The sequence below is a fragment of the Typha latifolia genome, chromosome 4 (genome assembly GCF_019914945.1).
Source record: "Typha latifolia isolate L0001 chromosome 4, TyphaL0001v2, whole genome shotgun sequence".
NCBI lineage: Eukaryota > Viridiplantae > Streptophyta > Magnoliopsida > Poales > Typhaceae > Typha > Typha latifolia.
The window spans coordinates 12153989-12294658 of NC_133089.1; the positions used below are offsets into that span (position 1 = coordinate 12153989).

A 140670-nucleotide genomic window follows, 5' to 3' on the forward strand; every position below is an offset into this window, starting at 1 on the left:
TATACTAAAGAGAAGAGAGGTGTGCTCTTGGAGAGAGAGAAGAGAGGTGTGCTCTTGGAGAGGCATGAAGCTTGAAGATATTGGAGTCATCTCATGCTCACTTAGTACAAGATTGTAAAAGGCAGTTGAAATTACCTCAAGGGTCACCGAAGCTTAGCTACAACTTTAAGGGACATCTAGGTTGTGAACCAAGCACAAGAGGCGATGTATTGAGGGGGAGTCAAGCAAAACACTATCGTTAAGATTGCAAGTAATAACAATATTGAAAGTACTTCCAACTATTTTCACTCTCCACAAGCTCATCTGTAGGGCAGATGACCACAATTTCTCAATGCTAGTGTTAGAATGATAAAAGTAATTCTCATGTCCGTAAATTCCACTAAAACTTAAAAAAGTTGTCCCAACGTAATTTTTTTTATTTTCTTCATAAAGCATTGTATCATTGCCTTGCCTTGTAGTTGATGTTCTTAAAAATATGTGTTTCATTACTAGAAATCTCTACGTACCCTACCATTCAATAAAAGAAACAAAATATTAACAATAATAGGCGTAAAAGTTTAAAGTAATTTTTATGTAATTTTCTCAAGAAAAATATATGATCATACAAAAATTAATAGTCATAAGATTAAATAAAAACTAATTGGAATAATTCAAATAAAGACTTCAATCAACATTAAAATTTCCAACCTGTGATTAAATAGTTAAATGATTGCATTGATGATCTCAGTTGATAGATTTATCAAACCAACTACGTACCTATCCCATGGACCCATTTAAGAAATAATATTTAATATTTAATATTTAGACCCCACTCAATTGGATTGGATTGAAGGGAGAAAGAACGCTTGCTGCGATCAAGTGAGTTATTAGATAAGCACACTCATTGAAAATAAGTAAAGAGTTAAAAAATAGGAAACAAATTAATTACAGTGGGCTCAAAAGAGAGGTTGGCCCCTCGCTCCGCCACTGCAGGGAGGTACCCTAAATTTTGGTTAAACCACATATGGTTGCTAATTTTCCTATGTGCTTTTTCTTAGTATAGGTACATTTCATTTTTTTTCTGAACAATAATCTAAAGGGGTATATAACAAAACTAAAGCATATGATAAAGTATTGAGAGAGAGAAATATGCAAAATATCTAGCTAGGTTAAAAACAATGTCCAATCTAAGTTCAACATTACAAAATCCAAGATGAAAATAGAAAATCTATGGACTGGAGTACCTCTCCACTAGCTCATGAAACTCCATGCCGGTGCCCTTGACCCATGTGGAGTAATCGTGTGACAATCTACTTTTATACATCTTTGTAAACTTCAGCATAGCAACGCCGAACTTGGCTGCTTCGATTCCCAGACGATCAACGTCGTCGTTGTTCCAAGCTTGGTCTCACCTCATCCAGATCTTTAATAAGAGATTGGATGTGTTCATTGATCTTTTATAAATATTTCATTCGTACAAGGTAGTTTGGTACAGTTTGGATTGCATTATTTACGCAGTAGATAATGTAAGAATTGATGTTATTAGCAATAGGAGCCTTAACTTTGTCATCTTGATACTTGCATTTCACTTCAGAGCATCCAAGAGACCCAACACGGAATCACAGTTAGACTTACTATTCGCGAGGTACTTGGCCAGCTCGTTTTCGGACCCAAATTTGATGGAGTATATGGCATCTTCTTCTATGCGGTAAATAATAAGAGCAAGCTTGCGAAGCTAGCCATCATTGAGAATAACAACTAATGGCTATTTATAAGCAGAGATCATATATGGTCGTGCATCAAGCTATGCATAGAAAAAAATTATCAATTCTCTCAACGAGTCGATGGACTCTATCAGTGCCTTCGCCCATCTATGGTGGTGTTTTATTTATCTTAATTGATAAGGTCACTTAGGTTGGGTATGTGATGGCTCATGAACTTTCAACAAATCATATCTTCAATAATAAATTCTATATTTTTTTTTTTACTTTTGATAAAGTCGTTCAAGTTTAGTGTGTTCACAAATGGATGTATGCATCAACACCAGTGTTTTTATTTTATCTTGATTGATAAGGTCGCTCGGGTTTAGTGTGTTCACAAATGAATATCTGCATCAAAACCAATTTTTTTATTTTATCTTGATTGATAAGGTCATTCGGGTTTAGTGTGTTCACCAAAGAATGTCTGCATCAACACTAGTGTTTTATTTTCTCGATTGATAAAATTGCTCAGGTATAGTGTGTTCACAAATAAATATATATATATAAACACCACTATTGTTATTTTGTCTTGATTTATAAGGTCGCCTGGGTTTAATACGTTCACAAATAAATATCTATATAAATACTAATATTTTTATTTTATCTCGATTGATAAGATCGCTAAGGTTTAGTATATTCACAAATAAATATATATATATAGAGGATGTAAATCAGTATATCTGGTGTTCCAATATTTTCAACATATAATACTATTTATTAATTCTAGTAGGTGGGTGGTCCTTTCCATCTAGTAATTGCAGCTTGCGAATAAAGTCTACGAACTGTGTGGATAGTCTTTTTATATAGTAGTTATAAAGTCCTTTCCATCCAGTCTTTCCCTCAATGTTAAATATTTTTTAAAAAAAATAACTAAAATAAACTTAGTTTCCCACCTTTCTTCTCTCTTCCACTCTCCATCTCGTCTTTCCGTCAATGTTAAATATTTTTTGAAAAAAAATAACTAAAATACACTTAGTTTTCCACTTTTCTTCTCTCTTGCACTCTCCTCTCTTAGGGCAAAAACGTGATTACCAAGGATATTGTCATAGTCTTTCTAATATTCTATCAACTTACTTCTATACCTATTGGCTAAAATATATATCTCAAATTATAAATAATTAAATTATAGAGTGTGAACTATAAATTCGTTAAAAAAAAGTATAAAATACAAATTTTCCTAATAGCTATTGTCCGCTCTTTGAGTCTGGAAATGTTCTATATATAGATGTGTTAGCAAAGCCTGCTTGTGTGAAAAATTGAGAACTCTTGTGAGGTATTGTTCTATCTCCTTAGAGCAATATTTGCTACATATCTCTTTCTATTTTCTCCTATCATATCTCTTTGATTTTATTTTTCACTTCTTTCTTTTTCCATTTGATCTTTTCCTGTTATATATAGTCTTCCACCTTTTCTTCTGCCATGTTATGTTTAATTATCCTACCGTTTATTATTAATTTTCATCGTATATAAAAGTTATATAGATATTATTATTTGCTTCTTCTCTCTGCAATGCCCCCTACGAGGGAATGTCATTTCTTGCAAGGAAGTAATCCATATAACTTTTATAAACGCGCACTGTTTATGATGAGGTGCAATATCTATTAGCTTTTGTATGGCCTTTAGATTATTATATATGAGTGCTTCTTTAATCTAATAATTAGAAACATATATTGTTGTGTAATACTTGCTTCTATTCACTTGGTTGCATGATCTTATTAACATTATTCGATAGGCATATATATATATATATATATATTCTCTTACTAAAAGAAAATAGTAGCGCAGGACAAAAGAAAGTAATGACAAATTTGATAGTTATTTGTATTATGTTGTACGATGAAATCTGGAAATAGAAGAAGGAAAGAAGATCAGCAATACATTCGGGGCTAAATTATTCGGTTTCAAACAATTATATAAGGTTATATAGTTGGTCAGCTTTAGCGATGTTACGTAACAATAATAACTTATAATCAACACTCATATTTATTTGCGTTTGTAGGAATTGATCTATAGAATCGATGGCATACAACGTATTTGGAACCCCTGTCACCACTAAAACATTGGAAAGAATGAGCGAGTACATTGGAAAGACAATAACACGCAAAGACAGGGCTAAAGTTGCTCTCGATATGAAAAATGCAGAGAGTAAGGATGTGAATGCTCGTCAATTTGTGGAGCAGCTAAAAGAGAGGTATGGCAATGGGGTCGCTACGCTATGCGTTATATACAATGCCACTGGGGACCCTCTAACGTATATCACGAGCCATGATTATTTTGGCCACATTTGGTACTCCCCATACCCATACAAGATAGAGAATGGCCAGTGGGGTGCGTTTCTACACGGGAAAGTTGCCGGAGCAACATCTGGCTCAAATGCAGCTGTAGTGTACCGCGGCATGAACCAAGCAGGGGATTATTGTGACTGGATGCTCGCTTGGGACAACCCGTGGAATAGAATCATTTATTCATGCAAGGTAAGTACTATTGGTACTCATGAAGAGGCCAAACTCTAATATTTTATAACTATTAAGGTATGCAATACAATACAATCAAGGGCCGAGTGAGCAAAACCATTTACAAAACAAATGATCTATTAATTGTTCATGCAAGTTGCAGGCGTACACCGAGATCCGTGAACCTAACCACTTCGACAACACCGTTTGGGGTGTAATCAGTGATAAGATGGAGAGATCTGGCATCCATTGCGAAGATGTCTGGAACGGGTGTTGGTCAGGTGTGTCGATCGGTGATGACACCACCACTGTATACGAGGGAATAATGACGCTACAAGATGTTGCCAAATTTGCTCCCTAATATGAACCGGGTTGGGTCGAGTCACATCATCATGATATTGGACTCAATGGATCGAGTTTATTTATCTTTTTTTAAAATCATGATGTAAGCTATTAAGACAAGTCTAATTAAGTCATGTGAGCCCTTAAAGCAAGTCTAATTAAGTCAAATAAGCCTATAAGGCAAGTCCAATTAAATTATGTGAGTTAGTAAGACAAGTCTAGTTAAGTAAAATAAGTCTATAAGGCAAGTCAAATTATGTCATATAAGTTTTTTTGGTAAATCCTAGTTTGAGTTGTGTAAGCCGTATGGCTAGTTCTAGTAGGACTCATTGTACTCGACCAATATATATAAAAAGGATAGACTCTTTTGTTTAATCATTCAAGCATTGAGAAATTACTCAGTCTAGTTAATTTATTATTATCATATTTACCATTTTATCGTAGCTGTCAGATGATCTTTATCTTTATAGTAGTAGATTTTAACCGTAGAACTCTTCCAAACTTTCAAACTTTAGCCACTACTTTCCGTCACAAGCCACCTACCTTATGGCCATCCACCACCACCTTTAGTCATCTGCCACCCTCTGACGACCATCGCAATATTAGATAATTACCAATTTATCCCATTCTGATCTCCCTCCATTGGACTCAATGAGGATACAAACCATAAAAATAGTATAATTTCCTTACATTCTAGATCCTAGGCCCATAACACACAGGTACCGAGATCGAAACTTAGGTCTAATGCCACTATTACAAACTAGATACGAACACGTGGGTTAAGTCAGTTGAGTCAAGTCAAGTTATTTTGTTAGATTTAAATTTCAAATAAAGTAGATACCTCGCATGTGAATCCAATCCACGGGGACTTTACTCTTATAAATAAGAGTGGTCATGAGTTGATTATTATCATGGAATGATATAGAGTTTATTTTTTTTATTTATCTCGCCCTAATCTTTTATCATATTCGTTAGATTGTCACTATCTTCGTAGGAGTAGATCTTAACCGTAGAATTCTGATCAAATGAGACAGACAAATGCATCTATTATAAGATGAATGAAAATGACATTGTGACCATAGGCTTATATAATGGATGATATATTTATTTGTAGCAAGAGTGAATTATGATTATTAATTATAATTAGTTTAATTAATGATTAATTAGGTTATGACTATTAAGCATAAATATAGGTAATACTTTTATTTATTTATTTATTTATATTAGATTTATGTACTAATATTCATATTATATGCATTTTAAGTAATTTTAACAATTTATTGTATACTATTGTGTGTAGAATAAGATACTAGTCTTATTTATTTATTTATTATTTTGCATAATTAAGTAAATACTATATAATTTTTTATTAATCAAGATAGAGTAAGAATTATAAAATTTATTATAAAATAGATCTTATCTATACTTATATCTTATTTATAATTATTTAGCTTTTACTTTATAATTATATATTTAGAATATTTTTAAATAAAAAGAAACAAACATTTCTCCTTATGTTATAACTAGCATTTTATGATAATAGTATAATTATAGTGCTTGAATCGTATCTATAATATAGATCTAGTTATGTAATAAAAAATAAAAAGAAGTAATTCTAAATCTAATAAACCTTTATATTTTACTTAAATTAATTTTAATTAGATAAACGACTAACTTTATGCTATTTAAATATTTTAAGATCCCGAACCCTCTTATGTGAGACCTCGTGGACCCTGTCGATGAGTTGACGTTTGATTAATGGATGTGAGGGATACGTGGTTCGGGTCTTCTGATTAGAAGTGAGTAGTCTTATCACCTAGACGCCTTTCTCAAATTAGGTTATATTATATATTATATATATTCTTGTTTGACCTCCAGCATGATTATATGACTTTATCTAGAAATGATTATAATTGAGCAAATTTTTATCATGCATGTGATTAGGTTGATCTTGGATATGAGTATCATAATGATAAATAGAGTTGATTAGAGATGACTATACTATTATAATTTTATGTCCAGTCGATTTGTAGCATGAGTATGAATATGATAGATTAGCATGGGTATGCATGTGCTGACTAAATGATTAGAGACTATATTACATCATTTTTCTCTTGATTCCTGTTCCACCTAAAATCATGTTATGCATTGACTTGTTATTATACTGGATATATGCATATGATCTGTCATTTAGAAGGCCAGCAAAAAATATGATTGATAGGATAGTTGATAGAAAGCATGAGGATACCCGAGTAGGCGCGAGGGTTAGGGCGCACTTAGTGGATGATTGGTCGGTCGACATAATCGCAATCCTGTGGCCTTACGTCTGAGGTCGTTAGTCTGTGTGTGCAACAGATATTCGGACACATGTCATTCGCTAGGGCATATATGGCGAGTTATCCTCATGAGGTTTCTATCAGCTCGAATGCTGCCCAGTTTGGATGGATATTGATACCCTAGTGGGTGACAGAGTATGGTTATATTTAAGATACTTCTTGTGGGTAGAAGAGTATGCTTTGAACCTTCCGGCATGATATTGAGACCGAGTACCGGGTGTTAACTGTGCATCGTGGTCTAGTATGATGATGACATATAGAGCTGATATTGATGACTGAGATATTAAAAAATGCATATGATTTTTTATCATCTGATTACCTGATTATCGAGTGGTCAATATATATTATATATGGTTGTATTTGATACAATAGCATGGTCATAGTCTAGTATGATGATGACATATAGAGCTGATATTGATGACTGTGATGTTGAAAAATATATATGAATTTTTTATAATCTGATTACTTGATTATCGAGTGGTCAATATATATCATATATGGTTGCATTTGATACAATAGTATGATCATGGTTGGCATGCATCATGTGTCATATTTGAGAGAGAGTTATGATGATAGTATGACATGGTGATTTATTTATTCATTATCGATGATTGCATACTTTTACTAGTTATGACATATTATCTACTTTTCATTTATATATTATTGATGATACATTCATATACTCATTCATGACATAATGCTCTTTCTAATTCATATTATCCAGTACATGATTTATTCTCTGTTTGACATCACTAATTTAGGGTAAGATATATTCACTGAGTCTTTTGCTTATGACTCTCTTTATTTTTTTTTCTAACCCCCTCAGATATCCCGAGAAGATATATTAGATTGATGAAGTGAGCTATAGGTGCGAGACGGTATAGATGATAATTTGTATAAAAATTGAGTTGTATCGTTGTTTATTATATCTTGATAGTTTGTCATAGCCTGTGTGGGTCCTGCCAGATTATGTAGTGGTCTAGTGTATATTATTGTAGACTTAGATATTCATATGTTAACGGTTTTATTTGGTTGATATTATGATTTATTTGGTGTTGGATTATGTAAGCATGGATATATTAGCAGGTATTATTTGATGATGGGATCTACACTTTGAGAGTAAAAAATATAAGAAACACCTTCGGAGATAGGATCTATCTCACGCTATTGATAATAATATGCTAAAAATGAAGTGTGAAAAAGACAATTGCAAGCACAAAAGTTTTTACGTAGAAATACCCCCAAACAAACAATTTGACGTGCAGGAAGGACTCCATCAGGCATGGATGCCACATAACATGTATGCCCATCAGTGCTAAATATGTCATGATCCTAAAAATTGATGAAGAGATCAAACAAGAACCCCACAAATGCTCCTATAAGAAAACTATGACGACTCATTGTAGCAACGCCTCACTGTAGGATGCCACATCCACCATCGCATTGCGTGCTATTATTTGGAAGCATACGACGCCACATCCACACTAGACTTCACATCTTGAGGACAAGGTGGGGAAAGCGTAGTGGGTTGTGATGGTTTATTAGCGTCCCTTGTTATCTTAATTTTTAGCTTTTTCTTAATTATGCATTGTATTTCATTTTTAGACCTTGAAGTATTGTTAATTGCTTACTAGATGTTTAGGGAAATAAGATAGTTTCTAACAAGTGAGTTCGAAAACAAATTATTGGCATTCGAATGCTTGATTCGCATTCGCAAATCTAGAGACTTGTATTGGGGCGTTTGAACGCCTGATTTGTGTTAGCAAATCCTGAGACCTATTTGGGGCGTTCGAACGTGATCGGGATGCGTTCGAATGCGCGATGGGAAAATTGAGTCCTAATAAGATTTTTCTAGGATTTTGAATAATTAGTTGGCCTCTAAATATGTGGAAAGGCAGCTTCTTTTCATTATTAATTAATCAAAGGAACTTGGACTCTTCTTCTTCTTTCTCTTCTCCTTCCTCCAAGCTTGGTTGACCTAGGTCTTGCTATGACCCATCATTGCTAACCATCTCCTCGACTAGTCGTACCTCTTGACCCTAAGGAGCGGCGTACCTTCCTCTCTATCCTTCTCTTGCAACCTAGTAGTTTTTAGTCATATTTTATAATATTATTTATTTGTTTATAGTGAGATATTATATTTATTATTTTGTAAAGATATCCGTTGCTTTGAAAAGTGAAGAGGGTAAATTTGTAACTATATTTCTTGTTATTACTCGTATTCCCTTATCACCGATGGAAGTTGCAATCAAAATTTTTACATAACCTATTCACTTGGGCAGGTTTACGCAAGTTTTGTTTTATAACAACTACTTAGAAAATTATTCCCTTTTAAAAAAAATAAAGATCATTTTGTGTTATGCTTCTCTTGTCTCATATTTTCTTAATTTAGGTTTTAAAATTACAAATATAAAAAAAGAAGATTATAACTGCATACAGATTAAGTGACACCAATATAACTCCAAGATTTATGTCAGATTTTAGCCTAGCTATAAAGGATAAAATATAATTTTTCCAATTGTAAACTATAAAAAGAGATGATTTCATATCTCTTATCGTTTATATCTATGATGAGTACGTTACCCTTGTTGTTAAATCACAGTAGCTCATATATCTACCATCATTAACTTTAATGTCATTTTATGCAAACAAAATTATTATAAATTAAATCTGGAACAATTTGAATGTAAGAAAATTATGATACTTTTATAAAAGGAAGCGTGAAAGTCACGGATCTAATGTGTTAGTTTCACATGATCTCAATATCGAAGTGAAAAGATAAAATTAAAATAGTGGAAGAATGTTAGAACTGGAAAGGTTGATAATTATCTAAAAGTGGTCGTTGGAGGGTGGCGGTCGGCCGAGGGTGGTGAGAGACAACCGTAAGGTAGGGTGGCTTGTGGACAAAGATGGTGGGTAAGATTTAGAGGTAGAATTAGGATTCTAAGTTAGATGTACTTTTAGAAAAATAAACGGCTATGACTAAATTATCTTACTCTTACTCTTATAATAGTCTAAGGTTAAAACATAATTATTTATTCTTTATTGGATGCTTCGATTAAATAAAAGATCCCTCTATAGATAGAGGTCGCTGTACAATGAGTCATACTAGGAATAGTTCTAAAAGCTTACACGACTCAAATTAGGATTTGTCTTAAATACTTACTTGACTTAACTTATCTTAAGGGCTTATTTGACCTATTTAAACTTATTTTATGGGCTTACTTGACTTAACTAGACTTACTCTAAGGGTTTACATCATGATCAATTAATTAAAATACAGATAGACTCAATCTATTGAGCCCAATATCCTTATGATGTGATTCGACCTGATTGAGTTCACATCAAAAATCTTACTAAGGTTTTGGAGGATTGTCTTCATATGCAATTTGACGTGCAAGAGAAACCCCATCAGGCATGGGTGCCACATAACATACATGCCCATCCGTGCTGAATGTGTCCTTCCCCCCAGAATTGATGAAGAAATCAAGCAAACACCCAACAAATGCTCCAATGAGAAAGCTCCCTATTATGCTAGACATTGTCCCGGCCAAGAGCACAAACATAGCAGATGCCTCAATGCCTTCCAATGCTCCGCTAGTCAAGGCGGCAGTGACAACTCTCCCGACCAGCGCACCACCGACGTACGACGCTACATCCACCACTGCGTCACGAGTTGCAATTTGGAAGCCATGCTCAACCGAGAAGACATCCCACACCAGTGTGCCCGCTTTGTAGAGGAGGACGAGTTTGCCCGCGCCTCGTATGATGGTTTTCACGTCGTCCACTTCGATACTTCCTAGTCCTGATACCTGGAGGATTCTATCGTACACCTACATGCATGCATTAACGTGAAAGATACTTGTCAGTTATCTATCAATGCAAATAGATATATTGCAACATATTTAAAACATAGAAGAGATCAAAAGCGCCATGAATAAGGGCGGTGAGGTTCCATGAGAGAGGGGCCTAAGGATTTACCTTAGAAAAAGTCCTTATCAAGTTGAGGGGAGCTGATCAGCCAGGCCCAGCTCACTGGAGGTTACACGTGATTATCGGGTGAGCAGGCCTAGTTCGGGCCGGGCTAAAATATTCTAGTCTATTATTGTCCATTAGCTCATTAGATATTAGGCTTGGATTGGATATAATGGGTTTAACATAATAGGTTAAATATTAAAAATACTATATCTTATTGGGCTGAGTTTAATGGGATATTTTAGTTATCTTTTATGGTAACATACTTATATATTGATATATAGTTTACTAGATATCTATTTTGAGACTAAGAAAATTATAGAAATATGCATATATTATGCGTTGGGCTACAGATGAGAGTAGTGGATCAGGCTTTCAGACGGGCAAAAGCTTAGCCAATACCGCCCACTACTATCTTAGGCTCAGGTTGGGCCGAGCCTAAATCAGGCTCAGGAGGGGGGCTTAGCCCGATTACAACCGGGTGGTTTGGACAGGTCAGGCCTAATAATCATGTCTACTCAAGGTTGCTCGTTTACCTCAAATATGAGCTAGAGATGTTAAGAGCGTAAATAATCCAAAATCACCATTCTAGACACGTAAGCTTAAGCTTTTTAAAGTAACATTATTGAGATAACAACTAACAACGGGTAAACTCAAATTATCTACCTCATTTTTAATGCATAGTGATGAAAATGAGGTGATCAACAAAAGCCGTACATCAAAATTTATGCAAGACATTAATCCTCAATCATATCACTCATTACCTTTAGCTTTTGTACATCTTCCAGCTCCTCAAACGCTCCTTTCAATCCCATCTCTACCTGGTAACTGGACAATTCGTGCACCATTCAAACATCATATTCATAATATTATTTGAATTGTATAAGAAGAGTTTCCGTTCGGACGGGGTTTTCCCAAAGCATTTTTCTCGTAAGAGTAAAAAGGCAATTGAGATTGCTTCAAGAGTCACTAAGGTTGAGCTACAACAACTAATTATTGCCTTGTCTTGTGGTTGACGTTCTTAAAAACATATGATAAAGTATTTCATTTTCCCAAGCTAATTTTGATCTATGTGCTTTTTCTAGGTATAGGTATATTTCATTTTTTTTAACAATAATCTAAAGGGGTATATAACAAAACTAAAGCATATGATAAAGTATTGAGAGAGAAATATGCAAATATCTTGCTAGGTCAAAAACAATATCCAATCTAATTTCAACATAACAAAACCTAGATGAAAACATAAGATCTATGAACTGGAGTACGTACCTCTCCACTAGCTCATGAAACTCCATGCCGGTGCTCTTGACCCATGTAGAGTAATCGTGTGACAAGCTACTTTTATACATCTTAGTAAACTTCAACATAGCATCGCCGCACTTGGCTGCTTCGATTCCCAGACGTTCGACGTCGTCGTTGTTCCAAGCTGTTGGTCTCACCTCATCCAGATCTTTAATAAGAGATTGGATGTGTTCATTGATCTTTTCTAAATATTTTATTCGTACAAGGTAGTTTGGTATAGTTTGGAGTGCATTATTTACGCAGTAGACAATATAAGAATTGATGTTATCAGCAATAGGAGCCTTAACTTTATCATCCTGATACTTGCGTTTCACTTCAGAGCCAGCATCCAAGAGACCCAACACGGATTCGTAGTTAGACCTACTATCTGCGAGGTATTTGGCGAGCTCGTTTTCGGACCCAAATTTGATGGAGTATATGGCATCTTCTTCTGTGCGGTAAATCATAAGAGCAAGCTTGCGAAGCTGGCCATCGTTGAGAATAACAACTCTATCCATTTGAGTATGAGATGTGTGCATGTGTAATGAGGCAGAGGAACATCCCATGGTTATTTATAAGCAGAGATCCGTGGTGCATTACGCCATGCATAGAAATTTTTTTTAATTCTCTCAATGCCTTCGACCATCTATGGTGGTGTTTTATTTTATCTTAATTGATAAGGTAGCTTAGGTTGGGTATGTGATGGCTGATGAACTTTCACCAAATCATATCTTCAATCATAAATTATATATATATTTTTTTGACTTTTGATAAAGTCGCTCTGGTTTAGTGTGTTCACAAATGAATGTCTACATCAAAACTAATGTTTTTATTTTATCTTGACTGATAAGGTTGCTCGGGTTTAGAGCGTTCACAAATAAATGTCTGCATCAAAACCAATGTTTTTATTTTAACTTGACTAATAAGGTCGCTCGGGTTTAGTGTGTTCACAAATGAATGTCTGCATCAACACTAGTTTTTTTTTCTCGATCGATAAGAATGCTCAGGTATAATGTGTTCACGGATGAATATCTACATCAACACCAGTATTTTTATTTTTGTCTTGATTGATAAGGTCGCTTGGGTTTAATGCGTTCACAAATGAATATCTTTATAAACACGAATGTTTTTATTTTATCTTGATTGATACGGTCGCTAAGGTTTAATATGTTCACAAATAGATATATATATATAATTAAATAAGGATGTATATCAGTATATCTAGTGTCACAATATTTTCAACATATAATATTATTTATTAATTCTAGTATGTGGGTGGTCCTTTCCATCTAATTGCAGCAAGCGAATAAAGTCTGCAAACTTTGTAGATGGTCTTTTTATATCGTAGTTATAAAGTCCTTTCCATCCGATCTTTTCGTCAATGTTAAATATTAATTTATTTTAACTAACTAAAATACACTTAGTTCCCCACCGTTCTTCTTTCTTACACTCTCCTCTCTTACGGCAAAACGTGATTGCTAATGATATTGTCATAGTTTTACTAATATTCTATCAACGTATTTCTATACCCATTTACTAAAATATATATATCGAATTATATATAATTAAAATATAGAGTGTAAACTATAAATTCGTTAAAAAAATATTAAATATAAATTTTCCTAATAGATATTGTACGCTCTTTGAGTCTGAAAAAGTTCTATATATAGATGTGTTAGCAATGCCATACTTGTGTGAAAAATTGAGAAGTCTTGTGAGGTATCGTTCTATCTCCTTAAATATTTGCTAGATATCACTTTCTATTTAATTTCTCCTATCACATCTCTTTGATTTTATTTTTCAGCTTTAGCGATGTTATGTAACAATAATAACTTATAATCTGCACTCATATTTATTTGCGTTTGTAGGAATTGATATATAGAATCGATGGCATACAACGCATTTGGAATCCCTGTCACCACCGAAACATTGGAAAGAATGAGCGAGTACATGGGAAAGACGATAACACGCAAAGACAGGGCTAAAGTTGCTCTGGATATGAAAAATGCAGAGAGTAAGGATGTGAATGCTCATCAATTCGTGGAGCAGCTAAAAGAGAGATATGGCAATGGGGTCGCTACGCTATGCCTTATATACAATGCCACTGGGGACCCTCTAACGTATATCACGAGCCATGATTATTTTGGCCACATTATGTACTCCCCATACCCACACAAGATAGAGAATGGCCAGTGGGGTGCGTTTCTACACGGGAAAGTTGCTGGAGCAGCATCTGGCTCAAGTGCAGCTGTAGTGTACCGTGGCATGAACCAAGCTGGGGATCATTGTGACTGGATGTTGGCTTGGGACAACCCGTTGAATAGAATCATTTATTCATGCAAAGTAAGTACTATTCGTACTCATGAAGAGGCTAAACTCTAATATTTTATAACTATTAAGGCACGCAGTACAATCAAGGGCTGAGTGAGCAAAACCATTTACAAAACTATTGATCTATTAATTGTTCATGCATGTTGCAGGCGTACACCGAGATCCGTGAACCTAACCACTTCGACAACACCGTTTGGGGTGTAATAAGTGATAAGATGGAGAAATCTAGCATCCATTGCGAAGATGTCTGGAACGGGTGTTGGTCAGGTGTGTCCATCCGTGATGACACTACCACCGTATATGAGGGGATAATGACGCTACAAGATGTTGCCAAATTTGCTCCTTAATACGAACCGGGTCGGGTCGAGTCGGGTCAAGTCACATCAGCATGATATTGGATTTAATGGATCGAGTTTATTTATCTTTTATTTAATTCATGATGTAAGCTATTAAGATAAGTCTAGTTAAATCCCCTTAAGGTAAGTCTAGTTAAGTCAAATAAGCCTATAAGGCAAGTCCAATTAAATCATGTGGGTCAGTAAGACAAGTCTAGTTAAGTCAAATAAGCCTATAAGGCAAGTCCAATTATGTATGTAAGCCTTTAGGGCAAATCCTAGTTCGAGTTGTGTAAGCTTTTATGGCTAATTTTAGTAATGACTCATTGTACCCGACCAATATATATAGAGGGGCTAGACTCCTTTGTTTAATCATCCAAGCATTGAGAAATTATTCAGTTTAGTTAATTTATTATTATCATATTTACTATTTTATTGTAGCTGTTAGATTGTCTTTATCTTTATAGCCATTCACCACCACATTTAGTCATCTGTCACCCTTCGATGACCGTCGCAATGTTAGATAATTACCAATTTATCCAATTTTAATCTTCCTCCATTGTTTTATTTTTATCTTTTCACTTCGACCTCGAAATAATGTGAAACCAAAACCATTGGAGTTCGCCACCTTCCGACGACCACCGTCGCCTTTGGTTGTCCGCCACCTTATTATACAGCAGCCCACTGTCGCCTTTGGTTGTCCGCCACCTTCCGACGACCACCGCAATGTAAGAACCACTAAATGTGCTTTTATTGGTTATGCTTCGAATAACAAAGCTTATCATTTTCTAGAGATGAATACAAATGTTGTGATTATATCTAGAGATGTCGAATTCTTTGAGGATAAAATATTTAAAGAATCTAAATCTCTAGATATTTAAATAATTAAGGGAAATCTCTAGATCATGATTCTTTTGAAAATTGTTTTGAAGATGTGGAAATAAGAAAATATAAAAGAATTAGACAAGAAATGAAATTTAGTCCAGATTTTATCACTTATCTTACGAAAGGCACTTCAAATTCTATTTTAAGTGAATTTTGTTTTGTCTTAATTTGGAAATAGAAGAGGCCAAACTCTAATTAAGCCTATAAGACAAGTCTAGTTAAGTCAAATAAGCCTATAAGGCAAGTCCAATTATGTTAAGTAAACCTTTAGGGCAAATCCTAGTTCGAGTTTTGTAAGCCTTTATGACTAGTTTTAGTAGAATTCATTGTACCCAACCAATATATATAGAGGGGATAGACTCCTTTGTTTAATTATTCAAGCATTGAGAAAATATTCAGTTTAGTTAATTTATTATTATCATATTTACCGTTTTATCATAGCTGTCAAATAGTCTTTATTTTTATAGGAGAAGACCTTAGCCATAGAACCCTTCCAAACTTCTAAACCCTAGCCATCACCTTCCTCCACGAGCCACCTACCTTACAGCCGTCCACCACCACCTTTAGTCATCCGCCACTCTCCTACAACCGTCGCAATGTTAGATAATTACCAATTTATCCGATTATGATCTTCCTCCATTGTTTTATTTTTATCTTTTCACTTCTACCTCGGAATCATGTGAAACCAAAACCATTGGATTCGTAACTAATGAGGATACAACACATAAAAATATTATAATTTTCTTACATTCTAGATCCTATGCCCCATAAGACACAGGTCCTAGGATCGAAACTTGGCTCTGATGTCCACTATTACGAACTAGATACGAATTCGTGGGTTAAGTCAGTCGAGTCAAGTCGGGTAATTTAGTTAGACTTCATTATTATTTTGAATTTCGAATAAAATGGATAATCAACATGTGGATCCGATCCATTAGGACTTTACTCTTATAAATAAAAGTGGTCATGAGTTGATTATTATTATGGAATGATATTGAGTTCAGTTATTTTCTTTATCTCGCATTTATCTTTTATCGTAGTCGTTAGATCGTCGTTAGCTTCGTAGGAGTAGATCTTAACTGCAGAACCATTGTTCCAAACCCTAGCCACCGTCCACCACCATGAGCCACCCTACTATACAACTGTCTACTACCGCCTTTGGCTGTTCGCCACCATCCGACGACCACCGCAACGTAAGAACCACAAAATGTGCTTTTATTTGTTATGCTTCTAATAGCAATGCTTATCATTTTCTAGAGTGCCACCGGAATCGCCGTCCCTGTGGATCGAAGCACCGGAGCTGCCTCACTCTCTCGATAAGTTAGATCTATAATTAATTAATTATTTTTGAGTTTTTCTTCTCCAAAACTTTCCCCTCTCAGTCTCGCCGGATCTAGCCGGTCAGCGGGTTCGTGCCTTGCTGCGTCGGTCCGGTGAGCTTCCCTTTTTCACAAGGATGCCCCTAGTGGCTTCCTTCGGCGCCCTCGTGGCCTATGCCATCGGGTTGCACCTCGCCTTGGCCGGCGGCCAAGGCGAGGTGGGTGCTCTCCGCCGACCACCTCTGGCGGCTCGGCTTCCCATCGACTGGGTTCTTCTTGCCGAGGGGAGAGTGTCAATACGGTCGGTCGGGTTGCCAGCGACCAGGTTTGTCGGCAGCCAGCCTTCTTCCCTCCTTTCGGTCGAGGTAAAGAAGAAGGGAGGCGGTCGAGCTGAGTGTAGCAGATCGGAAAGCTGAGTCGGGTTGGGTGCGGCCTAGCCCGAGGGCTCAGTGCGACCTAGCCCACCCCGTGGGCCAGCACTAGTGTTTTTATTTTGTCTTGATTGATAAGATCGCTTGGGTTTAATGCATTCACAAATGAATATCTATATAAACACCAATGTTTTTATTTTATCTTGATTGATACGGTCGCTAAGGTTTAGTATGTTCACAAATAGATATAAATAATTAAATAAGGATGTATATCAGTATATCTAGTGTTATAAATTCATTAAAATAATGTTAAATATAAAATTTCTTAATAGATATTATATGCTCTTTGAGTCTGAAAAAGTTCTATATATATATGTGTTAGCAAAGCCGTGCTTGTGTGAAAAATTGAAAGTCTTGTGAGGTATCGTTCTATCTCCTTAGAGCAATATTTGCTAGATATCAATTTCTATTTAATTTCTCCTATCACATCTCTTTGATTATATTTTTCAGCTTTAGCGATGTTATGTAACAATAATAACTTATAATCAACACTCATATTTATTTGCATTTGTAGGAATTGATATATAAAATCGATGGCATACAACGCATTTGGAATCCCTGTCACCACCGAAACATTAGAAAGAATGAGCGAGTACGTGGGAAAGACGATAACACACAAAGACAGGGCTAAAGTTGCTCTGGATATGAAAAATGCAGAGAGTAAGGATGTGAATGCTCATCAATTCGTGGAGCAGCTAAAAGAGAGGTATGGCAATGGGGTCGCTACGCTATGCCTTATATACAATGCCACTGGGGACCCTCTAACGTATATCACAAGCCATGATTATTTTGACCACATTTTGTACTCCCCATACCACACAAGATAGAGAATGGCCAGTGGGGTGCGTTTCTACACGGGAAAGTTGCCGGAGCAGCATCTGGCTCAAGTGCAGCTGTAGTGTACCGCGACATGAACCAAGCTGGGGATCATTGTTACTGGATGTTGGCTTGGGACAACCCGTTGAATAGAATAATTTATTCATGCAAAGTAAGTACTATTCGTACTCATGAAGAGGCCAAACTATAATATTTTATAATCATTCAGACACGCAGTACAATCAAGGGCCGAGTGAGCAAAACCATTTACAGAACTAATGATCTATTAATTGTTCATGCATGCTGCAGGCGTACACCGAGATCCGCGAACCTAACCACTTTGACAACACCGTTTGGGGTGTAATCAGTGATAAGATGGAGAAGTCTGGCATCCATTGCGAAGATGTCTGGAACGGGTGTTGGTCAGGTGTGTCCATCCGTGATGACACCACCACCGTATATGAGGGGATAATGACGCTACAAGATGTTGCCAAATTTGCTCCTTAATACGAACCGGGTCGGGTTGAGTCACATAAGCATGATATTGGACTTAATGGATCGAGGTTATTTATCTTTTATTTAATTCATGATGTAAGCTATTAGGACAAGTCTAGTTAAATCATATGAGCATTTAAGGCAAGTCTAGTTAAGTCAAATAAGCTTATAAGGCAAGTCCAATTAAATCATGTAAGTCAGTAAGATAAGTATAGTTAAGTCAAATAAGCCTATAAGGCAAGTCCAATTAAATCCTGTGGGTTAGTAAGACAAGTCTAGTTAAGTTAAATAAGTTTATAAGGCAAATCTAATTATGTCATGTAAGCATTTAAGGCAAATCCTAGTTCGAATTGTGTAAGCCTTTATAGCTAGTTCTAGTACGACTCATTGTACTCAACCAATATATATAGAGGGGATAGACTCCTTTCTTTGTAGCAAGAGTGATTTATGCATTAAAATAACTAGAAATATTTTATCATCCCACTTTGATATGAAAGATTTGGATATTGCAATGACTATTCTTGGTATGAAAATATACAAAGATAGAAACTCTCTTGTATTGTCCCAAAGTCATTATATGAAAAAAAATCTTTTAAAAAAAGTTTCACTCTTGGAAGGAAGTAAATCATTTGCACTATACTATAGAAGAAATACATATGTTATTGAAGGATATAGTAATGCAAACTGAAACTATGTCGATGATGATTTTAAATCTACAAATGGGTGGATTTTCACTCTTGGTGGTGCTGTTATTTGTTGCGGATCTAGTAAACATACTTGTATAACTTATTCTACCATGGAGTCTGAATTAGTGGCTTTGAGAGTAAAAAACATAAGAAACACCTTCGGAGATAGGACCTATCACACGCTATCAATAATAATATGTTAAAAATAAAGCGTGAAAAAGATAATCGCAAATACAAAAAGTTTTTACGTAGAAAAACCCCAAACGGGTAAAAAAATAACGGATTCAAACTCAGATCAAAACCAATTACTAAATCTTGTAGTTGTTAACAAGAAGCTTACTAATAACTCGTTGATTACCATGACTTAATCTATACCAACCTTGTTTACTAGACCACGCGACACACTGATTCCCCTGATAGGTTTCCAAATCTCAGTATCATTGAGATTATCCTTCCGCCTTAGTGACTCTCAAGATGTAGTTCTTCTATATCTGATGTAGATGTGTTGAGATGAGAATAATTCAGTATATTCTGTTTAGAGTAGAGAAGTGATCTCTAATGACCTCCAAAAAATGATTTCAATATGATTATAGACCGCTTTTCTAGAAAATGATCTCTAATTTAATATTTGACAGTCCTGACCTAGGGTTAGATTAAACCCCTTTATATACCTCTTAGAGATAAGATATCTCTTGGAGATAAAGTTTGTATCTCTTAGAGATAAAATAAATATCTCTTAGAGATAAAGTAAATATCTCTTGAAAATAGATAAATATCTTTTAAATGATTCTCCACACGTTCTCTTAAAGATAAGAAAAATAGACCCAAATCTAAATCAAATCAGCCAAGGCCATTCAAACACCCATAGTGCGTTTCTTCTTTCAAGGAAATGCATTTGAACGCCGGATGGTCTGTCAAATCGCTGAGTAGACAATTGAATGCAGAGTTTTTGTTCCTATGCCTTTCAATATATATTTTTTATATCACTTTAACTATCAGGACACTATTTGAATACTTCAATGACGATTCTAAAATTGTTTTAAATATTTTGACTTTAAAATTAATCTTCCACTTCGAAACATCTCATAACATGTCATAACTTGTGTATATGCTTATACATAAAATCTAGACATATTATATAAATAAAAATTATGTTTTGAAGCACAATTTACTAATTATATTAGTACACAGACAAAAAAAGGTAGAGAAGTGATCTCTAATGGCCTCCAAAAGATTATCTCAATATGATTATAGACCGCTTTTCTAAAAAATGACCTCTAATTTAATATTTGACAATCCTAACCTAGAGTTAGATTAAACCCCTCTTAGAGATAACATAAGATAAGTATCTCTTAGAGATAAAGTTTGTATCTCCTAGAGATAAAGTAAATATCTCTTAGAAATAGATAAACATCTCTTAAAAGATTCTCTATGGGTTCTCTTAAAGATAAGAAAAATAGACTCAAATCTAAGTCAAATCAGTCAAGGCCATTCAAACGCCCATAGTGCATTTTCTTCTTTCAGGGAAATGCGTTTGGACGTCGAATGGTCTATTCGAATTGCTGGGTAGACAATTGAATGTAGAGTATTTTTTTATACTACTTTAACCATTATGATACCGTTTGAATACTTTAATGACAATTCTAAAATTGTTTCGAATATTTTGACTTTAAAATTAATCTTCCACTTCAAAACATCTCATAACTTATTATAATTTGTGTATATGGTTATACATAAAATCTAGACATATTAGATAATAAAAATATGTTTTGAAACACAATTTACCAATTACATTAGTACAGATAAAACTTAACAGGGAGCGGTAGACAAAAAAGGTTAAGTGGATAAGAGATTTTTTGATTGATTTGTTAATGTGGCTAAATCCTATGACTCCTATTCCGATTCATTTTGATAGTCAAGCCACTTTGTCACGGGCCTATAACAAATCATATAATAGAATGTCAAGACACATACATATTAGACATAATCATGGGAGACAGCTATTAAAAGATGAAGTAATCACGTGAATTACATTTGATCATGCACAAATATAGCGAATCCTTTGACGAAAAGCCTTAACAAGGATTTAATTAGAAAAATATCTTGTGAGATGGGTCTAAGATCAGTTGAATAATATCATGAAAGGATGGCAACCCTACCTAAACGATGGATTTTTATGCTCTAAGTTCAAAGGGGAAAAATAAGTCTGGAGGGTGATGATGTAGCACACTATTTGGACCTACTAAAAAATTATATGGTAAGAGATATATTCTTGTAATGAATAAGTGAAGTTAAGTTAAACTCTTAATGCTTTCGTATAATATGTGTTTAATCTACATGTGCACCTAGAAGAACTCTACGTTATTTTTACTAACTAACCTTGACCAAATTACAAAAATACCCCTAATATTCTCTCTCATTTTCTATATCCCTCCACTATCTTCCCCACCTATCTCCTCCACCGCCGTCATCGTCGTCATCGCTGTCGCCGTCGCCGCCGCCACCACCTTTCCCCAATGAAGAAGATAGGGCTAATTTAGGTATTTATAAATTATTTTATATATTATAATAAAATATTCTTTTTTTAGTACCGTCTAAGTTATCCCGGGGTGTTAAATAAGAATTATAGGGGTAAAAAAGAGGTCGGGTTACAAAATTCTCAAAAACGGAGTATGAATCACAAAATATATAAAATGTAGGGTGTGATTTGTAAAAAAACCATCTATGTTCCACATGGATAAGGTTATTTATTTATCAGTGACCCACACTTGTGTTTGGCTATAGTGTCCTTTTCTTCTCATGATAATAGCTGCATGCATATCGGTGTTTGAATGTGGTTTAGATTTACTATGCAAACACAAATTTAAGATAAAATGGTTTGGGACAATGTACTTAAATTCATTACTTTCTCTTCCATCTAGTATTTTAATTTATTAACAAAATTTAATTATTAGTTTTTATGTTTTAAAAAAATTATATTATTTCAATCATTCTAACTCTCTCTCTCTCTCTCTCCTTTCCTCATCCATCCACTAAATCATTTTACAACTAAATACTATATTTTCTTAAACCGATTTAAACTACTTTATTTAATTTTAAGGATAGACAGTAGCTAACCAGGTTTAATTAGGAGAACATCCACCTTATTGGATACATAAACACACAACACATACATTACATTGTCATCGAATCACACTCATATACCGTCATTAACTTTTAGGGCATGTAGACAAAAGCTAATCTATCTAGTTAACTCGATCGGTGGATTGTCTTTACGGGGAATTTGACCTGAAAGAGCGACTCTATCAGGCATGGCGGCCGCATAACATGCATGCCCATATATGCTAAATATGTCATGACCCCAGAATTGATGAAGAGATCAACAAGAGCCCCACAGATGCTCCTATGAGAAAACTCCTACGACTCTTTTTTAGCAACACCCCGCGGACATACGACACCACATCCGCCACCGCATTGCATGTTATCATTTGGAAGGGTGCGTACGTGCTTAGCCGATGAGCTGCATGCTGCGATGTTGCACGATGCGAATTTCACCATTATTGTGTTCCGTGCTGCGGCTTTGAAAGGATGCTTGGCTGAGAAGACGTCCCACACCAGCGAGCCCACTTGGTCCTTCGGCCCGAATGACCTTTTTCATATCGTCCACTCCAATGCTTCCTCGTCCTCATGCATGGAGGATTCTATCATAGACCTATACATGTGGACGTGAAAGATGTATGTTAAGGTATGATATATATATATATATATATATATATTTGTTAGCATTTATCTTATCTATTAGCTTAAACTTCAATTTAAGTCGGGCTTAGCACTAGTTGACTTGTAGAATAGGAATATGTTTCTTTTAAAATAAGCATCCTTATTCTCGTATAGCAAATAGTAACTAAAAAACAACTTATTTTATTCTAATATACTAATTCAACATTCTTTCTCATCTTATTTTATATAACTTTTAAAACTAATTTACTAATAACCAAAAATTACTATTTTACCATTTTGAGATGACATTATTAATTCCTATGCTTTGTCCTCTCTCTCTCCCCGCTTGAGTCCAGTCAACTGACCTCATGTCATCCATTGGAGTCCACTATCATCGGGCTTCACCTAGTTAAACCTCCTCCTCCGCCAACAAACCTCATCCTCAGCTGACATGAGGTTTTTTTTAAGCATTAATTAATATTATTGTTTACATCTTAATGTGCTCACTATTAGTATGTACTGTAGCTAATCCTTTGCTTTAGATCATTATGTAAATTCATGTGAGAGAGTAGCATAATAGACAGCTAATAATTTTTTTACATCTTAATGTGCTCACTTATGTGTCAATTAATTGTAGCTAATCAACTATTTATGGACCTCAAATCAAAATGTTTGATATATGTCTTTGGCTACTCACTTTGTTAGTTCTTATTGGACTTTGTAAAAATACATTATCAATTTTTGCCAATTTGAACCTCTACGCATTGGAATTATGAGAAATTTATATATAACACTCTGCTTTATAACATAATTATGGTTTACGCCATGTAGTTTTACTATTTGCAAATCGAGTCCTCTAATTTAGCGAATATGTGTAGAAAATATCCTCGGTTAGATTTAAACTAACATTATCAGAATATTCCGTTAAATAGAGATATTTTATTTTTAAAATGATTAAAATATCCTTAGTATGACTTGGTTGAGGGGACTAATTGAAGACTTCAAACGTGAGAAGGCGTTCGAACGGACTAGTTGAAGACTTCACGTTGGAAGAGCATTTGAACGGAACCTATGGAACGCCATTGGTTGGAACTCAAACCGTCCAAACGATCCAGATCTTGTTCGAATGGTTTTGTTAAATTTGCTCATCTTGGTTCTGGTTAGGCTTTTCTGTAAGCAATCTTTTGGGGGATATAAAAAGGAGATCCTGGAAAAAAAGTTAGGGCACCACTCTAGGCCAGCTAAAGTGATACCAAAAGGAAGAGTGGTGAGCTCTTGGAGGTGCTTGAAATTTTGAAGGCATTATGGTCATTCCATACCAACTTTATCTAAGATTGAAGAAGACGTTTGAGATAGCCTCAAGGGTCAGCAAGGCTTAATTACAATCTTAAGGGTCAACTAGGTTGTGAACCAAGCACAAGAGACGATAAATTGAGAGGAAGTTAAGCAAAACACTATCATGATGATTGTTGTAATTGTAATCTATTTTTAAGTGTTTTTGTAACCACAATATTCAATGCTTAGTTTTACCTCATGAAAGAGGCACGTAGTTTTTTTATCCTTGGTTGACAAGGATTTTTTCACGTTAAATTTATTTTGTTTGTGAATGCTTTGTTCTTATCTTTCTCTCACCGAAGTGTCATTAGTAGTGTTTTTTTGTCTTGCAAGGGAGTTTTTCACATTTTTGCTTTAGAAATTTTTCCTAGAAGTAAAACTGGAATGATACGCCAATTCCTGCCATTTTCTTGTGCTGCCGTATTTGCTTTCCTAATGCGTATCATGGTAAACGAAAAATTACATGATTATGTTTTATTTTGGCATTTCCTTCATTACTTTTGGTTGTCTGTATAAACTTTGAAACTGAATGTTAATGGTCGGTATGTTCTTTAAAACAAGAGATTGCTTCAGTTGTCCTTAACAACGCTTCCCAAGACCCTAATTATTTTTCTCTTGGTAGTGTATATGGAACGTCAATTTGGGAGAGATTTGTGAAACAATTGATGGTCTCTTTAACTTGCTTGCAGCTGAATATAAACAAAGAATTGCTGAAAGGTCATCTTCATGAGTCAAGCTTTTTTTCCCTGAATGCGCATGGGTAGGTAGTAACTGTAACATCAACAACAACAAAGACTGGTCTCATGCTTCTTGTCTATCACTCAAATTCAGCTTAAATAGTTTTTGGCTCGACTTAGGCTGTCCGGCTCGATCCGAATCGACTTATATAAGCTCAATTCAGGTTCGATCTTGCTTGACTCGAGTCGAACTGAGTGGAGTCTAATTTCAGAATAAGGCTCGAAATTAATTTTGAATTGAGCTTGAGCTATGTCAAATTATTGAAGCCGATGGACAGAAATGTAGTAAAAATAAGGCTGGATCCTCTTCAGCAAAAGGGAAAGTAACAATTTCGTTTGATTCTGAGGATGATAAGTACGAACCTGAGGAGAAGTTCTAATTCTTTACATAAGAGACTTGATCAAATTTAGAATCAACTGAGAGATCTGACGCTGTTAATGGTTGGACACATGGATGATGTTCGATCATACTAGGCTGGCTTCGCTCTTAACAGGCTCGACAAAGTTTTATGTTGAATAACGTTCTTAATATTCTAAATCAAAACTTTCCTCCACCTCTTGAATAGTTATTTAATTTGTCAATTTATTCAACAAAAAAAAAGGGGGAAGATAGAGGAGTAGAGAGAGCCTATATGAGTAGAATAATTTTCTTTGAAACTTTGAACTACCTGGTTTGTATAACTGAAGGTTATCTGTGCCTGCATGCTTATTTGTTTTGCACTTGATTAGGATCATGGGTATGTTATGCTTACTTTATCATATTTGTTTTTCATACTTGCTCTTCACGTAGTCTTGGATTGCTTTTTGTTTACTACAGGTATTCTTTAGTAAATCTTATGGAGTTGCTATTTGATTGAATGTAACAATGCAACAGTTAGATATTTTGTCACAAATTATCAATGGAAAAGATTAAAAGGAATTTTATATTGGCAAATGTCTTTTATGTGTATATATCTATGTACTATGAGCATAGATCGGAGAATTTTAAGTTTGAGAGCAACATAAGTCATAGCATTCGAATGCATCGTAGCAAGCGTTCAAATTTACAACAACATAGAAAATGTTGTTCGAATACACCTTGAGCTATTTGAATCTACAAAGGAGATTTTCAAGCATTCAAGCACGGTCTTGCAATCATTCGAAGTTACAGAGTAAGTTTTGTGTAGTCAAATCATTCGAACGGACATCTTTGCATTCGAACAGTATCGAAAATCTTCAGAAATCTACTACTCTGTGAGATTCTTTTATAGATCTATTTTGACTTATCTTGAAAAATATATAAGGTTTAGTATGCCCTAACACTAAGTGTCATCAATGATTAATTTGAAGAGACTTTATTGAAGAAAGAATGACTTCCTTCGACGGAGGTTCTCAATTTCACCGTTGACTAAAGGTTTATCATTTTAAAGAGTTACAAAATAGTAGATTGATCTCAAGGTTTATTGAAATTAGAAACTTTTCACAGGAAGTAGCAAATCATGGGTTCAAGCGAGCAAGATGAGTCAGATAGAGTTGTGGATATTGACAATAGTATATAAATCAATCTTGTAAACTACTAGTGATTCGAGTTTCGATTCATAAGTTTTTACTTGATTTGGGGCTTTTCTATGTAAAAATCTTGCTGTTCGGCTCTGCTTAATTTTATTCATTTATTATTCTAAATAACTATTTACATTAAGCAACATTTTGGAAAGTCATGCCTAGGAGTTTTCTAAGTAAAATTATCTTATTATTTAGGTACTGTGTAGGAATGTTGACCATATCCACGTTGAAAAAAATTGAAACTCACATGAATACTTAGGTATGCTCTTATACTAAATGAAAAGCATAAGAAACGTCTTAAGAGATGAGATGAGATCTATCACACGCTATAAATAATTATATTTGAAAAATAAAGCGTGAAAAAGATGATCGCAAACATAAAAGTTTTTATGTAGAAAAAACCAAAACCGGGTAAAAGACCACGAATCCAAAATCGGATTGAAACCAATCACAAAAACTTATAGCAGTTAACAAAAAGCTTACAGATCACTCGTCGATCCTTAGGACTCAATTTATACTAACCTTGCTCGCTAGACCCCACGACACATTGCTTCCTATGATAGGTTTTCAAACCTTAGTAACCCTTAAGATTGATCCTTCCATCTCAGTGACCCTCAAGATGTAGTTCTTCCAGATTATAGTTATTGAGTTGTTTATGAGAAGTAATTATGAGAGAGGTATGGGTAGTTATAATTGTAGGTAGTTATTACTATTTAAAAATCTATGTTAATATATGTTTGTTTTAGTATGGAATATGGTTGATTATATATGTGAAGTTAATGAGAATTTTAGATAGTTATATGGGAATGGAAAGTTGAGGTAGTGGAGAGAAATTAAGAAGTTAAAAGAATGTTAATTGTAGAAGAGTGAGAGGTGGAGAGAAATAAGAAGTTAAATGACTTAGGGGAGAGATATGTGAAATAAAAATAAAGTTACAAAGTAGTTATAGGAGAGTAAAAGGTGGAGACATATAGAAAGTTAAATGAATTAGTCATAAAAGAGTAAAATGTGAAGAAAATAGGGAGTTATGAAATATTAATAATATAATTTTGATATGTGAATCAATCCTATGCTTCCATGTGGATAAGGAAACATAAATTTAATAATATTAGATATTGATTCAACTAATACAAGCGGTACAATAACAAGATGCCACATAGCATGAAATGTATTATAATAAAATATGTTTACTTATATGAGAGTTTTATTGATACGATCTCCCCTTTGGCTAAGGCTCTGATACCAGCTTGATACGATCTCCCCTTAGGCTAAGGTTCGATCTCTTCCAACTTCCTGATCTGGACTAGATCTGGCATGGAACTTTGAAATAAGATCCCGACATATGCCGCCGTCGGATCGACGTAAACTTTTGGTATGTTGTAGCCCCTGAAAAGATCTTTCCAACAAATCAAGTTTCAGGCGAATCGGATGTGGGGATCTCGAGATATCGTCCGATTAATGGACAAAGGTCAGAGTGGTCTGTTTTGGATCCGTGGATGGAGGCACGTGATCCTAGGTGATAATGGTTGAAGGTGGACCGGCGTTAATGGGGTGGCACCGGTGAAAAGTGGTGGTGGAAAGGTTATGGTTGATGGAAGGGTTAGGGCAAGTGTTGGATAGATTGGAAAAAGGGGGAGAAGAGGGCCACCCCTAAGGGACTAGGGTGATTGGCCGGTCGAGGAAGGTTAGAAGCGGCGTCGCCGGGGATTGAGAGAACGGGAGCGAAGAAGACGAAGGAGGCAAGGCAAAACTCAATCTCAATAATCAATAATGACTTTGGTTGTCATCCACATCCTTTTAGAGGCTAACCAACAACTCAAATTAACCCTAACAATATAATTTTCGCCGATCGCGTTCGAACGCACCGAGTTCGCTCCTCTGGATTTGCGAACGCGATGCAGGCGTTCGAACGTGCGATCGAACGCGCCTGTCGGTATTTGCGAACGCGATGCAGGCGTTCACAGTGCGTTCGAACGCAAAGTGCACTCTCTTCACCCACGTTCACAACCGCGTTCGAACTCATTCCACCCGCGTTCGAACGCGACTTACAGAAAACTTATTTTAATGGAAATTAAACACTAAAACATGAAACAAAAACACTCATAAAGTGAATCTATGCTTGAGACGACATCGGTGAAGTCCAAATCGTATCATTTATATAATTTAAACTCACTTTTATTAGCTCATATGTAAAATACAAGAATATACTCATGTTCGGCTCTTTATAGATAAAAAGATAAATATGTCAATAGTAAAATATAATCTAATAATCATCTAATTGGTCAAGAATGATATTTGACAGCATTATACATCTTTTAAAACAATGCCAAATCAGATTCCAGAAATTACCTCTAAGTTATATATAAAATAATAACAAAAAATATTATGTATTATTCTGAAGACAAATCTAAATAATACTATGTGAAACTATATATATTATATGTGTATATTATAAAATATTATTCAATGAGTAGAATCACCAAAATATCCCTATCTTATGGGTCGTTATATAGGATGTCATTAAAATATTATAAAACTTGACATATTAATATTTTAAGATGATATTTATGTCTCGAAGGTAATTATATAATTATTAAAATTTAGAACCTTATACATATATGTGATAAGAGTTTGTGTATTATAATGCGGATACTATAAGCAAATAACTAATTAACTGAGTATAGTTTTTGAGTAATTATAATTATAATATTTGAGATATGTTATGTGTATGTAGATCATATATTTTATTTTGAACTAGTTGAAATGCTTGTCAACAAATATTAGATAAGCGTTAGAAAAAATTTCCCATGCTAGATTTGAAGTTAGCATTATTGAGGATGAAAATATTTTGTTAATTTTGAAATCTACCTATATTAAAAAGTTGTCTATTTATTTGGAATTAAATGTACAAGCATGGAGATAGACTAATAATATATTGTTGATATGCTTTCAGATGATTTTTTTTTCAGATCATTGATATATTTTTTTCATCAATTCTGGGTTGAAAAGAAAATTTTTTTTCAAAATTTTTGTAATATTTTCAGTAAGATTACTACAAAATATTATCTATTTTTACCTCATACCGCAAGAAGGTTTTATTAGATATCCATGCAGAGATATTTTAAAAAGTGGTGTCAAGGGTAATATTGGTATTTAAAAATAATATTGGGCAAAACACAAAAATATTATAAGATTTATTATCATAAAATATACTTATATAATAATAAATAGAAAATTATTTTTGTGCTTAAAGATTATTTTGGTAAGGGGCATATCACTTTTCTATACCTAGTGTTTTTTTAGTCATATTTTATAATATTATTTATTTGTTTATAGTGAGATATTATACTAATTATTTTGTAAAGATATTCGTTGCTTTGGAAAGTGCAGAGGGGTAAATTTGTAACTATATTTCTTGTTCTTACATAAGCTATTCACTTGGGCAGGTTTACCCAAGTTTTGTTTAATAATTACTACTTAGAAAATTATTCCCTTTATTCTAAAAAATAAAGATCCTTTTGTGTTATGCTTCTCTAGTCTTATTTTTTTATTAATTTATATTTTAAATTTTCAGAAATTTTAAAAAATATTATAATTATTTTTTTAAAAAAGTTAGATCTACTCTTAGAAAAATATACAGCTATAATTAATTTACTTCTACTCCTAGATTATCTTACTCTTACTCTTATAGTCGAAGCCTGAAACATAATTATTTATTCTTCATTGGATGCTTACATTACTCAAATTATAATTTGCCTTAAATATTTATTTGACTTAATTAAACTTATCTTATGGGCTTACATGACTTAATTAGACTTGCCTTAAAGGCTTATATCATAATCAATTAATTAAAATATAGATAGACTCGATCTATTGAGCCCAATATCCTTATGATGTGATCCAATCTGCTTAAGCTCATATCAAAAACCTTATTATCTAAGGTTTTGGAGGATTTTCTTCATATGCAATTTGACGTGCAATAGAAACCCCATCAGGCATGGGTGCCACATAACATACATGCCCATCTGTGCTGAATGTGTCCCTTCCCCCAGAATTAATGAAGAGATCAACCAACCACTTAGCAAATGCTCCAACGAGAAAGGCCCCTATTATGCTAGACACTGTCCCGGCCAGGAGCACAAACATGGTAGATGCCTTAACGCCTTGCAATGCTCCGGTGGTTAAGGCTACAGTGACAACATTTCCGACCAGTGCACCGCCAACGTACGACGCTACCTCCACCACTGCGTCACGAGTTGATGTTGGGAAGCTGTGAGCGACCGAGAAGACGTCCCACACTAGCATACCCGCTTTGTAGAGGAGGACGAGTTTGCCTGTGCCTCGTATGATGGTTTTCATGTCGTCCACTTTGATACTTCCTAAACCTGATATTTGGAGGATTCTATCATACACCTGCATGCATGCATTAATGTGAAAGATACTTGTGAGTTATCTATCAGTGCATATGAATATATTGCAACAGATTTAAAACATAGAAGAGATCAAAACCAAAAACCAAGAATAATAATAATAATCAACATTGAAAACTCTAGATCCAATGCAATAACCAGATTGTTGGTGATCTGCCTACCTAGCATGAAAGCATTCTGGGGGTGTAAATATTAGACTAGGAATGTGGGATTTGATTCTGTCCACAAGGAGTTTGGCTATGATCTTATAGATAGTGTTACATAGGTTGATTGACATGTAGTCAGTGATGTCCGTGAGAACTTCTTTTTCTAGGATGAGCATGATAGTGAACCAATTGAGGGCAGCATCCATGACGCCCATTGCGAAGGCTTGCATGTTACAGACTAGATTTGGAATGATTCGTCCTTAGGATGATTATAAAAATTTAGGAGGAGGTAGCCTCACGAGTTAGGGTTCTAATGGGTTTAGTTTCACCTAAATCAGATGTCGAGATTAAAAGATAAAAATAAAATAGTGGAGATATGTTAGGGAGGGCAGAACGGTAATTTCTGACGTTGTGGCGGTCGTCGGAGGATGGTGGACGGCAAAGGGTGGTGGTGGTCGGCCGTGTAGTAGGATGGCTGCTGGAGGTAGGAGGTGGCTAGGGTTTGGATTCTTATAAGGGATCTATAATTATGATCTACTCTTATGAAGATAAAGACAATCTAGCGGCTAATATAAAAAGAATAAAGACGAAAATAATAACCAGCTAAACTCAGATTTCTCTCAATGACCATTATCAACTCATGTCCACCCTTATTTATAGAAGTAAAATCCCTAGCGGATCGGATCCACATGCAGATTATCCGATTTATTTGAAATTCAAAACAGAAAGATAAAGCTAAGTAACTAATTTGACTCGACTCGACTTGACTCGACTTAACCCATGTGGTCGGATCGTAACATTGCACCTCTCAATGCATATAGCACTCTTCACGATAGGTCAAAGTTTTTGCAAGAATCATGCGTTTATGCCATCCAGACCTAGGGCTCGATCCGAGCCCAGGCTGTTAAGGACTCTACAGGTCTCCTCTTTAGTAGGATAGCGGCAAGAGAGCTGTGATCTTGACAACAGATCCTAGGGACCAAAGTGCCTTAGAAGTTAGAACTAGTGAAGATATGTTTGAAGTAAAATCAAGAACTCCACCTTAATCTTGGCAAGGTCTTAAATCTATTCAGCTAAGAATGGGATTGGAATCTAAAATCTCATCCTCAACGACCTTGTGCTTAACACAGGGATTCATTGCCTGCTGGTAAGACCAATTCTTAATGTCGTGAGTAAGGGCAGTGAGGTTCTGTGAGAGAGGGGCCTGAGGATTATAGGAGCTCTCCTAGTAGTCCTTATAGAACGGGATGAAGGATGATCCACCAATTCTCCATGCGAAAATGCCTTCACCTACCCCCACCAGCAGCATTGGTGCTGAGGAGGATGGGGTTGTGATAATTAGAAATAGCCTCGAGATGTAGCACTTTGACCATAGGGAAATGGTTGCACTAGGTGGAACTAGCTAGGAGATCTTTTGGCCTTATATTTAAAAAACACATTATTTCTAAGAGAATCCATAGAGAATCTTTGAAAAGATATTTATCTTATCTCTAAGAGAGTCCATAGAAAGGATCCATAAGAGATAACCATTTAAGAGCATCATAATCTGATAAGAATTCAACCTACCTTAATATGCTCAAAATAACAACTTCACCTCCATTCCTATCTCTGCCTAGCCCAATCGCTTCTATATCCACTCCGCTACTATCCATTGCACCTCCTCCAATGTCCACAAAGACCTCATCCACGACTCCCCTCAAAAGACCATATGATCTTTCTTTATCAAGCTATTGAGCCGAGCTCAATAGACCTTTCTTGAGCTTGAGAGGAGCAGACTTGAGCGGAGCAGACTTGAGCTGATCTTACCTAACTCATTTTCAGCTCAAGCTAAAATTGAGCTCAGAAAAAATCCTAATCGAGTTGAGGAGAGCTGATCAGCAAGGCCCAGCGCACTCAAGGTTGCTCATTTACCTCAAATATGAGCCAGAAGTTTTAAGAGTGTAAATAATCCAAAATCACCATTCTAGACCTGTAAGCTTAAGCTTTTTAAAAATAAAATTGTTGAGATAGCAACTAACAACCAGTAAACTCAAATTATCTACCTCATCTTTTTAATGCATAGAGATGAAAATGAGGTGATCAACAAATGTCGTACATAAAAAATTATGCAAGACATCAATCCTCAATCATATCACTCATTACCTTTAGCTTTTGTACATCTTCCAGCTCCTCAAACGCTCCTTTAAATCCCAGCTCTACCTGGTAACTGGACAATTCGTGCATCGTTCAGACATCATATTCATAATTTAATATTTGAAACCATGATGAGTATAGAACGTAATCCTAGCCTCTTAAACATTGAATAATTCTTTGGTTTAGTTATATTTAGTACAAATCCAAAGTCTCTTGAACTTTTATTTGTATCATGATCAGTTAACCTCCTTGTAATTGTAATATATGTGCAACCATTATTTCTTCCATCTAAAATTAACGGTGCAAATAATTGACTATTAAAACTGTGAAACTTTTGATCTATTATGCTTTTTTAGTTGGAATATTTGCAAATATCAAAACTAAAGTGATTGAGATGAAGAAAAATCCATGTGCTTAGAGCAATATTTGCTAATTTTGATCTATGTGCTTTTTCTTGGTATAACAAAACTAAAGCATATGATAAAGTACTGAGAGAGAGAAATATGCAAATATCTAGCTAGGTTAGAGACAATGTCCAATCTAACTTCAACATAACAAAACCAAGATGAAAACAGAAGATCTATGGACTGGAGTACATACCTCTCCACTAGCTCATGAAACTCCATGCCGGTGCTCTTGACCCATGTAGAGTAATCGTGTGACAAGCTACTTTTATACATCTTAGTAAACTTCAACATAGCGTCGCCGCACTTGGCTGCTTCGATTCCCAGACGTTCGACGTCGTCGTTGTTCCAAGCTGTTGGCCTCATCTCATCCAGATCTTTAATAAGAGATTGGATGTGTTCATTGATCTTTTCTAAATATTTCATTCGTACAAGGTAGTTTGGTACAATTTGGAGTGCATTATTTACGCAGTAGACAATGTAAGAATTGATGTTATCAGCAATAAGAGCCTTAACTTTATCATCCTGATACCTGCGTTTCACTTCAGAGCCAGCATCCAAGAGACCCAACACGGCTTCGTAGTTAGACCTACTATCCGCGAGGTAATTGGCGCGCTCATTTTCGGACCCAAATTTGATGGAGTATATGGCATCTTCTTCTGTGCGGTAAATAATAAGAGCAAGCTTGCGAAGCTGGCCATCGTTGAGAATAACAATTCTATCCATTTGACTATAACAGGTGTGCATGTGTAATGAGGAAGAGGAACATCCCATGGTTATTTATAAGCAGAGATCCATCTATGTTGGTGCATCACGCCATGCGTATAAAAAAAAATCAATTGGCATGTATTTATGGACAGAAAATAAGAACCACACATTAATTCTGCATGTGGATCACGCCATGCATAGAAAAAAATATATCAATTAGCATGCATTTGTGGACAGAAATTAAGAACCATACATTCTTCATGTGGATCACGCCATGTTGTTAGGTAGATAGAGAAACTAGCATTTATGTTATCTTAGGTTGAGAAGGTCCCTTTGGCTAAGTATAAATGCGATGACTCATCAACCTTGAATAGTAGTATGTGATGTCTTTGTTTTGTCTTTAATTGCTAAAGTTTAGTACGTTCACAAATGAATGCCTCCATCAAACACTGTTTTATTTTGTCTTGTTTGCTCAAGTTAGGTATGTGATGGCTCTTAAGCGAAAAAAGTCTACAAACTGTCCCCATAGCATGTGGATGATCCTGAATGATCCTTTCATCTACTACTTACAATTATTTAATTTTGTCGGGAAAATTTATATTTAACACCCTTTCTTTTGAACTAATTTATAATTTACACAATATTTTTTTACTATTTATAAATTCGGCACTATGTTTTAACAATTATGTGCATAAAATAATTTTGATTAGATTTACACTAACACTAGCTAACACTTTCTGGACAGATGGCATAGAACTTGAGGCCCGAAATGTTCTATATATAGATGTGTTAGCAAAGCCATGCTTTTGAAAGATTGAGGAGAACTCTTGTGAGGTATTGTTTTATCTCCTTAGAGCAATATTTGCTAGAGATCTCTTTCGATTTTCTCCTATCACATCTCTTTGATTTTATTTTCACTTCTTTCTTTTTCTATCTAGTCTTTCGTTTTATATATAGTCTTTCACCCTTTCTTCGACCATCTTATATTTAATTATCCTACCATCGTTTCTTTATTCTTATTAGTTTTCATCATACAGTTTCACTTTGTAGTACAAAACTTGGGAGATCTTTGCTTCTCCTTCTCTCTGCAAAGCCCCTATGACGGAGATCTTTGCAATCTTTGCTCGCAAGGAAGTATTCTTATATAACTATTATAAATATGCACTGCTTATGATGAGGTGCAATAACTATTAGCCTTTTCATGGCCTTTAGATTATTATATATGAGTGCTTCTTTAATCTAATAAATTAGAAACATATATTCTTGTGTAATAGTTGCTTCTATTCACTTGCATGCATGATCTTATTACTGATGTATATATATATATATATGCCTATCTAAATTATTCGGTTTCAAACAATTATAAAAAGTTATATAATTTGTCAGCTTTAGCGAAGTTATGTAACAATAATAACTTATAATCAACACTCATATTTATTTGCCTTTGTAGGAATTGATATATAGAATCGATGGCATACAACGTATTTGGAAACCCTATCACCACCAAAACATTGGAAAGAATGAGCGAGTACATTGGAAAGCCGATAACACGCAAAGACAGGGCTAAAGTTGCTCTCGATATGAAGAATGCAGAGAATAAGGATGTGAATGCTCGTCAATTCGTGGAGCAGCTAAAACAGAGGTATGGCAATGGAGTCGCCACGCTATGCGTTATTTACAATGCCACTGGGGACCCTCTAACGTATATCACGAGCCATGATTATTTTGGCCACATTTGGTACTCCCCATACCCATACCAGATAGAGAATGGCCAGTGGGGTGCGTTTCTACATGGAAAAGTTGCCGGAGCAGCATCCGGCTCAAATGCAGCTGTAGTGTACCGCGGCATGAACCAAGCAGGGGATGACTGTGACTGGATGCTGGCTTGGTCCAACCCGTGGAATAGAATAAAGTTTTCATGCAAAGTAAGTACTGTTCGTACTCATGAAAAGGCCAAACTCTAATATTTTATAACTATTAAGGCATGCAAAACAATACAATCAAGGCCGAGTGAGAGAATCTGCAAAACCATTTACAGAACTGATGATCTATTAATTGTTCGTGTATGTTGCAGGCGTACACCGAGATCCGCGAAGCTGACCACTTTGACAACACCGTTTGGGGTGCAATTAGTGATAAGATGGAGAGATCTGGCATCCACTACAAAGATGTCTGGAACGGGTGTTGGTCAGCTGCGTCGATTGGTGATAACACCACCGCTGTATACGAGGCGATAATGACTCTAGACGATGTTGCAAAATTTGCTCCAAACTACGAAACAACGGGTTAGGTCGGGTCTAACCCGCGTCACATCATGAGGATAATAAGCTCAAAGGATTGAGTATATTTGTCTTTTATTTATGATGTGAGCCCTAGCAAATAAGTCTATAAGATAAGTCTAGTTAAATCAAATAAGCTTATAAGGCAAGTCCAATTAAATCATGTGAGTCAATAAGTCTAGTTAAGTCAAATAAGCCTATAAGGTAAGTCTAATTATGTCATGTAAGCCTTTAAAGCTAATCCTAGTTCAAGTTGTGTAAGTCTTTATGGCTAGTTCTAGTATGACTCATTGTACCTGATCAATATATATAGAGGAGATACACTCCTTTGTTTAATCATCCAAGCATTGAAAAATTATTCTGTTTAGTTAATTTATTATTATCATATTTATCGTTTTATCGTAGCTGTCAGATGGTCTTTATTTTTATAGGAGTAGATATTTACTATAGAACCCTTCCAAACTTCTAAACCCTAGCCACCATCTTCCTCCACGCACCACCTACCTTATGGTCGTCAACTACCACCTTTAGTCATCCGTCACCCTCCGACGACCGTCGCAATGTTAGGTAATTATCAATTTATCCAATTCTAATCTTCCTCCATTGTTTTATTTTTATCTTTTCACTTCAACCTCAGAATCATGTGAAAACTAAAACCATTGGATTCGTAACTAATGAAGAGTACAACCCATAAAAATATTATAATTTTCTGACAATCTAGATCCGAGGCCCATAACACACAAGGCCTAGGATCGACACTTGGCTCTAATGCCACTATTACGAGCTAGATACGAACACGTGGGTTAAGTCAGATTATTTAGTTAGATTTTCTTATTATTTTAAATTTTAAATATAGTGGATAATCTGCATGTGGATCCAATCCATTAGGACTTTACTCTTATAAATAAAAATAGTCATGAGTTGATTATTATTATCATAGAATGATATTGAGTTCAGTTATTTTCTTTATCTCGTCTTTATCTTTTATGATAGCTGTTAGATCATCATTTTCCTTGTAGGAGTAGATCTTAACCGAAAAATCATTGTTCCAAACCCTAGCCACCATCCTCCACTATGAGCCACCCTACTATACGGTCGTCCACTACCACCCTTGGTTATCCGCCACCCTTTGACGAGCGCTGTAATGTCAGATATTTATCGATCTGCCTTGTTCTAACCTTTCTACACTATTTTATTTTTAACCTTTTATCATGATATCTAGTGCGCATGAAACCAAAGCTTTTAGAACCATAATGCATGAGATTATCACCCATACCTTTTTCATAATTTTCTAACATTCAGATCAGTCTAGAATTGATTTGCAACATTGGTATCAAAGTTGACACTCCTCGGATGATGATTAACACATGATCTAAGATGAGAAAGGAGCAACCATGGAGGACCAAGAACTCATTTATATTCCTATGGGTGTTTCTCTGGTGCCACCACCACTACCAGCAACAACCAGCGATAAGGCATGGGCGAGGTAAAGGCGTCGGTCGAGTCCGTGGAATCATCGAAGGAGGTCTTCGAGAGGATGAGGCAATCCAAACCATAACAGTCGTTCTCCTACCCTAGCACGATCACCTTGCGTCATCGGCACCTCCGACAACGGTGGAAATCAACCTCCACGTCAATAATAATCCAAACCATGAGGGAGGGGACAAGCTGGCCCAAACCGCAACCCCAACTCCCCCTTCGGCCTTAGTGGAGGCCCTCCTTAGCACCATCGCAGACCATCCCAGCTATTGCTGCCCCACCGGAATAGCTGCCAAAGCAAGGGCCAAGGTCATCTTCCACACTTCGATGGAAGCTATGGCTGAAAACCGTAGGCTTCCGCAAGCGATGATCTAGGTGCTCTTGGCCCAAGTCACCATGTTTAGCACTTTCCTCGAACCACCTACACCAAAGCCATGGCACTATTCACTCCAACACTGATTGGAAGACCGTTGACGATGATGGTTATCGCTATAGAAAACTTGAGGCTAGTAGCTACGGGTCCGATGCTTCGATGACTGGCTTCCTCAGGTCGACTGCCAACTAATGGTGGTTGCCACAGCCGCTAGCGACTATTGGGTGGCCAAATCCGACGGCTACCACCATTGTAAGCTATCCCTACGTCAGGTGGCTTCACTAGGGCTTCCTATCGCCATGCTCCCCTATAGTGGGGCCATGGGTCTCTCCAGCAACTGCCGAGAGCTGGTGGACCCACCAACGACGCGCCCTAGCCACCATGGTACTCACCACCGCTCACCCCGGTGGGACTCGCTAGATGGCAATTACCGACAGCCAGCCACCTTGCCCAACCACCACTGAGTCTATAGTAGCCTGTGGCAATGCCCCTAGGCCAAAATCCTATCTTAGCCCTAGGATTAAGGTTAAGGGAAGTGCATAGTGGAGATAAAGTGCACGAATTCTAACGTAAGCTAAATTTTCATGAATCGGTTCTACCACCGAAGGTCTAGCTAGCATCATTCCACTTGGAGGGCATGGCTATTAGGTGGTACTAGTCAGCTAAGCAGACTCGACCATTCGAGTCTTGGCAAAACTTCACCAATGTGATTTATGCTCAATTCGATCCAACACAGTACAAGGATTTTTAGGCCATGTTGACTAAATTGACTCAGTCAACAACCATTCAAACTTATTTGAAAGAGTTCTAACAAATTTGCAACCGAGTTACTAATTAGTCAAACTCAGCCCTGAAGATTTCTTCATTAGTGGGCTTAGACCTGACGTTCAAAGCTTTGAGACCCACTACTTCTAATAAGGCTTTTTCCCTGATTGTTCTAATGGAGTACTCGTCATATTTGTGGAGAATGAAATTTTTCCAAGAAATATGAACTTGTAAATGACGATATTTCACTCTACATGAGTAACTCTTCCTCTACTAAAATAGTTGGAAAGGGTTTTGATGAATTGAAGTTCACATTGAGAAAAACTCTTACTGTACTTGATATATACCATGCTCCTGAGATTCAGAAGAATCTTGTTTCGGATGGTTTAATCAAACAAATTTAATAAAGAATGATGCTTCTGCTTATTTTGTTGACCCTTTGTCATTATGGCATGTTAGACTAGGTCATGTAAATTTTGATTCAATTAAAAGAATAATTAAATTTAATTTAATTCCTTCAAATTTATAAAATGATAGAAGTAAATGTGAAACTTGTATTAAACCAAATTGAGTAGAAAATCATTTCGTAAATAGAGTTTCTACAATTCTACGATACACTCTAATATTTGTGACTTAAATCATAAATCGCTAGAGGTGGTAAAAGATATTTTATTATATTCATTGATGATCTTTCTAAGTTTTTGTATGTCTATTTATTAAGAACAAAAGATGAATTACTTAGTAAGTTTAAATTATACAAATATAAAGTTGAGAATCTCCTTAGTGGTAAAATAAAAATACTTAGAAGTGATGAGGGAGACGAATACTTTAACAATGACTAACACATTTTGTGAAAATAATGGTATAGTGCATAAATGATTGTTCCATATACATTACAACAAAATGGTATGGCCGAAAGAAAAATTAGAACTCTAATAAATATGGTCAATGCAATGTTTGATCATTCGAGTCATCCAAACAATATAAAGAGTGAAGCAATCCTAACGGCTACACATATTCTCAACATAATACCTTCGGAATGGAATGTGTCTCCTTTGTGAGTTATGATTTAATCGGAAACTTAACTTAAGATATTTAAAATTGTGGAGGTGTCTAGCTTATGTTATATTATCCGATCTAAAAAGATCAAAGTTGGGGCCAAGAACTCCCAAATGTGTTTTTATTGGTTATGCTTCTAATAGCAAAACATATCGTTTTCTAGAGATGAATACTAATGTTATGATTAAATCTAGAGATGTTGAATTTTTTGAGGATAAACTTTTAAAGAATCTAAATATCTAGAATCTAACATTAATAATCAATGAAAATCTCTAGATCATAATTCTTTTGAAATACGAAAATTAGAAAATCTAAAAGAATTAGAAAAGAAATGAATTATAGTCCTGATTTTGTAACTTATCTTGCAAAAGATACTTTAAATTCTGTTTGAAATGAATTTTGTCTTTGTCTTAATACGGAGAGTGACTATTTAAGCTTTGATGAAGCAATGAAATCAAGAATGCTAATTTTTAGAAGGAAGCTATCAATGATGAAATGAAGTCCATTTTATTTAATAATACTTAGACTTTGGTAAACTTTTCGAGATCTAAAGTTATTAGATGTAAATGAATATTTAAGTAAAAGTTTAAACCTAATAAATCCATTGATAAGTATAAGGCTAGATTGGTAGCCAAATAGTTTAGATAATCCAAGGGCATTGATTATTTTGATACCTATGGCTCTGTGGCTAGGATATCTTCGATTAGAATCTTAATTTTATTGGCATTATATTAACTTCAAAATTCATCAAATGAAGATGAAAACTATATTTTTGCATGGTTATTTGGATGAAGAAGTTTATATGGATCAATGAGAAGGTTTCATTTTGTAAGTTCAAGAAAATAAAATATACAAATTGATTAGATTATAATATGGTATAAAACAAGCCCCTAAGCAATGGCATGAGAGGTTTGGCAGTATTGTGCTTTCTAATGAATTCCAGTCAAATGAGGTTGACAAATGTATCTATTATAAGATGATTGATAATGGCATGGTGACCAAATACTTATATGTTGATGATATACTTATTTTTAGCAAGAGTGATTTATTGATTAAAAAACTAGAAATTTTTTATCATCTTACTTTAATATGAAAGATTTGGATATTAAACAGTTGGAACTTTCTTGCATTGTCACAAAGTCATTATATAAAAAAAATTCTTAAAAAATTGCTCAATTGTTTGATAAAATTTTAAGAGTTCCTCATAATTCAAGCTTGAAGCTTGATAAAAACCGGTATGTATCATAACTTTAGTACTCAAGGGTTATTGGGAGTTAGATATATGCAATGTATTGCACATGTCCGGATATTGCTTATGTTGTAGGCAAATCAAGTAAATGCACTAGTTATTCTTATTTTAAATATTAGAAAGTAATATCCGTTGTATTAGGATATTTGGAAGAAACGAAATTGTTTGCACTATACTATAGAGGAAATCCATATGTTATTGAAGGGTATAGTAACGCAAACTGAAACTATGTCGATGATAGTTTTAAATATACAAGTGGATGGATTTTTCTCTTAGTGATGATGTTATTTGTTGAGAATTTAAGAAACATACTTGTATAACTCATTCTACTATGGAGTCTAGGTTAGTAGCTTTAGAAGTGAAAAATATAAAAACACCTTAGAAGATAGGACCTATCACACGCTATCGATAATAATATGCTAAAAATAAAGTGTGAAAAAGACAATCGCAAACACAATAATTTTTATGTAGAAAAATTTCAAACGGGAAAATGTTATTAGGGCTCCAAACTCAAATTGAAACTAATCATTAAAACCTGTAGTAGTTAATAAAAAACTTACAGATCACCTACCGATTCTCATGACTCAATCTATACTAACCTTATTTGTTAGACCTCGCGTCACATTGCTTTCCATAATAGGTTTCCAAATCTCAGTAACCCTTAAGGTTGATCTTTTCGCCTTAGTGACACTCGATACGTAATTCTTCTATGTTATGGTCGCTTTTGGTGGAAATATTTTCTATCCGATTTAATAATCTGGACATAACTCAATTTAAAACTTACGAAGGCAATTGGGATTAATTTATTGTTGGAACAATTTGAGATTTGAATATGTTGTTCCTTTGGAAGTTTGAAATCCAACACAACTAGAATCTTGTCTATCGGGTTAGTAGATAGAAAGTTATGCAGGAAACAATGGCAAAAGATTAGGAGATGGCGGGATGGATGTAGGTTATTTGGTTAGAGTTATGAGATATGATGATGGGTATGGTGGATGGTTTAGTGCTTTGAACAAGGTGAGGTGGGAGAAGAGAGCTTCCAAGTATGGCTGGTCGCTAGAGGGAGGAGAGAGAAGCAACGGAGTATTAACCTTGATCGTAGATGAGAACTCGGGTAGGATACCAAGGGGAAGAAAAGAGAAGGGAGAAGTTAGCTCAAGCTTAGATGAAAAAATAACTTCCAATAACCAATAATCCAAAGAGACTGTTTTTCCACATATTTAGATGTGAGGCAATCATTTAAAGACCCTAAATAAATCCTATTATGACTGAACATATCATCGTGCGTTCGAACATACCCTGATCGCATTCCAACGCCCCAAAATAGGTCTCTAGATTTGCAAACACGAAACTAGGCATTCGAAAGGCCAAAACCTATTCTCTGTATGTGTGAATGCGAATTAGGCATTCGAATGCATATGTTAGAAACTATCTTATTTTTCTAAAACATAAACATAAATTGGTACAATTTGAAACGGTTTAATCATGTCTACTATGCACCTAAATCAAGAACTGCAATATTCTAAATCTAATGTAGATGTGTTGAGATGAGAACGATTCAATACATTCTGTCTAAAGTAAAGAAGTGATCTTTAATAATCTCCAAAAGATGATCTCAATATGATTGTAGGTCGTTTTTCTAAAAAATAATTCCCAATTTAATACTTGACCTAGGTTCGATTAAACCCCTCTATAAACCTTTTTAGTAATAAGATAAGTATCTCTTAGAGATAAAGTAAGTATCGATTAGAGATAAGGTAACTATCTCTTGAAGATAGATAAATATCTCTTAAAAGATTCTCTACGAATTCTCTTAGAGATAAGAAAATTAGACCAAAATCTAAGTCAAATCACCTAAGGTCATTCAAACACCTATAGTGTGATTTGCTCTCGGGAAAATGCGTATGAATGCCCGATGGTCCGTTCAAACCACTAAATAGACAATTAAATGCAGAGTTATTGTTTCTATGTCTTTGAGTATTCTTTTTACACTATTTTAACTATCATTACACCGTTTAAACACTTCAATGACGATTCTAAAATTATTTTAAATACTTAGACTATAAAATCAATCTTCCAATTCAAAAATCTCATACTTATCATAACTTGTGCATATGCTTATATATAAAATCTAGACACATTACATAAATAAAAATTATATTTTGAAACATAATTTGTCAATTACATTAGTACAAATAAAATCTAACAGGAGCCAAGAGGCAAAAATGTTTGAGTGGATTAGAGATTTTTTTTTTGTTGATTTGCTAATGTGGCTAAATCCTATGCCTCATATTTCGATTCATTTTGAGAGTCAAGTCACTTTATCACGGGCATATAACAAATCATATAATAGAAATTTAAGACACATACATATTAGATATAATCCTATGAGACAACTATTAAAAGATAAAGTAATCACGTGGATTACATTCGATCGTGCACAAATTTAGCAGATCCTCTAACGAAAGACCTTAATAAAGATTTAATTAGAAAAATATCTTGTGAGATGGGTTTAAGACCACTTGAATAATATCACCAAAGTATGGCAATTCGACCTAAATCATGGATTTCTATGCTCTAAGTTCAAAGGAGAAAACAAGTTTGGAGGGTGATGATGTAGCACGCTATTTGGACCTACTCAAAAACTATTTGGTAAGAGCTATATTCCTATAATGAATAAGTGAGGTTGAATTAAACTCTTAATGGTTTCAAATAATATGTGTGTTTAATCTATATGAGCACTTAGAAAAACTATACCTATGTGAGTGCGAGGGCAGCCCACTTTTGTTGGAGTTTGGTCAACTCCTAACACACATAAAGTCGGGATCAACGCATGGCTATTAATGCGCAGCTAAAAAGAATATTGAGATTCTGATAAAGATACGTGTAAATTCTCCGATTATATTATAAAATTTGTTAATCTAAGAATTTTTCATCTATTAACATTCTGATATAACTTGAGAATTTTACACTACGTGAAAATCCAAACTATATGGTATTTTCACTTATGTATCGATATCTTTGTGTAACAATAAGTATATTTTAAAATCAAAATTATTATTATTTATTTTAAAATAAGTGGAGGATTGTTAGAAATATTAATTTCTGTAGTGTTATTTTAAAATAAATAATTTTATGAATGGATGTTTAGAGAATGCACATTTTCGTAATTATAACTAATTGTTAGTTATTTAACTAGCATTTTTTTAGTTGCATCTTTTGATCTTTTAGTTTCCTTTTAACTTAACTACCTTTTTATTTTCAATAAATAGAACAGTGATATTATTTTGAGATATGCAAAAGACCTTAACGACTACTGTTACAATTAACTTTAATTTATATCCAAATTTAATTTTACAAATTGCACATTGGTTCGTGATAGTTTGTATCCTGAGAATATATTTCTTTTTGTAAATTTTAATCTCAACAAATGAACGGCAAATTTGTTCAAAAGCTTTTAGCCATTTGATTTGATTTCATTCATCTTCGCACACCACGGTTTAGCCATTAGTGAGCGTATCCGCAAAAGCCCAATAATTTCGGTTTAGCAGCAATTTTGATATTTGAAATACTTTTCAATTTGCAATTATTTAAAAATTCCTTCTTTTTTTTCGCTCTCTCGACATGACCGTTTGCAAATAGCAACACTTCTCCCTCTTCCTCTTTCTTCTCCCTGGAACGAGAGAGAGAGAGAGAGAGAGAAGGAAGAGAAGGGAAATGGTGATCACGCGAAATAGAGCGGCTTCTCTAACCCCTGAGAATCCAATGGTGGCGAGCGGTACGAAGAGGGGAAGGCCTCGAAAGAGGAGCCCTTCTCCTTCCTCTCCTCTTCCTCCTCCTCCTCCTCCGCCGCCGCCGGCGTCGTCGTCCGCTGCGATTGCCACCACTCCCGAGGCGGGATACGAGAAGTGTCGGGAGGAGAGGATCAAGGAGAACATGGAGCGGATGCAGAAGCTTGGAATCCTCGATCTCTCCCTCAATCTGAAGAAGACCTTCTCAAACCCTAGCACTAACCTCAGCCCCAACTCCAAGAGGAGGATAACAACCGCCTTGTCCGATGGAGTCAAGATTAAGCCATCTCTTCCGATCAGGAGATCCTCGAGGTATACTCGAATCGTTCGGATATGTGGGTTTTGGAAGGGTTCCTGGTGCCCAACGTTTCATTTCGTTCTTCTTTTGTGAAATTTTCATCTATCTCCGTCTTATCTACTAGTTCTTTTCTGAATTATTGCCAGAAGTTTTAGTCCTTCTCCAGAGTGGCTGTTGGTGACGTATAATTGAGCACTAAGTTAGAGGAAATAATTAATGAATGGAAAACAGAATGACCACGGTTTTTTGGTATTATTGGTGCTTGTCTTTTAGTTCTTATTTTCTATCTTTGAATGTATTCTCCGCAGAGCATATATTAACTCATTATTCTCTGAAAAAGCAAGAGGATAATCAACTCGGTTTTCTTTGAAAAAAGAAAGAGACAGTCCACCTATCACCGAGACTCACTTCTTTAATATCAATGTGCCATTTACTTGTCATTTCATCTTGCAATCTGCTTTACTTGTTATTAATTTCTTATATCATGTAACTCATTTTTCTCATATTTATGGGAGTTTTGCAAGGATTAGCTTCGACTATTGGATAATAACCATTGATAAATAAGAAGCAGATGATGCTTTGCACCCTCGCTTCCTATCTGAAATTTGTTGTCAAATTTTGCAGAATTTTTATTAGCCCATCTTTTATTACATGTTTATCAGCTCTTCAGGAGGTCTGAGTTTTGTCTTGGAGATTGATATGCTTCTTGTCCGTTATTTATGTTAATCTTAGGTTGCAAAATGTAACTCCAGTTAGCTATGCGGAAGTCCGTGTAAAAGGAAATGATGATTTAGTTAAAAATAGTTCAGTTTTGGTTCAAGAAGGTATGAGGGAAGAGGTCTATACAGAGGAGCATGAGAAACTGTTAGGTACCTGTGAGATGACTTGGATTCTGTTTGTGGATGGATATGGTAAAGATGGAAGGCGGATATATGATCATATAGAAGGGAAAACGTGCCATCAGTGCAGGTAAGCTTTTCTCCAGCACATTATAGTTATTTCCAATTGTAGGCTTGTAGCATGTCCCTCTAAATATTTCAGTAGACTTTATTAATACTAGGTTGGAGATGCTTTTGGACTTTAGGAAGCACATATATTTTAGTGTACTAGTCTCATGTGTATCAGTGTTGGTACATATTTTATTGAGAGAATGTATGTGGAAAAATTGTGTCAATTTTATTTAAGTATATCCATTTCTTGGACTCTCTGCCAAGGAGTTTATGATGTTTTCTAATTTTTACTCATGCTTGGTCATACTCTAGACAATAGGGGTGATATTAAGTACCGTGAAAAGGCCAATTTGATGAGAGATGTGATCCTATGAGGGAGATATCTTTTGTTGATAATGCTTGTCATATAATGGCCCATATGAGGGGACTTCCTGCTCTCTGACATCTCTATTCTGGGCCCCGATATTCACTTGATACTCACTGAAATTCATTTTTCCTGTCATGCCTTTTGGATTGCTTGGTTGGTTCCCCAGCAAAAAAATAGTACAAGTCTTACTTAGGATTCAGGCAAGGCTAGAAAGGATAGTTGGTTGAAAGCTTAATTTAATAGCAACATAATTTCTGGGAAAGACTAGTAGGTAAGTACTAGGTAGTGAAATGCATCGCCTTATTGCTTTTCACTAAAATAACAAGAATCGAGAGGTGAGGCCCTACACAAATTAGAGGGAGTTGCTAGGTTTTTTCCCCCCTTTTTTGATAAATAGTTGCTTTGAATTCTTAATTGAGTTCCTCCCACATTGGCTTATCGATGAAAGATTCCTCAATTGGCTAGTTGTGTATATTTTAGCCCTTCGCCTCTCGTATCAATAAAATAGAAAGATTTTTTTTTTAAGATGTCACCTACTTTGCTAATTAGGAGGCTAGAAGCACATGGTTGGTAGGGAGAGAAAGGTCATTATTTCCTTCTTTGTCTAGTTTGTTTTATATTGTTCTCTTTAGGCTTATCGTGGGGTGATTGATGCATAACAAAAGTTACTGCTATTGATCTGACACCGACAGCATCTCCTTGTTTAAGGAGGATATTTCTCCTATGAGGAGAAATTAATTGGAGCAGTAGGCTACCCAACTCAGTTTTGATATTTATGGTGTCCTCATTTATGCACAATTCATTTACTTTTTGGTACCTGAACGCTCTCTTAGTTTTTGTAATGCAGCTGACTTTTAGGAGAAAGTAAAGTGGCACACTACTATTGCCTCAGCTCAAATTCTTAACATGTAATATCATTTAGAAGATCAAGTCATTTTACAAAAAATTATTGCCTAGCAACTCTCTTAGTAGCAACCAGTGCACACCTCCCTTCTTTTACCTATTTATTTTTGTATCTCTTTTCAGAGATATCAGAACTCAGATAAATTAATGACAATCAGCTGGTTAGGAAGTTAGGTAACCCTATCTATTTATCATAACAATTTCATGCAGCCAGATATTCCCAAGAATATGACCTCTCCTTTTCTTGAAAGAACTTGTTTCTGGTGAAATGCACAATAAAGCAGGTAGGATAAGAAAATGATACTTTGGCAAGGTCTTCATGTTCCATATCCTCACCACTATGTCTTTCAAATCAAGTCTGGACTACAGATTTTTCTTTCACCAGATAAATTTTCCCTTGTGAAGATCAAATGTTCCTCTTTAATTTCAAATAAACAACCGGTCACGTTTAACTTAAAATGCTCTGTTATTTCCCTGTCAGATCTAACATTTGATGAGGAAAGTCTATTACTATTATTATCAAAATCCAGCCCTCTTATTGAATTTTCTTGACTGTTTACTTAGCACCACATAAAGTTGAAAGGCTCTACCAGAGCATTATTTTATGCTTCTCTGAGATTTTATTTTTTATATGTCTCTGTTATATCAGATAATTCTGGAATGTTTGTTGGGTATAGACTTCTTAAATGTTTTGAACTTAAATGTGCTTCTTATCATTTCTGAATACTTTGACACTGATATCTGTTTCTTCAGGAAGACACTAGTAAGAAAAGAAGCAAATTTTGTTTCATAGTAATTCATCAACTTATTGTAAGCAAAACAGTCAGTCTCTATAGATGTCAAATATAAGAAAGATAAACTTGTAATTGCAAAAACGAATTATGCTGGTTTATAAGTGCAAATACAGAACTGGATCCTGGTTTTTGTCTTCCTAAATCCTCCAAATTATATGCAAATATAAGTATTTTCCTTGATATCACCGATACACCTTGTGTTAAAAGTTGCTTAATCACGACATCGGTATCACTTTTTATGCAGGCAAAAAACTCTTGGTTGTCGTACTCACTGTAGTATATGCAAGCTGGTACAAGGACAATTTTGTGGAGATTGTTTGTACATGAGGTGCGTATATTGACAATGTCTTAGTCAATCTAGTCTTCAGTTGGGTATTAGAAGATATGGGCATGTGTCATTCAAATAGGTGATTTTTAGGACTCATCTTGGTGCTGAATAGTACTATCGCTGGTTTATCTGACTATTTTGCAATATTAATAGCTTACCTGCTTGCTACCTGGTAATCAATTTTGCATTTGAAAATTCTGGTTTCTTCATTTGTTAGTAAGTTTGTAAAACTGATCAGTTCATCTTCTTATGGGACCATGCACTCTCTTCATCGAAACTATTACAGGCAATATAGTCAGAACTTTGTGTCAAGGTGCATGTTTAATCTCTAGGGGCACTATTACTTTTCTTCTTTTCTGACACTGCACTCACCTTTATTTGAACCTAGAATTATTAGCCATCATTTTCAATTTGATTTTCTGAGAGTGGAAGTTTCTAGTTGCCCTCCAGTCATGTCAAAACTCAAAAGGCAATATGACAAATCATGGGTGAATACATTATTACGTAATTTTAGCTTCTTAACAACCATTGATGATCTGAATTTAACACAGATATGGTGAGAATGTTCTGGAAGCCAACAAGAATCCTGATTGGATCTGTCCAGTTTGTCGGGGCATCTGCAACTGCAGCCTTTGCAGAATCAAGAAAGGATGGATCCCTACTGGCCCTCTGTACAAGAAAGTAAATAAGTTTCCTCATTTTTCTTGAGATTCAGTAGGCTTGTATTAGCAGGAATTACCATTTCTAGCCTATCACTCACTGCCCAGATAATACCAGAAATATTTCGATTCATGGACTTCGAGGAAAGTTATAACATTCATGGGATTCTCCTTTGCAGATTGTCAGTTTGGGATATAAGTCAGTAGCACATTATCTTATTCAAACTCGGCGGTCCCCAGCCAACTCAGGGGACTTGAATTCTGCTGAAGCAGTTTCCTCAAAGAAGCTGCTTTCTGCTACTGAAGCAGAAAGCTCTCCTGATCCACAAAACGTCCTGCAGGATGGCTTGGGCAAGGACAGTAATGGCTGCAAGGATGAAAACCAATTGCTGCAAAGTTCAGATGAGCGTATGAGCAACAATGCTGCAGAAGAAGGTAGTATACAAGGTAGAACCCAGAGTAACAGGGCAATGGAACCTGCTGCTCCTTTAGAACGAAGCCAAGATTGTATTGCAAACAGGCTAAGGAAGCGGCAAAACAGATCATGAACAAACACCGGACAGTTCTTTTTTTTTTGCTGTTTCATGCTTGAAGCAGGTAACAAAATTACATATAGGAATCATCTAATCTTACAATTGTGCAACTTCCTGATATAGGGCTCTCAGTTTTTTGGCTCTACTTGATAAATGGTCAAGTTTTCTGGTCATTTTGTCTTACTAGGATGAAATGAAACCTCCATTGTTTTGTGAACTGAATTTGCTGAGATAGTTGAATGTGAAGAGAAGGATAAAATAGAATCTGCTGACAAGGAAGAGCTTTTCTTGTTTGAATGCTCTTCTTTCTTTTTATTTGCATATCTCTACTTGTCCAGCTAGTCTTTATTTAGTCTCTTTGACTAAACTGTCTAAATCAAAAGTTATATCTTTCTTTGTATTTATAGAGCTTTCGTATCTTTGAGTTGTTCTTTAACCCACAACTGAGAAAAAATGAACTTTTTCCCATGATCCTCATGGTCAATTAACATGCATTCCTTATTGCATTCCAAGATTATTACTGATGGGTTCCGTGGTTCTTTTGCCTTCCACAGGCTTGAAATTTTCTCCCAGCTGTCTACCTTTGAGTGCATTCAAAGTTATATTAACTTAAGACACCAAAGTTATATGTGATGTTAAAAAGGGCAAGCACTTGACAACTTTAAGTGAAGTATGTGTGGACGCAATGAAAGTAAGTTGTTTAACTTCCCAGAATTCCATATCCATTCCTTCGAATCTAATTCAAAGCCAGAGCAAATAGAAAGCCTAGTAGATTACTGTTTGACTTACTTAATTGAGGATCAAATTTCTCTCAGGAGATTTAGATATTACTGGAGGTAAGTTTTACAGACTCAGGTTACAGAAGGGCTAATGTGTACGCACCACGTGGCCAATTAACTTGGAACTCTCCATCTCATTAGTAATTAATTGGCAGCTTAATTTAATTACTAGCTAGAAAACATGATTGAAATGCTTTTGCCACGTGGCTGTTTAGCACGAGATCATTCTTTACTATTAAGAACAATTTTCTTTAACGTAGTCTTATAGTGCTGCTTTGCTGGAAACAGTCAGCATCACTCCACTTCATCATTTGTCGAATCTCGTGGAAATTAAATGCTTTCTTTTGAACAATCCCCACGGTCGAAATGTGTGACAAATTGGATCTAAGAAAAACGGTAATTTTTTAACTCAATAATAAAAATATATAGTAAAAACTACATTAAAAAATAATTGTATCAAGAAAAGTTTATATATCCTATATATATATATATATTATACACTCTATTAGAAAATTAAGCTCTTACTATTATTAAAACTTAGGAATATTTTTATGCAAATATTCTCTACAATAAGCATATAAATTGAGGTATATATAATTGAGGATTTTACTTTAAAATTTTGTGAACACCAGACAAGGAGATATTTTTCTAATCAGATAATATTCTGCAAATAAACTCAAAAAGGGGGGGAAAAAGAAGAACAAAATGACAGAATGAGCTTCCTTTATCCCCGCTTCTCCTCCTCCTCCTCCACCTTACGACACATTGCGTGCAAGGATAATATAATATCGATGAACTCATCCCCACTACTGCAATCACAAGCAAACCTTAGCCCCCACTCCAAACTGGAAGCATCTCTTTCCAGTCTCCACTGCATAATAAAATTATCAACCAAGAAAACTCACTGAAACCAAGGCACTGCCCAAGCCACAGATGGGATCAGAAATGGGTTCCCAGGGGAAAGAAGTCCTCTCTAAACTTCGCCATCTCATAGCATTCCTGCCCATTTTCCTACTGCTACTTGTTCTTGGCATCCTCAAAGGTGTGGTCTACTGTTGTCTGGAACTAGTCTTAAGTACCACTAACTGTTATCTCATTGTTTTTTTTTTTGGTAATTTTGATATTGTCACAGCTGCCATAGTTGGGCCTGTTATTCTAGTCACCATCTTGGTGGGAAACACTGTTCTTATTCTGGGCATGTACCCATGTCACCTTCTTTGGACTTGTTACTGCATACTTTGGTCAGTAGTACTACTTTCCCATCTTGGGCTTTTATTTTTTTTTAAAAAAATTATTTTGAGGGATTTGGTGGGGTGGCAGGACAAAGAAATTTGGGTGGGTGCTGAAGATTGTTATACTAGCTTTGATGCCAGTTCCGGCTGTGGTATGGCCGATTTCGGCGTTCTTGGCAACGATCTTTATGGCTCTGGGATCTGCAATTTACTTGCCATTAATGGGAACTTTTGAGGCAGTCAGGGAAGGAGTAGATGATAAGTTTGCTCGATGCTTCACGGTGTGGATCTTGTAACCAATTCCTCTGCATTCATTGAGATATTTTCATTTCAATTCTGCAATTTTTCACAGAATATTCGAATAATGTTATGATGTTAGTCTGGGTTATATACTAGGGAATTAACATAATTATACCTACCAAATTATTGAACCTAAGTAGATGCTAAATCTAACATGAATCAAATGCAAACCATTCACCTAGATACTACACTAGTCATTTGAAGTGAAAAAAGATGACCTAATGGTTGGATCTGAGGGAAAGTAACTTCAAACCAAAACAGAATATTCATTTCTTGGTACCGTGTTGTTAGGACATGCTAAGACAGAGTTTGAATAAGAATAAGTCAACAAGGGAAGGTGCAATGAGAATTTCTTTTTCTTACCCCGATTGTACAGTGATGCTTGTACTCATTCAGGCACTTATTTTGCCTCATATCATAGTTGGGATTTTTTTATAATGAGATCATAAGTGCTTGTGTTGTTGGCGTAGGATGGCACGGTGAGTTCAATTAAAACAGGGTGCACTATTGTGCGGGATTTCAAGGACATATGCTTCCATACGTACTTCTCGCTCATGGATGGGTTGCTCGAGGCAAAGGGTGACACAATTCTGGACATCAGGTAATATATATTGATGTTGCTTGTGTCTCACAATTAATTTCTTCTTGGAATAAATGGAATATGTTATTTGGAGAATGTAGGTTGTTGCAGATACCGGGATGTGTCATGGCAGGGATCTTAGGCGTGCTAGTTGATGTGCCTGTTCTTAGCTTTCTAGTACTTCTTAAAGTTCCTATTATGTTGTTTAAAGGATGGCGGCAATTGATTCAAGATCTCATTGGCCGATCTGGTCCATTCTTGGAAACTGTATGTGTTCCATTTGCTGGCCTTCTTATTTTATTGTGGCCTACAGCAGTTGTATTGGCAGCCATGGCAGGAATTCTTTCGAGCTTTGGTCTTGGATGTTATGCTGCTGCAGTTGCATATCAGGTATAACTCAGTCAAGGATTTTCTTAAACTTGCTCTATTTATGGGATTTCTGGGAATTGGAAACATAAGCATTCATGAGTTTGCATCTGCTTATGAGCTTACATGTAATTTTCACTTGTTTACATAGCTTACTCCTTTTCTCTTATCTATGTCAGGAAAACCGTACTATGAGTGGAATACTATATGTTGCTGCAGTGATTTCCATGTTTGATGAATATACTAATGACTTTCTGTACTTGCGAGAAGGCTCCTGCTTCCCAAGGTATGCTTGATCACCTGGTCTCATTTGTCCTAATATTGTTATTAACATATTATATGTATTATAGATTTGTCTACCATCTTTTGTGTATGAGAATATAATATACGACATTAACAACAACCATCTTAAGTTTTGCAGTTTGCAGATTTTCACTGATCCATATAATAAGTTTCAGTTTCTTACCTTTAGCCATATCCAGCAGACTTGTTTCCTTGTTTGCTCTGTAGGACTATGTGATATTATCTTTTTGTATGCGATCCTTATACCACATTAGGAAACGACTAGTTCTAAATATTTTGATGTTCTGGTGATTCCTGTTTGGTACTTCCGTTCTGAAGTAAGTTGTTTTCCCTATCAAAAGGAAAAAGAATATGGTGCGACTCATATCTGCAAATAACATCATATTCATCAAATTCTTTAGCTAATAGAAGGGAATAATAAAGTGGGAGGATATCTGCAATTAGCATCCTACTCATCATAGTCATTCAAAAGCTAATAAATAGGTCTGTATAGTAATCTTGATGTTCTACTAGTTTTGTCTTTTTTTCAAGCAGCAGTGTCTGATTGAGAAGGGAAACTTTTGAGGCATCGTTTTGTTTTCCTTGAAAGTTAAAACCATCTCTGTGATTTTTATATGTTAAGTATACAACATATGTTGAGAATTCTTAAGCATCTGATATTTGGACAGCCAGACCGAAGTATCGTAAGGTTGTCCTTTCTCATTCGTCGTCACTTTCAGTAAAGAGGGTCCAGGAGCAACATGATTTAATTCCTTTGAAGCGTCCAATGGTAAAGACAGCTTCAATGAAGTTGCAGGAGCTGAAGGCAGTGGTGGTAAGAATCCAAAATTGCTTTCTGATGCTATTGCAATCCTAGGTATGCTAATGTGTCGATAGATACACAGATATGGGAGAACTTTTTCAAGGCTTGTGACAGTCTAGGGAAAGAGCTTGTTGGAGCTGGTGCTATTTTGTTGTCAGATCTGGAGGCGTGGCAAACTTCCAATAACAAGATAGTGAACATAGGGCTTCCTTCCTGTGTATTTCTGCAGTGTTTTGTTCGTTCCATTGCGAAGGGCTCGACTGGTTTTATGATGAGTAAGAATAGATATCTCAGTTCATTGCATAGTATAAGATAAACGCCCTGATAAAGTTCACTCTAATAGTTTGCTTCTCTCAGGTGACAATGTTGAGATGACACATGTTAATAGGCCAGAGGGAAGAGTTTTTGACTGGCTTTTTGAGCCCATGCAAATCCTGAAAGAGCAGATTAAAGCTGAAAATCTAAAACCAATTGAAGAAGCATATCTTTTCAAGTTGACCCTTTATTGTGGTGATACTCAAAGAGCAACTAGCTGGCAAAATGGTGGGGTTCCTCCGGCTGAAGAGGTCAAACGAGCTCAGTTGGAGGGTTTAAGTAGAAGGTAGATTTCTTAGCTCTTCAATTAGATATTAAATATGCATATAAACCTTACATGGATTGGTATTACCCAATATATGTAACAAAACTTATCATTACAAGAAGTGGTTGCACCATAAAATAGTAGCTTTGTATGCATTTCCTAAATTAGTTTATTTTTTGTGCAAAGAGGTTGCATAAGAATTACGATGCTGAAAAGCGAGAATTAAGATCCATAATTTGATGAGCTTGCATCAATCAACTCAAAAGGTTAGCTCAGTTGATGATGATTAGTTTGAGAAATCTCACCTTCAGAAAGCAGCATTCCTCATAGTTCACCAAATTGAAGGGAATCAGAACTAGCATATATTAGTGCTTATTTAGATATGAATTTTGATGTCTAACAAGATAAGATGATAAGGAAATACTATATCATGAGTAGCTGCTGTTTGAGGCATAGATTATATGTCAATTGGTCAGTTTAAACTATTATATAGACTGCAAAACACAGAAAGATAACAAGTTGCTTTGTTCCAAAAGAAAACAATAGGTCGTACTGTGGTTGTACTGTTGGTTAATGACAATGGTTGTGTAAAAGATTATAAGATAAGTCATCAAGAGAAGCACTTTGCCACTTTATCTATAAGGCTATAACCAGTTAGAAAACAGAGGTGCTCTTTCACCTTCCAGGTTGACCTCGGAAGTTTTCTTATATCCTCTAAAGTTAACTGAGGTTCACTGCCAATCCTATGATTCTGCCTTTTAACAGGTTGCAGGGCTTCAGTCTGACAGTTTCAAGGATGCCTACCTTCCGGCGACGAATTGACGAAGTTGTCAAGTCCTTGTTGGAAGAAGCCAGACAGCAACAGGCTGAAAATGGCAATGGTATAGAGCATGCTTTATAAATAATGCCTGTTGAAGAAGCATTTAAGGTAACTGCCTACAAGCTTCTGTTCCTGTTAATAACATAATGTATGTCTGCTTAATTAGGTTTGGTACGTTCCACAGATACCAACTGTACATATAGTACCACCAATCTTTCTTTCTTCAGCCTGCCTGTGAATTGATTTTTGACTTCTTTTTGTCTGCAATAACTGTTTTCATGGTCAAAATCTTTTATGTGCCCGTTGGAAAAAGAGTGCAAATATCTTTGTGAATGGAACTTGTCTAGACAGGCTTTTTATTCTTTTTGTCTGTCCTAAATAAGATATCTATATCTTGGATGTCCTGCTAGTTAATCATTGTTCATGCACCTTCCATGAACTTCGCATTAGGTTATGCTGGGAACTTTCCTGACATTTCAAAAATTCTCTGTTCCTAGCACTTATTTCAAATGCCAGTTAGATGCTGTTTGTTGGCACACTTTCTTTCTTAGAAATCAAGGTAATTATATGTGAGAGACCCATTTTGCACCAATTATTCTTCTGAGAAATGGAGGTAAGAATTGATCTTCTCGAGTTTGATGCTTCTGCCGTCATATACATTTTCCCAACTGGTTTGTCTCTATATTTTAAGTAACAAAATACAATTCCTGATATCTTAACAACTTATCTCTTGAGGATGGGTTGCCTAAAATTTCTAAGCTCACTGATCGCGTTGCGTAGGCATTGTAAAAGTCTTTTTTGCACAAAAGCTCTTTGATCTGTTTCTTATTATCTGGAAAGTGCTCATTTTATTTGGGCAAGTAAGGGACTCAACATTTCCTGAGGACGCTGCTGCTGATGTGGTGCCTGCATAGCTGTCTCTAGTTCACTTTCTCTATTTCTATTTGACTTACTTGCTTAAGAATTCTTCATATTTTAATTTGTTCCTTAAAGAGATTAATGCGACATTGTGACCTTTATATGTTTTCTTTCACAGGTAATTTCTGGGCTTTATAAGGATCATCTCCTGATTATCTTTAGATACTACCCATTGGGTTAATCAATTGAGAGGGAGGAGAAAACACAAAAGTTAGTGCCCTTTCAGTATGACCAAGTTGGTTGAGTTCCTATGATTTGTGGTACTCCAAGGAGAATTTTTATGAAACCAGTGCTTGTGCAGCCAATTATTAGGCTCAAGATCATTGTGTAGGCAGGCATACTGGCACTCTGGACTTGATGCACTTTATGAGTGATTTATAAGAAAGTGAGTGATTTATAAGTGTTTCCTGTGATGTGCCCCTCCACTTTGGTTTCTCCATAAACCTCATATGTTCATACTAATTTGCATGTAAAAAGTTCCGATTAAACTGCATGATGCATAAATCTTGCTAGGGAAAGTGCATTTCCTTTTTGTCTTCAATTAAGCTTTGATGTGTCTCAAAGCCTATTTCCATTGCCAGTCTCATAAAGGAGAGACTACCAGATGTAGACTGTGGAATGTGGATGCTTTTCTTTTAGAAAAATTTTTACGTCAAAAACTCCACCTTTTCGCTCAATTCTATGTTGGGCCACTTAATGTCCTGAAGCAAATTCAATACATCTTTGGAGGTTTACAACCTGAACTGTTTATTTTAAATATCTGTGTTTGTAATCTCTAGGTTGCCATTATTTCCTTCTCCCATGAATCTAATTACCATGTTCTCTTTTTGCTTCAGGTAATTGTTGAAATGTTCATCTTTAGTTAGATTGATATATCTGATTCCTCTCCAATATAAGTGGATATATATATATATGTTATTTTGTTCCTATTTAGTACTATACATTTTCACTTGAAAGGGTTTGTTTTTATATGTATATCCCTCTGAAGTTCATTAATTATTTAGGTGTATGCCCTTCCAAATTTATTTTGGTTTATCTAGTAGTTAAAAGGATATAAATATTCTTACTTAAAAGAAATATATGCAGACAAGAACAAAAGTATTTCTATCTTTTTTAAAGAGTTTTCAGGTGTCCATATATACATAAATAAAGAGATTTTAGAAAGATAATGTATTGCAAAACTTTCAAGATATAGGTCTACTCATGTAGAATGAGGAAACTTCTCACCTAAATCACCTTCAATATCTAGGGTGGAGTTTGAAGGCATATCTAGGAAAGTCCATTTCCATCTCAATGTGGATCATGTTAAGAATATAATTAATATAAGAATTATCCTTTCTCTAACATCTTTGTTTGATTTGAGGCTAAGTACTAAACTTAATTAATTTATCTTATTTCTTAATCTTAATTTTTTTAAAAATAAACTTAATTAGATATAAAAAAATATTTAATTACTGAATTAGGATAGAAGTTGCCGAACTAGTTCAGAAGAATCTCTGAAGTCAAAGCAAACAAGGTCTGACAATCTAAATTTTTAAAGCAGTTAGTTACCTTGGTATCCGAGCAGAGAGAGGTCAATGGCTCAAATTTTATTATTGCTACTTCACCTATTTAAATTAAATTCATTGGTAAAATATAATATATAAACAACTTCATTATGTAATATTGTAATCCACTCAAAAAGCCATGCTGGAGTGCGAACTTCTATATATATATATATATATATATATATCTTAATTAATTTACACCAAGAAATATTTTACATGCCAAAGGATCATCATCTCAAGGGCTGAAGCAGTGAACAAGCATGGCGAGAGCTGCTTCCGAGCACAGTGACGGTGGACTCGGGTGCTTAATCTGCAACTCTTGGCTCACAAGTGCCTGGTGGTATTCCAACGAAGAAACCTCTCGCGGATATTGCTTTTGCTGCTCACTTTTTGGGCTGGAACTGCTCGGAAGTGCCACGCCTGTGTCATTATTTAGCTTGGGGAAATCGGCAGCTAAGCTTGACATCTCGTTTATGGGAGCTAAGTGAAGTGAATGGAAGAACTTGGATTTTGTTTTCAAGAGATGGGAAATGCTGGTATTACGTATAAATAGATAAGAGAGGGACCCAAATTTGATAGCTTTTGCTTTAAAACTAGGGGAGAGGAGAGGATTTCTGTGGGAGAAGAGCTGATCCTCTTTTTCCTTTCCTGTGTGCTCCTCCCAGTGTGCAGTCGATTAGACTGCAATCAATCCTTTTGTGATGAGTGATGAAGATAAGGGAAACTTTTCTTTTAAGATCCCTCCATTATCCACTTATTATTTTCGTGCAATCCTTCGAGCATTTTGCCGTGCATTTGATATGAATATGAATAGAAATAGAATGATCACTTCACGGGAAAAAAAAACAAAAGGAGTGAGAATAGAACAGTTTATAAAACTATACCTCTTTTAAATTTTATTAATCAAAATATATTACACCATAAACTTAATATTAAAAGAGGTCTATATTATTATAGCACTAAGTAAAATACTAAATTATTAAATATTTTATCCGGCCAAAAATAAAACGGTAATTATATCAGCATTTTTTTCAAGTAAAATATTAATTATATTAATGTTTTTATTGAAAGAAAAAATACTAAAATTTTAGTACTTTACTAGCTTTATTAAGAAAAGAGAATACACATAAAACACTAATTATTAATTATTTAATTATTAAAAATATTAAATTATTCAACATCTTATGAAAACATTGTACTACTCACTTTGGCATATCATAATTTTCTAACTAATAATCTATTTCAAACGTGATATGTTGTTCTAATGATATAAAAATTAATAAATTAAAATAATATAATAATTCTCAGAGTTGTTAATTTTTTTTTGTCCAAACAAACAAAGCACTCAAAAAAATTTTAAAAATTAAATGGCAGGCTGAGTTTCTTTCATTTTAATTTTTTTTTTATGGACAAAAATACCCTACCCCTCTTATATACTCTTTAAAAAATATCTATATATTTTATTCTCTTACTTTTTAGATTGTTTAACTATATAGTAAATTTTATTAAAGTTGAGTTTTATGAAGTTTAATAGTAAATTCACATCTAAAAATAAGAAAAATATGAGTTTAAAACAAATTAGATAAAACATATATCTATTTTGTCTAATAAACACGACGAGATATTTTGATTATCATACACACTCCATTAACTTTGAAAAAAATTCCATTTTCGTCGTACAAGGACTGAGTTGAGATACTTTAATGGGTGTGCGGGAGGATAAAATGTATTTTATTTTATTTTTTTTAAATTCTGATAAAATATTTAATTATTTAACATTTTCTAAAATGTAAAACACTGAAGAAACTAGCATTTTATGAAACGAAATTTTGGGCATTTTCATCTAAAATAAACGCTGAACTTATCACCAATTTACATAATTTAGTATTATTAAGGTATAATTTATTTAGATAAATAAGTTTTAAAAAGTGCTCTTTGATTCATATTCATATTCATATTTATACAAGACTATCTAGATATAAATATGAATTAAAAAAAAATACGTAAATCCAAATCCATATCCAATAAAGTCGGACACAAAATATCATGCATCAAAGCCAAAAAAGTCACCATAAGATTTTTCTGTGGGCTGCCCGAGCTGCCCATTTCCTTCAAACCATTAAACAAAAGTGACCGCGAGTTTTCTAGGGGCCCCCATCCCCTAGTTTATTGAAACCATCAAGCCCCCAGGTTTAGGCACAGTCCTCTCTTGCCTTCCCAGACTTATCTATCTATCTATCTATATAAATAGCCATGTACAAGCAAAGCATTATAAATCACAGTTGAAAAGAAGTTAAAAAAGAGAGAGGAAGGAGAAGAAACAACTAAGGAGTATATACATCAATGTCGAGCCTGGTAGATATCTGGGTGTGTGAGCTAGAAAGACTCAGAGAGAAGAACAAGAAGAGGATGGGATCTGGAGAAGAGGAGAAAGAGAGGAATTCTCTTCCGCAGAGAAACACATCTATTATTCAGCCCAAGGCTGTGAGAGACGTGGCCTTCTCAGAAGCTACAATATGGATGCTCATGGATCGTTTTGCTCCAGCATGAAGAAGCTACTACATATATATATATGTTGATCAATCTCCAGTTTTTTGATGGATTTTAAAATTTAGTTAGGAACTCTTGTAGTTGGCTATTTACTTTGAGATAGGGTGATGTGCAATATTGAGGTGCATCCAGAGTTTGCTACAATATAGAAGATGTAATTTTGATATTGCTCAGGGTGGTGATACAAATTCGAGGTGTCTCTGCCTCTCTGATTGCGTTCATTTTGCTTTAGATATGATATGGCTCTCTTTTCCTCTTCATTTTCTAAAGTTCTGTGGAATTGTGGAATATTCAAGAGCTTTACTTCTCTATACTCTCTCCTTTTTCATCCGATATTTTATATTTATCAATTATGACTTAAATACTAATTTCAATTATTCTCTTTCTATTTTCTTTTATTAACAAGAAAGATTAAAAAAAAGCTCTGTAGAAAGACGAAAAACTGAAGCAACTCAGTAACTTTTCTAAAAATATAATTAACTTTATAATTTTAAAATTTATGAGTTAATAAATTAATATCGTCAATAAGAGAGTCGGCCTTAGATGTCCTAGCAATCGCATTGACCATATTGACTAATAGCAATGTGTTGGATTCAATCTAGAAAGGCACAAGAAGGTCTCCCTCGTCGCCACGGCTTCAGAGATGCGAACTCCTTTTAAGGACAAAGTCTCTGTCCAACTTGAACCCAATCTAAAACCTAGCCAAATGATCAATAATTGGCTAGACATGATCATTTGGCTGACTCACCCAAACTTGACCCGCACCCACCCTATTTTAATCGGGCTTAGCCCGGCCCAAACTTGAGACAGAGATGATAGTAGGTGGCATGGGCTAAACTTTTGCCCGTCTGACACGACTTGAAAGCCCGATTCACTATTCTTATTTATGGCCCAACCCATAATGTATACATATTTTTATAATTTTTTTAGTTTCATATTAAATATTTAATAAATTATATATCAATATATAAGTAAATTATGATGAAAGATAACTAAAATATCTTTATATAAGCCCATTAAACTCAGCCCAGTAAAATATAATATTTTTTATATTTAATACAATATGTTAGACCTATTATATTTAACCAAAGCTTAATATCTAATAGGCTGGTGTGCGGTAACGACCCGGCCCGAGTAATTGGTGGATCAGGTCATGACAAATATTTAAACCCGGCCCGCCTACTGATCTCATTTATAGTTACCTCTTTCAGATGCTAGATTGAACTCTGGCTCAGCTCGATTTAACTCGACTGAATGGCCTAAACTAAACTATGACAAACTTATCATTCTAGTACAGGCATCATACATTGATCTACCAAGGCCGGCTGACCCGGTCCCTCGCAATTAACTTCCAAGTTATCCTCCACAGGAAATGACTTCAAGATCCGAGTTGTGCGTGCAGTAGGCATTTTAATTACCTTCTCATTTCCAATTCTCTCTGCTCTCCTCTCCTCTCCCTTTCTTCTTGCATGCACGTTCTTGTTTAAGGAAGAAATATACTTGATCATTAGAATTATGGGAATTAAAGGAAATAAGCTTCGGTACCTCGCAATCAGGGGTGATGAGGCGAGCGTGGAAGCGATGCAGTCGGACTTGAGAGAGCTCGGATTGGCCATGAGGAACCTCGCCAACCACGCCGTCATGGTCGGCGGCGGCGTCGCCTCCGGGACCACCTTCTTCAAGTTCCTTGCCTCCATGGCAGCCATGTCAGTTTTCCCACAGTTTTCTACCCTTTTTCTTTTCTTGCTACTCTTGTTTGAATTCCTTACATTTGTGACACTTCAAGGCTTCTTGTAGTTTGTCTGATCATGGATTGCCGTGCACGATCGGTATATATATTGTGCCAATGAATTATTGAGCATCGATATGGGATAGTATCACGATACTCTCATATAGCCACTTATCTGGAGATGTGCTATTAGGAATTATGTATATCTTACTTTAAACAAACTCACTTTTACACCTCTTTGCCTTTTGTGATTGATTTATTTGTAAGTTATAGGGAAATTCATGTGTTACACTAATATTTAGTCCCGAAGGACTTCAAGTCATTAGAACACATTTTAAGGTTCTGAAATAGTTCTAAAATGTTTTACGGGCATGTCAACGCTATCCAGTGTGCCAATGGTACACCTTCCAAGCATAGCATATGTCAGCTGTATATATCGTGTCGAGCTAAGGTTCGCGTAGGTATGTATAGCCGTTAATTTTTCTGTTCAAAGATAACAATGAAGATGAATTCTGTGAAGGTTGTTAACGTTCAAAAGTTTTGTCCTTTTATCTTTCCTCCTTTTGGAATGTTTGTGATCTCCAAACTTTGAAAACAAGAGATTTGATGTGAAGGTAGTATTAAAATTCTATTTCTTCAACTGATTACTATATGCTAAAAGATGTATCTTGATCTTGTTATATTGAAAATGATGGCTATTAGACAATTACAGTAAGTCAGAACTGAAGGGGTTAATTGTCACTAATTGAATTTTAGCTCAACCATGATCTTGTATTTTGCTATTGATTTGACTGATTCATGGATCGATAAAACTTGTAGATATTTACTAGTCTTGGATCGGACAAATTGGAGGACAAACATGCTGACTTCACTTTTAGTTCCTTATATATTCATCAGTCTTCCTTCAGCTTTATTCTCTTTACTGAGGTGATTTCTACAATCAGAAGCTTAGTTTTTGTCTTTTGGTTATTCATTTAGATCTTCTGTTTCAAAGTATGTACTAGTTACTACTTGTCCTACTTTCCTACAGAGGTGAGGTGGGGAAATGGATCGCCTTCATTTCTGTTGTGCTTCGGCTCTTCTTTCCTCGACATTTCCCAGGTGAGAATTTCTCTTGTTCCTGATATATTTATAGTCTGCAGAGTAGCCCAATGTTAAATCTGATTTCAAGCTCAATTATGTTCATCTGAATGTGTAGATAGATCACACTAAATGCACAAACTTATGCATGATAACTATTGCAGGTACAAATAAATGTGTAACAATTCCACATATAGATGCAAGTAGTATCTTCCAGACTTTCTATTGTACAAACTGAGAATTAATTTGTCAAAACTAAATTTTACCCATTGTTGTCATGAGCTATACTAACAATAAGGTAACTGCTCTGTAATATTTTCTCAGGAGCTTTCCAATACCTTTCTTTTCATAATTTAGGATTCTCTGTCAATAGACATGACAGAATCTGTATCTACCTTAGTGGTTGCAGTTTTCTTGCAAACAACTCTTTGATAGTTTCTGTCGACATGAGAAGAATGATCTAGATGAGAAGAAAGGTTATAGATTTTAATTGCTTCTTTAGTCAGACATGATTGCTTCTTTTTGTACAGTCAGATTCAGATAGGCCTATATGGGTTGATTGATTATCAAGTTTTGATCCATCATAACTAAAAGTAAAAATTTGCAAACTTCACTCCCTCTACACTTGAACTCCTTAATCAAGTGATATATTTTTTTTCTCTTTGTTGTATTTAAAGACTTCAGTTGCTGTATATGAGAGGTAAAATAACTCTTTGGTGCAGACTGGTTGGAATTGCCAGGATCACTCGTTCTTCTTCTAGTGGTTGCTCCTGGCTTCTTTGCTCATACCATGAGAAACGATGTAGTAGGTGTTATCATTTGTCTTGCCATCGGTTGCTACCTTCTTCAACAGCATATCCGAGCATCGGGCGGTTTCAGGAACTCATTCACAGAGAGGCATGGCATATCTAACTCACTAGGGATCATTCTGCTTCTAGTTTATCCAATCTGGCGTTTGGTGTTGCATTTCCATTAAAAATATTCCTGCTGTTTTCCTTTTGAATTCGACCTAATGTTGAACATGTAAGTCTATGATCTTCTCTAGTCAGAATTTGTTTTCGGTTTGTTCGATATTTATCAGAGTACTGATTTTATTTCTTGTATGGAAAGCATAGAGGTGTTCATCCTTCTATTCAGAATCAGAATGCTACTAACATTGTGATATTAATTATTCGAGCAGATAGATCAAGATGTATATAAATTATAGGATGAATGATTTCATACAAAAGATTTGTTCGCCATCAGTTTGCTTGAATCAGATATGGAAGTATCTAAACATGCATGAAGACCCTGAAACACTTGAGTAGTTCTTGCTATAAAAAAGTCTTGAAATGTGTAATTTGTGGAAAATATCATTGTCAAGTTATTTACCTGTCAGAAAATTTGCAAGCAGAACTTAAAAAGTTCAGCATTCATGTTGCTGCATCTCTACTTAAAAGTTCAGAGAGTAGTCAAGAATCTAATCTTCTGAATCGACGGTAGCTAATCGAAATATTACAATACACAAAATCGAGCCTTATCAAGCTGATCTCTGTTCAAACTTGGCATTAAAATTAATTTTGAGCTGAAGAAGAGAATAAAGTGTATAAGAAATGACATGTCAATTTAATATAGGAAAGCATTACTAGTCCAAGAGGGACTACTTATTAACATCAAAACATTCTCAAACGAGAAAGAAGAGAAAATTTAATACAACAAGCATGCATAAAAATATTCATGGTGTTTTTAAGCACAATGATCAAGTCCAAAAAGGACAAACATCTATGCAATTCTATGCAGCAGGGAGTGGCTTCATCTCTTCTTTGATGGCTGCAACCAGTTGATCATAAGCTACTCCCCATGCATTCTTCATCTCAGGGCTCCACATTTCTGGAACTGCCTCCTTTATGGTCTCCAAAAGTGCAAACCTTGTAACCTATACCAAAATTTCATCAACTCTTAATTATTGAATGGTTTCTTAAACTGGATGTGCTCTACATTAACAAATAATAAATTACAAGATGTTTTTAGAAAATTGAAAATTAAATAAAAAAAGTACACTAACGAAGTTTAAATCTATAACCCAACAAAAAGATAAACTGCGACTCTCTCTGATACTATGTTAAATAACTAATTGACTTAAAAGTTTCATCTATTATACATTAAAAAAATATAAGTCAATTGAAACACGAGTCTTAGATAAATATCGGTATCCGAGTGGCTGAGACATCCTACAAACGATGAGCAATCCTCTCACCTCAAAGTGTCCATCTACCACACCGTACTTATGGTGTGTGGCTCCCAGCTTCTTTAGAGTCGTTTCTCTCACTGTTATCTTACCAGCTTTCCTCAACTGTGCAGCCGCCTCACATGTCTGCAGAGCAAGCAAAATACGACATCAACCAACCACATAAATATACATCATTATCTATGGGTATTCCCACATAACACCCTGCCATTTGCCAATTTGCAATCGAGTTTGAAAGTAAAAAAGAAGAAGAAAAGAATGTGTACCATAACGAAGACGGACATTGCATGGGGTTTAAGCTTGGGGTTCTTCTCAAGTGGGACCTCGGAGTCACGTAGGAAAGAGAAGAGCTGAGTTGCTGATGGTGCAATCTCAAAGATCCTATATTAGACGTATACTTGTTATATATTGATTATAATGCATGAGAAGTTCAGGAAAGAGAGATAAAATAATGACAAAAGATTACTCACTTCAAGAAGAAATTTAATCCCAGGTTTGCAGCATCTTTCTTCATCACACTCCAAGATTTGACCACAAGAGCCTCCTGCTCCTCTGTGAAGCCTCCATCTGAAAGAACCATGGCTACCTCCTTAGCTTTAACTTTCTCTTCCTCTCCCTTTCTTTTTGTAGTAGTTGTTTGTTATAATTTTGTGGAGCAACGGGGAGGGGGGTTTATATAGGTGGTCAAATGCAAGATTGTATAATAATATTAGCAGGGAATAAGGGGGCAAAGAGATCAAAGATAGAATGGCCTTTGGAGGGGTTGGAAGGGCAAGAAACCCTTGGAAGCTCTATCAATGCATTGTCTTCTGGGTCAAAAACTATGTGCCGCAGCTATACAAGATATGCATAGTTGTATACTGGATCTTGGACTGTGGGCGGATGCAATGAAGAGAACTGCATCCATTGCTTCTGGAAATTTAATATATATATATATAGAGAGAGAGAGAGAGAGAGAGAGAGAGAGAGAGGTATTTCCCATGCTTTGCTAGCTTGGAATTACCTCATTTTGGGTGTTCTATTATGCAATCAAGATGTGGAATTCTACTCCAACCGATTAATATATTGTGAGTTAAACTTATGTAACCAGTTATCTTGTATTTGTCATTAATGACATCATACTTTTGTAACTTTTTTCTCTAGATAAAATAGAACTTTTGATCAAGAATGCAATCAACTAGTAGGGATGATCAAAAAGCCCATCTGCTCTGAGGCCCATCTCCCCCCAATTTTGATCTGATTAAGTCCAACTCAGCCCACTTTCAACCCAAATCTACTTGAGCCCGATTAAGTAGGACCCAACCACTTATGCTCTAATATTTAAGGCCGACTACATTTATCCTTCGCTCGCTCGATTAAATGTCATGATATATATCTTGTTGACCCAAGAATGAAATCATGTAAAAGAAACAATATTTGGGAGTCATGAAGCTTTGTTCTGATGCAACAAGATATAAGATAGAAGGATTAAGGGTTCCAAACCTATAAGTTTAAAATTTTATTAGATTGATTTTGGATTTTAATGAGTATATCAAACATTACTCCAAGGAGGTGCCCTCTCCAAGAGGGCCTACTTTTTATTTATGTTCGGAGTGGTTGCAAGTTCTACCGTTGGGACCTGCCTTCCCTAAATTTAGCACTACTATTAGAATAGAATTGAAGATGCACTTAATTTGAATCGTATTCAAACTATTTTACTTCAAATGAACTAAGTTTTTCTAAAATAATGGAATTAAAATGAAATTCATCTAATCTGATTGTTATGGAAGAAAATAGGAATTAATTTCATCATGTTTGATTTGTTTTCATATTTTACCAGTAATTATCAATAAGAATGTGACCCTTAGATGGGAAATGAACTCAAAAATCAATCTCAAATCATTGGATTTCACTGTACTTATTGAAACCTATCCAAATCTATTGAAATCAATTGAAATCTCATAACTTTATATTTTGAAACAGCGGATTTAGAGAAATTGATGTAACTATGTCCTAATCTTTAAATTTTGTTGCTTAAATCATGCTATATTCATTGCTTAGTTCATGCTAAGTAAATGATACAACTTAGTTTCTTCCCTTAATATGGTAGCTAACTAAAGCATGCTAATTAATGAGGCTAATTCTAATCAAAGAAGTACATACCTTTTGAAGATAGCAGCACTTTAATGCCTCAAAGGGCGACAAAGCCAAGCAAGAATTGTGATATTGGCACGGCTCAATCAAATGCAAGTATTTAACTTGCATGGAGAAATTATTTTGATTTGATTGAGCCATTCCAACATCACACTCTCACCTAGCCTCACAAGATCTCTTCTCTTTGCTAGTTTCAACATGGAAAAAAACAAGGTAGAAGGAAAAAAATAAAAAAGAATGATGTATCTAAGTAGATAGAAGAAAGAGTTGAACCGGTTTAGAGAATGGAATTGAGAGAGGCAAGAAGGAGAAGGGATGGAAGAAAAGAGAGAGAGTTTGAGAAAGAAATAGAGAAGAATGGTTGAGATGTCAATATCTACCTTACTTATTGCATGGACTAATAGAAATAGTCATACATATAAAGACATGTAGAAGAAAAGCACTTGACTCGCTAATTAAGCTGGTTTTCCACGTAGTGGTTGATGAGATAGTAATGCAAATTTCATACCCTAATTTTGAGCTTGGTCTTTTGCCTATGTATGCTTCTTTCCTCAAGCAATTCGTATCGGTTGTCGAATTCAAAACCTTAATATGGTAATAATAGGATCTTACCTTCTTCAGCCATAGTGTAGTTGGTGTAGAATAATATATGATACGTTGTCATTATTCAAGCCTTCGGAGCATGTGTTGCAGAAGAATTTTTCGGTTTTTAAAATGAAAAAAATAAGTTTATGTGCGCATCTTCTATATAAATTATGTACACTTTATTATAAAAACAAAGTGTATAAACTAGCGTAAAAAAATAAATACACTCAGTTTCAAAATGTTCAATTTTGTTACTACCTAAGAGCATTTTGGTAAAAGTAGCCCTGATCTTCATATCTACAAGAAATTTGGCATTTGTTTCTAATAAGAACCCCTCTTTTATCCCACCAAGAAATTTGCATGATGCATCCATATTAACCATAACTCCAAAAAGTTGATTAAATTTCAAAGTTAAACTTCTCCAAAGGAACTGGAGTAGAGCCAGAGTTGTCCAATATCCAAATTGATTAAATATGACAATTGCTTAAAGTTTGATGAGTTAGGTTTGGTTGGTTTTGCTGGACTACTCACTGACTTCATAGTTTTTTGAGACTACAAAAGAGAACGGTTCGGTTTGCAATATTTTAGTACATCTAATTTCATAATCTGCATTCTGATTCATTTACTAGGAACCTCCTCAATCCAACCAACAATCATATTTTTGAAATTTGCATTTAACCCTCTTGCAAAATAAGAAAGAAAAAAGAAAAAAAATATTATAAAGGAAATTTTGTAAACAAAGAGCTTTATTGTTTATGTAACTAGTGTTGTTATGTGTATAAATTTAGAGAGAGAAGCATGGTAGCATGTGATATTAAAAGTTCAAGAAATGCTACATTTCTGGTAGGTTCTCTTAGAAATAGAAAAAATAAGTGTGACTAAATGACAACAGAGAAGAGCATATAGTCGCCAACCAGATGGCTTCATATATTATAAGCAAACAAGTACATAACCAACTCATTCATATACTAGTGACTACTTAAAAATGCAAACCACAAAAGGGAAGCCTGATATTACACTAATTGTGTCAATATTAGATACAGAAGATCACAACCAACCAATCATGAATGATACAAGCTGAAGCCATTAAGCAATTGCCAATAGATCCTTGAAGGACCTTCAATCAAACAATGCTAACTTCCCCACTTGATTATATATGTATGTATATATATAGAGCAGTTGATTGATCCAACTTGACTTTAGAATCTAAATCTGTCAAGATTTAGAAGAGGATTGTCTTATATTATATATATATTTACCTAAAATAGTACGAAGGCGTCGCATCATGAGTATAAACTATCAAAGTTGGAGATGCCACAACTTTCCTTAATAAAACATATCCTAAATAATTCATGTACATGTTAGTCTCTACAAAAAGTAAGAATTTCAATAAAAGACATCCAATATTCCCCCGTCCTCCAGCTATCTCTTAAGATCAGAGTAATCTATCTACTGTGAAACTCAGTATTATTCATGTAATTGTAGTTGGGCATTTTGACACCCTTTTAAGCATCTTTAATTCCAGCCTATGTTTCAACCTCGTCGATGGTGGTGCGAAAAATGTAATCCTCAGTCTCCAACTCTTCATGCATCATACTGATGGCAGGTGCACTAGGTATCTTGCTTTGATTTTGCTCAGTGACTAATGACCTCCTACCCTGGAGATTGAAAAGCATCATAACATAGCAAAACGAAGTATGTTATGCAGTGCATCAATTGAAGTGCAGCTTCCTAGATTCAATGCTATATCCAGATCAGATAAACCCATATTGATATATATGTGCTGATGAAGATTTGTTCATGACTCTAACCTTCTTTAGGGTGTAAACAAAATAATGGAATGTTTCCCCAAATGTGTTCCATTCAATAGACCAAGTAAATCCTGGGGCTTCAAATAAAGGCCGGCGGAAGTGTGGCTGCAGAAGATGCAGATCACATTTGACTTTTCTTAAAAAGGGATAAAGAAAATAAGGAAAAAAAAATGTGATACTCTTTACCTGTCCAAAGGAAATGGAAATGAAAGTGCCTTCTGGCTTCAAAACCTTATGAACACATTCAAGCATTTTCATCACCTTATCTACTGTTGAAGGATTGGGGTTCCATGGGTCACCACTGTCCACAAACAATACATCCTTTCAAGAGGATGTTTCACATAAGTAGTCTTAATAAAAAAACATGATAAGAGTCGAAGCAGGAATTACAAAAGAAAAGATTCATACTGAATAGTACTAATATCTAGAAGGAAAGGGACTCTCGTTTCTCCATATTTTAGACAACTTCAGACTGAACCACTACCTAAATTTTCACTTTAACAACATAAATCATGAAAAAGTTCTTTCTTAGGAAAGCAAAGAAAGGCGATGATTACTGTGATATACAATCAAAGCTGGATTATATATAAACCAAAAACCAAGTCATTATTGCTCATAATAGTATTTAAGAAGCATCTTACCAATGTTTGATCGCTTTATGTACCATCAACTACAATGCATGGCCAACACAGTGAGCCAAAAAACAAAGGAATTCTTTCTTTTATTTCACTATCATTCAATGGCTGAATCAATAATTAATTAGAACTCCAGAAGTAGCTTGTACAGTATGTGTTTTTTTTTTCCTATTTTGCTGAAACTGGGAATTAAAGCCATAGTGTCTAAAGAAGATATTTATACCTAATCCTACCAACACAATTTTCTTACTTCATTTTATCTTCTCTCAAACACTCACTGTAAAGGTTTTTTATCACAAAATTTTGCTCCCACACTGTTGTTCCTTAAGGATTTAGTCCACCAAAGGTAACTCATACATGTGAAATATATAATAAGCAACAGGCAAGGCACGTCTACACAACAAATTGCTAGTATATACACTCAGTCAGAACCTAAAGCAATTCAATTCTGACAGATTCTATTACTGGTTGAAGATGACATGTGAACACTGCTTAAAATAAAAAAAGGGCACTTAATTTCATAATGTCGCTAACAAGACACCTCTTCATAGTTAGCAGAACCAGATCGGACCGAGTGGTCGGACTGGTGAACAGACCAACAAATCGATTTAGTTTTGTTATTAGACTAAATAAGCAATCAACCCGGTAAAAACCGAACTCGATGGTTGAACTGGTGAATCATTCAACTTGGCTAATTTTTGGCAAATTGGCCGAGTTAACTATATAATTGTATAATTATCCTTAGTATTTAATTATTCTATTCTATATCCAATGGTACTTTAGTCCTAAAATTTAAACATATTTAATTTATGACATATCTGTTGTTTTTAAATTAGTTTTTTTGCACATATACCCTTGAAAAGTCCCTTATTTGCTTGTATGCCTATCTAAAGTCCATATTTACATATATATCTCTCAAAATATAAATTTTTTGCATGTATAACTTTTAAAATCCTTATATTTTGCATGAATACTACTTGGAATAAAATACCATTAAAATTTAAACAATTTAAATATAAAAAGACAAAAATATCCTTATTCTTGTCCTCATATTTCTCTAAATTAATAGTATTATTATCTTTTTATATTAAATAAATAACTTGAAAATAACCATGAAGGTATCGATATAAATAACATTTATACTACTTTTATAGATATCTATTTATTTTTAGGATTATTTAGATCTATTTACATATTATTTAAATATTTTTAAAAACCAATAATCCGACCGGGTGAACCACCATTTGAACCAATAATCAAGTGACCTGACCCCTAACCAAGTCAATGTTCAATCCAGTTCTAATAACTATATTCCTCTCTCCTCCAATCCATTTCCTAATGAAGTAATTGTGGAAAAAAGAACGAATATGAAAATTGTAAAGTCTTAGTTTGCCGCCTTTTCTATCCAAGGTTTCAAACTCGATGTCGGGATCGGGACCGACCATTAAAAAAGAAAAAGATATGTATCGACCGTATCGGCTATATCAGTCGTATCAGCCTCCCATATCAGATCGGACTATTTTTAATTACATAAAATTCAAAATATTATTTAAAATGTAGAAAAGTTTCTAAAAAAATAATAGAAAATTAAGAAAATAAAAATTAGTCATATATGAAGCATAAAAACTAAAAATAAAAACTTACTCAAAACTATAATAAATTTCAACTTAAATTTACTGTAGAACAGCAATGAATAGAGAGATCTTTCTCTTCACTGTTGTTTTGTGATAGTAGGAAAAGAGGAGTTAAAGAGTTGATGAGAAAGAGAAAAAAAAACGCTAACCCAAGTTCACTAGAGTGCGGAGTAGCTAAAATGGCTCACCGAATTGACCATTCAATAAGCTTGGTGAAGTATGAAGATGGGAGGAGAGTGTATGTGAGAGATAGAGATAAAAACTGAAAACTTGAAAAAAAGGTAACTAAGGATATCAATTACTAATGTCTTCTTTAGATACATTTTAAATTTGACCTGAACCTTAAAAATATTTAGTTTCAGCTGATATAGATTTGCTGATCCTAGATGGAAACTAGTCACTAGACTCATTTTGGGTCGAGATCAGGATTAATTATTGCCTATCCCAATTCCAATCCGGATCAACCGATCAGACTTAGGATCGGCCGATTTTGGAAACTATGCTTCCATCCTTTTTCAATCCATCGATCTTTCATCTACAGTGCTTGTTACTTCACTTTGGAAAGTCAGAATTACAAATAGTAGCTTCACATGTTTCAGTACCCTATCCCTAAAACTTTTGTTTTCTAGTACCTTCTTTAGCAAAATCAGTTTTGATTATTATCATCAGCGCCCGTCAAGCAAACATTCTTCCTCTCATATGTAATTTCCTAATCAGGGTTATTACTTAATATTTTTCACCTAAATTCTTCTCATGCATTCTTTTATCAAGAAGTGTTCTATTATTTCGTGTTATACACGAGCAAAGTCTCAATCGAGAGAAAGTATATCAACATCACACGAGAAAGATTGGTCTTTGAATACATAAAGTCAAACTATTTCTTGATACTCATTGCAATGACCAGGAGTATCACGCAGAGCTCAAATTCTTCATCTGTTTAAGTGTTAAAACCTTCAACTAAAATTTGAGGAAATATTCTGTGATATGCTTTTTGTCAGGCAAACTATGTTGACTCCATTAAAACCTCTAAAACAATGTCATGTTATTTGGATGTAAAAAGGAGAGAGAGGGATGGAGTTTCTCCCACTTTAGCATAGCAGGTCCCACAAGGTAATCTCTAAGAACTACCAATCTTATTAACTTTTAGTCTTTTACATTATCAAAAATCTACTAACTAGATAAAGAGCATGATTTATGAGTTGTTAACTCTTAGATTATGTTTAAAAAGCAATACTGAAACTTTTATGCTTCATGTAACCTTAACTATAGATGGACTCTCAAAGCTAATTAAGCCGTAACCATGTAATAAGTCTAATATGCACATATTCATTAGAAATAATCTTATACTCAAACATATGTAGAAAAGAAGTAAACATTCTTTAACTAGACATTCTAATTAGAATTTACCATGGTCCCTTTCTCGATCACTAAATCGAAACTTTCACTCTCAAATGGCAGGTCGAGCATATCCGCCTCAACCACCTTAATTCCTGCAAACAAAGGCAAGCATCAGATCACTAAAAAAAATTGAAAGGTCTAAATTGAAAAAAAAAGAAGATAAATATCTCATAATTACCACTGATCCCCTGCTCCGCCAAGCGCTTCCTCATCCTCTCCACGGCAACAGCGGAAAGATCGCTGCAGGTGATGTCGGTGACGCCTTCGCGGTACAACTCCTCGCACAGCCGCGAGTTCCCGCATCCGACCTCCAGTACCTACAAAAGCCCACAAAAAGATACTACAAACATAATTCCAGCCATTTCGGGGCCTAATATGAGAAAAAACGGGAGAGATGGAGGCGTACGGATAGGGAGGGGGAGAGGAGTGGGAGAAGGAGGTGGCGGAAATGGGAGAAGTCCTTGAACCACTCGTAGTGCTCCTCTGAGGAGAACCGGGCATCCCTTTGTTTTTGGAGTTGGATCCGAAATAAGAAGAAAGAGAGGGGGTTAAAAGAAAATTAGAGCTCGTAGAGAAGAGGGGAGGGGAGGGGAGGAGAGGAGGTAAGTAGTACCAATAGTGGGGGTCAAGATACGCGGAGGCCGCGTCCGGCGGCTGATGGGCTTCGACGACCTCCGTCTCCATCTCCGCCGCCGTAAATACAATCGCACAAGCTTCACAAAAGCCGAAAGTGTTGATGATTTGATTCAATCAAGCTTGAGTTGAAATTAATATTAATAATCCATCGAAGATTTCACGATCAATTTTTACTCGTTTATTACTTAGTTCCAATCTTTATCAAAACATGAAAAGAGGGGAAAAAACATTCAAAAAAGATATTGGAGAAATTGTTTTAAAAAATAGTTTTTTCCATTGCCGGGATTTGAACCCGGGTCGTCTGGGTGAAAGCCAGATATCCTAACCGGACTAGACGACAATGGATTGATATGTGAAATTAAAATAAAATTAAATAATACTAATTTCATAGTCATATTATTGTTACTTCACTTTACTAGGTCTTCACAAATATTGACCTCCAATCTTCTCATCACATCACCTCCATCAAAATACGCGCTTGGAAAATTCTCAATTTCAACTCATTTTTATTACATCTTGAGAAAAGGGTGCTTAAAAAAAAATTAAATCACCCAAAATCTCTCTCATAAGCTACAAAAGGATCAAGTGTTTCACCTCGCTTCTCGTCATCATCTCTAACTACATAATTATTGATTCTTATTCTCATGATCCTTTAACATCCTTCTTCCTCTCTCTGAGGAATTCCACAAGACCACTAAGTGCAACATCAGTCTCATCACTCTTCATCAGCGCCTCTGCTACTTGTGCAGGGGTCACCTCCACCTCCCTGATCAACTCTTCGATTTCTGGGAACAAGAGGTGGTCATCAATGGCGTGGTAGTTGGAAGCCAACACTTTGAATGCATTGAAGCTGCAATAGCCCATATACACGTGCACGTCCATCCTTCCAGGTCTCAGCAGCGCCGGGTCGAGCCGCTCCTTGTAGTTCGTCGTGAACACGATGATCCGCTCCTCGCCGCACGTCGACCATATCCCGTCCACAAAATTCAGCAGCCCAGAGAGAGTCACCTGTTTGGCGTTATGAACACATATCAATAGTGAAAAGCAAACTACAAAATAGAGAAAATAAGAGATAGTAATGATACGACACTAACCTTCTCATCTCTTGATGAAGAATTAGGCGTGTTTGATTCTTCGTCCACGTCCCGTTGCTGCAGTTCGATCGTGCAATCGATGTCTTCGATGACGAGTATCGATCGGTTGTCCATTCCGATCAGCAATCTTCGGAGATGCGTGTTGCTATCAACTGCTGTGAGCTCCAGATCATAGATGTCAAACTTGAGGTAATTAGCCATAGCAGCAACTAAGCTAGACTTGCCAGTCCCTGGTGGTCCGTAGAGCAAGTAGCCCCTCTTCCATGCCTTTCCAATGCTCTTGTAGTAGTCCTTCCTCTTCACAAACCTCGCCAGGTCATCCATCACGTCTCGCTTGACGTCGGGCTCCATCGCCAGCGTGTCGAAAGTCGAAGGGTGGTGGAGGTCTATGGACTCCCATGAGTCCCATTGGTTCATGTGGAGCATGAGTGTCCTATTCTCCTCCTTGATGGACTTGGCTTTGGCTAAGATGAATGGCAAGTAAGAGTAGAGTGCTTTCTCCTTGTGCTTCTTGTCGAAGGTGAGCTCGAACGACCGGTCAACCTTCGCGCTCTCGCTGTTATCCGTGCAAAGCAATCGCCATTTGAACTCGGCGCCTTCGAAGACGTCGGTCATCTCCTGGCCCTCGTCCATGCTAATAAGTATGTTCTTCGTGTCGTCAACTCGGCTCACCCTTAGCCTCTGCACGCTGGTGTCGATCCTCGACGCAAGATACGTTTTCGCCGCGTCGAAGATCTGATTGCTGGCGTACCCTTCGGTCGCTTCTATCACGATTGTGTGGAGCTGCGACGAGCGGGAGCGCAGCATGTTGATGCCTGACAAGATGTAGTCCTGGAGTTCATGGGGGATGAACTCGTTGATAACACTGCGGAATAGCATGGCAGAGGCTGCGAAAGATGCAACACTGGCAAACGTCCTCTTGTATGACTCCATGGCGTTGTCATGGGATCCTGCCATGGGGACTTATTTACCTTACGGATTTGGAGGAGGCGAGGAAAGCTTGGTGTGTTACGATCTTATATACGAACAGTATGATTGTTAGAATCTTATGGTTCAACTTGCATAAAAGTAGGTCAAAAGTTGAGAGTAGGCTCAGTCCAATTCACACATGGATACAATACTTTGCCATATTCCTTCTTCTCCAAGTTTGCTTACTTTTAAAGCAGGACGAGTCGTGGGCTGTCCCAAGGAAAGTTCTTAGAAGCAGAACTTTGGTGAATGATGAGTTGGTGATTCATGACATCATAGATGTTCCATCATGCTGAAAGTGGTAGGAATCTACATAATAAAAAGAGAGAAGTTTGCATTTAACACCCTACTTGTTAGAATATAAAATTATGGTTTTAAATATAAGTTTTAGAATAGAGGATGAGCTAACAGCCTAACACTTCTATTTATTTATTTAAAATTTACACCTTATATTTTACTATTTAGAAATTGCACCCTGCTTCTTACTACATATTTATATAATACGCCCCCGGGTTATGTTAACATTAGTATTGTTTACTCAGATGGTGGGTGGATATATGTCTTAGTTAAAACCTTCTTTTGACTCAAATGTCTTTTTTTACTTCTTCTAAGGCACCACAGTACCCATCCACTGCCCTCTTTTTCTCCACCGTTGGTTAGAAAGCTACATGCCATTCAACATTTTTTTGATAATTTATTTTAGGTGTTTGAGTTAAATTAATTGGGCAAAACTTAATGTGTCAATTCCTTGTCTTAGATTTCATTTTTTTCTCATTTTATTGATTAATTATTATTATATCATCCATTCAGATCAGACTATTACAACCCTAATATAAAAAAAAAATGGAAGATAGGTTAAACAAGCCCTAATTAGCCCTAATTACTTGGCGAAAAGTAACAACACAATAAGAAAAAATAATCACACAAAAATAAAGTAAAAACTCTGCTCAAGCTGCTATATCGATATAAAAGATCAACAGGTTATTTCCTCATAATCACCATGGATTCTAGCTAGCCAAGAAGCAAAATTCAAACTAGAAAAGAAATATTAAAAAAGTGTTCTACCGGATTTGACGAGCCTAGACCACTATGGATCCAACAACGACACCTAGGGTACGTTGATGGTAGTGGAGAGGAGGGGAGCAGTGGTGGCATAGAGTACGCAAAGGTAGAGTGGAGGGAAAAAGTGGCTACGATGGTGCCGTAGAGGACGGAGGCAAAGAGAAGGAGAGCATTGACTACAATAAAGAGGAAGGGAAAGAGAGGAGAAGAAGAGAAGGGAAGAAGGTGAGGAGGAAGAAAATGAGGGAGGAGAAGGAAATATCCTCTCTAAAGAAATATCTCTCCCTCTCTTATCAATTCAAAATCGAAGATTATCTCAACACTCATAAATTAATGCCACATAAATTAAGGAGTATAGTGGTGTTTATGAAAAACGCTGGTAATATAGTGGCGTCTATTTAAAATGCTAAGAGAAATCATAGAATATAGCATCGTCGGATTGAAGGATCCACAATTTTCAAATCTAATTTTTAAACTAATCCTAGTCGTTCAATTAATTTAAGGATCAGTCGATCAAGATCATAATCGGTTTCCCCAATTCCTCTTCTCCAATTCAGCAGCAACCTATATATATCTCAAATCAAGAATTTCCCAATCAATCGTCAATCGCATCTCATTGCCAGTCGTGTCGCAACCTATTCACCAGTCGTACAGCATCCAGCACCGATCATACCACATTGTCAATCTTAGAGTATCCTCGTCGATCATAGCCTATCTACCGATCGTACCGCATCCCTGCCATGGCCACCAGGTAAAACCTCTTCTAACACCAAAATCCTTCAATCCACTACTTCAATAAGTTGTCATATGATTTTCATGTTGGCATTTTTTTTTTGGTTATCCCTAAATATTTCGGGGCAGGAACAGTGAGCAAATTTCTTATGAACTCTCCCCAGGCTTTAATGTTCATTAGTGGCTTATGCTAATTCATCACATTTGTGTTCTTCACGAATATTTTATCATGCACCTTGTAAGTCTTGTATCGAATAGTTGTACATCAGTTCTCTTGCTAACCATCTGGCTTAGTAAACTCGGTAGTGATGGGGTCGTAACAATTTGTAGACAAAAGTCAGCTATTTTGAGCATTAAATGATTGCACTGCATCCAGTGGACCAAAAAATGCTCAACTTCTAATTTTTGCTGATAGAACTCTTGAAAATGTTTATTTGAGATCAGAAAAATGTTTATTTTTCTGATCTCAAATATTTCCTTGACCATTGTCGAGGATTTCTTTTGATGTTATAGAAACCTTATAGTATATCTGTTGTGATGTGTACTAATAGTAAAGACTGCATAACCACTGGTGTAGATCCTGCTAGAGTCCCAATGGAAAAACATTCTGATGACCCAACATTCATTTATGAAGCTTTATTTTCTAACTAATTATCGTATCCGTTTCACTTTGATCAGTGAAGCTCTCAAGCTCATAATAATACCTCTTGATATGGACTAAATAATTATAATGACGAGCAATTATCTCATGATCCGTAATCTATAGCCAATGGAGTTACTTTATTTACCATTCTTTTTATGAAACTCTTATCATTAAATTAAAAAATGATTAAATTAATATATTTATTACTTTCTAGAAAATGATGTCAACAAGAGTACTAAGCATGACAGAGGTCTAATCCGGATGCTAAATATCTTATCTCTAAGAGAATAATGGGATCAGTTGATGAATGTACAATTTAATGAATATAATTAATTAAATAAAATAAGTGGATCAAAGTTTACTTATTTTTTTAGTACAATCATAAGAAATAGTTATGATGCTCCATTAATATTTAAAGAATAGGGTTTAATGTTATTAGATAAAAAAGAGAGAATGTGAGAGATAGATAGTATCTCTTATATATAATGGTTTCATCTTCAAGTATCTATTTTCATATATTTATACATAATTAATGATTTCTTATAGTCAAAGTTGATATTGATGAAATAAAAAAGAATGGCTAATGAAGGCTCTTGGAAAGAAGTTGGAGGATTTTAAAAATAAACAAGTTAGCTTATGATATGTAGTTTTAAGAGCCAATTGAGCAGCCCATCTTAGTTGAACATTTCATTATGCAGTTGTAAAGCGATACAAGGAGGAAGAAAGAGGCTATTGCAGAAGTCTTTCATTTTTTTTCTAGTGAGAAGCTTGCAGAAGATATTATTGTAAAAGAGTGAGTTTCCAACTTCTTAATGTTTCTTTTTTTTCTTTTCTCTTACTTAGAACAGGCTATTATATGAGTAATTCTGATCCAAATAAAGCTTAATAGTTTTAGTATAAGAAAGGGAAAAAAATGCAACCATTCAAAATAAATAATAAAATTATAGTTTTGAAATAATAGATGAACAAGAAATTTTCACATTGTCCTTTATAGGTTATAGTATTTCTGCCATCTTCACCGCATATTTGAATAAGAGAATACTAAGATCTTGGTTCTCCCTTATTTACCTTCATATTGATAGTATCAATAACTGGCAAACTGATCTCTTCTCATTGGCATAGCTGGTCAAGTCCTTGGGCAATTCCTCGTATTAAAAATTTCCACTACGAGAAAGTTACAATGCCAGCTTATAAATGAATATATATAAAGGCCATGTTATCTGCTAGTGGCTTTCCACGAACAATTTTGGACAGCTAAGATGCTGAGAAATATGCTGCTAGATGTCAACGGCATATCAAGTTAGTTGAACAAGTCATTTCTATTGAAGATTAGTAAAACAATACAGGAGGAAGAGAGAGAGGCCATTGCACCCGCCAAGAGAGAGAGAGAGAGAAGAGTGATCATGGCTGAAGTTGCTCTTGCCTCTGCCATTTTGAAGCCTGTGATCGAGAAATTGAGCTCTGAAATCTGGAAGCAGCTCGGATTACTGTGGGGTCTTGATGGAGATCTTAACAAGCTGAAGGGGACACTTGAAAACATCAACAACGTGCTCCACGCTGCTGAGAAGAAGTCCATAACCGATCCAAGCGTGGGGAAATGGCTGCAAGAACTGAAGGATCTCGCTTACGATGCGGATGATGTGCTGGATGACTTCCAAGTTGAGTCACTGCGGCGCAGCGGCCATCATCATCCCATCGCAGGAAAGGTACGCGACTTCTTCTCGGCGGACAACCAACTTGCATTCCGTTATAAAATCGGCAAACAGATTAAGAAAATTAATGAGAGGATAAAGGAGATAGATGAAAACAAGAATAGATTTCAATTTCCAGTGATCAATGAGGTTTCTGTGAACACTGGATCACTCTCCTACTCGGAGAGGGAGACTTTCTTGGCCAATGATAATCAGGTCGATGAGTTATATGGAAGAGGTGAGGACAAGGAGAAGATTATAAGCTTTTTGGTCGAGACCGGCAATGATAAGATGTTATCCATCCTTCCAATAGTTGGATTAGGAGAAGTCGGAAAAACATCACTTGTTCAAATGGTCTTAAAGGATGAGAGGATTAAGGAGGCCTTTCGACCTCCAAGTAGCCCACCTCCAATCTGAGTTTGTATCTCCGAAGAATTTTTCGTAAAGGAAATTGCAGGAAAAATCATCGAATGTGTCGTAGGAGAAAAATGCCATCTTTCTGCCATCGAGCCCATGCGAAGTAGACTCTCCAATCTAATTGGCGGAAGGAAAATTTTGCTTGTGTTGGATGATGTTTGGAATGAGGATGTTTTCAAGTGGGAAGACCTTAAATCCTTGATCGGTTATGCTGGATTGGGAAGTAAAGTAATAGTGACTACACGCAGCGACGAAGTTGCAAGGATAATGCATACCACTAATTCACATCGATTGGATGTTTTAGAGTTTGAATATTGTTGGAAGTTGTTCAGCCACAGGGCATTCCAAATTGGGACAGAAATGGAGAATCCAAGGTTGGCAGACATAGGAAAAGAGATTGTCAACAAGTGTGGAGGGGTACCATTGGCAGCAAAGGCTCTGGGAAGTTTGATGAGCTCAAGACGACGAGAAGATGAGTGGGTTGGTGTTAGAGACAGTGAAATTTGGGAATTATCTCGGAATGCTCAGTATAATCAAGTTAAAATTCTGCCGGCTCTTAGATTGAGTTATGAGCACCTCCCATCTCATTTGAAGCAATGTTTCATATATTGCTCATTGTTCCCAAAGGATTACGTGTTTGATGTGGAGGCACTAATTCAGTTATGGATCAGCGAAGACTTTATTTCTTCATCAAGTAGAGGAGTGCATCCAGAGGTCACTGGCAGGAGCTATTTTAATTCTCTGCTCCAACATTCATTCTTTCAGGAGGAAGATAAAGACGAGCTTGGCGATGTAAGATGGTGCAAAATGCATGATTTAATCCATGACCTTGCTTGCTATATTGCGGGGCCTGAATTCACTGCTCGAGGGAGAACAGTGGAGGAGATAGACAAATGTCGCTATCTCTCAGTAGATCTCAGTGTTCCTTCTGAAACAATGATTAAAATGGATGCCATTGCTAAAGCAAAGAAATTACGCTCCTTCGTCTCAGTGCATGAGACAATAGAATGCAACATAAACTTAGATATACTATCAGGGCTTTTGTACTTGCGTGTGCTACATCTAGCTCATCAAGAGGGGATAAAAGAGTTACCTAGCTCAATTGCAAGACTAAAACATTTGAGGCACCTTGACTTGTCAAGCAGCAGAATAAAAACACTGCCTGAATCTATAACTAGACTTCACAGTTTGCAGATATTGAAACTCGCCTGCTGCTGGAATCTCCAAAAGCTACCTCGAGACATCAAGAAGATGATCAACCTCAAAATTTTAGATATCTCAAGTTGTAGTGCGCTCGACCGGACGCCGCCCGAGATGGGCGGACTAGTGAAACTTGAGACGCTTCCATTATTCGTGGCTGGCAGTGAGCCTGGATGCAGCATTATTGAGTTGCAGCAACTAAATCTGTTGAGAGGTGAACTAGAAATCCGATGCCTACATAAAGTGAAAGATGCAAAGGAAGCAAATTTAGCAAATTTGAGTGAGAAGACGAGGCTGCAGTCATTAACACTACAATGGGACTGGGACAATCAAAGAGGAAAGACAGAAGATGTGAAGAACGATATTCTCGAAAGCCTGCAACCTCCTCCTTTTCTAGAGGTATTGAAGATCTATAACTATGATGGTAATAGGTTCCCGAGTTGGATGACAAGAATTCAGAGTCTAGTAGAAGTGACACTGAAGGGTCTGAGGTGTGAATGGCTTCCACCACTAGGCAACCTACCGCATCTCAAATCTCTTTCTGTAAGTGAAATGTCTATGGTGACAAAAATTGGACGTGGTTTTTACGGGGACGGAGGCTCATTTCCTTCTCTGGTGTACCTTGAGTTATGGGGCATGCCTCTATTGGAAAATTGGTGCACGGTGGATGCAGAAAGACCATCAGAGATGGTGATGTTCCCTCGCCTTAGTAGATTATACATCTACTTATGCCCCTTGTTGAAGGTTCAGCCATGTCTTCCGCCGGCGATAGAGTCGTTGCAAATTTTGAAAAGCAATGTTCAGGTGTTGTCGGCGACGAGCCTGCAAGATTCGTCAAAGCTGAAAACCTTAGAGATAACAGAATGCCAGCTAGCATCGTCGGAATCCAATGGTTGGGATGGACTACCTTTCCTTACCGCTCTTGAAGTGTTGACAATTACTGACATTCCAGAGCTAGCCAGCCTCCCGTCGAGCATCATCGAGCATTGCTTCCCCTCCCTCCATAGAATGGAACTTTGGAGCCTTCCGAGCTTCATATCACTGGGAATGGATCTGGAAAGTGAGGAAGAGACGCCTCCCCTCTGCTTCCTTACACTCCAGTGTCTGTGGATAGGAAGATGCAATAGATTGACGACGCTGCCCAAATGGTTGGGATGCCTCACCTCCCTCCGCTATTTGAACATTCAAAATTGCAACAATCTCGTGGCATTGCCTGAAGGTCTGCAACGCGCTCCTTCACTCACGAAATTGATAATCGAGAATTGTCCTCTTCTAGTGAGTCGATGCGAGAGGGAGCAAGGCGAGGACTGGCACAAGATTGCTCATGTTCCTACTTTAAGGATAATCTAGCATCCAAGTCGATTCTTCAATTAATAGAAGTGATCTCTTCACTTGTTCTACACAGATTCTTTCATCTATTCTTACATGTGTCCATGTAACAATTCGAAAAGATAAATATTTAGATAACCAGAAATTTCATTTTATCTTTTATATTTTAGAACTTTGATTAAATCAAATTAAATTTTATGTAAATTGTAATTGTAAATTATTATTTATTTTTATGTAAATTGTAATTGTAAAATATATAAATTCTATAATGTATAGAAAAAAACAACGAAAGTTATTAAAAATTAATAAAATTTGTTATTATATTTGCAAAAATTGTTAATTTTTTTTTTTTACTATCTTTCTTTTTTCTGTTATTGTTTCTTTTTCTTCTATCCCTTAATCATTCTTTTTTTTCTATACAAATTTATATAATCATTCTTTTATTAATATAATAAGAGATTAATTGGAAATAATTGTAAGATAATTATAATTAGTTAATTAACCAAAAGCATGACTCATTATAACAGTGAAGTATGTAAATTCTGCAATATATAGAAAAGACAATAAAAATTATTAAAAATTAATAAAGTTGTTATTATACTTACAAAAGTTAATAATTTGCTTTTTCTTCTTCTTTTTTCTTTTTCTTCTTCTATGCCTTAATTATTCTTTTTTTCTACACAAGTCTCTCTAATCATTCTTTAGTTAATAAAATAAGAGATTAATTAGAGATAGTGGTAAAAATTTATATTTCATTATCTTTTAACAAGTTTTATTTTTTTTTTCTATACATATTTTGTTGATTTTTAACAACAAGAAGCAACAACAAAAAATACTAAGAAGAGAAAAAAAATATTAATAAATTTTAAATATATAATAACACCTTTCGTTATTTTTTCTATACACTACAGAATTTATATATTTTACCATTATAGAGTCATAGTTTTTGTTATTTAACTCATAGAAAGATAAAATATAATTATGATTAGTTAAATAGTCAAAAATATGACCCTACATGATTATTATTTATTTTTATATAAATTATAATTATAAAAAATGTAAATTCTACAATGTATAGTAAGAACAACGGAAGTTGTTAAAAATTAATAAAAGTTATTATTATTGCGAAAGCTATTAATATATTTTATTCTTCTATTCTACTTCTTTTCTATCATTGCTTCTTCTTTTTTTATTCCTTAATCATTCATTCTTTTTTTTATATACAAGTTTCTATAATCGCTCTTTAATTAATAAATTAAGAGATTATTTTGTTATAATGGTAAAATAAATTAAGATTAGTTAAATAATAAAAAACATGACTCTACATAATTATTATTTGTTTTTATGTAAATTGCAACATAGAATTTCGTAACTAAACTAAGAATTATTTATTCCTACACAAATAGATTCATAATCTAAAAAAGAAAACTTTGAATATGAAAGTTGTAGATCATGATGTCACTAATTTTATCTAATTAGTTTCATAATTTTTGGAAGCCAGATAATCTTTTAAATATTTTTTTGGAACTATGCAGAATTGAAATTCTATTTTTAAGTACGAAATTTTGCGTTTAAGTACGAAATTCTGACGGTAATCTATAATTTCATATTTAAACTAGAAATTATTCGTTTCACCATAGATAGATTTATAACATAAAGAAACTCTAAATACAAAAATTGTAAATCATAATGTCAATGGTTTTATCCAATTAGTTTCATAATTTTTAGATATCAAATAATTATCTTTTGAATATTTTTTTGAAATTGTGCATAATTAAAATTCTATGTTTAAGTACAAAATTTTGCATTTAAATATGAAATTCTTATTGTAATTTATAATTTCATATTTAAACTATGAATTATTTGTTTCGCCATAGATAGATTCATAATTTGAAAAAATTGAATACAAGAATTATAGATCATAATGTCACCAATTTTATCGAATTAATTTTATAATATTTAAACGTCAAATAATTATCTTTTAAATATTTTTCTAAAGCTGTGCTAAATTGAAAGTTTGTAGTTTAATACAAAAAGAAGATAATAATTTTATCCAATTAGTTTCATAATTTTTAGATATCAGATAATTATCTTTTGAATATTTTTTTGAAATTTTGTAGAATTAAAATTCTATGTTTAAGTACGAAATTTTGCATTTAAGTATGAAATTCCTATTGTAATTTATAATTTCATATTTAAACTCTGAATTATTTATTTCGCCATAGATAGATTCATAATTTGAAAAAACTTTGAATACAAGAATTATAGATCATGATGTCACCAATTTTATCTAATTAATTTCATAATATTTAAATATCAAATGATTATCTTTTAAATATTTTTCTAAACTTGTGCTAAATTGAAAGTTTGTAGTTTAAGTACAAAAAAAAAGCTGATGATGAATACGGGGCCATTTCTCTCGCTTATAATGTCTTATCAATATTTAATGATGCACTATATGATTAAAAGGGCAAAGTTGGGAAAAAAAGGAGAAAAGCCTCGAGTGCACGAAAAACTGAAAAATATCCTAGCTCGCCAAATCAAAAGTGGATTTTTGATACAAAAAATGATTAATATATATATATATATTAGAGAAAATATTAGTATTTGGATTTGTGGATAATTAATGTATAAATTGTATTTAGAAGAATTGAGAATTTCGATGATAGAGGAATAATATATGAGATTCAGAATTAATCAGTATAATTGAATACTTATAAAAATGAGATATGAAACCCAATTTGTTTTCAAAAAGATAAATCTAGGAAAAAGATTTTTAGAATGTAACATTGTGATGCACTACCAAGTGGCTCTAGTAGGATTAGGAAAAAAAATTCTAGATTTTTGTCGTGGTGACTTTAGTCTTACTCAACTGCTAAAAAAAAAAAGTTGATAGCGCACTATAGAGTACCTATTGTGATCCTAGACGGATCGGCTATCTAAAAAAGTCTCATGCGCCATCCTAATGAAGACAAGTAGTGCGACGTGGCCACGGGTTAGAGCACCCTTTAAAGAAACAATATGACATTTTATCACTTTTTACAAATTTCTACAATAGTACACTTTTAGCAAAGATCAATTTCTTTTCTATTGATTTATTCAACTTGAGATATTATTAATGATTTTATAGTTCGATTTCTATAATAGTTAACTTTTAACAAAGATCAATTCTTGTTATATTGATTTATTCAATATGAGATATTATAAATAATTTATGATTTAGTTTAGCATATATTAAATTTTAAAATTCAGTATAAGAGATAAGAAAATTATTTGTTTTCTTAGACGACTTATATGGATCGTTATGATCCATTTTTTGCTACTATATATATATTATATGTTAATATTTATCATTAAACATATTCTTAATCTTAGTAGAGTGACTTACTTACTAAGTGTTTAGTTTATGAGGACTTATTATTTTTTAGAAATTTAAGAAGCCAATTAATAAGGACTTTGAAGGCTAAGTATTGTTTCCGTTGTGTCAATCTTTTTTAAGATTTATTATTATTTAAAATTTTATATTTCTCCAAATTTTATTCTAGAGATTCGCAGCATTATGTTACCAGATTTCTAGGGTGACTGTTCCTATTACCTATTTAAGATTTGTTATGTTATGATTATGTTGGAAATGTTGAATAGGCACTGTCCATGTGAAATAAAATTGGACGATTGATATGTTTCTTTATCCTATGAAACATACATTAGTATTAGTATGATCAATTTTGTCATCGGTCCATTTGAATTATTCATATTTACGACTAAACACTTGTTCATGGAAGTGGTGCGTGCAGTTTTGAGAAATCTAGATAGATTTGAAATAGTTGACAACGTATTTCATCCAAATTGATTTCCTAGATTTGTGAAAATTTGTTTGGATTAGAGAAAGAAAACTCTCACACAGTATGTCTTAAATTTGAGGTCTTATTTTTGGTATTAATATGAAGAGAGAAAGAAAGAAAGAAACACCACAAGCTCCCCTACACGAGCAGATTCCTTGTCAATGCTGAAGCTTTAAGACTCTGATGGACTCTGCCCACTAAGAGGCACGGCAGAAATTTTCGACAGAGTTTGAGCTACTTCTCCCATGTTTGGCCTACTCCCAGCATCCTTTCTCAAGCATCTCTCTATCAATCTAACCATCATCAGAGCTGAATCCATGTGATAACTCCCTTCCAGTAATGGATCCATGAATCCCACAAGCTTCTCCTTCACAACCTCTCCTCTAACAAAAGCACTCAAGGCATCAAAACCAATACCATTCCCTACTAGTACTGCAGAGGCCTCTCTTCCTGTAACAATCTCGAGTAGCACAACACCAAAAGCATAGACATCAAGCTTTACAGAAACCAATCCGTGTTCTAAATACTCCGGAGCTGTATAGCCTCTCATCCCGACGATATGCCTAGTTAACGCGAATTCGCCTTCTTTCCCTCCTGCCAATCTTGCATGGCCAAAGTTTGAGATCTTAGCCCTGAAATTTTCATCTAGAAGGATGTTGCTGCTTCTAATATCCATGTGCACATAAGCAGGCTCAGTGTAGCTGTGGAGATAGTCAAGTCCGTCAGCAACATCCAGAGCTATCTGCATTCTTTGCGTCCAATTCAAAACCATAGAGTCACTTCTGCGGAATATCCAATTGCTCAAAGGCCCACGCTCTGCGAATTCGGAGATGAGATACCAGTGTCCTTGATCAAAGCACAGACCAAGAAGCCGAATCAAGTTGAAATGGTTGATCCGTTTCAGTATGTCGATTTCCGCAGACACATCTCTGTTGATCACTTTGACAGCAGAAGGAACACCATTCAAAATGGCATGGTAGACCGAGCCCTCGATCCGCCGCTCGTCGCTGAAATTTCCAGTAGCTAGTGCTAGTTCTTCGTATTTGTACACATTCACAGAGAGCCCAATGCCAGCAATGTCTCCTGACAACAAGGAATCACTGGTAAGACCTGAATTCCCATATGTTTTGGAGTCACTTGCCTGAATAATTGCATGAGTAGCAGCTTCCTTTCTAGTTCTCAGAAAGGCAAAAGCCACTACAGAGGCAATTAGGACTAAAGCAGCCACTGCAACTCCAATCACAATGTATACCACCTTGTGTGTTGAACTCTTTCCAGGTGGAGGAGAAGAGGGAAAAGGAGGCGGCGGCTGCGAAGGAGATGTGACCTGAGACACCTTTGGTTGATTCTTGAGAGGAATGAGGAGGGTAGTAAAGGGATAGATGTCATTTGAACTGTCTAATTCATTAGATTCATGGATGCTCTGCATCAGCACCCCAAACATCTGGCTTATTCTGAATACAGTATCTCCTGAATCCACCGAGTAGCTCACCAGGTAGTTGACACCATTGCTTCTCTGGCTTCTGCTAGGGCAAGCACATCTAAGAGGAACATTGATGTAATTCCCAGAGAGGAAGAAAGAAGAAGAATTCTGAAGATTTTGCTTCTGCAAAGCTTGGCAACTGGAGAGACCTTGAAAGGTGTTGTTTGCAATGACGAGAGCAATATCGCCACTTTGCACCAGATAAGAGGTGTTGGATTGGTAGTACTCACCCGAGCATGAGCAAGAGACAGGGACAAGCACCTTGGTGTTGGTGGAGAAGGTTGCATCCATGGAGACTAAATTGGCCTGGGAGAGGCGAGATGGGTCAGAGCCCAGGAGAGCAGAGATGGTTGTCACCGTATTGAATGGAGGTTGGGAATGAAAGGTGAGAAAAGTATTGCAGGACTTGGATTGGCCATTGCAGAAGTAGCCCAAGAGAGAGGTGGAGTTGTGTTCATTGGTGCAGTCTGTGATGTCTAGGCCTTCGTATGGCTGCTGGGATTCAAGTAGAGAAGGAAAGGAAAGGAAGCAGAGGAGGGAGAGAAAGGTGAAGGATTTGGAAGCCATTTGGGTTTCTTCTGGGAGATAGGCCTTGGAAGAGAAAAGTAAATGAGCTGGATCTTAGTGGTGAGAAAAGGAAGGGATCATTGACCTCTTCTCTTAACTGAAAGAACATTTGTTTCTTGAGGAGTTCTATGGGTGTTGGCCATTAGTTTCCTACTATGAAAACAGAGTGGGACAGGGAGGCTCATCAAAATTGAAGGTTTCCCCTCTGCTAAATGGTGGTGGACTAAGTCAAATCTTGCTTTAAGGAATATGAAAATAATTAAACTCTAAGGTCATTCATTCATAATTGATGTTAGAGATTCCAGACCAACAAGTCCTACCTAATTTTGAGGAAATTTCAAGATAACTTTTTTTTTCCATTTGGAAAAAAAAAAACAGAGATTCTACAATTATAACACACAACTAAAAGTTTTAATATAAAATACAAGGTATGGCATGAGAAGATAGAAACTTCTATTGCGCCTAATCTATGCAAAAAAGAATACAGATATGAGAGGGTTTTATGCTTATGTTAGTGCTGGACATGATTCTTGAAGCATATTTAAGATCATTGGTAGATACTTACAAAGTAGAAATTAGAGCCAGTTCTGTTCTCTCTTAAGGATTATTTCACAATGATGCTCACATATGTTATTTGTGTAATTATTTACTGTCTGTCTTTTTTGAAAGGAAATTTCTCAGCCATTTTGGAGTTGAAGATAGAAAACTTGAATATTGTAGAGCTAAGTTAAGGTTTTGGACCTTTTAGAAGATTTTGGAACCTTTTCTTTCTTTCTTTCTTTTTCTTGTTTTTCCTTAGATCTGCAATTTAATGCACCTATAGACTATATCATTTAGTTTGAATTGATCTAACTAGTAGTCTGAAGTTACTTCGCTCTTCCTTCTTCCTTTTTTTTCCTACCATATATGCAAGAAACAGACTCTCTCACCTATATAAATTGGACTAAGATCTGACCATTTAAGAATTGGACTCAAATCATGCATATATAGTATTTCAGTGAAAAATCTATTACATTTTATATCTAATACTTATGGGAGGATTTGAACACATAATATTTTATAGTTTTTTCTTTCTTTTCTATTTTTATTTTTACTTTTTACTTTTATATATATAGTTTATGAGCTAATAGGCTAATCATATGTCAGATAAAGTCTTCCCTGATATATAGATTTGGCAACTAAATTAACTCTCTTAATAAATGAGTTACAATAGGTCTTAATTATAGAAACATATGCTAGTAATCATTTACTGTACTCCAGTGGTGATCCTAATTTTTTTTTCCACTATATTTGAACCATAGTTGGAAATTGGCAAACTTGGTTTGAATTTTTTTTGCAAAAATATAAGATACGAATTTGCAAAGAGTTCAGTGCCATACCATCTTACTAGTTTGCCATCTAATGCAGTTGGTATAAATTTCTATGCAAAGAATTCAGTGCCATATCATACCATTATATAAATTTCTATGCTGGCGGTTGAAAGGATATTTGACTTTGATGCAAAGTTTCCAGCCACCATTTAATTGGAACTAAGTGTTATGATTTAGAGTTATCATGTACTACTTCGATTAATTTATTTTCTCTTTATTGCCTATTCTATATATTAAGTATGCTAATGAAATTGGAAAATATTTCGAGCCTTTGCTATTTTTTATAAAGTTTGCATCAAAGTTTCCGGCCACAATCCATGTAATCTTTTTAATAAACGGATTATATTAATATGACCCAAATAACACAGCAATATTTAATTATTTATTATTTTATCTTATATAAAAATTAATATTTACTAACTTATCCTATATAAATAATACATTATACAATAATTTTTTTTCAACTCAAAATTTATACAATATAAAAATAATAATTCTAAGCATTAAGCCATTAACCATGCATTCAATCCTAACACAAATACAATTCGTTATATAATAAACTCTTAGTTATACAAGCTATTAATCCACAAATCCTAACACAAATCTATTCTTATAATTACAACTGTAACGACAACAACAATCAATATTAACTAAAGTTTAATCCCAATGTCGGCAACGAACTACCACTCGTCCGTGGAGGGAACGTACACCTTAAGGACGGAGATCAAAGATGGAGACAGAGACGACGAGTATAGGAGAGGTAGATCGATTGACCGACAACAACCGTGAAGGTGCGGGCGTGCAAGAATGATGGTGATCCGTCGGAGATATGAGGAGAGAATGGCGACGATGGAGGCGAGGCCACAAGAGAGAGGATTGGAGGAGATCGGTTCTTGGGATTACAAAGAGGGTGAGAAGATGGGAGGCCTGTCGGAGATTTGAGGAGAGAAGGGCTGCAGTAGCGAGAGCTCACCATGGGCGGCGATGGAGGCGAGAGGGAGGATGGGCATAGGTGATGGGCTTTGAGATTTCGAAGAAGGTGGGAGGCAGTTGGTGAGAGAGAGGGTGTGAGGGTTAGGGTTATAACTTAGAAGTTTAATATTTATGTAGTGGGGTTGGGTTGACTCGATTCGACTCGTATACTTAAGCGGGTCAAATGAGTCAAAACGAGTCAATGATATAAATTCGAACACGACCCAATTATTAATCGGATTAGGCGGATTGACCCATATGACCCGAACTTGATTAGATTAAACTTAAACCCGATTAAGAGTCGAGTTATAGTCTGATCAATTTTTGCCGCTCATAATAAAGTCCTAGGTTTAATAAAACTTGTTATATAGTTCACATAATCTAGAAAGTAAGAGAATAAAACATGTGAGCATTAAAAATAAATATTTTATATAAGAGAGGAAAGATATTTTTGTCTATAAAAATTTATTAAAAATAGAGATAATTTAGCCCATTATTTAATTTTTAAAATATTAATTTGAATAGAAAAATTAACTGTCTCACTTCGGTCCCAGGCACGAGATGTTTTGAAATAAATGAGGTAAAGTAATTTTAAGTATAAATATAGATGAAAAATATATTTAACTTTAAAAAAAAAAAAACTCAAAACAGGTGTAAGGACACTCTCCCCACGAGTCACGTAGTGGACTTGTTCTCTTTCCACGAATATAAGACGTGGATGTGGGCGGAGTACTCGGTCTGCATTAGTTACGTTATATACACGCCGACAGCGAAGGCACTGGAAAATGGAGAAATGAGAAATTGTTTTGTTTTTATACGAGAAGTTGGCGGTTGGTAAGGAGGCTATTTACAATAAATAAATAAATAAATAAATAATACTTCAACAACACTATCACTACTTTCTAACCCTATATAGAAGCAAGTCTGGGCCATGCCAAATGCTTAAATTTTGAAATTGTAGTGATATCTTGCATATAGGTCCTTCTTTTCACACAAAATTATATAAAATACTACAAAGGTGGCTCCCTCTTAGCTCTTTACTCTAGAAAATTAAAGAAACATGCACTTCGTAGTTAGAAATAGAAACTAGAAAATATTTCAATGAATTGATTTGATGCTCTTCTTTTAAGGAAGAAAGTCAAGTTGAAAAAGTTAAGCTTTGGGTAGGTAAAGAAAGTAAACTTTTATATTTATTTTTAATAATTAAATATCTGAAGTAGAAAAGTCAAATGAATTTACTAACATAAGCAGTAATTAATGTGAGACATTTGAGAAGTCAATGGGTGTCAATTAATTCATAGAAGTATTTTCAATTATTTTATCAAAATTTTGTAGATCGGAATATATTAGCTAGAGAACGAAATTACAAAGACCTATTTGGAGTCCACGGCCTAGAAAAGTTCTTTTTAAGTCTAAATAGTAGTGTAATAGCCTCTCCGCGAAGGGCACTCCTACAGTGGCCAACAAATATTATTATTAAAATTACTCTTAAGGGGGAAGGCTGAACTGACTTCCATCCCATCTTTCTAGCGAATCGCCCTAACATGTTTCCATGAGTTTAATTTCAACCCCAAACAATATTATGAAAAAATTAAATTATATTGTGGAGAAATTGTTTGGTGGTTGGTCATTTGGTAACTTAGCTCGATTCGATTGATGGCTCGACAGTGCGGTTAGCTTGGCTGAGAAACCAATCTATTTATGGCACAAGAACTCATTTATAATACGATAACATAATTATGAATCAAATAATATGTTTATTATTTGAATAATTTATTTATAACATAATAAAACTTGTGTATAACACAAACAAATTCGTGTTTAGAAATCTTAAACTATTTAATAAATATATTATCTTCGTGTTTGCATTACTATGATCTCGACCAGACTAACTCGACCACGTGTAGTTGTAACATAAGAACTTAGCACTAATCCTTTTTAAATTAACTACATTTGGTGGTACGTATTAGGTATCCAGATCATCACTCAGAGGATCCTCTGCAACTCGTACTCCGGGAATCTTTTCATCCCACTTTCACTCACTCTAACAGTTAGTTACCAAATTCCTGCATCCGATTCTGTAGACGATCCTCTCTCCGTTTCCATCGACGAAGTCCATATAGCTCCGGTTTGTTCGAAGCGACAGCAAACGAAACAAACCAAAAACGGAGATCACGATTCATAACGTTGCTTTTGATTCTTTTTTTCTCCGTCTCTCTCTCTCTCTCTCTCTCTCTCTTCCAAATTTTGGGACTTGAGCTACAGTTCGACCCCTTTTCCCTTCTGGGTCTTGGAGCTTCTTGGCTCTCTCTATCTCCTCTCCCTTGATTCGATGGAAGGCGATAACTCGGCAGCTACCGAGCCCGGCGCCGATTTCGAGGATTCTCGCTCTGAAGGGAAGGGGAGGAGGCTATGGAAGAAGGTGAAGTACCAGTTGGTGGAGTACCATTCTTTGCCCGGATACCTCAAAGACAACGAGTACATCTTACGCCACTATCGAGCGGAATGGCCATTGAAGCAGATCCTCCTCAGCATCTTCACCATCCACAACGAGACCCTCAACGTTTGGACGTAAGCTTACCGCTTTCTATTTGCGAAAGATCGAATCTTTTCGGTGGAATCTTGTTCTTGGTTTGATCCCTGGTCCTGTGTTTGTTTTACTGGTGTCTTTTGGTAAATTTAGGAGATGGGTCGATTTCTTTAGAGAGTTCTGGTTTTGATGGGGATTTGTGTGTAAAATATGAGAATTTTCGTGAATTATGAAATGAAATGATTGTGTTAAGGATGGGAGACGATATCGTCGTTTAAATCTGAGCTTCTCTCTACCATTTAGATGCATCCGTTTCTGTTGGCTTTATGTATTGGCAGTACCAAAAAGATCCCAATTTTTTGCATTTAGTCCTAATTTCATATAGTTACTAGAGTTACTACTAGATGTAAAAAAAGCTGTGGATTTGTAGACAAACAGGGGAATCACTATTAGACAAACCATATCCAAATAAGTAAGCAAACAGTTCTTTTGCGTATAATTTTTTATTTTATTTTTATTTTTGACTTGGTAATTTTTTATTTTATTTTTATTTTTGACTTGGTTTATCCTTTGACTAGGAATTAGGAACAAAATTTAAGAGGGTTGATTTAACATCAAGTTGCTTTCATGACATTGAGAAGTCTTAGAAACAACATTTCTCCTCCACCTATAAGGCTATAATTGGACAACAATATCTAAGCAGTTGACCAGCAGCCATACAGAAAGTATTTATTGTAGGAGATGAAATGCCCTGGAAGTTGGCAAAACTTTATGAAGAAAAGAGGGAAATGTTTATGGACTATGTCACAGACAATGAATTGTTTGAGGAATTATTCAAATCTTAGTCCTGAATTATACCAATATATGCGGTTGTTCTTATATATGGCATCAGATTTCGGGTGGTAATATTTTCAGTTATTTTTCTCCAACTTTGTAAACCCAATCAGATGATGTATCCTAGAGGATTTAACTAATGTTCCAGTTGATTTAGGTTACTTATGTTTAAAATACTTGTTTGACTTCACTCTAGTGGTTTTTTTTTTTTTTTTTTTTTTTGATTCAAGCTTCACTCTAGTGGTTTAATCAGCTTACGGATCTTTGTTGCAGCATAAGTTAATGTTGGATTTGAAACAAGAGCGGATGGATGTCTCTGGCTCCAATTCTTTTCCATATATTTCTATAATCTACATGAGCCTAATTTGCTTTTTTATCTTTCTGACTGTAGGATTACTTACTGACTTGTGCTAATTCTGAGGGTTCCCAAGGATAGTTTACGGTTTTAAACTAGTATATGTTTCTTCATTTCTTTGTTCTTTTTTTTTCTTGTACTTAACTACAAGAACTTTACATCAATTGAGATGACTCACTTAAGGTATTGCTGAAGAGGATTCTTTATAGGGGTGGCTAGAATCCTTTATATTAGTTATGCCACTAACAGCCAACAGGACTGAGTTCATCCTTCGTCAACATCAGCATACTTTACTTATCTTTCTTCTCTTATTAAAAAGTCATCAGATATGGGAACTAAACAAATATTCATGACTCACATTTGATGACAAAGTTCATATCATCTTTCAAATTGTTCACTACTCTTTTTTACTTTTTTGTTAGCTTAGTTATTTGAAAATTTTGTTCCTTATCCTTCTAAAATGTTTACAAATTCTTGTACCAATTACTAGAATTCAAACTTTTTCTGATCATTTCTGATTTCTTCGTTTCCTTTTTTCTTTTTTTGAGAAAAGATTGAGGATTATACCCCAATTAAGACCTGATTTCTTTTCTTGTTACTAACACTTAATGCACTTTCTATCAGGCACTTGATTGGATTCTTTCTTTTTCTGGCTCTGACCGTATACACTGCAATGAAGGTCCCAAAGGTCGTAGATTTCCAGTCACTACAGCATTTGCCAGATGTGCTGAGAAAAACTGATCTACAGAAAATTCAGTCAGAACTTGTGGCTTGTCTCCCTTCGTTGCCTCACCTATCTGATTTACATAGATTGAAAGATGAGTTGAGGACCTCCCTGGCTTCTATTGACATGCTTCCGTCTTTATCCGGTTGGCATCTTCTGGAGCTTCTCTCAGGTTGTTTGCCCCAGAGTTTAACCCACACTAATCAGACTAATGTATGCATGCTGGTAAATTCTCACTATCTTAACTTGATTCCTACTAGAGTACAACAGTTACTGTTAGGAAATTTAGTGAATCAATAACATGATACCTGATAACTTTTTCTATTGCATCTTTACAGATTAATTACCTAAAGAGAAAAAAGAGAAAAAAAAATGTTGTTTCTGAGATAAGCATACTGATACTACTTACGACAATTATACTTCTCTCTGAATTTTGTCATGTGAAAGCAAGAAGTCATTACACTTTCAGTTGTATCGGATAAAGAAAAGAAATGTATGACCTTCCTTAAAACAATAGTTGCCAAGTGAGAAAATAGGTACAATATCATATTCTGTTATGTAGGTTAATCTTGAGATACTAGATTTGTGGATTTGAAATTTTGAATAGCTTATTATGGTTTTAGTAGAAAAGCAATGATGCATGTTATTGAATTTATGCATCAGTTACATCTGTTGCTTTAACTATATTTCTTTTATTTGTTAATATTTGAATCGCCTTGGATACCTGCCTAAAGTTTCAGAATTATGTGATACCTTGTCTGCCTTGTCTACTGCCTACCATTTTCTGAAACCTTGGTTCAATATTTTTTGTTTCTTCTTCTGTAATGCAGCTGAGCGTGAAGGACGATGTGGCTAACATGATAGCACCATTGCTGGTTAGGCCAATATCGCGCTGGCCATTCTTTGCTTTCTTAGGTGGTGCCATGTTTTGCCTTCTTGCAAGCAGTACCTGCCACCTCCTTTCCTGCCATTCTCGACGCCTTGCGTACATCATGCTTCGGCTTGATTATGCAGGCATTGCTGCCCTTATTGCCACCTCTTTCTATCCTCCTGTATACTACTCTTTCATGTGCCATCCCTTCTTCTGCAACCTTTACCTTAGCGTCATAACCATTCTAGGAATTGCGACCATCGCTGCCTCGCTCTTTCCTGTTTTCCAGAACCCCGAGTTCCGAACTATAAGAGCCAGCCTCTTCTTCGGAATGGGGGTATCAGGAGTGGTGCCTGTTCTCCACAAGCTCATTATTTTCCGTCACCGGCCCGAGGCAGTGCACACAACTGGGTACGAGATTTTAATGGGAGTTTTGTATGGCCTAGGAGCACTGGTGTATGCAGCTCGAATTCCAGAAAGATGGATGCCGGGAAAATTCGACATTGCTGGGCACAGTCATCAGCTCTTTCATGTGTTGGTTGTTGCTGGAGCATATACACACTATCATGCAGGCCTGGTTTACCTCAAGTGGAGAGATCTAGAAGGATGCTAGAAATGCTGCATGTTATGAAGTCTGTGAAGAACTTTGCTTAAGTTGCAAAGAACTAGCTTGATCCAAAATAGAGCCGAACAGCATTAAGAACAAGTCCCGATCAGCAGGGCAAGTGACTGGTTAGTTGATGTGCACACAAGGGTTCTTGTATATCTGATAAAAGACTTTATTCTCAAGAAGAATTAGTAGAATAAAATTCGTATGTTTTATTTACTGATTAGTGAGTTCTTCGAGCATGCGAAATTAGCATACAAGCCTGTTAGCTCAAACTTTCACATGACAACATTTGGCTCATTGTATTAAAGAGAAAAAAAAAAGCATTCAGCAATTGGAATGAAAGAGGAGCTGCTCTGTAAATCTGATAGTGGCATCCAGGGAGTGGCTTCAAATGAATAAGTTATTATAACTTAACGTCATCGTAACCTTAACCTTTCTGACCAATGCCCTTAACATGCCGACTAAGTTATTATACCTCACTGTATAATGCTCAAATAATTAAAGAGGCTCATATTATATAAATAACACCGGTTTAATAGTGCTTAAAACACTATCAAGTTCTCACATCCTGACTACTGAGTGGACTTCACATTCATTGTTGGCCAGATGAAAGTGGCAAACATGACTTACATGGTCGGAGAAACCACAATTTCTGTAGAGATTGAGTCAAGCTGATGCCTAGAACTAAACAGAGGATCTGAATTTACAATGTATGCATTTGAAGATCATTAATGAAACAACTGCTCGAGAGGAAAATCTGATAACTTTCTGTTTGAGAAGAAATATCAAACCAAATTACACATTTAACAGACAAATATGTTGCAATAAACAAAGATGCAGGGAAAAAGAAATCCGTTTTGGCATAGTCATATGAGATAAGATCAGATGTATCGGAACTCAGTACAGCTCAGAAGAGAAAAAAAGAAAATTCTAGAAAAACCTCAGATGTCTGTAATGGCAGGGGGCAATGCGAATAAAATCCCTATGCTGCGTTTTACTGTACAAAGAATAAAAGTTATGGCAGGGAAAATAGTATTCTGGACATCACTACTGACATAAGCCAAATAATGCTCGAGAAAAATCTTCCTACCATGTTTTGTTTTGTCTTACCCAAATCCGAGCACTGAAGGCGCTAATTCTAAAAGAGGCTCCAAAGCACTGGGAGCAAATTTTCGAGCAAAGAGGAAACAAATTAATGAGTTACGGTCATTGTATGGACAAGTATGTCCCTCAAGGATTCTCCTTAAAAATACTTCCTTGACATCAATCCTCCCGAATGTTGCTGGGTGAGGACCACCCCTTGACCAGTCTACCCATGTAATACTTCTGTTAGCCAGGAGATGTGGGGATTCAATCGTCAGCATAGTGGGAAAGTAATGTTCATCAACATAGCAATGTGGTCGGCAAAACTGCTTGAACTTGGGATAATAAATGGTGTCTTTGACAATACTAACAGCAAGTTCCCTGCTTACTTCAAACCATTGAGAACCTTTGCGCCATTGTGTGATGTTAACCTCAGGTGCCATATTAAAGTTATAGCGGCCCCTTCCATAAGGGCCTAGATCATCAATTGCTCCGACAAAACTTTGCTTGGACCTCATCAAGTACTTGTAGGTAACATTGAAATTATGTAGAGGAATGCATGACTCTGACAGCAGAACAAACCGCTCATTGGAAAGATCAAGCAAAGCATTCGCAAGAAGACGTCTTTCAGCATCACACATACTCATCTCACCCCAGCCAGCCACCTGTAGATAATAATTTTCAAGCATAAGGACAAGAAATGAGAAAGATTTGGACAGATAAGTATAAGAGAACAGTTTATGCTTTGGTACGCTATAGCTACACAAACATTGAAGCAACACTAGTACAATTGGTAGCACATCATAAGTTTATGTGAAATTTATAAATAGCACCCTAGATTCCATCATTTCTGATTAACACGATGTCTTGAGGATTTTGTGACCTAATCCATCATTTTTTTCCCTATATTTTTTATCTAACACTCTACAGTTATTTGATTAACTGCCATTACCCTTGTCTATGGTTCATGTAACTCTAATGATTAGATTATTAAAATACCTTTTGAAAAAACTTCTAATCTAGAACATACTAACTAAACCCTTTCTAAATCATCCCACCCAAGCCTACCCCACTAAATCAAAAGCTTCTTCCCATATCTAATCAATCTATCATGGATTCTAGTTTTGGCCAATCCTAATCCGAGCCAAAACCAGCCAGTTGGCTAGTTTCGGCTGGGGTATCAACCGATACCTGATCATGCTTGTTGCAGGGAAGAGAGAGAGAGAGAGAGAGAGAGAGAGAGAGGAGGCTTGTTGCAGCAAGAAGAGAGAGAGAGAAGAGGCTTGTTGCAGCAAGAAGAGAGAGAGAGCAAGCAGGGAGAGAGAGAGGAAAAGATAAAAAGAGAGTGAGGGAGAGAGAGATACAACAGACCAGCAGTAAGAGGAATAGGGAAAAAGAGAAAAGGGGAGATTTTTAGGTTTAATATGTGAGTAATTATTATTTTTTTATTTTATTTTAATTTTTTCTAAAATTTTAAAATTTTATCAACATTTTAAAATAATATTTAAAATTTTATTTATTTAAAAAATAGTCCGATCCGATATGGGCTACCGATACAGCCAATACGTATCGTTTTTCCGAATGACCGATCCCGATATCGAGTTTCAGAACCTTGGACTCTACCCTATCCCACCAAATCAAACCCTCTTTATTATTACCTAAACCATAATTTCATCTCTTTCACCAAACCAAATCCATACTCCACCAAAATGGAAAAGAGGGCATAACCATGAATGTTGGTTATAAGCTCTTTACCGAAGTGAAAAAGAAAGGAAATGATAAGGTATTTTCGAAATTACCCTTGGTATTTTATAGAATATTTTTTGATTGATACCCTTCTGATTTGAAGATAAGTAGGTTAAGTTAACTCATTGTGTTAGATGAAAAATATAGGGAAAAAGGACTAGGGTTACAAAATCTATAAGACAGAATGTTAATTCGAAAAATGATGAAAATGTAGGGTGTGGTGCTATCCAAAAAATTTCCTAAGTTTACTAATGGATAATCATGCCGTCCAGAACATGCTTTTACATGTTTTCGGTTTCCTTATTCACAAGAATTATGGACTAAAATAGGAAGCATAGAGGCAAATAAAACTGCTTCTATACAGTTTCTAAAATTAATCAGATCCCCCTTGCCCACCAGCATTACTACCAATATTGCTACTGGCAACAGCATCACTGCTGTCATTCTCTTCCCTGTCCTTCAACCACATGGATCCTTATATCTCCACATCACCAATAAGGACACAGGAATTTCAACCAACCAACCCAGACCATTGAGCCCCTCATTACTATGTTAGAATGGGCAAACTTATATTTCTCTAGTAAGTCAAAGTAGTGACAACACAAAACGCTAGGTGTAAAATAGACCAACAAAAATTTGCTAGTCCTCTCAATAATTCAAGAAATCAACACCTTACATTGCCATCATTCTAATACTACTGACTTCATTCATAGACACAAAATAACTCCAAAGAAAAGCAGCAAAAAAAGTGACTTGTTGAAGAATTAAAAAAAAAAAAAAGGGCCCAGTGATCACTTCATATAGAGATGGATGAGATGATGAACATAGTGGTATCAATCAAAAGTTCAACAGAGAGAGAAGCTAAAGAAAAGAAAAGAAAGGTTTTCACTTTTATCCACTTCCTTTCAACTCTAGGTTGAGAGCACACTGTGAGTTTTTTCTTTTGGTGGGGTGGGGAGGGGGGGATGACATTATAATTTTTTTTCATCATAAGATTCTCTACGAAAAACCGTTTAGTCAAAGGAATTATATACACTTTCTAGGCAATAAAATCCAATGTGATTCATTATAAGTCATCTAGAAATCGCGTCACAAAACAACTTTATATAGAGACTGATAATTCAGAAGGAGGGTATGAGTCCCTTAGAAGAGATTTTAGAAGATTTAACATCTTCAGTTGGAGTTTGAAATCTGAATTTTACCTCTACTTCCGAAATCTCCATTCATACCACCCAATACTCCAACAATGGATCCATCAACCTCACCACAACCTTTACTTCATCCACTATGCAGAATCAAGCTACCACAGACAGCAATGGTGGTGAGCATCCACAAATAATTTCAGACACTTATTCCTTGAGAGGCGGATTCCACTGAATAACCTTTTATCAACCTTATTTTATTTGGTAAGACGAATACGAATGATCTAGGAATGCAGAACCTGGTGGCTGACCATCAAGATAATTCATCAAAGAAAAAACTAAAAAAATAAATTTACTCAACCCAAATGTAGCTTGCAGAAAAACATGATCAAGCAATTAGAACAGAGGGACAAGATCTTCTCAGGAAAATTGGCTTCACTTAGTGCACCCTATAAATGGATCCCAAAATTGACAAGCGTATTGTTTGTAAGACTAGGAAGTTGGCCAGAATATGGTTGAACTTAAGAAACACTCCACTGGAATGGTTAACAAACTTAACTACTGGTTTTAACTTCTAATCCCCACTCTCCAGAAATCAGTACCTCATCCTCAGACAAAGCAGCACCAGAAAAGAAAGGAGCTTGCCATGAAACCTAAAAAGATCATTTGTCATGTAAAGTTGTCTAAATTTCCTCGTAGTATAAGCTCATGAAACCTAAGAAAACTCATTCATGAACATATGGACAATGAAAGAGGCCAGACCAAATACAAACGTGATAAATGTTGATGAAGCAAGTAACCATAATTATTTCAAGGACTTTCTAGGACTCTAAGATCTAGGCAATCATGCAATAAGAATATAAATGTTTAGAATGTCAGCAGCAGCTTAGACCAGTCAAGATGAAAAGCTCATCTAGTCCTCGATAGTACACATGAACCAAAGGACTAAACCTTGCCTAAAGGCTGGAATGCGTTTAGCCTTGACCAAATTAACTTTGTATGATTCTCTTTTTCTTGTTTATGTTAAACAGTATTCAAATGACAGTCACATAACAGTGAACTTGTAGAAGCAAATATGGCCAAAAAAAAGAAAAACTAACAAACGAACTATGAACAGAAGGGTACCACCAACCTTACTAGGGATCTGTCTTCCATAAAAAACCGAACTTGAGCTGTAATTAGCCTTGTAAGATGGAAGCGCATGAATGTAGATCGAGTAGAATCCTTCGTGGCCTTTAAAAAACTTCTCCCAGAGCGGCGCAAGAGGCAAAGGCCCTATGGTCAAGAACATGAAGGCAATCTTAGGAACCCTTCTAAACGGATACCTCTTCACCTGCGGCACGAACGACGCGCGCCACAAGATCTCCTCGTCGCTCATCGTGTGCATCAAGCTCGGCGGCGGCCGGATCCAGCGCTCGAGGCCGCTGAGCTCTTCGCCGCATGGCTTGAACGTAGAATGCGCTTGCAAGACGAGACTTTGAACCCCGATGTGCCGAGCCATGTACATACTAAATATGAAGAACCCAACGCCGAGAACCAGGAACAGCATAAAGATCTTGAGTAGAAAAAAGTTCAAAACCCTAGGCTGGGTCCTCTGCAACGAATCTCTGACGTCCTCCATGGAGGAGACTCTTGGCTGCATCTTTCTATCACCGGAGAAAGATCAAAGACGAGAATTTTAGCTTCTGGGTATTCTAGATTCGGATGCTTTTCTCCATTTGACACTGATTTCAGATCGAAAAATCACAGGAAAACGGCCATCTGGTTGTTGGGCGATCCCAAGATCGCACTTTTAGACCAAAAAGTGCGAAAAGGGTCGGATCTGTACCATCTAGAGAAGCAAATTCCGGTGCTTTTGCCGCATCTCGGATCCGGGGGAGGGTAAGAGAGGAGAAGAGAAGGCAAGTGGATAATGGAATCTTCCTATGTAAATTCGAGTGAAGAAGGTGGAAGTGGAAGTGGAAGTGGAACACGAAAGATAGAAAAATTAGGAGTAGGCTAAATCTTTGAGCGAATCTAATTAGCTGTGGTAGGTCTCCAAACGGTTTCAACCCCAAGGATCAAGCATGCGTTACCTAAATATTAGGTCTAAATTTATAAGCGTTAAAAATGAAGATTTTTCTCCCCTTTTGTTTTCGAACTCTACGATTAGGTGAATTTATCATTTAGTATTTTTATTATATGGATATTAGATCATTAAGAGGACTAAAAGTATTAAAAAAACGCATAATAATTCAAGGGTTCTTACTTCAAAAATAAAAAACTAACACATCTATAAAGAAAAATTTTAAAATATTATAATTGCCAATAGATTTTTTTTTAAATGTCATAATTATCAGTAAAATCTGTTAACTCTTTTAAATTTTATCATTACGGCTGGTTTTTTTACAGAATATTTCTAACAAATAATTGTTAAGATGAACAAATATATCTAAATGATTAAAATACTCTTCTTTCTTGAAGTTTAAAGTGTTAAATTGTTATTATTGGCTTTTTTTGTCTTACAAAAAATTAAATTTTCTTCTCTTGTACTATAATATCTGTCTCATTAATGTAGCTATACAACTATTTTAAACATTAATTTATGTAAGAGCAAAATTATATTTTATTAATCTAAGTTTAGTTTTAAGTGTGCTTAGTCAAATTTAATTTAAAAAATAATAATTTTGATGGCAATTGTGATATTTGAAAAAAGGCAGCGATTATTATGATATTTTCAAAAAAATTAGGGACAATTATGTAAAAATACCTATTTTCATAGAGTGAACAAACACATTTATCAATTAGGTCTTGTGATATTGCGATCTTAGATTGAGGTAATTTTATAAAAAATCATAGTTTATAATGGACTGTACATAAAACTAAATGCATATATTTTTTATAGCCGACGCACATTTTGCTATAATGAACTATACATACTAGACTTTATTATTATAAATTAAAAAATTAAATATATTTAAATTGCAATAATCCAGTTTACATAAACTGAAAAATATAAGAAAGACAATTGCTGCATAATTTGGATAAAATGACTCCCATAAATGCCAATAAGATTGAAGTTCTTGAACCTAGTGCCTGAAACATATTAGTCAAGGGACAATAACATAATAATCTGTGGAATTTTTCCCTTCCTATTTTTCTCTTTGCTTTGCCTGGATTTGGATGCCCCTCTAGAGTCCCCTGCATATAATACCATTCTAAACTTAATATTTTGCTTATACATACCTTTACATCTCATATTCATAATAACTATGCAGTTTGAAACAGCTTAAAAGATGTCTAGGAAAATAGATGCCTTGTCTTGTTACTGAAGGTATATGGCAGGTAACATCACATGAGAGAGCTATAGGAACTTCCAGCATCAGACATCAATTGAGGAAAAAAAGAATTACACGAGCATCCAGCTAATGGAAAGAGATAAAAAAAATAAACAAACATTTTGGAGCACAGAATTAGGATATACTGAAAACAACCATCACAACGTGCGTCAAGAAATGCACTGAAAGAATGATGAGTAATTTGGTGCTTTGAAACCTGGAATTTTCACCACATCTTGGATCAAGCATATATCAAATTATCACAAAGTTGTGCAACTCAAAGATCAACCATCACAATCAAATGCAGAAAAGTAATGACAAGTAAAGAGTCACCACTAGAATCTCAATACAAAGTGTATGATTCCATAAGTGTTTCAGTGTTTGTTCCATCATAACCACCATGTTAAAAGAGAGAAGCATTTGATATACAAAAATTGATAATGACACCACATCCTTTTCCATCATCTTGTTCCAGTTGCCAAAGGGGCTTCTGTTTCCCTCGCACAAGCCTCCACGTCTCTAACCTTTTCCTCTGCTTTCTCAAACTCATGCTCCTACATAAAATATTTAAAATTGCATCTAGTTCATGGCTCAGAAAAATTCAGATAATGCTTGATGGTTAGATGGAAACCAACTTGATTACCATTTGGTGTTCACTGGTCATTGCCTGAACCTCGGAGCCATCGCCTTCATCACTCCCACTCCTTTCAACCTTGGGCCTCTGTGAAAGAGGTATAAATGATGAGTCTTGAGATTAAATAAAGCAGCTTTCAGGGTCATCGCAAAATTTATCTGACATCAATATACTTCATCAATTTTCTGCCAATTAAACAATGTGCACCAAGAAATAACTTTTCTACATCAACAAAGAAAAGTGAAAGAAACTATATCCTGCAACTTCCATAGACCAAGCAAATAAAACAGATAATTATGTGCTTGTGTGTGAGCAAAGGTATAAGTCCTGTCAGAATTTGTTTTATCAAGAACCTTCACCTCTGGGGATTACATTAAAAAAAAAAGGCATAAAAAATGACCAAGACATTTCTGTTCTTTCAGGGGTTATATAAGAGAAGGTTATGTCTAATTGATTTTCTGCTTCTATATGTTAATCTCTATCAAGCATGATCACAAATATCCTAAAACTTTAGAAAGCCATCAAAAGACTATATATTTGGCAATCTTATTTCTAGCCATAAAGCCACATGATGTAACTTTCCCAAAATTGTTTTCTTATACTACAATGTCTAGACTGATTAGTACGTCAATTGACTTTCCATTGGATGAATAATGAAATTAACAAACAAATTTCAAACATAGGATAGAGTACATGTAGATTCTAGGCAACCTCTTAACAAATGTAATAATTATAAAGGGTGTAATTTAATTCCTTGGCAAGTTGACATATAACAACACACCCATATACTGCTTTGAATTTGTTTTGAGCATACAACTCCAACTACCTACACCTGTAGCACTGGCCCACTCACCCACTTCACTAATTTTGTTGCTCTCAAAGTTTGCCACTCCATCCTCAGACCCACTCCTTACCTGATTGTCACTACACTTGCATCTTATGTACCCTGCATGTCCACCTGCCTCTCCCTTTCCATATATAGCGCTCTAGATGGATAGACGAGAGATCCACATATACCTGCACAAGATACTTGCATCCACACCATCCTGCCTTTGCTTCATTTATAGGTCCATTGTATCAAAAGATACTATTGCAACCTCTGGCCTTAGCATTAATTATTACGAAGAATATTATCCTTGCAAGTCATGGAATAAACAGATCACCTTTGATGCCACACCTGTGTCATTGCTCATCCGCCCAAGTATACTTGCATACAACTTAGCATCCCGTTTATTGCTCTCAGCCTGAAGCTGTTTGAGAGTCATATGTAGTGATTTAACCTCCCTGAAAATTGTCTATTCAATATTAGGATCACGTAATAATTAATATTAATTATGAAAGTATCCTGCTCCCTCACCTGTTCTGTGGATCAACTTCAAGCGCTCTCAGGATATCCATCTTAGCTAAATCCAGATCAGAAAATTCGATATAAGCTTGTGCTCTTCTGTACAAGGCCTTCACGTTGCAGAACTCGACATCTAGCACCTGTGGACGCAAGGATGTAATATATGAAATGATCCTGTATAACTATGACAAGGATTCCTTTAGACTCCAACCTACCATTGAACAGAACCTGATTGTTTCCTGAAAATCCTTTAGTTTAAGACAGCATGCTGCATGATTTAACCAGCAGGAAACTCTCAGAGTTTTAGCCAGCCTTTCTTCACCACCTTCAAAGGGCTCATTGTCACTAACATAGTTTACAGCCTGAAAATAATGAAATTAGTGCAGGTCTATTGAGAATGCATATTGATTCATTATGAAGAAAGTATTAATTGTAAAGCCAAAACAAATTCTCGATTTACCACCCCTAATTGCACTACCTTATCATACTTTTTTGCAGCTCGTTGAAACTTGCCTATTTTATATAGCTCGTTTCCGAAATTTTTTATTTTCTCTGCAGCTTCAAGTTTTTCCGAAGTGCTCATTTCCCATTCTTCTTTTTCCTTCTCAAATACATAAAAGTATAGTCAATAAATGAACATGAACTGGATAAGTAAATATATCAGTTATATCATCACCTCTGTAAAGTCAAGTAGCTCCACTTCATACATCAAGGTTGAACATGCAGGAATAGTCACAGAATCTCGTATAACCACATCATTCCCGAATCCATACTCCGGTTTCACAGTTACTTGAGAATATTCGCCCTTTAACATTGTTGCTACAGCACGATCCAATCCAGAAATTACCTGTTCTGAAAGTACAAAAGGGAAAAAAAGTGTAATTATAACATACAGAAATGCAAATCTTGATGCCCTAGTATGAAATTACATGAACAAATGCTACTCGAGAAAAATATAAGGTCACATGAGAAAGACATAAGTTGACCTTCATCGATAACAAATTCAAAAAGTCCTCCATCAAAGCCTAACTTCTCAAACAAAATTCCATCTTCCAACATGGCCCTGTACCTAACTGAAGAAGAATAGATGTGAAGATTAGAAGTTCTTTCAGAGTTTCAGTGATATTCCCAACATATGAGATGAATCAAGCAATACTTACTACGAACAGTCTCCCCTTCATGTGGCGCACGAGTACCAACACCTTCTCTCATTATCTTTTTTAGGACCTTCATATCTCCCGTGACATCAACAACAGGCTTTAAAGATAGCAGCTCAACATCAATGCTTAACGTGGCATTTGAGGGAATAGGAGGATATCCCTCACGAGCATCTTTACCCTCTTCTCCAAATGCATCTGCAGAAAACTGTCACAGAGTGAGGTTAATTTCCTAAGGAAGAGAACTTTGACAATATAAAGGGAGGCATGAGGCAAAGAAGAACAATCCTGATGTTTCAACTGGAAGATATATAGGGAGAACATTTTCTCACATTCAGCAACTTAAGAAACATATATAATTTATAAATCAACTAAATTGATTGATACAAGGATAGTACTAAAATGGGTAGATAAAGGGAATAGGCATTTCAATTACTGTCCAACTTTTTCTGTCTAGAAGGGCATGTAATGAAATAGATTCCGTTATACATTAGAGGTTGATGAGCTCATTAAGAGTCAAGAGGACATTAGAGTGACTACTAGATGAATTTGATGGATTTAGCTGGTATTCCCTCCACACTGTGCCACTCTCCAGCTATAATACATTGCTGGCCTCTCTTTTTCTCAGACTGAGATTAGGAGCACTATATGGTCGGTGTTGCTGGGAAAACTCTTAGTATCATGGATACCATTTCTATTACCAACAATACAGACAGGGTTCATGATATTTTTTCAATTAATGCAATTCTATGTCCAGACATTGAATAGTACAAGCGAAAAAAATAGTCTCTTGACTCTTCTTGTTTTATTTTTCACAGAAGATATAAATATGTCAGAGAAAAAAATCAAAAAAGCCTAAAGATGGATTAGTGAATTTTGTACATAGAAAACATCAGGTCCTTCTGATCTCCTCTAAATTTTGTACAAAGATATCTCTGCGGGATATGGAATTCTTCAAAACTTTTACTTATTCACAATTGCAACCACAACATCTAATTTTGTTAGAGCTATTACATTAGGTCATAAGTTCTTTTCCCATAACCATGACAATCAAGAAAATTGCAACTCTGTCTCAATTGTGTCTCTTTCTCTGCCGATATTGAAGACGTCAACAGAAGCCCCTAAATTTCCTGCTCGGAATGTGAGATAGATCTTACAGTGTACGGCATAGAGTCATAGATTAGAAGAAGAAAAATCAGGGAACAGAACACTGGTAAAATCATTCAAATTTCAAATATCAGTAAATGGTGGAGTAGTGAGACATACATTGTGGTTGAGTAGTTACAACAGCCTTCTCTCCTACTTTCATTGTCTTCAGCACCTTTGGCAATGCTGGACACAGATGCCCTGTAAAGGATCAGTCAGAGTGCTGTTCATGGCATAAAAGCAAAAAGATGTGCATCTTTTGAGTTCGGATATCCATAATCCCTATGTAACAGAAGCACAACAGTAAATTACATCAAAGGCAGCACTATAAAGTAATGAGTTTGTCTTCAGGAGATACTAGAACAGAGTACCTTCATTAACATAAAATTCTAATCCTTCTTCGGGAGTTTCTGCGACAACTGACCCATCAAGTATCTTGACTTGGTATTTGACTGTTTTGGATAAGAAGAATCATCATTATTTTAAGAATATAAGCAGTAGAAAACTGATAATCAGCACTAAATTTTTGGAATTTCAAAAATAAAGATGCAATAAGATTGAAATATAGTTATCTTCATAAATCATGATACCTCTAACTTCATCCAGATCCCCTGCTTGCCTATCACCCCCACCTGACAAAATTTTCTTTACTAATGCACCATCCTTACAGATGTCTACTACTGTCAGCCACGATATCAGTTCCACCTCAAATTTAAGATCAGTATAAGGAGGAACACCATCAGCACCAGCACTTCCATAAGCCAAAGATGAGGGCAATGTGAATAGCGCTACTTCCCCTTTCTTCATAGTTATTATTCCTTGATCCAATCCAATAACTTCCTCTCCTAATGAACAAAATAAAGATTATCAGTTTCAACACTTGAAAATAGAATCTCAGTGGGAGAATTTGTTCACCAAACAAATTACCTTCTTTCTCGGCTTCATTTTGTGGCAAGTTTTCATGTAATTATCTCTTTATTTGTTTTAATTACTTTGCAGTTTGGAATCTTTAGTTTCAGTCGAATAGAAGACCAACTAGATTTTTAGAATTTTAGTCACCAGAAACAAAAGCAAGACTATGTGGATGGATGAAGAACTTCAGATAGATTTAGTGTAATGAAGCACCTAGGAAGCAAGTGCACAAAGAGCTTATGAAGAGTTTGTCCGTCTCTAGATAGAAAGGTCTTGCGTACTAAAATTAGAACTACAGTATAATATAGGACAACTTCTAGCAGTCATCTAGCTAAGCACAGGACGAGTTGGTGATTTTGTGGATTACTGTCTTAAGCGACGCTGCTGCAATCTAACATGTGCAGGAATGCCAATTTGATAGTATTAGCTTTCTATAAACGCAGAATTCTATTGACAGATTATATCACCATATAGTTACATGAGTAGGACTTCCATGCGTACCACCATTCCAAGCCAAGCCAAGTTTTGCCAACAAAACAATGAATAGAAAGGCGATCTGGAAGCTCTTCTTCATCTTAAAAATTGGTAAGTTATGAAAAGCTTCAAAATTTTATCCAAGAAAGTTATATCATGATAACTAGCTTCATCTAAAGAATGTAACAGGCATTACATTTTGAATGGTAAAGGAGTTACTGTAACCTCTGATTCTGAGGGAACAATTTTGAAGAAACCAACAATCTAAAAGCAAAGCATGAGGATGAGAGATGCAGTAGGACCATAACATGCAAAGTATTAAACAGACTACCACGGCAAATTGCTGCATTGAGTGATGACAACAAAAGCAAGCAAAAGTGAGCAAAACCCCACCACTTCCAAGCGTAAACGTGAGCGGTTCGCTCTTGTCCCTGGTGGAAACAAACTTGGTCCCATCGAGCAAGGATCCCACATAGTGAACTGGGATTCGCAAACACATAAAATCAGAACTTTGCAGATCGAGATGGTAAATTGCAATAGAATTGGGAAATCTTGACGTGGGTATAGGTCAATCGACCTGTGACTTCGTCTCCAGAGACGGGAGTCTCCCAGCCATGGCCTGGCTTGAGGAGCTTCTTCTTGATGCCGGAAGCGGTGATCTCCCTCTCCTCGCCGACGCGGAGCGGAGGAGCCGACTCGATCACCTCGCCGGGCTCCTCTTCGTCGTCATCGAGATCGCCGAGGTTGGTGTCGCGTGCGGCGGCCCTCGCAGCCGAGGCTGAGAAGGTGAGCCTCGATGAGTGCACCATTCTCTCTCTCTCTCTCTCTCTCTCTCTCTCTCTCTCTCTCAGTCGAGCAGTGTCCTCCTTCAGTACCAGTTTTGGCTTTCTCCGGACCAGAATATGATCGTAATTAGCAGTTTAATCTGATAAGATTAAATAGTTAATTGGGCCTTTTTACATGATTTCCCCCTCAAAAGTTGATATTTTGATGTGTACCCCTGATATTTGTATATATATGGCTCAAAATATTTTGTCTTTCCATAGATACCCCTTAAAAGTTAAAACCCTTACTTTTCCTATGAATACCCCTCAAATATAATTATCAACTAACTGTTAATATCTGATTAAGTTAACTATAAAAAATAAAAATACTTTGATTGAAGCTAACGTAGATTTTATTCAAATTTAAAAGAATCTATAGCATTTTGTCCGCTAAATTACTAATTAAAGAAACAATCCCGAGAGGCCGAGAGTAGATTCACAACTCAATCTCAATCAAACATCAACATCTTAATCCCATGGTGACAAAATGCATAAATTACCTTCATTAGAATTTAAGCTATGAGAAACATTTCCTCGGAATAGAAAAGATGTAGGGGTGAAAACAAGTTGGATTAACTCCAACCCAACACGCTGATCCGATTCGCACCGGATTCGGATAAAAAATTTCTATCTAATCCAGATACAGATAGGAATTTTGAAAGAAAGAAATCGGATACGAATTCAGATATAATTTTCAGACTCGAATAGGGATATTAGATATCCATTTATTCGTCATATTTTTTTAATAATTTATAACTTTTAGTTTACTTATTTAAATAGTGAATATTAATATTATTACTAATGATATGTTACATATTATTTGTAGAGATTAATTTTGCTAATTTTATATATATTTGACATGCAAGAAACTATTTTTTTAAAAACTCTTAATATTTTTGTGTTAATTGTCTCTAAATAAAATATCATAATTAATTTAAAATTCGATCGGGATCTGTATCTGTTTAGTTGGAATATGATTTTAAATTTTGTTATCCATTCAAAATATATATCTAAATCCATATATATACCAAAAATATAGATCCGGATGTGAGTTGAGCACTATCAGATTTGTATTCGAACCGTTTTGAACCCTAGAAGTAAAGATATACAACTAGGCAAGAGCTTTCCATAAAAAATTTTAAAAAATAGGTTGTTAATATTATGGGGTTTAGAAAATTTGAGGGTTGTTACTGTTATGAACCAAATCTTGACTAATCTAGATGTAATAAAATTATAAAAACTTAGGTGATAGTAGCCTCGTGAGTTAGGATTCGAATGGCTCTAGTTTCATCTAAATTGGAGGTCGAAGGATGAAAAGTTAAAAATAAAACGGTGGAGATAAGTCCGAATAAGGCAGAACGGTAAATATCTGACTTTGCGATCGTCGTCGGAGGGTGGCGGATGGCCAAGGGTGGTGGTGACGACCATAAGGTAGGGTGGCTGCTGGTGAAAGAAGGTGGCTAGGGTTTGAAAGATCGGGATATTTCTACAGCTATGATCTACTCGTAGAAAGATAAAGCGATCTACAGTTATGATTTACTCGTAGAAAGATAAAGCGATATAACGACTACGGTAAAAATAAGGACAAAAATAGTAACTTAGCTAAACTCATATTCATTCTATTTTATTTATAGGAGTAAAATTTCTTAGCAGATCGGATCCACATGCGGATTATCTGATTTGAAATTCAAACAATAATATAAAGCTAACTAACTTACTAAATCAACATTCCTTATCTTTCTTGATTAATACTTCATTTCGCCACAGATAGATCCTGAATTTGGAGAAGTCATGAATACAAAAATTGTAGATCTAGAGATTGGCGATTTTATTCAGCTAGTTTGATATTATTCTGACATCTATAAAATATTCTGAGAATATTTTTCCAAAACTGCATAGAACTAGATTTAGCTAATTAAATAAAATCATAACCTTCTAACTAAATCAAATAAGTAAATAAGATAATTAAACTCAATCCATTGAACCCAATCTTCCCTTGATGTGATCCGATCTAACCCGGTTTGCATTAGTTATCCTGTTATCATGACCAAAAGGAGTAATACTAAGATATGAATAGTGATGAATAATAATTCAATGAGTTCCTTTCTTATAGGAGTGCCAACATTTTCCTAATCTTTTATTATGCTTTGCAGGTTTATATATAGTATGTAAACTAGTAAATTAGTATTAAAAAGATTTTAATTAATTAAATAAATAATATTTTTAAATTTTATCATTAAAGTTAAAGGATAGTTTTGTTCATTAATTTTATATATCATTTATTTCACTCCAAAATTAATACAATTTTTACTTTCGTATATCACATCAAATATAATAATTACACTTTATACCTAAATCAAAGCTAAAAAATGAGACCATCTAATCAAGATTAGGACTTAGTCTCGAACCAAACAAAACCTAAGCTTTTAGAGTAGGGGAGTTAATATCCACGGATAAATTTTTTTGTATAAATAGATTCACTAACCCATGCATATATATATAGCAAGCAAGTAATTCATAGATGATAATATAACCAAGAAATAAGTGAACTCATATTCAAAAGCAAAATATCGATACTTATTTTGAAATATAATCTAAAATTACACAAGTAACAATGCAAATGACCTAAAAATTCAACATCAAACCACCTTAATCCACATGTATATGTATATTAATAATATCACATACTTAATTTTTCGCATGCAATGATGGCTTTCACACACTGTGACAGGTTAACATATTTTTAATAAACTAATATTAGAGTAATTAGGTTGAAAGGTCAAATTTAGTGATGCTAAAAGATTGTCAAAGCATGCCACAAGCACTATATTTGGATCAATGCTCATAAACGAGCAGTGGTATATGGCTATCTGATTAAAGAACACAAAATTAAAATCAATATATATAAGAATATGAATATGTGAACATCTTGCCTAAACAGTAATATATCTAATGCATGTGAAGGTGAATTAACAACTAAGAAGATACCAACGAGATATAAACTAGACCAATAGAAAGTTAACTTTTGCAACAAAAAAATTTATTAATTTTAAATTGAAGGGCAAACCAAAAAGATACAGAACCAATGACTCAAAAAAGAAGAAGTAATTTCTTTAAACATATGTACTGAGACACATGACTAGGGTACAAAAATAAACAAGCTAGCTTCCCCTTGCTAACATATCATACTAAAGGATCACTTAATAGCACCACTCTGAAAGGGTGCTAAAAGATTAATATTCTTGATCCACATAACCTTTATTTTTATTTCACATCATTTTTAAAAGTTATTATATCTAGATGAGTTAAAGTTTGTGTGGTTTAAGGGTTTGTCACACTGTAAGTGATATTAAAATTTAATATGACCCTTGATATCATATCGATGGCAAATAAGAATAAAAGATTTAATTTTACTATCATTCTTGGATATATTATGCTTCACACAATCATAGTTAGCAATCTTAACATCATTCTTAGAAGAGGACAAATATATATTAGATTTTACAAAATAAGAAGATAGAGATATGTTATATGGCTTCCTTAGAGACGATAAAGTTGAAGCCTCACATTTGTATTTTAGCCATTGCTTCTTCATGGTTTCTTTTTGAGCTCCAAGCAGTTGGTTCAAGCTTTTTGAACCTGCATTAAATTTATTAAATATATTTATAGCTTTTTGTAATTTAGATTGAAGAAAATTAATTTTTTTAATTGAAATTTCTCGCAAAGTAACTTGCTCATGTAGATCCTCTTCTTAAAACTTATTTTTATCAAGTAGCAAAAAATAATATATAAGTTAAAGTTCGAGAAATAGAAAGAAAGTTATCCAGTTTCTCTTCAGTTTAGTTTTTCTCCTCCTCTAAGTCATTCGTAATGTCTTAATATTGCTTTGTCATATTGATTTATTTATCTGTCTCTGTCTTTTATCATTTTTGTTTTGTTCACCTATAATAGACATTTCACAAGATTTATTATTGGATAGCAATGATGCAATAAAAGCAATAAATTTTTTTTTGATCGAGATTATGACCATCATCTTTAGATTCATCTGTATCATCCCAAGTAGTTTACAATTTTTTTTCTCTTTTCTTATTATTGACACACTCTTTAGCAAAGTGATCATAATATTGACAAACATAATATTAAACCTCTCCCACTTGACTTTTGTTCTTAGGTTTTGAGCATTTACTAATAGGGATAGTGGGGCTTCACTAGAATTTTTATTCTTCTCTAGGATTTTGGCTTTGAGCTTGTTGCCCGCCCCTAGCATCACTCAAATTTTTGAAAAATTTCCTGAATTTTTTCACAAGCTCGATCATCTCAAAATCAAATATCTCATCAAACTCATTATCATCCCTCATGATGGACGCTAAGGCAAATAATTTACCTTTTTTTGGTAGTTGAAGAGCGGTTTCATAGGTTTGAAGATTATCTACATGTTGTTCAACTCTAAGATAATCAACATCTTTGCTCTCTTCTATAACAGTCACTTTTGCTTAAAATCTCTTAGGAATAGACTTAGAGATTTTTTCTCATAATTTTCTCTTCGGTATCCGTTCACCAAGGTTAAAATTAGAATTAATAATATTAAATAGCTTGACATAAAATTCATTAAAGGTTTCATCCTCCTCCATTAAAAGTTTAATAAAGAGAGTCCCCTCAGAAAAGTTTCAAAGATATCTCATGTATCATTGGCAATCTCACAACTATATATTTGATGAAATTCGTCATGAATGACCTCATTAAAAATGTTATTAATTATTTTGCTATTAAAGTAAGAGTTTTTCATAATCAATCTTAACCCACTCAGAAATAAGTTTTTTAATAATATTTCTATTTTCATCAGTAATAGTAGGAGATTTATAAACACAAAGAACATAAAATCAACACATTCATCAATTGATTTTAAAAATACACACATCCTAGTTTTCTAGAATGGATAGTTTGATTCATCAAGCAATGGAAGTTTAATAATAAATAATCCTTCTCTAAGAAGTTCCATCTTCTAAAGGATCTCTCTCTAAGGTGAGAGTCTTGCTATAATACTAAATAAAAATATTTACTTACTTGCTATAAGATGTTTTTCTAATTAGAACATCAAATAAAAGCTAAAATAAAAATGTAAGAACACATACAATTATAATATTTTTAATGTGGAAAAACCCTTTACCAAACAAGAGTATAAAACTACAAATTCTTTCTCTAGGATCAAATCAAACACTAAAATAATTAGTAGTTAGGAAGCACTTATAGATCACTGATTGTTACCCATAACCATGTCTGAAGTGATTTGCCTGACTCCCCCTCAATATATTTATTTTCATGCTTGATACCCAACCTTAGTGACTCTTAAGGTTGAAGACCTGTCTTTGTGATCCTTAATATGGTACAAAAACTTCATCATTCAACTCTTCTAACTCTTCTCTTTTTGCTTTCTAAATATTTTTAATAATCTCCAGGAATGCATCCTATTTTTCTCAAAACTTCCTTTTTATAGTCCTAGAAGATAGGCTCTCCAAAAGCCCTGATTTGAAGAGAACTCGGATTGAAAAGATAAACCTTTGGCCCTTCGTTCGAACAGGTTAAATTTCGTTCGAATGCCAGAGCGTATCTTGTTCGACTACTCTTTTCCAACTTGTAATATTTTGATCTCTAAAAAATCTCATTCAAATGTTTTTCCTATACAAAAAATATATTGCTCTTTGAAAAATTCCATTCAAACGAATTTCCCATAGAAATATGTTGCTCTTTGGAGAATTCTGTTTAAATAGATTTATCTCCTTTGAATAGATTTCAAACAACAATAGTATTATTCAAACTAAAACAACTCCAATTTTGATTGTTAAATGAGAAGAGGTTGTGTTACTGATCTTTATAATAAATCTAAAGAGTTTTTTTAATAAGGTCAGACAATAATTTTCATTTGGGAATGTGTTACAATCTTTATCTTTTAGTGGATCAATCCAATCTCTAGTTATACAAACTTGAGAAGCCATACTGGTTAGCTTATGAGCCGTAAATCATGACTCGTAAAACAGACCCTAATCCTAAGATAATTAGAAACCCACCATTTGAATTCAATCACCAATGCGTAGAGAGGTCAACCAACATTATCAGTCCACCCATATACATCCTTCACCACACTAAGAGAATCACTAAAAATTTAGCAATCCTTCTGATAAAAAAAAGCATTCCACTATCTTCAATCCTTCGAGTGGTGTTAACGTTTCCCCAACTAAGACGTTGGGGCAGTGATCAAGGTGGATGCATTTGGCCACGCAAAACAAATTCGGATGCCTATGGAGTATAATACTAAGTCCTCATTTGCAATTTCCCTTCCACAAAGCGTCTACCCAGCTGACTAAATCATTTGTTTGAGTTGTGTCCTTAGGTTGTGAGCATGGCATGATGGAGGTTTTCTCTGCATGCTGAATATTTGCAATGGAGGTACTCCTTTTAGCAGCCTTTTCATAGTGAAGTGAGCATGCAGTCCACCCCTCTAAAAACCTTGACATTTCTTGCTTTCCAAATCTCCCACATCAAGGTAAACATGTAAGTTAGATCATTTGCATTCAATTGGTTCATCATAAGCATGATTCATCTGTCTAGGTGGTCCAACATGCGATCAACCCTAAGCCTAAGATCACTTCCAAACCAAGTAGCACCAGCAAAGTCGTAGCCCAGAAGAAGATGCTAGATGCTCTTCAAAGCAGATTTGCATACTAGGCAAGTGGCATCCACGTGAGGTAAGCACTTTGCTATGACCTCGTCAACTGCAATAGCTCCATTCAAGTAGGGCTAGAGAAAAGTTTGCACTCTTGGCATTGCTTTCTTGCATCCCCATAAGGTTTTCCACAACTTATGTTTGTTTTCACAAAAGGAAGAGTTAGACTAGTCTCATTTGAAAGCAAGTTGAAGGCAGTTTTTATAGAGAACTCCCCTAAGTGGAGTGCTTCCATACCAACCTATCTAAGTCAGCGGTGGTTGTCAGGCTAAAGAAAATCTTCTTAACAACCGTCGCTACTTCACTTGCAAGAATTGCATGGATTTTGCCTTCGTCCCATGCGTCTCCATTTATCAGGTCCGCTACCTTAACCATGTTAAATGGCAGTTGCACCTTTGTTAGGTCACGAGGGATCTATGTGCCCGTAGCAATCGTGATTGATTGGTCATTGCCCACCTACCATATGACACTTCTCCTGAGTTGGCTACGTAATCCTAGGATCAAGTTCAACGTCCAATAGGCTTGAGGCTCCCATCTTAGCTTGTCAAAATGATACTCTACAAAAATAGCAATCCTTCAAAAAGGTCGCCCAAACCAACGTCGGATCCTTGGTCAACTGCCACATAAGCTTCAAAACTAACACCTGATTAACTATGTCTAACAATCGAACACCAAGTCCCCCAGCATATTTTAATTTACATATCTTTTCCAGCTTTCCAAATATAGGTCTTCTTCTCATGAGAGAAGCCCCACTAGAAATCCCTCATAATATCTAACTTTGAGAGCAGCTCTTTGGGATAGATATAAAGTGCCATGAAATAGAGAGGGATTGAGCCCAAGATCGATCTAAGTAGGATAAGTCCCCCCACTGTGAGAGAGAGTTGGTTTTTTTTACTCAGAAAGCTTTTGATGGATCTTGTCAGCAACAAATGCATGGGCTTTCACGTTTGATCGAGGGAGGATGAGTGTTGCCAAGATACTGATCCCCTTCTTGCAAGTGCTTAACTTGAAGAGCCGCTATCACGGTGTTGCACCCTGACTGATTAGCACATTTTCTAAAATGGATAGCCAATTTATCAAAATTGATTACTTTGATATACGACAATACATATCAATGATCGCCTTTAGGTTGGACGCTTCTCTAGCCATGGATCTTTCCAAGAGCAACAAGTCGTCCGTGAACATCATATGTGATGCGAACCGGGTCAGTTCGAATCGCATCATGAGGGCATTAGGCTCAATAAATCGAGCATATTTATCTTTTCATTGATCCATGCTTACGTAAGATCTTAAGGCAAGTCTAATTAAGTCATGTAAGCCACTAAGACAAGTTCAATTAAGTTATGTAAGCTACTAAGGCTAGTTCAATTAAGTCATGTAAGCCACTAAGGCAAGTTTAATTAAGTCATATAAGTCTCTAAAGCAAGTTCTAGTTCAAGTCGTATAAGCCTTTAGAGCTAAGTCCGAGTAGGACTTATTGTACCCGGCCTCTATATATAGAGGGCTGGGCATCTTTGTTTATTAATCCAAGAATCCAAGCATCCAAGCATCCAAGCATTGAGAATTAATTGACTTTAATTATTTTCTTATTACCGTATTTACCATTTTATTATAGCCGTTAGATTGTCTTTATCTTTCTAGGAGTATATCATAGTCATAGAATCTTTAAAGCTTCCAAACCTTAGCCATCACCTTCCTCTAGTAGCCACCCTCCCTACGGCCGTCCACCACCACCCTTGGCTATTGGCCACCCTCCGACAACCGTCGCAACGTCGGATATTTACCGTTCTGCCCTATTCCGACCTATCTCCAATATTTTATTTTTAACTTTTCATCATGACCTTCAATTTAGGTGATATTAGAGCCATTAGAATCCTAACTCACGAGGCTACTATTATGTAAATTTTTATAATTTTATTATGTTCAGATCTATCCAAATCTGGCTCGTAATAATATGGATGAGAGGGAGAGATCCCATTGCAGCCTTAACACCAATGAGTCTCCTCTTCCTCATTCCATCCTCTAACAGTAGTGAGAGGACATTTGAGTTTAGAATGAATAAGGGGAGAGAGGGTAGCCCTATCTTATCCCACTTATGAGGTTGAAATATCCATTTATTGAACAATTTGAGATTCGATTCGAAACTATTATATGTCCAAGGTCCAATATTGAAATCATTTCAGAGGTTTTCCCTTACTTTGTCTGTGTCAACAAACAATTCGAAATACCTCGACTTTTTCAGAACAAGTCCGAGTCAAATAGCAATGATTCGAAGCACTCTGCTGGGCCGACACTGACACTGAGAGACGAAAGCTAGAGGAGCAAATGGGATTAGATACCCTAGTAGTCCTAGCCATCTCTATCACGGTAGTTGTAGTTGAGATGCAACCATAGATAAAGGTCCACAAATTTAGATAAATCTATACCCACTTAGGCAATCCTTGATGAGGCTCTATTCTAGGCAGTCAAAAGCCTCAGATAAATCTACCTTGAACGTAAAATATTCTTTTCGATTCTTTGAGGTTTGAAAGTGCCGCAATATCTCCTAAGCTACCACCAGATTATCCATGATCTATCAACTAGGAACAAAGGCTTTTTGAGCTGAAAAGATGATGTCGTTCAGCAGCGGCTTTATCCTCAGAGTGAGAAGTATAGAAATAATCTCATAAGTTGTGTTACATAGTCTGATAGGACGGAAGTCGCTGACCACCTCTAGACTCTCTTTCTTGGGGATGAGTCCGATACTTATCAATCTAAAGAGTTTACATTATGAAAGATTTTAGTTTATCACAAACTTATCAATACAAAAATTAACAAAGTACACCGACGTTCAAATTCCAACTGCACTGATCTAAATGGGATATCATTAAGTTCTCATTTTATAAAAAAAAAGAGTATTTTAGGCTATTAATTTGGTAATTACTTATATACATGATAACTCTTTTGTTTTTCTCAATATATACTCTTCCTTAGAGACAAATAGGAAGTGTCCCTCAACCACTAAATTAAAAAGTAAGGTTGGACCATAATGGTCCAAAAACCAATGTTTAAATAATAGCAAATAAGAAACTGAAAGTTGCATGGTGTCTTTTATTTAAGAAAATAGTCCCTAAATGATTCATCGTACCATATATATATATATATATATATATATATATATATATATATATATATATAATGGTCCAAACTTATTGAAATTCAATTTTGGATAGTACTTGTATTATTAAAATAATTAAGCATCTTTTAAACTATTTTTATATAATTCAAGTCAATAGACTATATGGCATGAGCAATAAAGCCAACTCTTCATATAATAAGAAATTTAAAAGAGATTGTATAGAGATTAGATTCAATCACTTGGGACGGTAACCGAAATTCTTTAAACTATCAAAGTTGGCCATATCTAATGTCTTCGTTACTAATATCAACATGCAAAGATGAATCACCATATGTCAGCGATTCCAAAGTTTGACTACATTTTTCTTTTTCTTTCTTTACTTGAGTGTACACGTAAATGCTTACGTTTTTTTGAGAAGTCAAATGCAAGAAACAAAGAAAGAACTAAAATATTTTCGTGTCGCGGTCCATTAAAACTCCTCTTTTTATCGTAAGCGAAAGATTTCTAGAATATTAGCTTGGACTTGAATTTTCATGTGACATTATATTTAAATTTCTACGAGAAATTTTAAATTTGAATTTCAACTGCCCGATTTAATTGTATATAGAGCGTTGACAATGATGCATTGATCCAATAGAAAATTTTGTTCTTATCTTTGGCACGCATATTTACGAAATAATTTAGGAAGAGAAATTATAAAAAATGTTTATGGTTTTCGAATTATAAGCATCTTATAGTCACTGTTTTCAAAATCGAGCCGTGTAATATTGTAAAGATGGTCAAAAGTCAAAACCTACTCACCCTTTTAACTTTTAAATAACCTTTGCAGGCCATACATCAAACATTGAAGTATAATAGAGTGTGTGTAGATCAACACTGTAATACTTAATTATTGAGTCTTATCAACAAATGATGCAGATTAGGGGTTCAATTTTTTTTATAGACATTGAAGTTGATATCTAATAGGTTTTTTTAAAGCATTATATATATATATGAATAGCGGGTGTAAACCAGCTAAGCTTGAACGAGCGGCTTTCTCGATATTAATTTTGAGCCAAAAATTTTGTCCAGGCTTGGCTCAAGTGATTCTAATTTAAAACCTTAAATGAGCTAATCTCAATTCGAGTTGAGCTTATCGAGCATTAAATTAGCCTATTTTCAAGTTGCAAATGAGGTGAGACTATTTTTAAGCCTTAAATAAGTCGATTTTGACTCCAACTCTATCTAATGGTTATAAATTATATATAGCATATATATATATATATATTATAATTCGAGCTTATTAGGCTGAGATTAAACAAGCCGGCTTCAGCTCAACTAAATTCGAGTCGAGCTGCTCGTTTATTTTTCAAGCCCTATATATGTATGAGTTAGACTTATTGTGACTCATTTTTTTAAAAAGATTGATATAATTGTTCAACATATATATTAGGAAGAACTAGCCTGTTTATAACCTTTGCTCATGATTGATAAAAAAAAAATATATAATAGAGTTCATAGACAAATTATATTCTAGACTAGAGCTCCAACGAGTTCAAATTATGTGTATAAGAAAATTCACAGCATATATGATGAAGCTACTACCCATACGGAGCTCAAATTTTAGATGTATTTTAATCGACTTCTGACTTGAGAACTAGACTTGAATTAAATGGATGAATGTTTTATATTCTTACACAGTAGATGAGACTAGCAAGATTGGGATTTAGGATGTTTGCTTTGATATTATATTAAATCATAAATTACTCTAAAAACTTAAAACTACTGAAAAATGATAATTTTTTATATTTTATATCCCTTCCTTCATCTTCTTATGATCACTACTGTTATTTTGAGTGCAACCATAAAACATCTTACAATTAACCAATTCAACTTTAGCTTCTCTTATTACATTCAGCATAACAACCAAACTATTATTAATTTAGAGCTAGCTAATAACGAGCAAACTAGGGACTAAGTTTTTTTGTTTAAATAAAGAGTAGTCTATTTTTTTATAAAATAATTTTGTAGAGATTAAATATAATAAATTAAAAGAGGGCTACTATGATTTAAACCAAACAGACAGTTACAAACATAAACATAATAAATGGGAAGCCAAAATGGCAATAGACAATATCTAATATGGGTAAATATTGTGATATTTGTAGACATGATATTTGCATGGATATCCATCAAAACCTTTGTTTTTAATTTGCATAGGCATCTCATAGACAGAACCTATCATTAAGATTTCATTAAGTTAACTATGAAAGTCATAAATTCCTTTTATTCCTATTTATATAAATTCCATTTGGTTATGTCGAATTGATATGATCGAGGTCCGATTGGATCTCCTCACATGAGACATTGAGTTTGTTGAGATGAATCATGTTATCATCAGAATTTTTATTTCAGCAACAACAATCTCAAGCTATTGTGTTTGAACAACACTAGATGGTGTTTGAATACCAAAGCCCCAAATAAGGCTCTCGGCTTTTGGCTTTCGAACGGTCACAACCCGACATTCGAATGCAACAACCCCATTAGAGAATAAATGCTTTCAAATGTTAGCGTGCGAACGGCCATAGCCCAACACTATAACCCCATTCTGCTCTTGAATTTTGGCATTCGAATGGCTACAGCTCGGCGTTCAAATATTCGAATCGGAGACTACAGCCTGGCCAACGATATTTTTATGCCAATTCAATGACGTTCAAACGTTTGGTGCTAAAATCATTATGTTAGGATTAATTTAAATTATTTTAAATTTTGGTTAGCCACTAAAGATTATGAAAGAATATTGACATTCTATCATCTCCTACCTCATCTCTCTCAACCTTCTCCTTCGATCCAAGGCCATCAAGTCGACGGCATTCCTTTCCTTCTTTACTGTTGATCACCCTAGTCCAATAGAGCTAGCCATCTTCTCTTTCCTCGCTCAAACCCTAGCAACCAGCTAGGTCCTCCCTCCTCATCCGTCGATCCCTCTTCTTCTTTATGGCTGACCATCTTCTCTCTCTTCTTTCTTTCTAAATCATAGATTTATCTAACATCATCATCATCATCACTATTATCCCTTCCACTCTCATTCTATAGATCTCATCATATCTATTAAATCCACTACTAAATCGTTACCACCATGTCTACAAATAAACTCATTTTAGCCCAGTTCTCAACACAAATTATTAAGATTTAGGTTATAACAGTCAAAGATTACTTAAAAGATATCCATACAAAAACAATGAGTTTTAAAAGTTATAGAAGAGATAAAATTTAGGAGGATATATAAGAAATTTTAGAAGGGGTTAACATGCAAAAAAAATATCTTTATGCAACTAAGCTATACAGTTAGCTATCAAAGCTCTTTTACAATTTAATTATATTTAATTTTTATTTATAATAATAGACGTTAATGTGTATTGCAAATGTAAATTATATGCTGTCTATCTATAACGAAATATGCTTGGATTATATAAAAAAAAACATATACAAATAAATTTTATATGCTAAATAAAAAAAAAACAGTTAGCTACGGGCCTACCAAAATTTTTCCTACACATGGATAACGTATAGGGATTATATATTTATCCGCTTATGGCATCTATTTAAGACCTCCAGTTCTCTTCTCTTCCCCACTTACCAAAATCTCTTTGCATATCTCCCCTTCTCTCTAAAGCCAATCATGTCATCAAATAAGTCTTCTTCGCTCCTTGCTGTATCTCTTCTCCTCCTCCTCCTCCTCTCCCTTAGCCAGGCAAGGAGACTTGAGCCAGCTGACCAAAGGATTAATGGCCAAGGAAAGGTATATATACACACACAGAGAGATTATATATATATATATATATATATATCATCCAATCTGTTAATGATAACAAAAAATTAAAGCCACTTAATTTGTTTTTTGATCTATTACTTCAGTATCCCATGAGGCCTCTTATTTGCTTGTAGGGATTTGAGGATCAGACTAGCTCTGAGAAGATGGATGAAGGGTGTGATCATGAAGACGGTCAAGAGGAGTGCTTGATGAGGAGAACTCTGGCAGCTAGCACTGACTACATCTATACCCAGAACAAGCACAACTAGAAAGGATATATATATATAAATGTAATTTTTGCTTATATATTCCATGTGTTTGTTCTTAACTTTGTCTTGTGTTAGAATAGCAAAGTTGTTATAGGATAACTATGATATTTGCTAGTTTAGTTTGTTCATTACGTTTTCTCTGAGCAGTACCTTGCATATTTGAATGAGTACTTATGTCTAGAGAAAGAGGTACTTTGACTAAGATGCACATATATATATATATATATATATATATAGAGAGAGAGAGAGAGAGAGAGAGAGAGAGAGAGAGAGAGAGAGAGAGAGAGAGAGAGAGAGAGAGAGAGGATATAATAAAGCATGCAGTATTGGTTTGCAAGAGTGAAATCCATGTCCTGTAGTTTATGTGCACTAATTACCTTATGTTCTATAAAGTTTTATGGGAGATATGGACCAATATGGAGGTTTTTTACTGTAAAAAAAATTATCAAAACCATCCTACGTTTTACTTTTATTATCATAAGTTAATCCATCCATATGGCAACAGTATATTGAGAAAACTAACGGCAAGATATTTTTAAGACATTAAAATTATAAAAATCGGATAGTAATAAAAGCAAAATATATGGTGTTTTGATAAATTTTGCATGGTAGAAGACTGGGCCAGTGGAGATACTAATATGAAGACCTCTTGCTACCTACTTAATTATAGTTGCTAGTTGCTGAAGGGTGGTGGAGTAGCTAAGCGTCCCACTCATTGGCTGCCATTTGACATTTATCTCTTTAGAAGAAAGAGTATAACAAACAAGAACATAGACCAGTTCATGGTTACTTCTTTTTTTCTTTGAATAAGATGCTTAGTTGACTTCTATATAGCATGTGAATATATAATATTATGGCTTAATTACACCTAAACATCGTAAGCTATGACCGAGTGTCATTTAGATCTTTTGATGAAAAAAAATGTGACACCAAAAACATCCTAAAAGTAATAATATTCAGATGTTTCAAATATATATATTCTTTCACTCTCCTATTTTCCTCTCCTAATAGTTATTACTTTTCTTCCTCTCAAACCCTCCTAATTTTTCTCCCTCACCGTCTATATTAAAACTCCATCCCTTCTCCTACATTATCAATATGCATCACGACGAAGGGCAATTTTATAAAATTATATTTTTCGTCAACAATTGTTATGAATTAGATCTGGATTGATCTAGACGTAATTTTTTTTAAAAAATTTAGGTGGTGGTAACCTCGTGAATTAGGGTTCTAATGGCTTTAGTTTTACCTTAATTGGAGGTCAGGATGAAAAATAAAAATAAAAAAGTGGAAGAAGTTTAGGACGGGGCATAATAGTAAATATCTAACATTACGACGATCGTCGGAGTGTGACAGATGATCAAGGGTAGTGGTGGCGACTGTATAATATGATAGCTGCTGAAAGAAGATGATTGTTAGGGTTTGAAAGATTGAAAGGCTTCTACAATTACGATCTAACGACTATATAAAAAGATAAAAATTAAAAGAATAATCTTGCTAAATTTATATTCATTCAAAGGTTATTATCAACACATATCTACTCCTATTTATAGGAGTAAAAATCTTAGTTACATAATGATTATTCAATTTATTTAAAAATTTAAAATAATAAGATAAATATAACTAACTAAATTAAGTTGACTTAATTCGACTCAACCGACTCGATTGACTTAACCCATATGATCGGATCATAACAACAACATAATCCTCTATGAAGATTATAATAGTTTAGGGGATCTTAAACTCTTAATGTCATATTTATTTTCTCTAATGGTTATAAGTGGTATTAGGTCATAATTCATGGCGCGAGTTTAACTTACCTTAATATTAATTATGGAATCATTTAATGTTATAAGTTTTTCTCAAAAAACACAAATTTATTTAGTTTGAACATGTAAAATTTTACATACACCCTAGGGAGACAATATATATATACTGTTAACAAAATTATAAGCTAAAAACTTAGGCTCAAAAAAGTTCCAATTTGTACTTCATAATAAATGATATAAGTAAATGACTATTCTTTTTTCATGAAAATGAAAGAACAGGAAGAATAAATAGGATTATCACTCATTGTGGTAATTAGTTAATAAAGAGTAAATTTGGGGAGGCTGCTTAATTAGCATTTTGACCTCTCTAATAATCCATTGAGTAGGATCTAAATCCTTATTATCTAATTAAGTAGAGCAAGATGCTTAAAAATCTCCTATAGCAGTCTATTAAAGTTAAGAAAGAACATTGCCCATAATTTGAGAAGCTACCAAAGGTCCATAAGTTGTACCAATTGAGTATGGGCTAAGAAAGAATTGGTGACTTAGGTTATTGATTACTTTGAAAGCTTTTATTGATATATGGGTGTGAGAGTAATAAATCTACATTTAATATTGTCATTTTCTCTCAAGCATGGGCTCAAATGTGCATGTGAATCATGACTCTCTATGAAGACCAAATTAAGTGCGAAATTATGCAATATGGAAGACTCTATACTTTGTGTCCTAACTTTGTTATCTATCCTATCACTTTCGAAATATTTTTTTTTCTTAATTCTAAAATACAACTATTTATTCTAGAATAACGGCTAAATTGGTCAAAATTATATCTTATATCATACGCTAACTAAGTTACTAAGTTACTCTTAATTTTTCTATAATTTTTTTTAAATATCTTATCATAATTCATCACACATCTATCATCCCTCAAACATCTTTTCAAACACTTATTTATATGTAATATATCTCATATAATAATAATAATAATATTTAGTTGGACATAATAAAAATATATTTATAATCTACATTTGTATTTTTTTTTGTTTTACACTAAAAATTAAAATTGAACTTAAAAATTATAAATGCCAAAAATGTAAGATTCCATGAAAAATAATTACATATTATAAAGTATTATTATTAAATACTATTTTCAAATATCTATATACTTAAATATAATATAAATATTAAAAAATAACAAATATTTAATTTGATATAATAAAAATATGATAAAATAATTTTTATATGTAATAATATCATTAAAAGTATAATATTAGTAACCAATTATTATCAAATCAAATATTTATTCAAAGGTAAAATAATACATTACTATGTATTAACTAATCAAATCTTTATTTCTTTAAATAATAAAATAAGAAATTTAGAAAAAAATATATAAAAATGTAAATATTTTAATATGATTAATAAGGCTTAATTACATTTTTCCCAGTATACTTTTATCACATTACCCCATATTATAAAAACATACAAATATCTTTCTAGACTTTTCATTAATTACAACCCAGTAACGCATACCTTAAAATTATTTTTTTATCTTTTTATAGTTAGAGTAAATACTAGGTTTTATTATATAATAAAGTAAAATTTAAATCCACGAATTCCACCTCTCTTAAAATTTACTAAGTTACACTTTCTCTCATCTTCTCTTCTCACTCTCCCCGTTATTTTCCCAACATCTTCTTTCCTCCATCCTCCTTTTCTCCTCCACCCAACTCCTTCCATCCCTCTCCATCTCCTCTCTCACCAAAACCCCATCTTCCTCCTTCCAATTCCTCTCCTCTCTCCATCTAAGCCATGAAGAAGCTACAAAGCCGGGTCATCAGCGCCACCAAGGACAAGACCATTATTGTCGAGGTATCTGTGCATAATTGTCCAAAAATTTATTTCCCTCATGGGAGAAAATAGGGGCAGGCAGCATAAGGAAGGAGATGATAAGTCCAAAAATTATTTACCTTCGTGAGGGTAATTTAGCCTATCTAACATAAAAACATACTGTTAACGTGATTGTCACGTGAGTTTTAACTCATGGAAAGCTTAACATATAGGTTTAGTTGTAGCTTTTCAAAAGTTTAGGAAGGTATTTGTACACTTTTATAGTATATAAGAGTAAAGTAATACTAGGGCAAAGTGGAATTAAACATATTAATTGTCACATGTTCTAAGATAAAATTATATTTTTCATGTAGAATAAAATTTTACTATTATCAACTAAACTATTATTTTTCTCTGGCATTACTTAGTATATGTAGGGTTGTTAAAATAACTTGTTCGTTTAAATAGGCTTGATACATAATATGTGAGGTGATTACACATACACATATATATAAACTTTATAAGTTATATATAGCACAATTAGTTAAGATAATTTGTTTTAAACAATCCAATTTGGGTAAGATTCATAGCATACTTTATTTATTTGATATTTTATCTAAACACTAAATATTCATTAATAAATGGAGCATGCGAGTATTCCAACCATGTTGAATTTATTATATATATAATCATGTCACATATCATATATCTGAGTGTACTTGAACTGAGCTGGCTCTAGCTCGACTCGGCTCGGCTCATTTAGAGTTTGAGCCAAGCTCCTGAGTCTCGCGAGCCAGGGAGATTTTCTAACAGTCCTAGGCAGCAAGCATTGCATATGTAGATGATCAAAATAATTCCTAAAGTATTATAGAAATGTTTTAGATAATTTTTGTGCTGAAATAAAAATATTGTAATATTTCTATTACACTTAGAAGTGCTGCGGAAAAATTTTGTAATATTTTTAAGATGATTTCTTTTTAAAAGAGTTCAATTATTTCAATGACAACTAAATATTTTAAATAATACGGTGGTAATTATGATATTTGAAATGTTTTTATGAAATTTGTTTGTCTTGCACTCTTAGCAGCTCACATAGGAAATTCCACACCCCACCCCCAACCTCCCTCTAAATCATATGATGGGCCCAAGAAATAGATTTAATTTAAATGGATGGAGTTCTATATTTTCAAGCAAAGATAAAAATGATAGGATTTGAACTATGATCTCCACCTCTTATACTGTATTATTAACTCACAAACTACTCTAAAATTTTTAAATTATTAGAGAACGATATAATTTTTATATTTTATATTCTAACATTGGAAGACTTAGAGATTTAGGTGGTATCACCAATATATTTGATTTAAAAAAAAACAAAAATATTTTTTTAAAAAATTTTAAAACTGTTGTGCAATTCAAAATAAATTTACATGACCGATCTTGTTTCATATGTGAGTTTATGTGAATTTATTCTTAAAAAATCTTTATTAGATGTCTTTATGTGTATTTCTAATTATGATTGATTTTATTTTTAGATTTCGAATGCATTCTCATGGCATTTAAACATACATAATCTTTCTTCTTTCGCATAATTTTGTGATCGTAATATTAGTTATGTGATTTCCCTTTTGTGATATAAAGGGAAGATTTGTTAGTCAATTTTGTGACAAAAGGTGCAGATATGTTTCAGTTCATTAAAATGATATTTAACTAGCATGTTTGGTTATTAAAGAATATATATACATGCTATATTTAAGTTATTTATCTTTTATTTTAATCTTCCTCACATGCATGTGGCATATTTTTAATATGTTTCATATTATGAAGAGCCTATTATTCAAATTGGCTGTGTGTTTTGATCTACTAAATTGATTGATATTCTTAAAAATTTGTATGTAAAAGAACTTTATTTTTGTCACTAAACTATCAAAGGGAGAGTTTATTAGTTTTTGTGATTAACAAGTTTGTAAGAAAGCAAAGTTTTTTATAATGTAAACTCTTTAGATTTATTGTAAAGACCAAAATAGTACAATCTCTTTCCATTTGATAGTTAAATTGGAGCATTTTAGTTTAAATAATAGTATTGCAAAAATTCTGTTCGAAATCCATTCAAATGAAATTTGATTCTGTACGAAGGAGATAAATCCGTTCGAACGAAATCTTCCAAAAAGCAACATATTTCCAATGTGAGAAATCAGTTTGAACAAAAATTTTCAAAAAACAACATATTTTTAATATGAAAAAACAAAATTTTCCAAATGGCTAAATATTTTCAACATGAGAAGGGCATTTGAATGAGATACACTCAACTCGTTAATAAGTTAAACTAAGAGGTAAACACATATATAATAATATATTAAGTTACGTATAATCTTTATTTTCTTCCTCTAAAATTAACAGTAATATTATCACCAAACTTTAGAAAGTTGGGAGGATATCCAAGTGTCCTAGGAGGCCATAAGTTGAAGTCCAACTCTAAGCAAATTTGTTGTGAGAAAATTATATAGCTGTTAGTGGTTTAACTTTGTTTGTGTAGGCAGTTTGACTTTGCTCAATTAGCTCAGTGGTGTGTGTTGGCTTGGAGGAGCGACGAGACGGCTTGGAGTGATAATCGGCGGTGATTAGTTATGAGCAATGGCTCAACAAACATAATAACTTGAAGTTTAGACTGGATGACTATGTATTAAGAAAAAATTAGCATTTTAGCTATCTCGTAATAAAAAAATAAAAAATAAGTTTCTATAAAAAATTTGTAAACTTTTTTATATTACTTTTTTTTCTCAAAAGATTTGCACTGTGTTACTCTTAGATTATAAAAGTGAGAGATTTGGGATGAAAGAATTATAAGATTTGAAGAGTTTTACAAAATAAAAAAAAACTTATTTTATTATTGAGCATTATGGTCCTTTTATACTAGATCATATATCACTTTTAGACAATTATAGTTTATAACCTAACAGCACATAACATAAATAAAGAATATTTCATTAATTTTTAAAAATAAAAAAATTTAGATATCTAAATTATCTCTCATAAAAATATCTTAAATCGTGCATTATTATTATTATTATTATTTTCTCGACTCAATAGTGAGACACTTTGGTTATTTTGTATTTATGATTAATTTAACTAATGTGTATGATTAACTTTAGTTGAAAAAACTAATGTTGGGGTGTTTTTGATGATTAAACTCAAAATACCGGGGTTGAATGATAAATCCATAAGATAGAGTGTAAATAATAATAAAAGCAAAATACATGTATTTATTTTATTATCAATAATTATAATAATCTTAGCGGGGGGGCGTCTACAATTATTTGGGCTTTCAGTGGGCCGGATCTGAGACGAGGGCATTTCTCTAACACTCACCGACGGTGTCCAGACCATCTTTTCGAACCAAACTCAAAGTATAATCCCGCCCGCTCCCGGAGAAGGGAGACGAGAGAGAGAGAGAGAGAGAGAGAGAGAGAGAGAGAGAGAGAGAGAGAGAGAGAGAGAGCGAGCTAAAAGCCTAAATCTCCCTTCTTCCATGGAAAAGATATCCGTCGCCGTCCGTTTCCGCCCTTCGGTCGCCTCCGATTCGATCTGCGAACGCCAATGGAGGATCGACGACAACCGCATCTCTCTCCACCGCCCTCTCGGGACCCCAATCTCTGGCGTCTCCTTCGCCTTCGGTAACTTTCTCTCTCTTCCCACCTCGCCACCCTTTCCTCCCCTCTCTAACCACGCCTCCCGTCTCCTTTCTGTCAGATCACGTGTTCGACCACACCTCCACCAACAACGCTGTCTACGATCTCCTCATCAAGTCCCTGATCCGTGCCGCCGTCGATGGATTCAACGGTAAAATTTCCACCTTTTCTTGATTTGATTCTTGTTCCAAGAAATTTTTGCATCCTGTGGTTGTCTTTCTTGCCTTCAGGAACGGCTTTTGCCTACGGGCAGACGAGTAGCGGCAAGACTTTTACCATGAATGGCTCCGAAGAGGACGCGGGAATAATTCCATTAGCAGTTAAAGACGTCTTCCGCACTGCCCATATGGTATTCAATAAAAAGTAGTGATTTTCTGACAGTTCTATAATCGTTTCTTTGATTGATCTTGGGTTTCTGTGAGCAGACTGCGGATAGGGAGTTCTTGATTAGGGTTTCATATATGGAGATTTATAACGAGGAGATCAATGATCTGCTGACGCTGGGTAACCAAAAGCTTCCGATCCATGAGAGCTTGGAGGTGAGTTCCTGCTATTAAAAGTGAGAGTTTGGACAATCACTGATGAGCATAATGGTTTTAAGCATGAATTATTTGTGATTGCAGCGTGGGGTTTATGTGGCTGGACTCAGGGAGGAAATCGTGAATAGTGCTGAACAAGTGCTTGAGCTTCTTAAGCTCGGGGAAGGTATAATTGGCTTACCTCTTTGGTCCATACACATTTAATTGATCTTAGAAACTAGCATTTTGCAGCAAATAGGCATTTTGGGGAAACAAATATGAATGCAAGGAGCAGTAGATCGCATACCATTTTTAGGATGGTACATGCTCTAATCCCTGGTCACTTTTGCTTTTCTTTGACAAATACTATTCTTCTACTAGTGGCATCTGATGTTGTTTGAAATGAAAAGAAGTCTTTTCTTGGTTATAGGTTATTGAAAGCAGTGCAAAGGATCTGATCTCCTCCGACAATATTTCGGATGCAGATGCTATACGCGTATCTGTATTGGTTCGTAATATCTTTTTTTCTCTAGCAACCATTTAAATAACTGAAATAGCTGAAAATAGCTGATGTTTTTCTCTGATGTAATTTGGTTCTCTGGTATGTAGAACTTGGTAGATTTAGCTGGCTCAGAAAGGATTGCTAAGACGGGCGCTGGAGGAGTACGTCTGAAGGAAGGGAAGCACATCAACAAGAGCTTGATGGTTCTTGGTAATGTCATCAACAAGCTAAGTGAAAATGGAAAACAAAGGTATTACAGATTTCCATTTAACAATATAGCTCGCAACATGAACTTTTTTTTTCTGTTCTGTTCCAAACTTAGCTAGTGTTCCGTATCAGAAAGCACCAACAGTCATTTAAAATTCTAAATTTTATTGCTAATGGGTTATAGGTCAGTCAAGTCCTTATCTTTCATTCAAACCATATTGACCTTCCTTTTATTACAATTGAAAATGAGGATAGCAATTTATTTCGTCATGCAGTGCAACAACATACAACATCCACAACTTTGTTATGTTAGTTTACTTTCTATTTTCTATATTTCATTGAAATGAGCTTACATATGAAAGCCCCTGGATTTCTTCGTAAACTCTATGCAGTTTTGATGATTTGATCCTATCATTAAGTATAAAAATATGAAGTTATGTGATAAAGTATGAATGATCTACTAGTTTGACACGAGAGATAATGGCATTGTAGGGGACATATTCCATATCGTGATAGTAAATTGACTCGCATACTACAATCTGCACTTGGTGGCAATGCCAAGACTTCAGTAATCTGTACTGTTGCACCGGAGGAGGTAGGTCTTAGATATTTTAGTTGCTTATTTGCTTCTTATTCTTGGTTATTGCTTTGTAGTTTTTATTGTCTGATTGAAATTTATAGGTTCACATTGAGGAAACAAGAGGGACTCTTCAATTTGCAAGCAGAGCCAAACGTGTTACAAACTGTGCTCAAGTAAATGAGGTCTGTTTTAATCCTCTGACTTCATGCCATTAAATTGCGAGAACAATAGTAAAAATGGAAAATAAAACATCTTTGCATTTTTAATAAAGATGTGTCGGTGCACATGACAATTGCTAATGTAGTGACATTGAAGGACCAAGTTGTAGTATTATACATGTTCTTACTTTTGTTATCGAAGAGGTTATTTTGTAACTTGAATCTAGGCTAACAAGGCCTGGGGCAGGCCCTAACCATCGCAAATGGTGATGCTCTCAAGAAACTTTATATAGGGGGTATATTGAACTTGATTATTTTGTCGCGAGCAAATGATTGGTAAATGTTGCAACATATTAGAGTTATTAGATTTAAATATTATCTAATTATCTTATTTCATGGTGACTTTGTATAAATAGGGGTCGATCTCTCTTTGATCAAGTGTGAAATACAAAATATTTCTCACCACTCTTCTTCTCTCCTCTCTCTCTCTTCTCCTCTCTCTTCTCCTTCAACCCAATCTAGGGTAATCCTGCTATCGTTTCATGGTATCAGAGCGTCCCGATCTCTAACTCTTACTCTCTAATAGTCATCTCCCTCTTGAATCGTTTTTCACCATCGTTGAGCTTGGGAGCTGCCGCCTCACTCCTTGAGCTTGCTGACGCTACGGCAGCCCACTGCTGCAACCTCCATCACCACGGCCAATGCGGCGAAGAGTCGCAGCCCCCACGAAGCGGCCGTAGCCACCCGCGGCGAAGAGCGCAGCGCGAAGAACGGCATTTGCGGCTGCCCTTGTTTTCAGCGAAGACATCCATTCTTCCTCACGAGTTCCGCAAGTGCAAAGCAAGCTGCAGTAGCCACAACCATCGCAGCGACAACGGTAGTCAGTCTGCCTGCCTCTGTTTCGGCGAACACGGGCATCACTTTCCTTCCTCTTCTTAGTTCAGAAGCAACAGTGCAACAACCACCCTTTAAGCTATTGTTCTTGATCGAACTGCCTTTCATCTCCTTTAATTCTGACAGCTCGGCACCACTGTTTTGGCTAGCGCCCACCAAATGCTCGACGAAAGTTCCCTGCCCCCACAACACTTTTTTTTCTGCAATTCTTTGATTGTGCACCTACAGCATTATATTTTCACTTACTGCCCACCAAGTATTCGACGAAAATTAGTTGTATTCTTAGCTCTCCTTCTGCTGTTCTATTCAAAACTTTCCGCTCACCAGGTGTTTGACGATAGACTTGAGTGGGCTAAGTGGAAAATCTTACATCACTCCCAAGGTGGTTGATCAATTATCGTTCCTTCCAATGACATCTTATGTTCCGGTCGGTCGTGAGAGTGTATCATTAGTCGGTTTTCTACTTGTCCCCGAGCGGGATTGGATCACATGGGCATCTTCTATTGAGACAGTCCTCTGCGGGCGACGTCTTCTCGGGCACATTGATGGCATCTCTACGGGATGTGCTCCCCCTCGCACTATCATTCAGACCACTACTGTGACCTCTACTGAGTCTGACACACCCAAGGTTGTTCAGTCGGAGGTTCCATTTTCGGAGTATGATGAGTGGGAGCTACGTGACATGGAGGTTTGCACCTAGCTCATCTTGCAGGTTGATCGATCGTTTCGACCTTAGCTTCAGACCTTGTCTTCTGCTCAGGCCATTTGGGCTCATCTTAGTTGTCGATTTGTTCAGTCGAGTCTGATGCATCGCTTTCAGCTCCGTTGCGATGCTCAGGAGGTCAGACAGGGTCAGCTCTCTATCCAGGACTTTTACACCTACATGACTGACATATGGTGTGAGCTTACGTCTATAGAGCCCACTTTCAGCCACCCCTCTAACTCGATGTTCGCTCAGTGCCACCGTGACGAGGATCATCTGATGGATTTTCTAAATGCTCTTCGTCCGGAATTTGGGGATCTGACTCGTCATTTATTGCATCGCTCCACTCTGCCAAGCCTGAACAGTGCCATAGCTGAGTTACAGGCTGAGGAGCTTAGACATCGCCTTACACCACCTTCTGTAGCCATAGAGAGTGTGCTTGGTGTTGCTCTTGCTCCTATATCAATCACGCCTAATATTTCGACTGTTGCTCGCGTCACTCATATGCCTGGACGAGATCACCACTCATCGCGTCCTATGTGTACTCATTGTGGTCGTCCTGGTCATCTTGCCGCTCGCTGCTATCGACTTCATCTTGAGCTTGTTCCCCGTTCTGACAAAGGGGGATCAAGCAAGGACATGAGTCGTTACTCAGCTTCCTCTACTGCTGCACCAAATATTAGTCTATCTAATTGCTCCAGCAATCTCACCTTAAGCAGTGCGCAGCTCCAGCAGATTCAGCAACTCATTCATGGAGCTCTCAGCTTCACTGGTGCCTCTACTTTTGCATCTGCTGTCTTTGGTATGACTAAGCCCTGGATTTTTTATTCTGGCACCTCACATCATATGACTGGTGACCCTTCCTTCCATATTTACTAGCCTCACCTCTGCCCCTATCACTCCTCCTCATGTTCATACAATTGATGGGACCCATTACCCTATCTCTCATATTGGTTACATTACTCCTACCACGGATCTCACGAGTCATCTTACTTTATCTGATGTTTGGCTTGTCCCCTGCCTAACCATGAGTCTTATTTCTATTACTCAGCTTTCTGACTCTGGTTATATTATATCCTTCTCTTCTACTTCTTGTGTTGTGCAGGACCTGTCTACAAGCCAGAGGATTGGGATTGGTAGTTAGATACATGGGCTTTATTACCTGGATCAGCTTCACCTTCCATCACCTCGTCCCAGTGCTTGTCCAGTCACTCCTCTCTCTCCTTCAAACTTGTGGCATCGGCGTCTAGGTCATGTATCGAGTCAGCGTCTCAAGACCTTGTCCCGGTCTGGATGTTTAGGTAGTGGTCATTTTTCTTATTTGTTCCCTTGTACTGGCTGCAGGTTAGCAAAACACCGGGCCCTTCCGTTTCCTCTTGGTACGAATATCTCTGATTCCCTTTTTCACCTTGTGCACTCTGATATTTGGGGACCCGCTCCACTCCCTTCGGGTCTTAGTTTTATCTACTATGTGTGTTTTATTGATAATTTTTCTCGTTTCACTTGGGTTTACCTTATGCGTCAGCGCTCTGAAGTGTCAGATTTATCGTAATTTCTCTTCTATGGTTCGTACTCAATTTGGTCGGTCCATTAAGATCTTCTGATCTGATGGTGCTCGTGAGTATCTTTCCTCTGAGTTTCGTTCCATTCATGCTTTTGTTGGTACTCTACCTCAGTAGTCGTCTCCCTATACTCCTGCTCAGAATGGAGTTGCCGAACGAAAACATTGTAATCTTCTTGAGACCACTCGAGCTCTTCTCTTTGAGGCTTCTGTTCCTCGTTCTTATTGGGCTGATGCCTTGCTCTCTATCTCATCAATCAAACTCCATCATCTGTTCTTGATGGTTTGACTCCATACAATCGTTTCTATGGTACTTCCCCCTCGTATGGTCATCTTTGTGTTTTTGGGTGTACCTGTTTTGTTCTTCTTCCTCTGGGTGAACGTAACAAGTTATCCCCTAGGGCAGCTAAGTGTGTCTTTCTAGGATATAGTCCTGAGCGTAAAGGCTATCGTTGCTATGACACTTCTGCTCATCATCTTAGGATATCGTGCCATGTCACTTTTCTAGAAGAGATGCCTTTTTCACCAACTGATACCTTAGCTCCATCGGATTTATTTTTTCTAGATCTCCCTACTCCTAGCCTATCCTCCATCCCCTCCGAGGTGCTTGGTTCAGCCCCACCATCAATATCCCACATGCCTCAAATTTCTCTACCCATCGACACGTCTTTACTACCAATTCCTTATGCTCCACCGAATCGCTCTCTCGCTGAGTTCCCAGCCCCCCTGCCATGTCACTTTTCTAGAAGAGATGCCTTTTTTCACCACTGATACCTTAGCTCCATCGGATTTATTTTTTCTAGATCTCCCTACTCCTAGCCTATCCTCCATCCCCTCCGAGGTGCTTGGTTCAGCCCCACCATCAATATCCCACATGCCTCAAATTTCTCTACCCATCGACACGTCTTTACTACCAATTCCTTATGCTCCACCGAATCGCTCTCTCGCTGAGTTCCCAGCCCCCCTAGAGGAGTACCCCCCTCCCATGACGACTTTGTCCTACTTCTATACTCGCAGGTCCTGTCCTCCTTCCACAAATGAGCCCCCCCACTCTTGGTGGTATTTCTCCGATCGTCCCATCCTCTACTGTGATGGCTCCTATGCTCACTCGTCGTTACCCAGAGCGTGAGCATTGCCCTCCTAACTGGTATGGCTTTCTGATGTCTTTCGCTACATACTCCCCCCCAGTTTCACACTTTTCTTGCAGCCATCCACTCCACCCCTCAGCTTAGGTCCTATTGTGAGGCAGTCCAGGTTCCAGAGTGGCAGCAGGCCATGGCAGATGAGCTTCAGACCCTTCAGCAGATGTATACTTGGGATGTTGTTCCTTGCCCACCAGACATTGTGCCTATCAGCTGCAAATGGATTTTCAAGGTCAAATATCGACCTGATGGATCCATTGCTAGGTACAAAGCTCGTTTGATTGCTCGGGGTTTTACTCAAGAATACGGGATAGATTATGAGGAGACTTTTGCTCCAGTTGCCCGGATGATTTTTGTCCGCACTCTTATAGCTGTTGCTTTCGGTCGCTAGTGGCTTTTACATCAGATGGATGTGAAGAATGTGTTTCTTCATGACCTTCTTGACGAGGAGGTATACATGGACCCTCCAATCGGTTTCCCTTTTCCTCCAAGTCAAATCTGTCGATTGCGGCGAGCTATCTATGGGCTCAAGTAGGCCCCTCGTGTCTGGTTTGATCGTTTTCGTAGTGTTTTCACAGCCTACGGATTTCAGGAGAGCTCCTTTGAGCCATCTATGTTTCTACAGTCTTCTGCGCAGGGTCGGGTCATCCTCTTTCTGTATGTCAATGATATGATTATCACCGGAGATGACTCAACTGGGATCCGCTCCCTCCAGCAGCATCCTAAACCCTAAACTATGCATCTTCAAAGTCAGTTTGAGATGAAGGACCTTGGTCCTCTTCGGTACTTTCTGGGTATCGAAATTGCTCAGTCATCCCATGGTCTTTTGCTGTCCTAGCAGAAGTATATTATATACATTCTTAGTCGTACTACTATCACTGACACTCGTCCCGCTGCTACCCCAGTTGAGCTCCATGTGAAGCTTCAACCCGATGACGGTCAACTTCTTCTAGATCCGACTAGATCTCGTCAACTCGTTGGGGCACTCGTCTACCTGATCATTACTCGGCCTGATATCTCTCATGCAATTGGTCTTGTCACTCAGTTCATGTAGGCTCCTCAATCTACTCATTATGCTGCTCTTATACGT

General features: G+C 35.4%; 17 protein-coding genes, 1 long non-coding RNA gene, 1 other non-coding gene and 1 pseudogene across 27 annotated transcripts in view; 11 read left to right on the forward strand and 9 right to left on the reverse strand.

Annotated features, from left to right (window-relative positions):
- Nucleotides 1-2985: 2985 nt before the first annotated feature.
- Nucleotides 2986-4909, forward strand: LOC140787043 (23 kDa jasmonate-induced protein-like). The gene is made up of 3 exons (XM_073135792.1): nt 2986-3012; nt 3739-4213; nt 4356-4909. Exons 2-3 carry the CDS (start codon nt 3758-3760, stop codon nt 4551-4553), a joined length of 654 nt encoding a protein of 217 aa, XP_072991893.1. The 5' UTR covers nt 2986-3012; nt 3739-3757; the 3' UTR covers nt 4554-4909.
- Nucleotides 4910-9890: 4981 nt separating this feature from the next.
- LOC140787384 (uncharacterized) lies at nt 9891-12776 on the reverse strand. The gene is made up of 3 exons (XM_073136282.1): nt 12115-12776; nt 11610-11673; nt 9891-10703 (listed from the first exon to the last, which is right to left on the reverse strand). Exons 1-3 carry the CDS (start codon nt 12690-12692, stop codon nt 10227-10229), a joined length of 1119 nt encoding a protein of 372 aa, XP_072992383.1. The 5' UTR covers nt 12693-12776; the 3' UTR covers nt 9891-10226.
- Nucleotides 12777-13574: 798 nt separating this feature from the next.
- LOC140787385 (23 kDa jasmonate-induced protein-like) lies at nt 13575-15167 on the forward strand. The gene is made up of 3 exons (XM_073136283.1): nt 13575-13845; nt 13995-14469; nt 14607-15167. Exons 2-3 carry the CDS (start codon nt 14014-14016, stop codon nt 14802-14804), a joined length of 654 nt encoding a protein of 217 aa, XP_072992384.1. The 5' UTR covers nt 13575-13845; nt 13995-14013; the 3' UTR covers nt 14805-15167.
- Nucleotides 15168-17898: 2731 nt separating this feature from the next.
- LOC140785984 (23 kDa jasmonate-induced protein-like) lies at nt 17899-18797 on the forward strand. Its single transcript, XM_073134145.1, has 2 exons — nt 17899-18242; nt 18553-18797. Exons 1-2 carry the CDS (start codon nt 17961-17963, stop codon nt 18748-18750), a joined length of 480 nt encoding a protein of 159 aa, XP_072990246.1. The 5' UTR covers nt 17899-17960; the 3' UTR covers nt 18751-18797.
- An 11646-nt stretch (nt 18798-30443) lies between these two features.
- On the reverse strand, nt 30444-34643 carry LOC140787507 (uncharacterized). 2 transcript variants are annotated; one of them, XM_073136462.1, is made up of 4 exons: nt 34404-34622; nt 34068-34248; nt 33477-33540; nt 30444-31171 (listed from the first exon to the last, which is right to left on the reverse strand). In XM_073136462.1, exons 2-4 carry the CDS (start codon nt 34235-34237, stop codon nt 30695-30697), a joined length of 711 nt encoding a protein of 236 aa, XP_072992563.1. In that variant the 5' UTR covers nt 34238-34248; nt 34404-34622; the 3' UTR covers nt 30444-30694. The 2 variants fall into 2 exon arrangements, with proteins under 2 accessions (XP_072992563.1, XP_072992562.1); XM_073136461.1 differs by having other exon boundaries at nt 34068-34643.
- Nucleotides 34644-35261: 618 nt separating this feature from the next.
- LOC140787775 (23 kDa jasmonate-induced protein-like) lies at nt 35262-37197 on the forward strand. 2 transcript variants are annotated; one of them, XM_073136872.1, is made up of 3 exons: nt 35262-35413; nt 36030-36504; nt 36654-37197. In XM_073136872.1, exons 2-3 carry the CDS (start codon nt 36049-36051, stop codon nt 36867-36869), a joined length of 672 nt encoding a protein of 223 aa, XP_072992973.1. In that variant the 5' UTR covers nt 35262-35413; nt 36030-36048; the 3' UTR covers nt 36870-37197. The 2 variants fall into 2 exon arrangements, with proteins under 2 accessions (XP_072992973.1, XP_072992974.1); XM_073136873.1 differs by lacking the exon at nt 35262-35413 and adding an exon at nt 35477-35757.
- An 8063-nt stretch (nt 37198-45260) lies between these two features.
- Nucleotides 45261-50727, forward strand: LOC140787782 (uncharacterized). Its single transcript, XM_073136882.1, has 5 exons — nt 45261-45886; nt 46605-46841; nt 49131-49214; nt 49766-49895; nt 50053-50727. Exons 1-5 carry the CDS (start codon nt 45501-45503, stop codon nt 50419-50421), a joined length of 1206 nt encoding a protein of 401 aa, XP_072992983.1. The 5' UTR covers nt 45261-45500; the 3' UTR covers nt 50422-50727.
- A 1249-nt stretch (nt 50728-51976) lies between these two features.
- On the forward strand, nt 51977-57486 carry LOC140787623 (uncharacterized membrane protein At3g27390-like). The gene is made up of 11 exons (XM_073136642.1): nt 51977-52227; nt 52318-52426; nt 52506-52698; nt 53188-53318; nt 53399-53687; nt 53843-53949; nt 54639-54780; nt 54851-55043; nt 55126-55369; nt 56114-56276; nt 57205-57486. The coding sequence occupies exons 1-10, from the start codon at nt 52119-52121 to the stop codon at nt 56247-56249; spliced, it is 1653 nt and encodes a 550-aa protein (XP_072992743.1). The 5' UTR covers nt 51977-52118; the 3' UTR covers nt 56250-56276; nt 57205-57486.
- Nucleotides 57487-62607: 5121 nt separating this feature from the next.
- Nucleotides 62608-65012, forward strand: LOC140787182 (cold-regulated 413 plasma membrane protein 2-like). Its single transcript, XM_073135968.1, has 4 exons — nt 62608-62889; nt 63732-63839; nt 63943-64013; nt 64715-65012. Exons 1-4 carry the CDS (start codon nt 62699-62701, stop codon nt 64966-64968), a joined length of 624 nt encoding a protein of 207 aa, XP_072992069.1. The 5' UTR covers nt 62608-62698; the 3' UTR covers nt 64969-65012.
- Nucleotides 65013-65677: 665 nt separating this feature from the next.
- Nucleotides 65678-67359, reverse strand: LOC140787079 (anaerobic nitrite reductase Glb1-1-like). Its single transcript, XM_073135833.1, has 4 exons — nt 66690-67359; nt 66486-66600; nt 66229-66345; nt 65678-65907 (listed from the first exon to the last, which is right to left on the reverse strand). The coding sequence occupies exons 1-4, from the start codon at nt 66797-66799 to the stop codon at nt 65764-65766; spliced, it is 486 nt and encodes a 161-aa protein (XP_072991934.1). The 5' UTR covers nt 66800-67359; the 3' UTR covers nt 65678-65763.
- Nucleotides 67360-70229: 2870 nt separating this feature from the next.
- On the reverse strand, nt 70230-75339 carry LOC140786393 (uncharacterized). Its single transcript, XM_073134786.1, has 7 exons — nt 75029-75339; nt 74822-74918; nt 74594-74732; nt 74425-74507; nt 70935-71069; nt 70749-70853; nt 70230-70595 (listed from the first exon to the last, which is right to left on the reverse strand). Exons 1-7 carry the CDS (start codon nt 75097-75099, stop codon nt 70464-70466), a joined length of 762 nt encoding a protein of 253 aa, XP_072990887.1. The 5' UTR covers nt 75100-75339; the 3' UTR covers nt 70230-70463.
- TRNAE-UUC (transfer RNA glutamic acid (anticodon UUC)) lies at nt 75323-75396 on the reverse strand. The gene has a single exon. It is a non-coding gene; the product is annotated as a tRNA-Glu (tRNA).
- A 133-nt stretch (nt 75397-75529) lies between these two features.
- Nucleotides 75530-77276, reverse strand: LOC140786392 (AAA-ATPase At3g50940). The gene is made up of 2 exons (XM_073134785.1): nt 76146-77276; nt 75530-76059 (listed from the first exon to the last, which is right to left on the reverse strand). The coding sequence occupies exons 1-2, from the start codon at nt 77100-77102 to the stop codon at nt 75694-75696; spliced, it is 1323 nt and encodes a 440-aa protein (XP_072990886.1). The 5' UTR covers nt 77103-77276; the 3' UTR covers nt 75530-75693.
- A 3678-nt stretch (nt 77277-80954) lies between these two features.
- Nucleotides 80955-84233, forward strand: LOC140785985 (putative disease resistance protein RGA1; annotated as a pseudogene).
- A 3833-nt stretch (nt 84234-88066) lies between these two features.
- Nucleotides 88067-90157, reverse strand: LOC140787031 (lysM domain receptor-like kinase 4). Its single transcript, XM_073135774.1, has one exon. It carries the CDS (start codon nt 90078-90080, stop codon nt 88203-88205), a length of 1878 nt encoding a protein of 625 aa, XP_072991875.1. The 5' UTR covers nt 90081-90157; the 3' UTR covers nt 88067-88202.
- A 4412-nt stretch (nt 90158-94569) lies between these two features.
- LOC140787037 (heptahelical transmembrane protein ADIPOR3-like) lies at nt 94570-98562 on the forward strand. Of its 2 annotated transcripts, none has more exons than XM_073135780.1 (3): nt 94570-94993; nt 96766-97090; nt 97696-98562. In XM_073135780.1, exons 1-3 carry the CDS (start codon nt 94755-94757, stop codon nt 98347-98349), a joined length of 1218 nt encoding a protein of 405 aa, XP_072991881.1. In that variant the 5' UTR covers nt 94570-94754; the 3' UTR covers nt 98350-98562. The 2 variants fall into 2 exon arrangements, with proteins under 2 accessions (XP_072991881.1, XP_072991882.1); XM_073135781.1 differs by having other exon boundaries at nt 96766-97078.
- A 623-nt stretch (nt 98563-99185) lies between these two features.
- On the reverse strand, nt 99186-104385 carry LOC140787038 (glycosyltransferase BC10-like). Its single transcript, XM_073135782.1, has 2 exons — nt 103450-104385; nt 99186-100094 (listed from the first exon to the last, which is right to left on the reverse strand). The coding sequence occupies exons 1-2, from the start codon at nt 103957-103959 to the stop codon at nt 99453-99455; spliced, it is 1152 nt and encodes a 383-aa protein (XP_072991883.1). The 5' UTR covers nt 103960-104385; the 3' UTR covers nt 99186-99452.
- A 1551-nt stretch (nt 104386-105936) lies between these two features.
- On the reverse strand, nt 105937-112210 carry LOC140786859 (peptidyl-prolyl cis-trans isomerase FKBP62-like). 5 transcript variants are annotated; one of them, XR_012108708.1, is made up of 14 exons: nt 111880-112206; nt 111696-111782; nt 110507-110761; nt 110288-110368; nt 110037-110117; nt 108774-108968; nt 108600-108686; nt 108290-108465; nt 108092-108214; nt 107829-107975; nt 107626-107753; nt 107446-107552; nt 106278-106355; nt 105937-106188 (listed from the first exon to the last, which is right to left on the reverse strand). XR_012108708.1 is itself a non-coding variant. In XM_073135557.1 (14 exons), exons 7-14 carry the CDS (start codon nt 108630-108632, stop codon nt 106096-106098), a joined length of 894 nt encoding a protein of 297 aa, XP_072991658.1. In that variant the 5' UTR covers nt 108633-108686; nt 108774-108968; nt 110037-110117; nt 110288-110368; nt 110507-110761; nt 111696-111782; nt 111880-112210; the 3' UTR covers nt 105937-106095. The 5 variants fall into 5 exon arrangements, 4 of the variants coding, with proteins under 4 accessions (XP_072991658.1, XP_072991655.1, XP_072991657.1 ...); XM_073135557.1 differs by having other exon boundaries at nt 107432-107552; nt 108290-108460; nt 111880-112210; XM_073135554.1 differs by having other exon boundaries at nt 107432-107552.
- Nucleotides 112211-125578: 13368 nt separating this feature from the next.
- Nucleotides 125579-126332, forward strand: LOC140787394 (uncharacterized). The gene is made up of 2 exons (XR_012108842.1): nt 125579-125746; nt 125893-126332. It is a non-coding gene; the product is annotated as an uncharacterized lncRNA (long non-coding RNA).
- A 6693-nt stretch (nt 126333-133025) lies between these two features.
- Nucleotides 133026-140670, forward strand: part of LOC140785575 (kinesin-like protein KIN-7L) — a 12169-nt gene continuing 4524 nt past the window's right edge. The window contains exons 1-10 of one of the 2 annotated variants that reach the window (XM_073133476.1): nt 133026-133300; nt 133377-133466; nt 133546-133664; nt 133741-133854; nt 133939-134020; nt 134086-134153; nt 134264-134341; nt 134443-134585; nt 135035-135137; nt 135224-135304. In XM_073133476.1, the coding sequence (XP_072989577.1) occupies nt 133156-133300; nt 133377-133466; nt 133546-133664; nt 133741-133854; nt 133939-134020; nt 134086-134153; nt 134264-134341; nt 134443-134585; nt 135035-135137; nt 135224-135304 (1023 nt within the window). In that variant the 5' untranslated portion in view covers nt 133026-133155. The remainder of the gene's footprint in view (nt 133301-133376; nt 133467-133545; nt 133665-133740; nt 133855-133938; nt 134021-134085; nt 134154-134263; nt 134342-134442; nt 134586-135034; nt 135138-135223; nt 135305-140670) is intronic. The other variant, XM_073133478.1, reaches the window with a different exon arrangement.

Bases quoted from the DNA above. Each gene is read 5' to 3' on its own strand.
- LOC140787043 (XM_073135792.1), top strand. From the start codon at position 3,758: ATGGCATACAACGTATTTGGAACCCCTGTCACCACTAAAACATTGGAA. The intron at 4,214-4,355 runs GTAAGTACTATT...TGCAAGTTGCAG, and splicing joins GAATCATTTATTCATGCAAG to GCGTACACCGAGATCCGTGA.
- LOC140787037 (XM_073135780.1), top strand. From the start codon at position 94,755: ATGGAAGGCGATAACTCGGCAGCTACCGAGCCCGGCGCCGATTTCGAG. The intron at 94,994-96,765 runs GTAAGCTTACCG...ACTTTCTATCAG, and splicing joins GAGACCCTCAACGTTTGGAC to GCACTTGATTGGATTCTTTC. The intron at 97,091-97,695 runs GTAAATTCTCAC...TCTGTAATGCAG, and splicing joins AGACTAATGTATGCATGCTG to CTGAGCGTGAAGGACGATGT.
- LOC140785984 (XM_073134145.1), top strand. From the start codon at position 17,961: ATGGCATACAACGCATTTGGAATCCCTGTCACCACCGAAACATTAGAA. The intron at 18,243-18,552 runs CACACAAGATAG...TGCATGCTGCAG, and splicing joins ACATTTTGTACTCCCCATAC to GCGTACACCGAGATCCGCGA.
- LOC140787079 (XM_073135833.1), bottom strand. From the start codon at position 66,799: ATGGTTCTTTCAGATGGAGGCTTCACAGAGGAGCAGGAGGCTCTTGTG. The intron at 66,601-66,689 runs GTGAGTAATCTT...CGTCTAATATAG, and splicing joins GGATTAAATTTCTTCTTGAA to GATCTTTGAGATTGCACCAT. The intron at 65,908-66,228 runs GTGAGAGGATTG...ATTTTGGTATAG, and splicing joins TGGTAGATGGACACTTTGAG to GTTACAAGGTTTGCACTTTT.
- LOC140787182 (XM_073135968.1), top strand. From the start codon at position 62,699: ATGGGAATTAAAGGAAATAAGCTTCGGTACCTCGCAATCAGGGGTGAT. The intron at 63,840-63,942 runs GTGATTTCTACA...ACTTTCCTACAG, and splicing joins GCTTTATTCTCTTTACTGAG to AGGTGAGGTGGGGAAATGGA. The intron at 64,014-64,714 runs GTGAGAATTTCT...TCTTTGGTGCAG, and splicing joins CTTTCCTCGACATTTCCCAG to ACTGGTTGGAATTGCCAGGA.
- LOC140786392 (XM_073134785.1), bottom strand. From the start codon at position 77,102: ATGGCAGGATCCCATGACAACGCCATGGAGTCATACAAGAGGACGTTT. The intron at 76,060-76,145 runs GTTAGTGTCGTA...AACGCCAAACAG, and splicing joins CTTCATCAAGAGATGAGAAG to GTGACTCTCTCTGGGCTGCT.
- LOC140787623 (XM_073136642.1), top strand. From the start codon at position 52,119: ATGGGATCAGAAATGGGTTCCCAGGGGAAAGAAGTCCTCTCTAAACTT. The intron at 52,427-52,505 runs GTCAGTAGTACT...GTGGGGTGGCAG, and splicing joins ACTTGTTACTGCATACTTTG to GACAAAGAAATTTGGGTGGG. The intron at 55,044-55,125 runs GTAAGAATAGAT...TGCTTCTCTCAG, and splicing joins CTCGACTGGTTTTATGATGA to GTGACAATGTTGAGATGACA.
- LOC140787385 (XM_073136283.1), top strand. From the start codon at position 14,014: ATGGCATACAACGCATTTGGAATCCCTGTCACCACCGAAACATTGGAA. The intron at 14,470-14,606 runs GTAAGTACTATT...TGCATGTTGCAG, and splicing joins GAATCATTTATTCATGCAAA to GCGTACACCGAGATCCGTGA.
- LOC140786393 (XM_073134786.1), bottom strand. From the start codon at position 75,099: ATGGAGACGGAGGTCGTCGAAGCCCATCAGCCGCCGGACGCGGCCTCC. The intron at 74,733-74,821 runs GTACGCCTCCAT...GGGCTTTTGTAG, and splicing joins TCCTCTCCCCCTCCCTATCC to GTACTGGAGGTCGGATGCGG. The intron at 70,596-70,748 runs GTTAGAGTCATG...TTCAATCTCCAG, and splicing joins TTGTTTACACCCTAAAGAAG to GGTAGGAGGTCATTAGTCAC.
- LOC140787031 (XM_073135774.1), bottom strand. From the start codon at position 90,080: ATGGCTTCCAAATCCTTCACCTTTCTCTCCCTCCTCTGCTTCCTTTCC.
- LOC140786859 (XM_073135554.1), bottom strand. From the start codon at position 112,111: ATGGTGCACTCATCGAGGCTCACCTTCTCAGCCTCGGCTGCGAGGGCC. The intron at 110,118-110,287 runs GTACTCTGTTCT...GATCCTTTACAG, and splicing joins AGAATTTTATGTTAATGAAG to GGCATCTGTGTCCAGCATTG. The intron at 106,356-107,431 runs GTGATCTGTTTA...CCTCTTTCACAG, and splicing joins ACACAGGTGTGGCATCAAAG to AGGCCCAAGGTTGAAAGGAG.
- LOC140787775 (XM_073136872.1), top strand. From the start codon at position 36,049: ATGGCATACAACGTATTTGGAAACCCTATCACCACCAAAACATTGGAA. The intron at 36,505-36,653 runs GTAAGTACTGTT...TGTATGTTGCAG, and splicing joins GAATAAAGTTTTCATGCAAA to GCGTACACCGAGATCCGCGA.
- LOC140787038 (XM_073135782.1), bottom strand. From the start codon at position 103,959: ATGCAGCCAAGAGTCTCCTCCATGGAGGACGTCAGAGATTCGTTGCAG. The intron at 100,095-103,449 runs GTTGGTGGTACC...TATTATCTACAG, and splicing joins GAAGACAGATCCCTAGTAAG to GTGGCTGGCTGGGGTGAGAT.
- LOC140787782 (XM_073136882.1), top strand. From the start codon at position 45,501: ATGGTGATCACGCGAAATAGAGCGGCTTCTCTAACCCCTGAGAATCCA. The intron at 46,842-49,130 runs GTAAGCTTTTCT...CTTTTTATGCAG, and splicing joins AAAACGTGCCATCAGTGCAG to GCAAAAAACTCTTGGTTGTC. The intron at 49,215-49,765 runs GTGCGTATATTG...AATTTAACACAG, and splicing joins GGAGATTGTTTGTACATGAG to ATATGGTGAGAATGTTCTGG.
- LOC140787507 (XM_073136461.1), bottom strand. From the start codon at position 34,618: ATGCACACCTGTTATAGTCAAATGGATAGAATTGTTATTCTCAACGAT. The intron at 33,541-34,067 runs GTATGTACTCCA...CGAATTGTCCAG, and splicing joins TTTCATGAGCTAGTGGAGAG to TTACCAGGTAGAGCTGGGAT. The intron at 31,172-33,476 runs GTAATGAGTGAT...GCATGCATGCAG, and splicing joins AAGATGTACAAAAGCTAAAG to GTGTATGATAGAATCCTCCA.
- LOC140787384 (XM_073136282.1), bottom strand. From the start codon at position 12,692: ATGGGATGTTCCTCTGCCTCATTACACATGCACACATCTCATACTCAA. The intron at 11,674-12,114 runs GTACGTACTCCA...CGAATTGTCCAG, and splicing joins TTTCATGAGCTAGTGGAGAG to TTACCAGGTAGAGATGGGAT. The intron at 10,704-11,609 runs GTAATGAGTGAT...GCATGCATGTAG, and splicing joins AAGATGTACAAAAGCTAAAG to GTGTACGATAGAATCCTCCA.